Source organism: Cyrtonyx montezumae, unplaced genomic scaffold, assembly GCF_038088225.1.
Source record: "Cyrtonyx montezumae isolate F1298 unplaced genomic scaffold, pur_monq_1.0 scaffold_17, whole genome shotgun sequence".
Taxonomy (NCBI): Eukaryota; Metazoa; Chordata; class Aves; order Galliformes; family Odontophoridae; genus Cyrtonyx; species Cyrtonyx montezumae.
The window spans coordinates 23,015,981-23,160,159 of NW_027071903.1; the positions used below are offsets into that span (position 1 = coordinate 23,015,981).

At 37.8% G+C, this 144,179-nt stretch overlaps 3 protein-coding genes across 4 annotated transcripts; 1 reads left to right on the plus strand and 2 right to left on the minus strand.

The window, feature by feature from the left end:
- Nucleotides 1-818: 818 nt before the first annotated feature.
- On the minus strand, nucleotides 819-30,931 carry MINDY2 (MINDY lysine 48 deubiquitinase 2). Its single transcript, XM_065733802.1, has 9 exons — nucleotides 30,223-30,931; nucleotides 23,466-23,523; nucleotides 21,034-21,098; nucleotides 18,523-18,681; nucleotides 17,017-17,119; nucleotides 14,932-15,074; nucleotides 5,873-6,046; nucleotides 4,433-4,606; nucleotides 819-2,982 (listed from the first exon to the last, which is right to left on the minus strand). The coding sequence occupies exons 1-9, from the start codon at nucleotides 30,853-30,855 to the stop codon at nucleotides 2,863-2,865; spliced, it is 1,629 nt and encodes a 542-aa protein (XP_065589874.1). The 5' UTR covers nucleotides 30,856-30,931; the 3' UTR covers nucleotides 819-2,862.
- Nucleotides 30,932-31,988: 1,057 nt separating this feature from the next.
- Nucleotides 31,989-74,670, plus strand: ADAM10 (ADAM metallopeptidase domain 10). The gene is made up of 16 exons (XM_065733790.1): nucleotides 31,989-32,270; nucleotides 43,401-43,551; nucleotides 51,701-51,819; nucleotides 52,749-52,907; nucleotides 59,111-59,214; nucleotides 60,573-60,722; nucleotides 61,871-61,963; nucleotides 62,429-62,612; nucleotides 64,504-64,667; nucleotides 66,105-66,288; nucleotides 67,483-67,633; nucleotides 69,233-69,416; nucleotides 70,547-70,655; nucleotides 70,957-71,177; nucleotides 71,885-72,011; nucleotides 72,468-74,670. Exons 1-16 carry the CDS (start codon nucleotides 32,216-32,218, stop codon nucleotides 72,560-72,562), a joined length of 2,250 nt encoding a protein of 749 aa, XP_065589862.1. The 5' UTR covers nucleotides 31,989-32,215; the 3' UTR covers nucleotides 72,563-74,670.
- A 2,602-nt stretch (nucleotides 74,671-77,272) lies between these two features.
- On the minus strand, nucleotides 77,273-115,726 carry LIPC (lipase C, hepatic type). 2 transcript variants are annotated; one of them, XM_065733804.1, is made up of 9 exons: nucleotides 115,601-115,726; nucleotides 92,035-92,222; nucleotides 90,332-90,511; nucleotides 87,601-87,718; nucleotides 85,401-85,634; nucleotides 83,790-84,032; nucleotides 80,621-80,741; nucleotides 79,707-79,925; nucleotides 77,273-78,189 (listed from the first exon to the last, which is right to left on the minus strand). In XM_065733804.1, the coding sequence occupies exons 1-9, from the start codon at nucleotides 115,680-115,682 to the stop codon at nucleotides 78,084-78,086; spliced, it is 1,491 nt and encodes a 496-aa protein (XP_065589876.1). In that variant the 5' UTR covers nucleotides 115,683-115,726; the 3' UTR covers nucleotides 77,273-78,083. The 2 variants fall into 2 exon arrangements, with proteins under 2 accessions (XP_065589876.1, XP_065589877.1); XM_065733805.1 differs by lacking the exon at nucleotides 92,035-92,222 and having other exon boundaries at nucleotides 115,601-115,682.
- Between the last annotated feature and the right edge of the window lie 28,453 nt (nucleotides 115,727-144,179).

Consider the following 144,179-nt stretch of genomic DNA (forward strand, 5'->3'; position numbering starts at 1 on the left):
TCATCTAGAGGAAAACAAGTTCTACTCTACTCTTCTGACACTTCCATATATATTATGTAGGCAGTTGTGTATGCATGCTAAATCGTGTAACAAAATTAAAGTGCAAGTCTGTAACTCCTTGCCAGAACCAGGAGCTTTGAAAAAGAGCACAAATGGAGTAAACAGAGCCAGAAGTACACAGCATCTTTGCTAGTGCTCCATGGTTACTTTGTGACACTGTTTTCCAAGTTCACTGTTAGAGATAACAGGGGCTCTGTTCAGTTTTTAATTCATCAAGTATTGAATCATATACCAACTGTGACAGTTACTTCTGCGGTGGTTAGTCACAGCAGGGCACTCACTAAGCTTCCAGACATGGATGTAGGGCTCACCTGCTTATAACCTTTGCCACTAGCAATCTCAACGCGTGCAGAACGATGCCCTAGGTTTCAGGAGTTCTCTACCTTTCTCCAAAGCCTTGAGTCCTGTAAAGAAAACAGCGTTTGAATGGCATCCCTGTCATCTCAACCAACCTGAAAAGTTTACTCCTTTATTGAAAAAGGAACAATTACTGGGGAGTCCAGACTTACTTTAAAGTGTGTTGAGGGCCAACACTGAACTTTTCTTTCACTGTGACCAAATGGCACTGTGATCACTACGGTATATTAGGCTTCAGGCACATCTGTCTGAAACTGGAAACACTACAGGCATTATTCTAATACAAGCAAGTATTTCAGGCAAAAAGCATCTTCAACAGCCACAACACCTGCTCAATTCAAATTTGTTAGAAAACCTAAAGTGGCAACACCATGCTGAAAATAATAAGATAACAAACACTTAGCTTGACATATTTATTTTTCAAGGGTAATAAATAAATGTAAATACACAAATTTGGAAAAACCTTAGTAACAGAATGTTTTTAAACAACATTCTGCCTTTGAGTCTTCATTATTGACACTACTGAAATATTGTGTACTTTGCTTAATGTAGACAAGTCGTTATGTCAGTGATCTCCATCACACTGGTTTGTCTGAATACATTAGGCTGCTGCAAAGGAAAAGAAGTGGTCAACCTTTCCTCTGACGTCAAAATTTATCTAAACTGCATACATTTGTGTTAAGATGACTCTCCTGGGCATAACTTCACTAAAGAATATAGAGATTTTTAAATTTTTTTTTACATTTACAATTTACATATTAGAGACCTACCATTCATTACTTCATTTTTATAAAACAAAAATTATAACAAAATTGAAAAACGGAAAAGAAAAAAAGCATGGAATAAAAAAGTGGTATAAACTGGCTCTTTGTTTAGTAAGACATTCTTCCTTTACACATCTAACTTTCATTCGAGGATCATCCCAGCAGTTCTGCCTGGAATAGTTTTAAAGCAGCTTTTTACCTGTCAACTTGTGTTTGGACAGCCTCTCACAGACATTCCCCAAACCCCTGAAAGCAGGAATGCTGTATCCCACCCAGCTACTTCAGCTGTCCCAGACTCGTGCAAGCAATTGGCTTGTCCAGGAGAAGCAGCCTTTTTCAAAAGTATCTACAAATTGTGAAATACAAATTTTATCAAAAAGGTTCAGCAAGAAGATAACTGTTATTGACTTAATGTAAGTGGAGGAGGAGTTGTGGTCCCCTCAAAATTCAGTGAGCATCCCATTCCTGTATTCTATAGATACTAGAAGATGCAACGTTTGGTTCCCATAAATTAGAAAAATCTGGTTTCCAAAAATTCTAAATCAGTTATTTAAAACAAAATATTACACCTGACCACCTGTCCAAACAATCTCAAGAGATTAGCCTAACTTTTCTCTCCATTCGTAAGTGTGCTTTTTAAGGATATATGATCTAGAAAACAAAGTGTGTATTTAATTACAGTACACTTGCTCAAATACACAAGTGAACATGTTAACGTTGTGTTAAAGTTCAAGGTACTTCTGGAAAAAAAGGCAGATAGTTATTTTAACTCTGCATTCTTAGACAGAATAAGGATTATTATGGACCTTAGTTTCCTCTCACTGTTTACCTATCATAAGGAGAGGTCAATAAATAAGCTCCTATCTGGTCCAGTTTACCTACAAGAGAAAAAACATACTTAAAGGAAAAGAAATGACCTACAAAATTACTTGTTTAACCCTGATAACATCTGAGTTGTCATACCCAGTCTGTAACTGCAAGAAAAACAAACAATATTAATCTTGCTCGTTAATAAACGCCCCATTTTTAAATAACAATTTTTTATATGATCAAGTAATGTATTCTTGGGGCAAGAAAGCTGGCAAGGAGATGCAACAACAGCACTAACACAGTATAAATCTGGGTTCAAAAAACCAAAAGTACTGGATCCAGAAGCAAAGATATCTGGACACACTGAGGAGGCAGTGCCCATCTGCTATTTGGGCACTTATGTCACGAAGACTATACCCAGCCTAAGATATAGTTTCATACCATGAAAGTAACACAAGATTCTGTTGTGCTAGTGTACATACTTTAGGAAAAAGAGTCTTAAACAAAACCAGTTACCTCCTTTGTTTAGAGTGTAAGATAAAATAGCTTACTGATGTAATAAGTAATGGATGTCACTATGACACAAAACTCGCCATGTGTTTTCAGCTACAAGGTGCAGTATTTCTTATGACTAACTCAAAGCACAGCCACATCCAACTGTGATTTGGAATTCCATCTCAAGCAGCACACACTATGACTTTGAAGAAAGTCTATATGATTGTAACAAAGTCACCCATCTTCTCCTGAAACATGAACAAAATCCGTGGGGTAATCAGGCACAGGCGGCATGTAACGGGTTTGTCTTCCTTTTTACTCCTCGTTTTTGCTTCTGAGGACATGCTCTTGGCTCCATGCTGTAATCCATGTGCTGTTACAAGAGAACACAGCTATTCTTCTCTTTTTCTCTCTCTTTCTCTCGAGGCTCTTTACGTTTGCGTTCACTGCTCCCAGATTGTCTTCCACTTGCTGGAGAAGGAGTACCTTGCACCTGCTACACAGACAAAAAAAGACAAACAGCATTTTGAAGCAAGATGCCATAATTGTGGTAGATAGAACAGTTTCAAGTATTAAACTTCCATGAACTTGAATCTAACTGCAATGCAAACAGCAGAATGCAGGTAGAAAGTCTTTCAATATGAATTCTCCAAAGCCCTCATGCAATCTTACTTCTGAAAAACAAAATCAATTGAAAATGCATTTCAAGTCTTTTCTACTGTGCCCATATATTCAGGTCAGTTGTTTCAATAATACAGTTTGGCATCAAACATTTTCTGTCACTTCTGTAGTTACTATGATGGAAAATTTTCCCCATTTCATTTATAAAAACAATCTACATTTCGGAAGTTGTGGACTGACAATGCTGACTCTAATGAATAAAAATATTAATGTAGAGGTTTTTTGATGGCCTGTTACCAGAAAGTACTGAAGAAGTTGGACACAACGGAAGTTCTGTCACTTCATCTAACTTAGCTGCTGTCCATTCAGAGCTGCAAATGATGATGCCATGAAATCCTGTTAAGGAGGTTCTGCTGGTTGCAGAACGGCAGAAAGAAGTGAATCTCTCCTTGTACATAGTTCATGTCTTTGTCTTAGAAGTAACTACTGATGATGGTATTTAAGCAATAAGCAGCAGAAATAACTTCTAACTGCCAAAATTCTCGTTTTGTGTTTAACAACCAGTGCCAATTAAGGGTTCTGTATTGGCACAGGCCATCCAAAGATTCAGCCCTCGGACTGCTTTTATTTACAAATACATTAATACATATATTTTGATATAAGTGTGTATGTGTGTGTAAAGAAAGTCTCAATGAGGTAATAAATCCCTGAATCCAGAACAACATTAATACTGTCTCTTCCATTAACAAAATTGTGTTATATGACAACTTATACACACGTGAATGACATTTTCCAAGCATTCTGAATGCAACTGCTTACTGGGAAAGTGTTTGGGGAAGGCATGTTAATTAGCAACTGTTAATTTCCTATTCTGGAACAGCACAGAATAAATGCACAAGGTGTCATAGAAAAAATAACTAAAAGTAGTAAAACCACAAACTTTCACAAGCCAAAATAAAGAGAAAACTTTGACTCTTATAAAAACCTTCTATTTGAGCACTGTTTTATAAATAGTGTATTTTTATTATAATCTTTGTAATCTGAAGTAGTAACTCGTCATTCCAACTTAAACTGAATAGAAGGAACTTTGATTTAGGTTAGAAATGCTTTGAAGTATTTAAGTAACAGCAACTGCCATACCATGTGCGTGCTCTAAAGCTATAGCAGCAAATAGCAAGATAACTATATGATTTTCAGCAAATACTGCACATAATGTGAACTGTATCAGTCTATCCGAGACACTTACAGTGCAGATATGTCTGTATAACTATGAAGTTAATACTTGCTGTAACTAGTGGTCATACTCTGTGATACTGTTCTCTTACCTGGACCTGAGCAGCTGCTTGTTCTTGTTCCTGGTAGTACTGAGAAGCTCTCCTGTCCTCCTCTTCTTGGAGCTTCTTTGCTAGTTCTAGATCGCTGATTCCTTCTGGTATCTGTTCCCAGTTAATCTCTTGATTTTGCTGCTCTTGTTGTAGAGACAAAGCCATCAGATAATCCTAAACAATAAACCTGTGTGTGAATGTTCTGTCATATAAAAAAGAGCTGAGTCATGCCAAGTGAATCTTCCAGTGAGGGCAGCCATGCAGTGCCATCACCTTTACCCTGGCCTCATCTACAAATGCACCTTTCTCAGAAGTTGTGTTTCAAAACCTGCTCATAACCTGAACTGCAGAAATGCTGGGAAAAAGAAACAAAGACAGCTACTTTACAATTTTCCCTTTGGTGTTCCTATGTCACAACATGCAAAACTCAAAAGCTAGTATATTAAAAAAAACAAATTGTTTTCAGGTTTAGATTCCTTTACCTGGACAACAGTAAAAGGATAGTGCTTATCCTCCTGCTAGTTCTAGGTAGAAGTAATAATGTGAATGCTGTCTTAGAAAGAGCAAATTACAAATTAAAACTCTGATTTATGACCAACAGATCATCTGTCCCCACTGGACAGAGCAGTGCTGACCCTGAATCAATGAGAAACACTAGATCCTAAACCAAGAAGAAAATAGTCAAGAATAGTTTCGATATATCCAAAACTAATAAGACAGCAGTGACTACTGCAGATATTACTAGCTCTGTAAACTCCACTGGATTGTTTATTCCACAAAAAGATGTACAGTGCTTGAGTCTTTTCAAAAGCATTTGCTTAGTCACATCCATTTTTAGGTATGAAAAAAATGTGATTATGAATTTATTTTGCTTGTATAGAATGAAAGATTTACAAGTGCTCCTGCCACATGTGTGTGTTAACACAATAGAACTTGTCTCAGACAGGACTTCCACAAAATATTACCTGTTAAAAAAACAAATGACCATCACCATATGCAATCTGCTACAGCTTTGACCTACATTCACCAGCAAAGCTGGCATCAGAACACAAAGTTCAATTATGACAATGCACTGAAATGAATTTATTGGACAGGGGAAACTCTGTAGTTTCAATTCTCTTCCTGTGTCCATACAAAAGGCAGATGTGACATTTCTACTCCAAGTTCTTCAAAGAAAGGGATTCCCGAAAATTAAAATCAGGTTTTCCAAATTATTCATGGCTGGTCCTAGTCTTCCTCCCTTGAAGTTGTGAGAGAGTACTACAAAGGAGCACTTTTGGTAACCCCATGCTAAGTATATAAGGCATTCTCATCTAGTCATTTTTGTGCAACTACACAAGCATACACATGGCTTTATACATGTACGACTAAAAGTACACAGCATTTACTATGAATAGTCACAAGAAAAAAATATATAATAGAGAGGCACAAATCCAGTACTTGATCTATTTGATCCTGCTGCCCTCTGTAGACAGTTTCAGGGTCTGAAGGAGGCCGTAGGTGGAACTCAGAATCACAGAAATTTCCATCACCATCCACGTTGTGCAAGCTTTCCCAGACAACTTTTTCTTCTGTAAGAAAACCCTGGTCTGTTACCAGCAGGTAAAGTTGACCCTATGCAAAAAGATGAGAAAACCCATTAAAGTATGGAAATGACTTCTTACTGTGATCAATTAGCTGATCATTTTTGCTAATTATAAGGTTCATTCCATTAAAACACTAATTTTGATTATTCTTTTCAGCAAGATATAAATTTAAATGGCTCCATATATAGCATAGAGACTAGATATTGGTATTCATTGCTAAAATAGCAACCACATTTAATTTCTGTATTATATCTTGTATTTTTCTCAGCTATTAAGTTCAGTAATCAGTATAAATCAATGTAAAGTAACAAACATAAACCTTGTCAATTCTCTGGAATTCACCTGAGAAATATGACTTGAGACTGACAACATCAATTGTTCCAGGACAAATAAGTTAAACTCAAAAAGCAAGATCTGGAGACAAAAGGTGATCTTTCCAAAAACTCCAAGAGGCATTAGCTCAAAATGGCTGTATCTCAGAATTTGATTGTTTCTTAGTAAGCTTGTTGTTTGTTTGTTCTCAAATACAAACTGAGGTTTAGTTCAATTGGGAAAAAATAAATGAAATGGTCATCAACAACTGCTTTCATTGGATTTTTGATTCTTCACAGTTCCACAGGGTGAAATTTCTAGTCTGAAATTATAAAATGGGCTGGTCTGGAAGTGAAAAACAATACTAACAAGTCCAGAAGCCAAAGCAAAGGATGAAACACAAGCTTAGGCTGAAGTAATGGGAGAGGAGCTATATTCAAACAGAAATTTCAAAAGCACATTTCAGTAAAAGGAGATATTGTCACATGTCTGAGAGACAGCAAAGCAGCATGAAAAAAAAAACATGTTAAAATTCAATTTAGTTGGATTTGAATCTAATCCTACTGCTTCTATAGCTACATGCCACTGCCAGAGTATCATTACTTAGCATACAGCACACATAAAAACCGAAGTTTCCATTAATATTACCTAAAATACTCAAGTAAGTATAGCTAATTGCAGCATTTTAGCTGTTAAAAAAAAAATCAAAATACTTGACTGAAATAGCCATACAGAGAAATGTTGCAAAAAAGGAAAACACCACCTCTATTCAGGAAGAACAAAACTATCCACTGAGACTAAAAGCAGGCCCCCTCAATGCCAGGAAGACACTTCAAGTTTACAGCCATCTCTCCTGTGGCTGAAGGGTCATACTACACAAAATAACACTGTTTGAAAATTCACACACAGCAACTGTCTTAGTATTACCTAGTACCACAGAACGTGCTCACACAAAAGGCACAACAGAACAGATTAAAAAGACAAACTCAAAGGGCACTGCTATGTATGTTCAAGTTTTGGAATGCTGTTTATACCAGCACAGGTAGGCTTACAGACAAAACTGTCAGTAACAATCCTGATCACACAACGAGATTGAAGAAATCAGCTTTCACTGCAAAGCCAACCTAAACACAAATTTGCTTCAGGATGCTTAAAGTCATCCAAAGAAATGGAATAAAAACAATTTTACAATAATTACAATTTGCACAGAATACCTCTTTCACAGCATTCAATGAAGTGCTTAAAATTAAGAAAATAAAAAGATAACAGAATCTAAGGTAAGTTTATTTTAGTCTTTAAGTTGTCTTTTTTTAATCAGTCTGCTGATTCAAACAAAAGCAGAAAGATCAAGTTTCCCTTTAGAATGCCATACACTTTGAATGAATTTTGAAACAGTTCATAAACAGTGTTAATTAATAATACTGAAATTGGAAAATGTTAAGACTTCCATGAACTCCCAACTTAGTGTAAGCTGAATTTTCCACAAACTAAACTTAAAATATTTTGGTGCCTTCACAGAATCAAAATCTACTATGTTGTTCAAAAGTACTTTGAAGCTTTGAGTAGAAAACCACTTCAATCTGAAACAAAATTTAACAGTCTTACTTTTTAAGACTTACTCAGCTGAGCAACTCAACCTGAACACTGATTTAAAAAAATATTCTATCTTAGGAGTAAATTAAAAATCTTTACATCTCTCCAATGAAAGACCATAAGCTCATTACATATCATCACGTTACCTAAGAACAAAACCATAATAATTCCAATACCAATTGCATCATTCAGAAACATGCTGCTTTACCATAAGCATGCCCACCAACACACAGGCTCGCTCATACTTGTAAAGAGACAGAATCCCTCATCTCATTATTTGAATTAAAGCAATGGAAAGCACAGATCAGAGATCAACTTCTCTTTTTTTTTTTTAATCTGTACCTCATATTAGGATCATTTTAAATGCAATTTCTAAAATAATAAAAAAACCCAAAACCCAGGTTCCCAAGAATGGTCCTGTTACTGCTAGCATTCACATTACTTCTGAAGATAACTGGAGAACTTTCAGTTTCATACAGAAAATAAGTCAACTCTTTGTGCGTTAGCTGCAATACAGCTACTCATTGCTAAAGAAGATCAGTCTTCCCAGAACTTGATTTTCGTGCTCCTTCTATTTGTAATAAGCACATCTACAGACTTTCTACACATGCAGTTTTATGCCACATGTTTCCTTACTAATTCTAAATGCTTCATCAGCACACCTGAAGTCCACTGAGGGCATGTGTGATACAGGAAAATACATTTAGTCACAGAACTGCCATACTGCCTGTACATTTAAGCTGCACTATGTATGGGTGTGCATGGTGTTAGGAACCAGTCACCACTGTCCAGCATTTACTATATGATGAGATCAGTCTGGCTACATAGCTCTCCCTCAGCTTTCTGAGGTGCATGTAGATGAAAATGGCTACAAGACAGACGTGCAACCAACATAACACTACAGGTTTTGTGTCCAGTTGTTGCACACTTCTTCCTCTTCAGAAGGTTTTCTGAACAAGACTTCTGTGCTTTCCTGAGCTCTACTCAATATAACATATAAGGAGGAAGAGAAAAAGGGAGTTTGATCAGAGGATCAAAAAGAACCATTAGCTAAAAACAATTACAATGAACTTAAAAGCTAGAAAAGAGGCTTAAATAAAAAACAGTACAAAACAATGTTTCCTATCTAATAGATCATGGTCCTGATTATGCATTTGTTTTCCAGTCAGTCAGCAAAGAATGATCTGCACACTGAAGTCATTCAAGTCAGCTTGTGAACAAACTTTACAATGCTTCTCAAGTACACCATGCCAAGAATGATGATACAGTTTATGAAATGTCATTTTTATGAAGGTAGAAATGCCTTTGACTGCTTACCTCTAAAGCATTACCAACTTATCATTACTTGTAGGTCATTTTTCAAATGTTTGTAAGTAGTCCCATGGACTAATCTCAGCCCCCAAAAGGCCAGCCCACACTAACAGCCATTGTCAACAAGGAATGAAACAACAGAAAGCCTCAAATGCATAACTGTCAAGGAAAACTTTGCCTACACTGACATTACAGTCAATTAAACTATCTAACCTAAGAATCAAGACCCATGTATTGTAGACCAGTGCCCAGATTTTATAGTTTCACGTATAAAAGTCTTAAAGTGAAGGATAAAAACAGGATTGCTCTCCTGTATGCCTCTATCAATCTAGTGTGCACAAAAAAGTCTTTCGAAGGTTTACAGATGTAGACTGCAGGTGACATCAGTTGTTATAAAACATCTCCTAGGTTAATTTCACGATCAGAAAAAAGTGATTGAAATGAATGCTTTTAGACTGAGGCCAATTACAAAGTTTTCAGTGGTTTAGAAAACTGATAAGGAAAGCCAAAGTCCAATAGCTTCATACAGACAAGACAAACATTTTGGGCATAATCCTTGAAGGGCTATGTAAATGTTCTCTTGGACTTCTGGACCAGACCCTGTGATTTTTATACAGATGCTTTATGCTCATGTGAATGCATGTTATTTTTTTGAGAATCTAATTGAAATATTGTAACTGTTACTTTTTTTTAATAAACACCAACTGTCTCAAACTGTGTAAAAAAGTACGTTTACTCAAACAAAAACTGAACACTTACCATGAAAGGGACATAATGTTTAAACCTGCTTTGAAAAAGCTATACCCAGTATGCCAAACTCATACCATTTTGAGGGAAAAAATGAGGTTATTGGTATGAAATATACGTAGTACTTGAAAAAAAGCCCATCTTGAATTCTGAAACAAAAACCCAACATTTATAAACCTAAACAGCATCACTGCAACATACACACTTGACAATCCAAACAGGCAAACTTTGTGTTACTTTTCAGTAAAGAAAACAGGCAGATTGTATAATAGTCACATCAGTGGGAAAAGAGTTCCAACTGAACTAAGATATTCTTACCAAACTGATTCCCTCTTTACAGTCCTGTTTTTCCTTGATCTAGGGAATTATCATTTGATGTATTTATTATCTGTGTAATGAAAAGCAAAGGCAAGAAAAAAACACATCTTTAACTGTTGTAAGTGATTATTGTATAATCACAAGAGCTAAGACTATTAATATGCAATTAAATGGACAGAATGTAGAATAAGTCATTACTTAGGCAAATGGACAAACAGCAAAAGGGGTTAAGTACCTGATAACTGAGAATTGCAATTAACAAATATCCATCATGTTTTGACAGCTAATATATTAGAATTGCCACATTAGCTTTTATTTTTATATGAAAAACTATCAAAAGTATGCCAAAACTTCCTATTGATGTAATCTCAAAATCAAAACTTTTCCAAATTAGAAATGACAATTTCATATTGCATGATACAGTTTTTACTATTACTTTTCAAAAACTGAATAAAACTATAATTATCCAACACTATCTTAAATAAACTAAAACTGAAGAAATGGACTGATGCTGTATTCTATAATGCAGTCAGTGAATCTTCAGTTACATTGCAATATCACCTCAGCACCTTGATAAGAGGATTGAAGCCTTGAGAGGAAGATTATTTCTTCAAAATTATTCATATTAACTTCCAAAATAATTCACTGCCATTACTCTACTATTATTTTTTCCTTAACTTCCCCCTGAAGTGAATGCTGAAACTAAAAATGAAAAAATAAAGTATTAAGCAAGTCCTTTCCATTTAACACTTACTCCTGGGTAAGGAATGAAAAAGAAAGACAAGTAAAAATCACTCAGTAATTACAATCCTGAAGAAGAACACTTTAGAGGTGTCTCTACCTATTACACTGAACAGGAATATTTCAAAACATTAGTAAATATTTTTGAATACAGCAACAGACCAAACCAGATACCTGATGCTTTAGTTTTGCTTCTCATTCACAAGTCAAGTATTCTTCTTAAAATAACACACTTTTAAAAAAGCATTCTAATACAAGCATCTAGTCATCTCCTGTTGCCCACCTGAAAGCCCAAATTACCACCTTTATCCCTATAATTAGCATAGGATCACAGTGTACAGATTGACAAGCAGAGCATTAATAAACTCTTGCCTCTTGCCTCTGTATGTAAAAGCTCTGGCACTAACTCATCTACACCAGGCACTCAGAATGTTGCTGTATGTTAAACACCAACTTTATTTCTGATGTTGCAAGAAGCACTTGACAGTATACATATAAAAAAAAGAATTTCAAGCCAACGCTGTTACTGTTAACTTAAATAAAATTACTAGAAAATACTAAAAGGAAAGCCAGGTGGCAAGGAGCCACTCACCGCCCCTTCCTTACATGGAGTTAATACCCTCCCTATACATGCAAAAATCTTGCTGTTGATAGGAACACTGGATAAAAAATAAGCAATTATAAATTAATGTAGATTAGCTGGCCTAATAACCACTAGTTGGGCACTAGTATGCCCAGTGTTTCCAAGGAGTTGTTGCCACTATTGAGTACCTTGTAACAGCTCTCTAAAATAAGTAATCCAGCAGTAAGGTAAAGATCCTTGATCTGACCCTGCAATGCCACTATAAACTCAGAGTAACTGGGTAAAGCATTGCCAGCATCTGTTTTTTAATTGACAATGACAATTGCATTGTCAACTGACAAATACAATTGCAATTGACAATCTGTTTTTAAATTGACAATGCATCAGATAATAATAAATACCATAAACTCTATTGAACACTTAAAAACCACGACATTCAGATTATATAAAATGTTACCACAGTTTACAATTCTCATATTTCTGCGCTAAAATATTCACAGAATAATTCTTTATTAGGGAATTATTGCAAAATGCATACTGTAATATAATAAAGATAGAAAACATCAGTTATGTCTAAAGCAAACTCACTGGGTTAAATGCAGAAAAAAAAAACTAATGACTGAAAAAAAATCTACTCAACCCAGCATCAGAAATAATATAAATTCCTCAATCACTATCATTATCATCTATGTGGTACCAATGCAGAGTAGTATTAAATTGATTTGTTCTCAGGAGTTTTACTCCTTTGCCTTTTCTGGCATAGATTGCATCTTCTGTGTTTTCTGTTCTAAAGGACTTCTCTCCCGTACCCAGCTACTGCTGGAAACTGCTGAAACAAAAGAAACTCCACTAAAAATATGCAGAACTGTCGATCTCCTAAAAGCAAAGAGTAAAGAAGCTGATAAATCTCAGCTCAGAGAATAGTGCACCTAGCACTCACAAGCATCCCAGGGTCCAGAGGCCTGTGATAGCTAACCTTGGCCAGAAGCCCAAGTCAATTCTGTTTCCAACTTCCGAATTAATCAAGAGCACATACTCAGTACAGCTACTGCAAATAACTACAAAACAAATGAAAGGTTACTGCTAATTTTTAAGAATAGATTAATGAAGAATTTGTCTGAACACTTTCCTGTTATGATACACCGTAACACAATGCAACAGATACAAAAGGAAAATTGAACACCAAATGCAAGTGAGGTCATAATAATGATTATGAAACACTTCTGACCCATATACCAGAACTTCTAGTTTCAGAGGTCTCAAACTTATAAAAAGGACAAGATTAAACCAATAACTTTACAACTTCTAAGACGCTAAATTGTGGAATTAATTCTTTAAATACCTTAACTATATTTCTTAGGACTTGGCTTTAGTTCTTACAGTTAAAATTCAGGCAAACTTCTACTCATTGCCTTAAGCTGTTCTGTATTAATGATATTTCTTAAGGACTGAGTGCATGCACTGTTGCATTTTACTTCTTTAAGTAAAAATGTCTCAACATTAGTATACTATACAGTTACAAGTATGAAGAAAATGAAGTACTAATAACACCTGAACTTTGGCTTCTGTCTACATACCAGGCTGCAGCAGAAGACAAACAGTCCATCCTCCTCTACAGAAAGTTCTGCACTCAGAATTCACAAGATTGAAATAATAGAGTGACGTTTCTTAATGCAAGCAATATTTTAGTATTTTAAAGGTGCAACTACAGCACAAAAAAAGTGTTTAAAAGTACTATTTCCAAGATTAAAATATTTTATCTGGAATATCCTCCAAATTAAAAACAATTGTTTCCTGCACTTTTAGGTATTATTTATAGCCAATAAAGTACACTTTTACTTCTACTTAACATTTCTACTTCTATTTAGTCATCTTAAAAAAAGAAAAAACAGACCTGTCATTTATTTCATCTTTAAGCAATTCTAGAAACTAATTATGGTCTCGCATAATAAACTACTACGAACAATTCCAAAAAGTAGATTCAGAAAAATAAAGAGAAACAATACAACAGTGCCTCAAACACTCTTCTAATGGGGCGGGGGGAAGGAAGGGAAGAGATAACTTTACAGCCTTACTGCTTTAAACATATAATTGCCTCAAACCACAGACACACTCTAAGCAGTTATTAACAAACCAACTATGTTATCTCCTTGCAGAGTTAATCCATTCTTCATCAGATATAAACTGAGCTAAAGCTCTGAATAAAGTAGTTATTCAAAATGCTAAAGATAAGACTATGACAGTCAAGGTTAACAGATGGAGGAGAAAAAAAAGACTAGTACTGACAAATGGAAAAGTACCCTTCGCATATGTGGTATATGATGTTACAAAATAATAGGTGGTTTAAAAAAACAAACAGCCTCTAACTTTTTTTCACCAGTTCTCAGCATTACATGTAAGTGCAAACATTGATTTAATTCTATATTTTGATTACCTGTTACTAAATCTTTTCAGCAGTTATATAAAAAGGTAAAAACTAATTATATTTACATTTGAGAGAAATGCCCAACTACATCGGTTACGTGATATCGTAAACCTAACAAACTACCTCAAAATATTTGAATTTTTCAGTGAAAAGAGAGATTAAACCTTAGGATGTAATCTGACAGTGGCCTTTTCTGCCTAACACTCAGATACAGAGAAGAAAACTGCCACTTTACAACAAAGTTGCATCAATAAGTCAATAGGAACTTGCCCAAGGTAGATTTTCTTGCTCGTGGGAAGGAGTGTGAGAAACACGCACCATGCAGCCACCTGCTTTTAGCATTCTGCAATACTCTTTACACAGTTTTGCCTCTCTCCAGTTTCAGATTTAATATCTTTCCTAACAAAGGGAACCGATAATACAGTAAATTTCAACTCCTTCAGATATTTGGTATTTTGAACACCAGGATACACCTATAGAGCTACTCACCTTGTGGCCCAAACAGGAAACAATATCTTATGTCATCAGAAACAAGAAATTAAATAAATCAATTAACTTTATCCTTGCCAATTACATATTGCTAATAAATTTAAACCACATAAGAAGTTTACATCATTTCACATAATCACAAAGGGAGGTAAAACAAAGAATAAGCTGAACATTAAGGGAAGAGCTATAATAAGGTTTAAAATGATAGTGGACTCCAATATGCTTATCAATAAATCACAAGTGATATTTACTACAGATATTACATTCACCGTAACCTCTACTTACAATAAGAACAAATTGGAATTTATACTTCAAGAGAAAGAAAAAAAAGCTTTGCTTTTGAGGGTGAACATAAACCACAAAATACAAAAAACAATAAAAACGAGGAACATACCTTATATTTGGTCATGGTGCTAAAATGGTTATTCCTGAAGAATACACAGAGCTCTCCCTCCTGGACAGCTGAAGTCAACTCACACAGCCCATGGTACGTCAACTGCGTAGCCGTATTATTTAGGAACTGCTCAGCTACAAATCCTATAAAAGCAATACATCTGTGTGCCCATTACATGTGGCTAAAAATAGAGAAACCTGGTAATCTTCTTACCCACATTCACATCAAGTAAAAAAAAATATTTTTCATGTGTCATCACAGAAAGAAAAAGCTCTTCAAATTTGTTTCTTTGTGTTGTCTTAAGTAAAACTGAGTTAAAAACAAATACCATTTTTAAAGTTCACTTGCTAAAATATTGTACTTATTACTCTTAATTAAAACAGGGCTTGAGGGGATGTTCATCATAACGTCATGCTGATAACATGCAAAACACCACCTAATTTATTTCTCACAAGTGACTGTTAAGTGTGATTACAGAATAAAGATGAGTTGTTGATATAACAGGTTGACTGAAAACAATGGCTTAAAAAGTAAAACAAAAATCCCACGTGCCAACACATTTGCCCTAACAAGTTTCAGTAATTCACCTTCTTTCTTCTCAAGTATGGGCAGAAATTACTAACACAGAAAGAACCAAACATGAGAAATCAGAGAACAGCTGTGGAATGGAAGCATGGAAAAAAACTACTGTCATTTAGTACCACACTTCTCAAAGATAAGAGAATGCATTCTAGGCTGTACCAAAGTTCTTAATAAAACCTGTTATTTAGAAAGACCAGACACAAAATGTCAAAATACCAAACTTGTTTTATGCTCACCTATACATACCCAACTACAAAGCCCTCATGGTCTTCTAAGACATGTAAAGATTTTTAAGAACTTCAGACCAAAGCACCACTTCAGATCTCATTCACCATATTTAAGATTTACCAGTTAACATCTGCCAAAATCCTTTCTTAACTATAAATCAATAAGACTGGAAGAGACTTCTTCGAAATTTATAAATGAGTTACTTCAGAAAACACCACAGTATTTGTGATATATGACACTGTGCTCAGTAAACTACAGTAAACACAAAACGTTACGAAGTAGAATCCCTTACACCTCAGTTATTTTATCTACAGAACAGCAGTCATTGAACAGATAATTTTATGTGGCTCAACAATGCCACATACTAGCCTTTGGCTTCACCTGCGGCTTAGCCTAGAGACCCAGGATTCTGGATCCTACTGGTAGTGGAACATGGGCACTGCACAATATATAATGTTGGTCTACTGCCAAGAAAATTGAAAACAAGACCAAAAAAGACAGGTTAAAAGGGTTGCTTTTTGTCCTCAACAGCAGTTGTACAGCACTATGGGACTGCTAACTCTCTGCACTACATAAGCAAGTGAGCTCTGAATGCTGAGACTTATTCACTCCTCTGCAACTAACAGCTGTAAAAGTGGCCAAAAAGAAAATATTCCAAGAGCTATCATCACTGGACCACATGCCAAGGAAGCAGAGAATTCCTCAAAAAATCATGTCCTGTATCCTTTAACTACAAAGTAACAAAACAGAAGGAAACTTCCTCTTTGGTTTGTAATTACCTCTAATCACCTTACTTACACATAAATCTGAACAAATACTGATTTCCCCATTCTCCTCCCTACTGAGCCTTACCATCACAGATCTAATGGGACACATTCAGAGAGGAGAAAATGATTTTAAAGTTTCAAAGCCTCAGCACTGTAAATTACTCATACATCTTTAGAAATGCTACATCCATTTCAAGTATCACTGAAATTTTCTTTTCATGTAGGAGATAATACATAGCCAAGGTGCAATCTGAATGCTGTCCATAATTCCTAAAAGGAAGTTACCTCTACTTTTAAAAGGTATAAATCTCAGCACAAGAGAATGAGGCTGGCCCTCATTTCAGAAATTGCCTCAGAGGAGTTGAGACAAGCACTGTGCTGTCTGCCTACCCAGCAGACACCAAGCAGCTCACCACACCTGTACCACTGCATACCAGGACCCACACGCAAAATATGAAGATTGATAACAGTAGATAATTCGATGAAAAATAGAAAAAAAATTACCCACCTTCACTAACCAGTTCACTGTTGTCAGACTGTTTACAAGAAATTATCTTCTCCACGAGCTGATTGTAACTGCAGTTACCAACTGCTTTTACTATGTCAGCAACCTGGAACAGGAGGAAAGAGCATACAAAACAGGAGAACTTATCCTTGCAAAGAACAAAACACAACTGTAAGCTGAGGGTAATCACTCATAAGAAACAACCTCAACAGAGGATGTTAAACCCCTCAGAACACTGGACCAGAAAGCTTTAGCCAAGACTGTTAAAAGTTTTCCAGCCTCAGATCCCATTTAGAATCCAGAAGATAAAACTTAGCATCAAAAGCTGTTGGTAAACAGGAAAGAGAAGAATATGTGATGCAATCTGTAGTACAATCATTCTCCCTTTCAGTTACTTCTCCTTCCTGGTGTTTAATGCTCATGTTAAAGAATCCCCAGGGACTCAGGTAAATATTACCAAATATATTCGATACACATCAGTGTTGTTTTTCTTTGTAAGCATCATACTTCGTTAGGAAAAAAAAAGGGGGGGGGGGGTACTTCTAAAGTCTATACAGGATTTTATCACTTGAATAGCCACACAAGAACAAATTCACTGAACATGTATGCTCTTCTTAAAAAAGCAGCCATCTTTTAAGCACCTCAGTGGATCTTAACACAAAGTGTAATTACAAGATCTTAATTTGCAATTTGAAGAAATTCCAAAATTACTATGTTTTATGGCTACAGTTAAAATATATGATTCACTAAGGTACAAATCATGCAGGCTACACCAATATCAAACAGCCTCGGACACAGTCCATTTGTCTACAGTCACCTCTTCTCTATTTGCACTATTATTCTAAATTAAAAGAAAGTTAATTTCCAGCAAAGAAGGATCAGGGCAGATCAGAGAATAGCAGCTTTCAAGAACAAGGCATGCAGGGGAAAAGAAACCACACAAAGAAAACAAAATTGAGGTGCATTATTCTAGTCCAACTCCACAGGTTTGTCTTTCACCTCAAGCAAATAGCATCAGTTTACTGCTTAATTAAACAACACCTCAATATCATGAAAAGTAAGTTATTAAGATGCAGTTCTCCCTAATTGGTTTTAATATCCTCAGTTCTCAAAAACTGTTTTACTGGTACATGTAAATCAAGTAAAGAAAACAGGAAGGTAACCCTGCATTACTTTCCAGTGTTCTCTCATGAGCTTCCAAAAACATCTGAGTGGTACACTCTAGGGCAATTCCCTTCACCCTTCAGAACAAGTTTTACATGAGTTCAGTGTACCTCAGTGTACTGTATCAGATTTTGAACCTACACCAAATTATGGCACTAAAAACACCTTACCATATAAATTCAACTCTTCTAAGGAAAACTCATTTTTTTTTCTGAACAGATTTTAAACCATCTATTACCATGCTCGTTATTGACACCAGTGAAAATTCTGAAATACCTTCCCTCCCCCAAATAAAATTCAAATAACTCATCCTCTGTTTGATTATGGGAGGGAAAAAAAAGTTACCTGGGGATCCACTAACCATCCATGGTACAAAGGAATATCAAGAAGATCAAACACTATGCATTCCGGTGTGTACTCAAATACTCGTACGCCTGTAAACTTCACATTCACATCCAGACCTGTCTGTAACTTATGCAGAATGGCCATTGCATCACTCATATTCTAACAGTAGAAAGAAAAAGAAACAAGATCAAATAGAGCTTCGTATACTTGGTGATTATGCATCAAGACAATACTGCTAAAAAAAATTAGAAACAAGGAAATTTGGTAGAGAACTGCTTCAATGCACATTTGTATTACTCATACCACTGCAAAGTGTGCAGATCAATACAAACCTGTTCAATTACACTTCTGTACAAAATGCCTACCTGGAAGAAAGCATATTGTCACTTGCATCATCACTGTATATTCATCACTCTTAATTCATACTGAAGGGGAAAAAAATCCCAAGCCACATTTACCACCCAGACACAACAAGGACGTAGCTTAGAGTACTCAGAATTTTCGACCAAGTGAGAAGAATCCACAAGAAATACCATCAGAAAGTACATAATGCATTTGCAGAAGATTCAGGGGAACAGAGGAATTGTAACATTTTTTTGCTTAAGAGGAATTCAGAATTGCGACGATGGTTAAAGAAAAGCACAGCAAAAAAATATAGAAGTAAAGTCTGAAAAGGAAACCTAGACTAAAGACTCACAGACTCTACTCAGATTATTAAAGACTGCTTCCCTTGTGTTGTACTCCTTTATAAGACAGTTAATGGAAAGAGCCACAATTAACGTAGTCATGAACAGAAGGAAAAAACACATGAATAAATTAATCTATAGGACAGGTAATGAAAGAAGCATTAAAGACCGTGGTAGGCTAACAAGATGTAAGCAGGGTACAAAGTGATGACATTTTATCATTTTAAAAGCTACTTGCTGACTTCAAAAAAGCAGAGTCCATTATACAGTAACATAACCAATATGCTAATTTGAACATTCCTATCTGTAGCATGTTAATGGACAAATTAATGGAGGGGAATGCCAATGGAAGCCTGTGTATTACAAGGTATGGCAGACCTCACTATTGGCCAGAAATTTTAGAAGTCTGTCTGTGCATCTTGTAAGTTGATATTCTAAAGAACATACCAATTAAAGCATACCACACCAATCAACTAAATGTCATCACCAGCTGTAAACGACCCAGTTTTAACAGATTTGCATTTATTGGAAAGATAAAGGTTTGTTAGCTCTTGAAGTTTCACACATTCCTCCACAGATGATGGAATGCCATAGCAAAAGGTGAATACGAAAACTGTAAGCAGACACACATAAATCACCTTTGCCTACGAATCTCTGCACATACAACAGGATGGTTTCATTAAGGTGCAAAGCAAATTTTCCATACTCGCCAATCTCAGCACTGGAGCTGAAGGAATTAAGCTCCTCTTGCTGGTATGCAAGCTTTAATGCATTTTTTTCTTAGCAAAATTACAGTAGAACAACAAGTTTTACTTGAATAATTTTTTAGATGCAACTCCTGACAATTTCTGAAGTTTAAAAACAGAATACTCCTAGGACAGTGTTTCTGTTTTTTTTTTAAATTGTAGAGTTATGCTTGTGGCATTTACTTAGTAAATCCATATATCTGGGAAACTGAAAGCCACAGAGGTTGTGCTTTAGCCAGGTATATAATTTCCTTCAGCTCCTGGAAGTTGAATATTGCTGTAATCTCTAACAGGAACACATGCAATCTTTTGTGGAGGAAAAAAATACCTTATTCAGTTATCACAAGCAGAATTTGTGTAACTTGACACAAACCATGTATTGTATGATTCTTAAAAGAATGCATTCAATTTCCATTCCAATTTTAACTATTCCAAAATACCTAGGTCACTCCAAAAGTAATTCCTCTAATTTATTTCCATTGAAACTATAACTGATACACTGAGCACTGTAATACTATTTGACAGAGCAAACTCTCAGCTACAAAATACTCTTTTCCAACAGTCACCACCATTAGCTATGCATTTTCACCAGCAATGAACAAGAGCCTGCATGCTGTGCCCATAGAAATCTGCACCAGTGAGGAGAATACTGCTTTCTATAATTGAATCAACCTCTTTTTTTTTTCCGCCACCACTTAAAAACAGGTCTCTTGTTTCGTCTATATCCTCAGTTACAGTCTAGCAGAGATCACAGAAAGGAGTGTGCTGAAGAATGCAAAACAAAGACATCAAAGACCAGCCACTCTCTTACACACTTTCATGTGCATTTCCATGTTACTCTTCATCAATAGGAACAAGATTATTTCATTACACTCATTGCAAGCAAAGAAGCCCCAACAATTTGTGTTCTAAGATTGCAAATTTTTCTTCACTAACAGGAAATACATACAACTAATATTCTACATCAAGCCTATAGAATAGGGAAAAGTACTGACAATGGTTCATAACAAACTGATAAACCTTAGGTGCGAAAACAATAAGCAGCCATAAGCAACTGTATTTTAGGTTTAGCTTCTTACCTGCTCATAATTTAGACGCTGAATTTCAGATATCTCTTTGGGTTTTGCATCAAGAATATAATCTCCTAAAAAAGGAAAAGTCAAATCATGCTTACTCAAGATTTCTATGAATACTTATGACTGAAGCTAGCTGACCATAAATATATTTTTTTCCATTGAGTGGGATGCCACTGTTTTATAGCCTGAATTATAAGCATTGAGTAAAATATAATAATATAAAGAAATAGTAAGGTCATATATTGACAGTTACAATGCAAATTACAAGTGTAATTACTAAAATGGCATTCCAGAATCACATTGTCTATCATGCCAGTCTCATAATTATTCAGAAATTCATGTTCCCTCTGTGCCTCAACTTAAAAACAAATTCAAACCATTCACAAAAATATATGTAATTGCATAATACAATTATAAAACACAACCACTCATCCTGACTGACACTACAAACATTTGGTGTGTGTTTCCATACACTAGTAACTCTGAAAGGCTTGCATTCTACCTGTGCCTACAACATGAAGGTTATTAATCAGTTCATCAAGACACCAGGGTTCAAGAATTATAAAGTTTTTAGCAACTGCTCTCCATAAACTGCCTCACCTAATGTTCAAATCTGATTTCCACGCTTTTTGATTTTATTCCCTTTTTCCATTTCCAAGAGCTATTTATGTAAGCAAATAATTCTACCTACAGGATTCATTAAAAATATCATTATAGAGAAAATTATGCTAGGATTTACTGAAATACACCTGAAGGACAATGCAGTCACTTGTCACAGCCAATACAGATTTATAAGGGTCCTGTTTAACTAACTTGATTTCCTTTTATGAAAACTTCACCCATTTCATTGGCCAAGGAAAAATCAGTTGATATTTTCTTTTGGGATTTCAGTAAAGTTTTTGATGCTGTTTCTCACAGCATCCTTCTGAACAGAATATCCAGCTAAATAAAAACATAATGCAATAGGTGAGCAACTGGCTGATGAGTCAGGCCCAAAGGATTATTGTAAATGGAGTTACATTAGGCTGGCAGACAGTCTCTAGTGGGGTTCCCCAGGGCCACATGTTAGGACCAGTTTTCTTCAATATCTTCATAAATTACTGGGATGTAGGACTAGAAGGTGCTTTCAGCAAGTTTGCTGATGACACTGAACTGGGAGGAGCTATTGACTAAAGACAGATGCTGATCTCCGGTGACTGACAGCAATAGGACCTAAAAGAATGGCAAGATGCTGTGTCAGGCAAGGGTAAGCATGGATATCAGGAAAAGGTTCTTCACCAAGAGAGCAGTCAGGCACTGGAACAGGTTACCCAGGGAAGTGGTCACAGCACTGATCTTGCTAGAGCTGAAGAAGAATGCCCTCAGACATATGGTCTGATTTCTGCATGGTCCTATGTGGAGCCAGGAGTCGGAATCACTGATGCTTAGTGGCCCCTACCAACCCAGGATATTCCATGATTCCAGGCGTCTATCTTCCTATCACCAATTAGAATTGCTCAAAATGGTAAAGGGCTTGTTGTTTTCTGTTTTTTTTTTTAATTATTATTTTAATTTTTTTCAGCTATGGAAGAACTATCAGGCAACAGTCCAATCATGTTGACTGAACTGGAACCTCAAGAACTGGAGACAGTGATTTTCATATTTGAATAATTCCATAAGGTAACATACAATTTCAAAACCAGGCTCTTCAAGATACTGGCTAATCACAGTTGGCTAAGCATGTGAGTTCAGACAGCATTACTCCCATCGACGTAACTAAAGTATTTAGACATAGGCAATGACAACTCTTCATTAAAAAAGCAACAACACACACTTGCCATATTTTCCTTCTCTTTCTCTTGCTTACAAAAAAACAAACCTAGTCAGTGCATCTAGGTCAAACATTTTACATTTGTTAGGCTACAAAGAGCTGCACTGCATATATCTTAAGAACTAAGGCAAATGCACTTTTAACATCTGGATCACTATGGTCTATTGAAGTGACAGACCTGTCAGATGGAAACAGTTGCAGTTTTGCTGCAGACTGAATCTGGCAATGGAACAATGCCCAGAAAGGAGAGACTTGGTCACTATGACAACTAAATTCATTTTTCATATTATTTTAATTGGGTCATACTATCAAAGATTAATGTAACTGCTGACAATTAAAGGCACAACTAACTCACTCCATTCCATGGTTAAATTTAAACCTACCAGCATGTTGGCATACTAAGCCACATCCACTGCATAACTAGACTAATAACTTTGGAAAATGGTACACAAGACTTCTGAAAGCTTCTGAAGAAAAACATGAGTTACTGAGCACCAAGAACAGTTTTCTTGAAATATACATTCAAGTAAAGCTGAATAAAGAGCATCAGTAAAAAACTGAGTCTTAATATTCACCAATAAGCATAATATGCAACAGAAAGCTATTGTGAAAACCAATCACTAACCTAAATATTCCATCAGTTGTTCAGCTGTTATGATTTCCATCATTGGTGGCAGTTTGACCTGTGAAAGTAAAAGTAAGACTGTCTGTAAGACTTGAAAACAATGCAGTATAGAATGTTAACAAAAACTTTTTAGCCTGAAGTTTTCTCATCACATTTGGCTTACTGATTTTTAAAACCATTAGCCTCCTAGGACTTCATTAAATAACAGCAATGAAAAGACAACAGTCGATATTTAGAGAAACCACATATGTACAATCCTTTCTTTCATTTGCAGGTTTATGCCCAGTATTCCCTTCTCTCACCAAAACCTTCAACCTGCAATCCCTCGACTTCATGAGTGTTTGCACTGCTTGCTGTACTAGCTCAGCTGAAAGCACCTAGGATGAGCAGATTGAGAACTGTGGCCACAATTAATTAGGAAAGACACTTTACTTCTTTATATCTTAATTACATTACTTAAGCGGTCTTAACTTGAAAGCTCCTATGAACAGACAAGAGGCTGCAGGGAACCTAGTGGCAGCAGTTGTTGGAACAGGAAAGAAAATGCTCATGCAGAATTGAGAAAATGACCTCTCAGCCCCTCATCCCATGCTCACACATCAAGGGTTTGATTTCACTCCAACACAAAGGAGACCAAGACCACACAGCTTGGTAGTTGAAGCTTCCATTCTCAATTGATCCATTCCTGCCACCATCACACCCTAAAACTAACCACTCTGGTAGCAGCTAGGACCTTCTTAGATATTCATCTCATCCATCCAGCACCTTGGTTAAATGCTTTGGTTGCTCACCCCCATTTTCATATTTCCCTGCGATAAAAGCCCTCAAACAGACATACACAAAGCCACGCATACTGATATCTGCGGGAGTAACGTAAGAGTCTTCAGACTTGCTGGTTTCTTTTTTTCTTATTATTTATTTTTAACTCTGCATTTTCATCTTCTCATCCTCTCCTCAACATCTTACTAGAGAAAGCTAAGAAAATACAGTATTTATTTCAAGTACTAGGAATTCTTTCAAAAAGAAATTCAACTCTGATCACTATTCTCCAGAAAGAAGAGCACAGTAGTTGCAAGCATCTGGGGAAGAAAGGAAATGAAAGGACAAACACGGAAGGCAAGGGAATTAAAGATTAGGGGGTTATAAATTGTTAGTAAAGCAGGAAATAAGTGAAACATAACTTTGCAAGAAAGAAGGTTTAATTAATTCTGCTACTTAAAAAAAAAGCCACCTTAGTGATATGAATTAAACAAGAAGAAAAATCAGTCATGCTTTCATAGGCACATGAATTTTTGAAAACATCTTTTAAATGAGAAACAACTGACTGTAACTTAACAAAATGCCTTAACCTCTTCCCCAAGCTTAGAAAAGTTTAAATAATCTTTGAACCTGCTCATAACATTCATCTCAAGTGTGCACATAAATAAAAAACATTGTGCTTTGTTGATAAGAGGACTAAAGATTTCAAAAGCTAATTCTTACACACCCAGTTCTGAAGTGGCAGCATTTAAGCCTGAGCAACCATCAGCTCTGCATGCTCCAGAGCCAGACAGAGCTGGGCTGGCTCACTCACTGCTGCACATCTAACAGCCCAGAACAGAACTACTCAAACTACCTATGCCCAAAATGGCTCTGGGATTGCAAACCATACAGTTGTATCTTCATCACGTGAAGAAAAATTAATCCTACTAATAGCTGAGGTAGTATACTAATGTGACAATTCCTTCAAGACTGAGGCTAGCTTTTTTGTTTGACATCTTTAAACACAGACATCAGCTTGGGGATTTCTGCTCTGCAGTGGTCAGCAATTTATTTTTTAGCGAAGAATCAAATTAAAGTAATTCTACTCATATCTGTTGAATTTCCCATAGTCAGATGATTTAACAAGCTAAATCTCAACATTAACAGCTTAATTAAATGCTAAGCAAAGCATTCACGGTGTAATTTTAGACCTGGCACGTTTCAAGGGACCTCAATCAAACCCCTACAGTGGGCTAAGGGGGTTTCAACATGGTCAGATTGGATATACAGAAAACATGACATTGCCAAATGCTTATCCTCACTGAGCATTCTTGAGACATATGAAACATATCAAAACAAGGAAAAAGGAAAAAAAATACCTCAACTTCAGGGGAAAGAGAAAAATCATATAGAATCTATCATTCTACATATTTATCAGAAGAAAAAAAAACAGATAAAGCTGTTGTCCACAATAATCTTTTAATTTGAAGGATGGAAAACTAACCAATGTCTCCAAAGCTTTGTTGCTAGATTTTACAGTATTCACGTTTTAGGAAAAAAGCACTTCCTCAGCTCCACCCATTTCCTGTATTCTACTACTGTGGTTTCCTTGTCTTTCCTCCCAACTTCTCTTCCTGACACTAGCTAGTTTTCTATTTTCCCTCCCGCTGTCCAGAATGAGAAACTAAATCTTTACTACCCAACTACGTGAAGTACAGTTGAGTCACCTTTGTAATTAAAAAGCAGTTGCTAAATAAATTTTTATAGTGAAGAGTTGGTCTGACAAAGCCTACACAGCTTCTGTGCATTAGACTATAACTGGAAAGTTAAATCGTACCTTTAGATAACCTCCACTGTATTCTCCCAACGCTTCAGAAGGGCTTTAAAAATTAAGTGATGTAGTCCTGTACTGAAACTAACACTTCCAAAAAACTTTGTGTGTGTGTACAGAGAAAGGGACCATACAATTCTCTAATGGCTTATTAGCAGCAGTTACAGAGAATCATGGGGGCACGAAGAGACCTTTGGAGATCACCTAGTCGACCCTCCTCACAAAACCACATTCCCTAGAGCAGGTTAATGGGAAAGCATCCAGGCACTTATTTGCTACTCCTCTGAATTCAGTGTTTGGGAAGAGGTAAGCACAGCTTCAACCCACCCCAGCCAACAACATTTCATATTTCTTGCAAACACACAGACTCATAGAATATCCTGAGTTGGAAGAGACCCAAAAGGATCACTGAGTTCAGCTCCTGGCTCCACACAGGACCACCCACCTCCTGCCTTGCAGAAGAACTTCATAAATTTATAACAATTGTCCAACAGCTTTTGCTGTCACCCAAAAATTTTAATATCTTCCTTCGTGATCAGGTTTCCTTCAGTCCCTTTGAGCAGGCTTCCTGTTCTGGAAAATGCACAATTATAGGGCCATTGATTTGTAAGCTCAACTCATCTCACAGATGCAGCGAGGAAGGGTGCCAAGGCCTCTGCTGAGCACTCATCAGAAGCTCACTGGCATCTCATCTTTGGAAGCTGAGTTCATATGAGCAATCTGTGCAAATTCTGGCCATAAGGAGGTTCAGCTCAAAAAAAAGAAAAAGCAGATCACATGTACAGGGCCATTGCCAGACATCAAACTAGGCACTACCACCACAGACTCCAACAAACCAAATGGGTATCAGCAGGAGCACACTGCACCGAGCAGCTCTAAAAAACAGGCCATTTTATGAGAACCTCAAACAGAACATTTCCAGCAAGAAATTTTTCACTCTACCTGTTCCTGCCCCTCAGTTTGGATATATCTAAGCATAAGTGGTTATATAACGTTTACTTACGTAACTGTTAGTCATCTAAATAGGTAGTTCATAGAGTCCTAAGTTACTGAAATTTTAGAAGAACGATGCATGTAGGAAACATCATTCCCAAAACCTGTTTGTTGAGGTGGCTGTGATCTGCAGAACTTTGAAAGGTACTGTTAATGTATACTACTACAACTATTCTCCTACACAAAAGCCTGTAACAAGACATTTCACACAGGCACTCCTTTCCAAGGTTTCAATACTATTAATTATATTTGTATTAAAATGTTTTCCCTTAGGCTTAGTTCATATTCCAAAATGATCTCTGCCCTCTTTTCTCTGATGTTTCAGATAACTATTTTCTGTGTGCATTCTACCTGAGGAACATGAAGCAGTCTTTATACTTATATCATTACATGAGAATGTTTAATCTAATGTCAAAAGTACTTCCTAAAGGCACAGTAAAAACTGAATAATTACTAAGAATCTCGCTCACTTAACAAATAAGATCTTCAAATTCACTAGGAAGAATTGCTTTGAGTATGCAACACACTTAGTTCAAGTACAAGAGATCTTCCTATATTCAGTTATTGAGACTGCTTAATAAACTACTATAGCCCTAACTAAGAAAGACTGAAAAAAGCTGTTCTAGAGAACAACTGGAACACACAAACTGGAGATCTCAAAGTTCTCAGTATATTTAAAATGATACTCTCGTGCAGAGGCAAGGAGTTTCAGCTCTACAGTATGCAAACACCTGAAAAACTGAGTTTCCAATACATCCAAGCATTTCAGGTTTTTAAGGAACAAATGTTCCCACAATCATGGCTTAGACTATTCAGAAATAAATACCAATTTCAGTTCTAAACAAACTGAGCACGTGCAACTCAATGCAAACAATGTGGATTCAGCTTTGCAACAAGCAACAGTTAGTACACATAGTGATATATCTCAAAGTTATCACTCCCATTCTGGGACACGCAAAGCATGTAATCAGGCACTCCATTGGAAGTACTCATAAAAACCTAAAAACTAGTACCATAATCATAAGGTCTCTCAGTTCTGAGCACTTGCATGTATCTTCTGAATTTATACAAGACTTTTAGTCATCCTGTAGGAAAATACAAAGTCAGCTGTGTCAGGGTGAGTTCTGAAAAAGGAAGGCTGGCGGCGAACACAGGAAAGAGGCACCAAAATGAAACCCTTTACCTTGCCATTCTCTATTCAAGCTTGATTCCCCCTCCTTCCCCTTTTCACCTCCTTTTTACTAGTCTTTCTCCTCAGACAAGTTGCTCCTCTCATCTGCCACGCACTCTGGTATTCTCACTCTGGCTTTGCCTACTTTCAACTCCTTGTTTGCTCCCTCATTCCCAAATTAGTGTTACATGACCCAACCTACTGCTCATTTTGGTTCAGAAGAAGTGAAAGCAACACGGAAGCCCATTTCCAGCCCTGGTGTATAACTGGGAACTGCCAGTGACGCACAGGTGAGCTGCCAAAAACCTTGCTGCTCCAAAACACGTCAGCATGGATCCTGACTATAAACTGGGGAAAACAGAGGATAATTTGGAGAGGCTTTATATAAGAGAACCCATTATAAGCAGGGGCAATACACAACCAACTAACAAGAAAATCCCAAAGTACATAAATAGTCTCATATTGTCAGCTTCACCTACAATGGAGAATTGCTGGCTGTCCTCAAGTCATGTAAATTCTGCTGAGGTTTACGTACACAGAATTACAGAAAACCCTTTCTATAAATCCTAGCAAGCAACAAGAAATATAAGGGTACTCCAATGAGGCTTTTTTGTTTATAACAACTTATCAAATTTGATGCCACATTCATTCTTGCTAACGTAGCCTTTGATCAAAGCAGAATGTCAGATCAAATCCTTGATGGAAGGCAGTAGAAGAAAGTAATTATACATTTATGGAAGGAAAGAAAGAACACTAAAAAACAAAACCTCTCAAAAAATTAAGAGCAAACAACAAATACAGTGTTGTCCCATTTATACCTTTTCATTAACTGAACACTTAAAATATAAATGCTGAGACCAGACACATAATCTAAAACACCACCACAAAGAATGATGCTGAACCAGTTCTTCAAGGCCCTGCACTCACCTCCATACATTAAAGAAGAAGCATAAAAAGAAAATATTAAATACCGAAGTCTACGAAGACCTTTTACATCCTCCTGAGGTAGGCAAACCTACGTAAGACAACAGTTTTGAGCCTCTCACAACTCTCCTGTACTGCTTTTGGCAAGGTCTCAATAGCCATATCACAGAACCCACAGCTTTCCTCCTGATTCATGAGCTATTCTGCTCAGGAAAGCGTACTGGGGCAAAAAGCCCCAAGCAACATTAATCTTCTGATTAACTACTCCTGTAACAAATACCTTCTTACCGGAAAAAGGTCAAAATGAAAACAATGTTATATTGCCTGTTACATCTGTAAAAGCCTTCAACCACTACAATACCCCATTTCATTCCCTCGATTCTATACGTACAAAATGCTCTCACAAAGCTTCCTTATTCTGAGGTCTCATCACCTCACACCAATCCCTCAAGGTTGCATTACCAGCACTTCTTGAGACCCTGCTCCCTCATTTTGCAAGGCACACGATGTGACACCTCTTCTCCGATGGCACCTTTGACAAAAAAATTAATAGCTGCAATACGCTTTATACTTATCTGTTTTAAAGATTTAAAAGTTACAAAGGACTGGAAGTCATACGCGCAATGAGTATTAGACCACAAAACTTCCAGGCCCCAAAGCACTGCTTGAGCACGGCCTGATTCACTCACCACCACCCCTGCCACACAACCCCACAGATGGATCCCCCTTATCCAGCAAGTTATTTGTGCAAATTCGCATTGTGGAAAAACCTGCACGCGTTTCTCTTCGGCATTAACCTATTTTCCCAAAACATCGCTTAAGTTTCCAGTGTTATAATCAAAAACGTTCACTAGAAACCTGAACGCATCCACAAAACAAACAAAAACAGCATAGTTCAGAAAAGATACCCCTGAACTTTGATTTTTATAGTCGTGCGACTAAGAAGCGAGAATGCACACGCCAGCAGCACGTTATCAGCAGCCAGCACGCCGTGGCTCACGCTGCAGGCTCTCCACACGCCGAGCAGCGCTCGCCCCGCTGCCAGCAGCGCACGGCCGCAGGTGCCCCGGCCCTCCCGCCCCGCGATGGCGCCGTACCTTCCAGGCCAGCAACAGCACGTTCATGATGGCCAGCAAGGGGCAGGGGCCGTTCTCGTTCTGGGTGATGACGGGCGTGTTCTCCTCCTTCCAGCGCACCCACTTGATGTGGTACACCGACTGCCCCGGGAAGCGCTCCTTAGAGACGGCGAGGAGCTGCGCGCCCGCAGTGGGCCTGTCCGCATCGGGCTCCGGGGCCGGGTCCCTCGGGGCGGCCTCCGCCGCCTCCTCGACGTCGCTGTTGAGCTCGGAGCTACTAGGGCAGCAGGAGTGCAGGTTGGAGAAGGACTCCAGCGAGTCCAGGCTGCGGGACTCCTCCCCCGGGGGGCTGGCGGCCCCGCTGCTCCCGGAGCCGGCTCCCGCCGCGCCGCTCTCCGAACCCGGCGCCGCCCCGGGGCTCTCCGGCAGCGCCGGCCCCGCGCTCTCGGCGTCCCGCGGGGGAGACGCCGCCAGAGGAGCCGCGGGGGCCAGCGGAGGGGACGGGCTGCGTCGCCCGCCGCCTTCCTCGACGGGCCCTTCGTCCCGGCAGCCGCCGCCGGCCGCCGCCTCCGCCGGGAGGAGCCGCTCGGCGGTGCCCCCGCCGCCACTCTTCAGCGGGTCCGGAGGCGGCGGGGGCTGCGCCAGGCTCTCCATGCCCGGACCGGCGGCCGCCCCGCGCTCTATTGGCACCGCAGCAGCCGATTCTCCGCTAACAGCTCCCGAGACGCCATGACAGCGGCGGCGGCTCCGCCCCGCCGGGAACGCGTGGGCGGGAGCGGGGAGCAGCCGCGGGTCACGGCGGGGCCCGGGGCGGGGGCGCCCCTAGGGCGGGGCCAGGGCGGCCGCGGGCCGGGCCGGGCCGGGCCGGGCGGAGTGCAGCAGCGGGAACTGAAGGGAAGCGAACGGGAGGGGCGCACGGCCCCAGCGAGAGGCCGGAAGGGGCGGCACGAGGCGGGGCGGCCGTACCCGCGGTCTCCCAGCTGTCCGGGCACACCGCCCCACCCGTGCAGCCCCCGGCCCCGCGCCTGCGCAGGAAGGGCGGTGCCCTGCCCGGCGGGGCCGAGGTGCAGGTCTGCCCCGCACCGCCGGGTTCCGCCTTCTTGAGTGGGCGTCGTTGCCGTTTTATTGCGGCTGTTAAGCATCCCTGACGCTAAGCGCGGTTGTGGTGAAGATGATGACTTAAGGATTAACGCGGTCGCTGAGAATAACGGAGGTATTTTCTCCTCCCCCGTAGCTGCCCGCGCCGTTTGGTCACGCACTTTAAACGCAGTTCGGGGAAGGGGAGGGCTCGTTGTTGTGTACCTGTTCTCGCCGTTCTCCCATCCAGTTCCCCGTAAGCGGCTCCGTCCGCTCCTGAGCTCCGCTGGCCGTGGTGGGGTTTCCCACGTGCTTCCGCGCAACTTTCCTGTGGGACTGAGAATCGCGCGTGTACCGCGGAACCGGCGTTTTATCACAAACTTCTCCTTTCCTGGTTTCCTCCGAGGAAAAATAACAATAATAATAAAAAGCGAGAGTCGCGTGTTGTGGAAGGGGCGGTTCCGAGGGGTGAAGCAGAACGGAGGCGGAGCAGTGGAACCTCGGGTGCCGACCTCCCCGCAGCGCTGCGGGACACGCGCGTAACAGCACCGCACGGAACGCCGCTGCTGCGGCTCCGGGCGGCCCCGTTCCTCCGCCCCCGCGGGGGGGCGCCCTGAGCCTTTAAGGCGCTTCGCTCTCTGTCCCGCCCGGCTCCGCCCCCTCTCTGTCGCGGAGCAGCGGGACACGCCCAGAGCGCGCGGCGGCGGCGGCCCCGCCGGTGGCGTCGCTCGGACGGGTGCGGGTGGAGGAAGCGGCGCGGGAGGAGCGCCGGGTGCGGCCGCCGCTCGGTCCCGGCGATCCGTGGGCGGAAAGCGAGCGGCCCCCGGAGCGCGGGGACAAAGCGGAGGGAAGCGAGGAGCTCGCCCCTCCCTATCCCGGCGCCGGCTGGGGCGGATGCGCTGTGGGTAGGCTGCTGTGGGGCCTGGGCCCGGAGAAGATGGATCTAGCGAGGGTGATAATCCTGCTGTGTTCCTGGGCGGCGGGCGCCGGAGGTGAGGGGCAGCCGTGCCCGCTCGGACCGCGGGGCCTCGGCCGGGACGTGGCCTTCTGCCTTCGCCTTTCTCCCTTCCCTTTTCGGGGCGGCGGGCCCTCTCCCCGGGGCGGCAGGCCGCGGCTGGGCCGCTGCCCGGGGCTCCCTCCCTCCCCCCTCTTGGCCGCCCCCGGGCCCGCACCGCTCCTTCCGCCCCGGCCCTGTCCCTACGGCTGGCCCGGCGCCCGAGCCCTGTCGCCGGGACGCACCCTGGGAGGCCGAGGCGGCCGTCGCCTCCATTCTTCGCTGTGTGATTCCCCTTTCCCTTTCCCCGAGCTGCTGTGCTGCTCCCCAGCACTCCGCTTCCTCGGGACTTTCCGGCGGCGCCGCGAGCCGCTTCCCTCCCGTTCGCCCTGGGCCGGGCCGGGCTGTGCGGGCTGACGGACGGCTCCGCCGGAGGAGGCACGTCTGGAGCCGCGGCCGTGCGTTCGGGACGCCGTGCCCGGCCCTAGGCCGGAGGAAATCCCACTTCTGGCTTCTGACGCAGAGACGCGGAAGTTTGGACGGGCTCCCGCTGCGGGTGCTTCTCGGGGTAGCGTCCTGACCCATTCTAGTAACGTTTAACCAAGCTTCCGTCAGGATAGGAAAGTAGTTTCGGATTTTCACGCGGTTAAATTACCGTGAAGTGGACTTCGGGGCTGTTTCCTGCACAGGATGGGTGGAGCAGGAGCTCGCAGGGTTTCTTGTTTGGTTTCTCCTGTTTGGCTTGGCACTGCTCTTTATTCCAGCTTTCTATGGATCAGCATGTGGGTTGTGAACAAAGAATTGACCCTGAATCCCAGCTTCTATGTGATATCGAAAAGTAACGTCAGAGTGCAGGAGAAGTTCAGCAGGCTGTGCTTGTGGCCATGAGATGATGCTGTGATAATGGACAAAGCCATCTGCAGGAGCACAACATCCCGTTATTTATATTGTTAAAAGCTATCAAAAGGTTTTGCTCATGACTTTTTCCCTTGTGACTCCTATTAAATTATTAAGAAAATTATTGGCATGCTTTTCAAGGCTTTCTTTTCCAGACTAAACTGCTGACACAATTAATTCAGTGATTCATTAACAGTTGTGAGAGTTGTAGGCAGGCAAGTATGTTTCAAAGTTCACATCATTTTAACATGTGAGCTATGCTCTGGTTATATAGAAGTGACTTCATGAAATATATTTTTTTCTGAAAATTTGCATTATATTTGTTTTCTTTGAGAGAACAATGGGCACCTTCAGTGTTCCTGGCATTAGGAAGTACTCATTTTGGGAAACAAGTGTGTGGCATTCAGTGTTTGACAGCACAGAGCAATCTTGAAACAGAGCTTGTTAATGCTTGGCAAGAACATAGGAATGCTGTTGATATGCATCTCGGGTATTCTGTAAAGCTTTCTAGGGGGGAGGGAGAAGTTTATTGTAATGCTTGAATTAAAATTCTTTTAATACTAGAAATATCTATGAGCTTCTATAATTTAAGTACTACAAGTTATTACTGAAGGATGGAGTTCTTCATTTAAAAGATTTTCTTCTGGGAGTATACTAATCCTGGGGAAGAAAGAAAACATCAAGTTCGTCGTTCTTAACAGGGTCACTGTGAGAGCAATTCAGACTGGAAACAACTGGGGGAAAAAAACATACCTGTGTTCAGTTGTGTGCAGCTCCTTTTGTGCTCACTGGCTTTACTCAAATCCTGGAGCTAAGCAATACTTATCTTTATAGGTGTATAGTTTAGAACCATGTAGGTATTTGGAATATGGGATTTACAAAATGATTTCTTTGTACCTTTTTCAGATGCTCTTCCATGTGTTTAGATTGTGTTGTGCTTGGAACTTTCCTGTGATAGCCCAGCGTGTTGAGTATTTTCAGAATTACTGAAGGCTTTGTCTATGTACTCTTATTTATACTCTATTGTACCAGTCTTCAGATAATGTTAAATAACAGATTAACAGAACTGGTGGCAAGCTTAATTCACCGTTTGTGAATCACAAAGTCAAGCTCTTAAAATATTAAAATACAATATAACTTATACACTGTTTTATTTGATGATTTATTTGTGGAGAAACACCAGGGTGATTTCATGCCTTAAAGATATGTGTTTCAGTTGATTGGAAATAACGTAAAAGGAAAAGCAGTCAAAAGCGATCACTGTATGAATGAAGTGCTCTGCAGTGTCTGTTATGAGGCTGTATAACCATCAGTGGGGTTTATGGTTAGAACAGGAGTTATTGGCAGTTCACTTGGGTAGGACCTGAAGCACATCCTCTGTCTGATATTAGATAACTTTTTCAGCTGTTCTACAGGTTTTTCTTTGCAGTCACAACTTTTAGAAAGCAGGAATCCCGGCTGGTCACTTTGAATAATGCTTCAGTGACGTGAAAAGAAATAGGAGAAACCTAAAATTAACCTTAAAAAGATGCGTAGGTCTTATGTTTCTGGTATATAGTAATTGGAATTTTCAGACTTAAAGCAATGTGCAAAGTGAATCTCTGTTCTTCATCAACACCCTCCTCAGAACTGCTTGTTTAGGGATCTGTTTGCTGGCTGTTATTAGTGATCTTGGCATGTATGAAGAAGCTCTTAGTTGGGGGCAACGTCCCTTGTGACTGTCTCATTGAATGCTACAAAAATGCATGCACGTTTATTGAACAGTGCATAATTGGTGATGCTCTTTGAGGAATAGAAATAACTGATAAAATCTGCGGGTGATTTTTAGAAGTGTGGAAGTAGTGCTAGAAAATGCCCTTTCTGGGGTCTCGTTATCTCTTTTTTTCAAGAGTGACTGTGCCCTGACTAGGCTGGTCAGATGCTGAATATAATTGTGAATATATTAAAAAATATATTCTGATATGATATGCTCTTCTGTGTTGTTAGGACTGAGACACAACCCAAGAGTTCCTTGTGCTGCTGGATATTGAACAACCTATTTCCCTGTGCGCAAGTGAGAAATGCTTTTCTGAACACATGGGGGAGATGTGGGAAGGCATTTATAAACTGTCAGCATCTGAATAGTTAAGTCTGCATCCTTACTATAGATGGAGAAGAATACTAGCCTTCATTAAAATGGCTCTCAGCCTCTAGCATGTATCTGGGATTTATAATTAAAACACTAAGGATTTTATATGGCTGGATGAGATGGTGTCTGGTAGAGGCTGCTGTCAAGTTATTTCAGAAATGCTCACGGCAATTAAAAATGAATGAAATCAGGTGTTTATATAGTAGTTTTGAAATGTCATCACCCAAGAACCTAAGACTGTAGTTTATTATTGCTTTTAAAAGGATCTAAAGGTTCAGTTACACAATTAGAAGGAGCCACTCTGCTGAGCTACTTCTTGAGCTGCTGATGCCTGGTGGTCTTGCCCTGGCTGTGCATTTCCTCTGCTCCTCCTTCACTCCCTCTGCTGTTGGATGGCAAGAGGAGCCGATTCAGCCTGCTAACTGAAATGGAAGAAATGATTACTTTCTTGCCAGACATTTAACCTCTGCTGGTTTATTGCACAGGGACAGGCTCAGTGGGAAGGATGAGCATAGGAATGGGGAAAAGGACGGTAGAAATGGAGCAGGCATCGGTTACTCTAGTGATGGTCTAACTACACCCTAAATGTGAGTTTTCAGTGAGTGACTTGATTTTTGGTTATTCTCTTCACCAAAAACTGTCTTGAGCAAAAGAAAATGCATTTTTCAGTCTGATCTGTTTTAGTGCCAGCTCAGGGAAGGGGCAAAAATCAGATAGATGAAACAGAGCAGCTGGACCTGTCCTTCTCCTAGCAGTTGTGAAACCACAGCTCCAATTCATTGTTCAGATAATTCTAGTTGGGAAATAGATAGTTGTGCTATTGGCTTTTGATGCACTTCAGTACAAAAGCATTGAATTTAAATGCTATGTACACTTCTTAATATTAGTTCCATATAAAGGGAACACTTTTTTAGGGACATAAGCTACACATTTAAAACAACTTATTCTGATAACCTTTTTCTTAATCAAAGTTACAGTAAACATTGTTTTAAAGGTATTTATCACAAGCTAGAACTTCAGGTCTGCAAGTCAATGATGCTGTTTGCAGTAAGGAGTTGTCTAGCAAGTTAGCTTGACCATCGAACAGTGTCCAGCAATATTTTGTTTTTTTTGCCAACAATCTTGAATTGTAGTTGAACTATTTGCTATTTTTGTGCAAATCTTACTCTGATTGTCTTAACTTCACCCTTTAGAACAGTGCATGCTTGATTTATCCACATATTATAGGCAGTTACCGTCTTCTACCGTGATGCAGAGAAACTTAATAGATGGTTTTTGCCATGCTGACTTTCAGTACTGTGAGCTTCTGTTTGTATTTCCTCCATAATCTTTGCAGGAACTGAGGTTGGTCTGACCAGTCTCCAGTTCCCCTTTAAGACAGGATGACACTTAGCTGCCAGTGGTCAGGAACCTCCCTCTATCTCAATGACTTTTCAAAGATGATAGCTCCACGTCAGCCAGCTTCTGCGATGCTCTTGGATGCTGTCTGTCTTGTCTTAGTCTTGTGTGTTTCAGTATGTCCATTCACCTTCCTTGCTTTACTCCTATGGACTGCAGAGGTTTTTCTTGGGGGAAAAGAATACTTAATAGTCTTGGAGTAGGGGGAAGGGCACACTCAATGAAAATCAAGTTATTCGGCATCGACCACCAGGTAGCAGTTATATATAGCTGCTCAAAGCGTGCCAAGAGGCTTACAGTTAAAATCCTTTGTGTAATGTGTGCAGCTTAGGTAGAAGGTGAGAAAGTACATCTCAGCTCTGTCCAGTGGGGTCTGTGGCTGTTCAGAAAGTAAGCCAACAGTAGATTCTTAGAGCTTTGTGTGGATGCTAAAGCTCTTTAGATGCACACACAAGTCTTCTGTGTGGACTATCACCTTGAGACGTGTAGACAGAACCTCTGGATGTTTTACCCAGTCTTGTTTATATGAAAGTTCTTCATTTCATTCAATTTAGATTCCAGGAAAATAAAGCTTTGTTCTTGGAGGATTATTCTCCTAGGAAAATCAACATTTCTTTGGTATCTGTATCCTCAAGGGTGGCTGTCCTCTAGCTTAGCAGTTTCCCAAAGTATAATGTAGGCTTATTGCACTATAGTGCCTTTAAAGGTGTTATGCCTTCTTTGATGTTCAGCTGGTGGCAACACATGACACTTGTTGAACAGCTGTTTGCTTGTGCTTCAGTATTTTGCTGCAGGCTGATTGCCATCTCTTTTCCTAGATATCTTGGAATCACAATTCAAAAACAATAGTTTTTCAATGGCAACAAGGTAGTCACAGGAATGTAACAGAGTTCTGGATCTGTGTGTGTGCTATTGTAACAGGTTGTAGGGGTGTGTGGCTCTCAGATTCAGTACCAGACTTTCTCCTTCTCAGTGCAGAATCTTTAACTACAGAAAGTGTGGCTGGTGGATGTACCTACCTGCCTTGTGCACCTCTGTGAGAGCCACCTAGGTGTCTGAACGTGCACCTGCAGTTCTGTGGGGGTGACACTAGTGTGCAGTCTAGAATGCAGGACCTGGCAAGAGTATTTGGAAAGGATCTTGTAGCAGGTATTGTATGGGAAATAAACATGGTCTTTCCATCTCAACTAGCTTCTGCTATTGGCATCTGTCTCAACCCAATCAGATCAGGATTCTTGCTGTTCTGAAATTCCCTTGGGCTAAATTAAGATGGAAAGGTGCCAATGGTCAGTTGTACATTTGCTTCTTGCGACGATACTTAGCACATGGCATGGAGTAGATTATATATTTATTTATCTATACCTTATTGACAGTAAATTACAATGATATGCTTTGCATTACATTCTAATATAACCTGAAAAGGGAGACAGACAAACAGGAAAGAGAGACGGGGATGTGAAAAGAGATTAGATGGGGAAGGGAAATCAAAATCCCTTGGTTTCAGCACGGCCTCTGGTCTGGTAATATTCAGATGGCAGCTGCACAATGACCTTTGAGTTGTAGTCCTCTTTACTTATTGCAAAAAGGGATGTTTTGCATACGATCTGTAGTTTGTATGTATGATTGGAGTAGGTGAGATTCAGTGTCTGCATGTGCATGGAAGGGGGAAGGGTAACACTGACCCTTTCTTCTAATGGAGTTGAGTCATAGAGACCCTGTCCCTTACCAGGTCAGTCACACAGGCATCACTTGCAACTGGGGAACTTCCCAGACTTGCCTGGGGTGGAGATGGCTGTCTGTCCTCTGATGTGCTCCACACCCCATTCAGCAAGCACTTGGGGTTCCCTGTTCCAAGTGCCAGCCAAGTACTCAATTTCCATCTCTTTGCATGTAAGCAGTGTGCCAGTATGCTGAAACAGTGCTGGAGTTTTTCCATGCCACTTTGCAGTATCTTATGGAAGTTTTTTTATCTTAGGGAATTTTTTTTTTCTTACGGAAGTTGAATTACTTATTAAGCTACCTTTGTGGAGAAGAAAATCACTTTTGATTTCTACTTGGTGTTATTAAAAGGTCATCATGTATCGTTTAGAGACTTTAGACACTACAGCAGTGGTAACTTGCTTCTGCAAATGAAAGTTAGCATTTATGCTGAGGCTTTGATTTTAACTCTGACTGAAGTCCATCTTCGGGGAAGCTCTGAAATGACACGTGCTCCAGGTAGGATGCAGCTGCTGGGGTTTGCTAAGAGAGGGAGAGTGAGTATCAAGTGCTCACTGTGAGAGTACTTGAAACGTAAGGACTTGGGTGGTTTTGGTGTTTGTTTTCAGTTCTGAGAAAGGGAAAAGAAATAGCACTGTTTCCTTTGTGATCAGAGAGAGTGTATAACTTTGCACTTGCAAAAGGAATTGTTTTTTGTTTTTGAAAGGCTTAACTTCAACTTAGCAGAGAGCACATTGCAAGGCTTTTTAGTGTGAAAACTCTTCTGCTGCCTTGTTAGAGCAGGTAGCATTTTAAAACTATTCTTTGTGTAACAGCTTAGCTTTCCACCTGCTCGTGAGACCTGAAACCTGTGTGAGGCATTGTTGGGTCTTCACTAGGTTGTTACACTGAAAACTTGTTTCTGGGTGCCTGAAGCTTTTTAAAGAGTACTTTGCCAAACTGAGAAAAGTGGCCTGTATAATTTTAATGAATACACTTGTAGTATTTTCCTACTACAGAAAAGTGGAAGATAAGTTGCTGGATAGTCTTGGGATTAGAGCACTGAAGTCTATGCATTCTGCAACATACTAAATCCTTAGTTTTGATGAAATCTCAAGAGGTACTCTCACTTTCTAGATTTACATTTGGTTTTTTCGTAAATTGAAGCTTTAGTGTAACTGACGCCAGGTAATTCTGAAGTTTTTCTTTAATGCTGGCATCTGGAATTGGAAATCATGTACCATCAGTCAGATAAGTGTTCATCATCTGATAAAACAATTGGACTCAGGCTAACGGTGGTTTGTTTATGGAAGAGCTTGTGCTCAAGGGGGTTTTGTGATAGCGTGCCCAAGTGTTGCCCATACCTGTGTTTCTCTAAACATTCTTCACCCTCAGCATTCTTCATGCTGGTTGCTGAAGCTTTGGATTTGTCCTGCTTCTCATTTAGGTTAGAATTAATTTGGGCACTCTTAAATCGCTGATTTTGTGAACGTTAAAGGCACCTAAGAAGCCTCTGTAAAACTGGGTGAGAACCGACTTGTGTTTTGAGTCTGAGAGAGAGGAAATCAGAATGAAGTTTTGTTATTGGGCTGCATTTGTCAAAGGCAGCATTTGCCTACAGTACTCAGAGGAAATCTGGATGCATTTATCTGCTGTGCATCATTACCTGAATTTTAAAGAGAGATGGCAGTATCATCTTGGACACGTTGCTACTAAGTGCAAGTGATGAACTTGTAAGTATTCATTTATTTAGTCATTTGCTGTATTGCTCATTGAGATGTGTGGAGATGAGACATTAATCACTTGGAAAGGAACAGAAGCACTGAGAAATTTATTGTATTAATTTAAAGAAGACTTCACCACAATAAATACAGGGAAAGGTAAATTTGTGCTTTTGCTTCTGAAATTGTGGTGTTAGCACAATAACTTCTTTCCTTGTGGAAATGTAACTATTTGCTATATGTTACTGAGGCAGTGCTTCAGAAAAGTATAAACTAAAGAATGGTTATTTCTCTGTAAGCAGGAGGCTAAGGAAGGAAGGCTTTGAAGCTCAGTGAGGAGCCAGGAACAATGGAGCAAATGTGTACAGGACAGTTAAATGTTCAGTTAAAAAAATAAATAACAAAAGAGAAGATGGGGAAGGGAAGTAAAAAAGAAAAAGCTTTGTGCAACCCTGAAGCAGAAACTGATGTCTAATGTTACAGCATTGATTTGTGGGCACCCAGACTTCAGAACATAGAAGTAAAATACTGCTGTGCTTAAGTGGTGCAATGATTTTTAAACAAGTTTTGTTTTTCTCCATGTGGAAAAATGTAAAGATTCCAGGTTCAACTTGCAGTTGGAAATCATTTTGATAATCTGTTCTCCATACTAGTTTTACATTATTAGCATATATAAGGTTCTGTTCTTATGCTGTAGCATTCAATATGGACTATTCAGATCTTATATCAGCTTAATCTTTTCACTTTTTGTAAGTGAGGGAGAGGACAAATGAACTTTGACTTTGTGGAAGGTGAAGTGCTGCAGATAGTCAAAATGAGGGTGGTGCATTTAGTGCACTCTATCACCACGTGGCTTCTCTGATCATTAAAAATTCGACTTGCTTCAACAAAGACAGTTTCCTCAAACACCTGTTTGTGTTTTGGAACGTGCTGCAGCAAAGGGATGGTGTATGGAAGAACTTGTATGTAAACTTACACTAAACACTGACAGTTGTAAATACTTCTAGGAATAAATTGATGATGTATTCACACAGATTGCTTGAAAAATTGACTTTTGCATAACTGTAGGAGTTGGTGCTGTCCTTTGAATGGTGTGATGCCCAAAGTAGCTTCTGCAATGAATAGCTGATCTTCAGGAACGGTTGCTTCTTCTGGTCAGCTCTTTGGAGAGCTGATGATGCAGAGGAATACCTCCTGAATTTGTTTCAGGCACAGTGGATGTTTGCGTGCTAACTACTGATACTTTGAATATCAAAATGTGCAATTACTCTTTGATTTTTTGAAACGTTTTACGTTGTTTGATGTTTAATTATTTTCAGGCTTAATGTTTAGTACATCAAGAAACATCATACAATTTGTGTCACATATAATCTGACTTTGAAACCAGAGCCACTGAAGTGGCTTGCTCTTTAATATGGTAGATCTTAAGTAATTCCTTATGACTGTACATCTTAAATGCTTGAACTGTTTAAAAATGTTTTCATTGAGCATCAAGCGAAAATAATCCTGTATGGGCTACGGTATGGGAACTGTTGATTCACGGCCTGAACCACTGATTGGTCACCTGAGGTGAGCACTGAGTCAGCTACAGGGGCACAGGTGGAGGTGATATACCTGTGTGATTGGAAGGGGTGGAGCCTGGCTCCACCTCTCCCAGACCCCACTTAAGGGCTGACCACCACCAGGGAAGGATCTCTTCTTGGTCTTCTTGGAGATCCCTCCTGTGTGGAGTCAGCAGTGAGCCTCAACCGTCATAAAGGTGAGCCACTCTCTTCTTGCTAGTTGTCTGTATATCATCTGCGTAAGCCTACCAAAAATATACCTTCTTCTGCACTATTTTCCTTGAGTGCCATTCTTGGGGGTTATTCGCCTTACAGTTACCTATATGCCAAGGTGGTTTGCTCCCCTATTTTAGTGTTTTTTCCCTCCACGTTATGTTCTACTGCTTGAACTTGAACTATGTTTTTTGGTTTCTTGATCACAGTTGATGAATCAGTTTCTCATAAACACAGGTTTTGTGTAAAGAATTATTACTTTTGGCAAGTAGATGAAATGTTTTGGTTTAGTGACAGCATTTGATTTGGGAGTGCAGTAGATGTGCTTGTGAAGAGTGTCTGTGTTAGATGTGCAGAAGCAGGGAATGAAGGCCCTGGTGTTGGGATATGAAAGTACACTTCTCATTAAATAAGTGCTCTGCTGTCTATTTACTGTGCCTGTGTTTCTGTGATGATGATATAACTAATAAGAGAATTAGTCCTGGATGGAAACATTAGGAAGTGGTGACAAAAATCTGAATTATCCAGAAGTCAGTAATATATATAGTGGCTCCTTACCTGGAGGGAAATAATAATCTGTTAGCTTCCTCCTTGTTTTTGCTCTTGTGATTACCAGCCAGTTGGCTGTTTGGTAGGCATGTGAGCAAGTCTCAGCAGTCTATCTGACAGGTGTCTGGGCAGCACAAGATGTTTTGTTGTGTTATTGACCTACTAATGCTAACCTTGGTGTGAAAAATACTGTGTTAAAGTAAAATGCTTGGTGTTTAGTGAAAATACAAGGCTGATAGCGTCATCCTCTGTTCATGTTTCTAGATCTGTAGGCAGCTCTCAATTTCTAGTGCCTGTGGTCAGTTCTGCATCTCTCATTCATCATGAAGATGGGAGGACAAGAATCTTTTTGTATTTTCTGTCATACGTTCTTAAGCAAGTCAGAAATAATACCTTAAAAGGAAATATTCAAAATAGACCAAACTGAACCTTTAACAAAACTGTCCCATGTGATGGAACGTTCCATGTTATACAGAATGTTGAATTCCTAAATGGTATGATTTGCTCTCAATTTTTCTTGGAGATCTGGCATGGGCCCATATCCCTTTTGAGCAAGTACTTCAGTGCCACGAGAGCAGAGTGAAAATGGATGTGTGATTCTTTTAGGGAACGAGAAGAAAGGTGTGAAGCTGTTAGACTTGACCTGTTTGGATCTGAAACGTATCTCGGGCATTCCCATCAACAGTGATGTAGTTTGCATTGAGGAGTAATTTGGATTGAAATGAAAGTGGAAGATGTCTACTTACTGCACTATAGGTGCAAGTGTGCATTCAGTCTGTGGAACCAGAGTAGAATGAACCTGAAGTGTAGAAGGAACTGAAAAAGAAAAGCGAAAATGCGTGTAGAGTAAAAATTGGGTTCTCATTGTCAGCTGTTGTGCTTCACGATGTCACACCTCATAGTGTGTTTGTAACCCTAGTAAACTCTCAGACATGTTAACGTTTACTTTTTTCTCTTTTCAGGCCAGTATGGAAATCCTTTAAATAAATACATTAGACATTATGAAGGATTATCTTATGATGTGGATTTGTTACACCAAAAACACCAGCGTGCCAAAAGAGCAGTATCGCACGAGGATCAGTTTTTGCACCTAGACTTTCATGCTCATGGAAGGTTAGTGACGTTTCTAAAAGATATTTGCTTTAAACATTTTCGACCTATAATTGTTATTTTTCTTTTTTAATTACTGTGATATATAAATGGTGAAATACAGTTCTCAGATTATGGTATGGTAAAGTGCAGTATTGGCTGTTACAAGCTAGTGTTTGCTCTGGTGTCCAGTGTAAGTGTGAAATTGCCACTTGTTATCGCTTGTTCAGACTTGTGCTGGTAGCTGTTAATGCACTTCAGAGATTAAGTGAGAGTAGAACTGGGAACAGAAGGGCACTAGATTCTGAGTTTATTATGCTGCCTTGACATATTTGTTTACAGAAGCTATGCTGAACTTTGCCTGAGCAGATTAGGTTGACTTGAGGAAATGCATTATTTCAAGTTGCACTCCAAACTACGAAAACAGCCCCAAAGTTTCTTGTGTAGTAAAATGGTATTCTTCTGTGCAGCTGTGGAGCTTAGCAGTTAACTTGACTTCGAGAGAACATAACTGCTGTTATAAGATTTGCTTAGCCATACATTTAATTTCTTCAAATACTGTAGTTGGATGGTCAGTGTGAGCAATGGAAGATGTAGATTTCACTTTGACAGTGTTGCTTCCTAGGTTTTGGGTTTTTTTCATAATTGAGAAGGAAGAGAAAGTAAGTTAAAGTATTTCTTTCTTTCTTTGCTGACTGCGTCCTGTGCAACACCATTGTCTTAATATTTTTTAGGACTGTGTAACACCCTTGCTTGTCTAATTATTTCAGTTACAAAGGAAATAACTAAAACTTGATAAATAATTGTTATCCATATCTAGAAACACAGGAAACTTGACAGAGTGAAGGTAATACCACATCTTTTGAATCTGTGTTTGGGATGTTCATTTAAGTAAATTTTCTCCTTGTGTGCTGGCTTGTAATTCCTTCAAGGAATGAAGTGCTACTATTGGAGGAGTATGGCACAATGACTGAATTTCAGAGCATGTTCCCAAAAGACAAGCATTAGAGGTGTATTTGCAGCTGCTTTAGAGTAACAACCAAAGTCCTAAATTTGAAACCCTGTCCTTAAGTTCATGTTTTTGGGTGTGATCTTAGTCCAAGGAATTTTATTATTTAATGGATAGTCATGCTGTTTGTATCTCTGCCTTATCTTCACAGACAATTGGTAGCCTTTCCTGCTAAATTCTTCTTATAAACCAGATCTTTGTTTTGAGTTGGCTTCTGATGAAATGGTTGCCTTATGTAGATAGGAAACAATGCAGAAGCTGTCCCAGTGTCTGCTGCAGTTCACTGTTGGAAGTGGCAAATGGAGCTAGTTGGACTACAAATGTTTTTATCTTTCATCGTTGTTTAATACATCTTAAACTTTCCTTATTTAATATTCATCTGAAAATCAAATGCTGCAGAATTTATTGTTTAAAAACAAATGTTTCAAAATTCTTATTGTTGGGTACTGTTGGGGGATCTGGAAAAAAACAGTATGCCAGGTCTAATGTCTGAATTCAGACAAACCAGACACTATTAGATGCTAAAACACTCGCTCTGTGTCACTGAAAGTAGGCTATGGATTCTTTTGAGTCGTTAGCTGCATACTTTAGATGAGTTGACATTGTTGCTTCAGGAGTAGTGGGAAAAGTGCTTATTCCTGAAAGGCTTGAAGTCAGTGGGAATTATTAAAACAGTATGGTTTTGTAGTTCATACTGTTTTAAAACAGTATAGTTATGTATCTCACACATGCCATTTTACATTGAATGTTTTAGTGTGAATTAATTTAAGGTCCCCTTTGGGCCTGAGGAGGACCACACAAAGTTAGTGAATGCACAGTGTTAGTGTTAGCTTGGGGAAAAAAACAGTACCTAAATGGGATAAGCAGTGCTTACAGCACTAGGCTGCAATATAGTAAAAGAATTTAATGTGACGTAACTTTGTTTTGTGTCAAGGCAATGTCAGCAATTCCAGGAAATTATGTTGGAACATCACTGAAATTAGAAGGATACATTTGATTTTGTATGCTCAGTCTTGGTTTACTAAAGCAAATGTGTACTAAATGCATATTTACTGTCTTTCATTTACTGAGTACAGCCTGTCTCATGCAGAGCTATATAAAAGTATTCCTTTTCAGTATAAGCAATATATTAATTGCAGAATATCTTAATTCAAGCTCCTATCAACTGCAGATGTCAGAAATATGCTGGATACTTTTCTATTAGAAATTATATTTTCAGGGCAGGACTTAAAAAAAAAAAAAAAGACAACTTGCTTAGTGTTGTCATTTTCAGGGCTTCAGAAAATAAGAATTCCTTGCACTCAGAATGAAGAAAATCTCTGCAGTGTTTAACTGTACTGTCAGTGTTTTACTTAATATTTTTCTAATAACTTCTGCTTTCTATTTTTTTCCTGGTATGTCCTCTGAATCACCAATCTGCAGCCACTTTGTCCCAACCTTGTTGTTGACTCTGGCTTGGTTAAGCTTCCTATGCAACATGAGTGAGTGAACAAGTAGAATTTTTCAAGCAGTACTTGAACATGTAATAGCATCTTACTTCTAAATTAAACATACACCAAGAGCTTCTTTCAGATGTTGTGCAATTTAATTACAATTTTTCTTATTTTTTTACCTAAGATTTTAGTTTAAAAAAAAAAAACAGTTGTTAAGTTCCAAGCTGCTATGGGGACATCTGCTCTCTAACATGGTCCTTATAATAGGAAAACTGTTATTGGAAGTTCTTGCAGTACACCTGCAACATCACTTCTTTGTAAGCAATACAAATAAAAAGACCTTACATATGGTTATGCTTGAAAATACTTGAAATTATTCAGTTCTTTAATGCTATTGGATTGTTTCTATACGAACTGGAAAACATGGACTTCAAGAATGAAAATCATTCTCTCTGTTTAATTCTGTGCTTAGAAGTCGTGGCAGCTAAATCCAGGGATTTTTAGCTCAATGTATTCAAGTGTTAAAAATTAGCTTAAAATAGGAATAAAATAAAGACTGAGGCTGCATCAGTTGATGTGCCTGGAATAACCTGTACTTCAGGCTTCACCTGAATCACTTTGTCTGGACTCAAAAGTACTTCTGCTGTATCAGCTGCTGACTGTCATTCCAGATTGCTCTACGTGAACACTTGTAGAGGCTTGCTATGTGCTACAAGCTGTGCTATGTTTCTGGTGTAGGCATTTGACTTTTTATTCTCTGCTCTATAGTAATTTGTAATACACTTTGTTGCCCCTCATTATTCAGAGAAAATGTTTGTTCTTCAGTAAGACAGTTGTTGATTGAGCAGGTTATAAATATCAAAGGGGCTACCCAAAAGGAGCTTCTTGGTTTGACTTTTTTTTTGCTCACCTGGTTTCTCATTGTTAGAACCTGGCACAGCATCTAAGTTGCCAATGTTATAAATAGAGGTGGGAAGGTTATTTTGGGTAAGCAGGAAACCAAGTGACGCAGCATTTGCATTTAACTCTCCTCTAGAAGTTTTTGCTGGGGGGAAGACAAAAGTTTATATTCAGCCTTGGGTAAAGATTAATCTGCTCTTAAAAACAGAACGCTGAACTTTTCAGGACAAGAGAAATATTTGACATAAGTTCTAAGAGTGTAAACTAGACATGTAGCTGTAGCTACTTGTTAACCAGCTTGAATGGTTTCTGTTATCTATGCTAGCTTGTGTGTTGACAGCTGTGTGTATGAAGAATAATCAGTGGCAAATTGTTTCAGATGAGAGCTGCATTTCCTCAGCTACAGTCTTTGAAAATAACAAGCTTAGCATGTCTGACTTCTGTAGATCAGGGAAGAAGTTACTGTCAGTGAGAAATACTGCTGTAGAGACCTTAGTCCCGAGCATTCTGGTTGGGGCTCCCTGTTCTTGTGCTATAGATATTGTTGTATATTTTTAATGTAAATACTTTAAAAATGGACAATTTCCTTTGTCTGCATCTGGATAGTTAATAGAAAGGGAAGCCCAGAGACTCCACCACCCACTGTTTCAAATGTTTTCTATACAGGTAGAAGGACCTTGGGAATTGTCAATTAATTGATAGAAAAAGTTGTGTGGGTTTAATAGTAAGTGACAACAGTGTAAACTAAGCATGTGTTTATGAGTAGATGTAGCTTGTGAGTAAGGAGAACATCCAGCACCCTTATTGCAGCCACCGATTGTATCTTTCTTCATTGGTTTTGGAAGGCAGTGTGCAGACTTCCTATCAGTGTCCTGATATATTGACTGTTTCCTCGTGGCAAAATCACTGACCTTAGAAGGTAACTTGCAGTCAAAAGAAATAATGGATCAAGCATTAATTCTTACATGTGCACTTTTCATGGTTTTTTTTGTCAAGTGCTGTCAGCACATGCACGTAGTCTTCATTTAAGAATTTATTTTAAAAAACTGTGCTCTCTGTCATTAGAGCATAGAATTGAAATAACTGGAGCCCATGGGAAGCTGTTTTTTTTTAACTCAGTGTGATGCTATCAGCTGTTTTGGTTTTTTTCTTTTTTTTTTTTCAGTTATCACTGCGTGCATGTGAGTCTGATAGTCTCTGTGAGGTAAACGAAGGGAACATCAAAATCTGTTTTCTGATAGTCTTTAAGGTACAGCCACTAGTGAGTAAGGCATGGGAAAATGTAGCTTTCAACAAAGTTATTATGTAACAGTGTAAAGGGCTTTACAAAAATTCTGGCTTCAACCAATGAAGCAGCCGTGCACTACAGAGTGCATTGTTACTCTATCAGTTACCAAGTATACCTAAAGCAGCAACGGGAAAAGTCAAATCTTGCTCTAAATTGATTTATTTCTATCCTAGACAGTCATGCTGCTGTGAAATGTCCTATGGAAGTTAGGAGGTATGCAAAAAAACATTGTTTTTCTGGAAATAATTACCTTCTACCTGGTAACTTGCTTGCTTGGGGAATACACTAGGCTACAGTAATCAGAGTGCTAACAGAGAGAGCTCTATGCTGGCTGTAGAAATAACAGCTACAAAAAAAAAAAACTTTAACACCTTTTGATGCCTCTTACTTATTCCACTGTGGCTAGTTAAGGAAACCACATTGGTTGATGGTACAGAGGGAGATCAGTGGCTCTTGGGATCTCCTGTCCATAGAAGAATCCATCAGTTATGGATCTAAGCAGGGAAAGAAAATGAAGATGCATTACCTTCCATATTGATTTGAGAGGCATAGAGACTAGTTTATAGAAACTTTATTAAAGAGGAACAACTACTAGCTTTGAAGAAATTCATAATAAAGTTTAAGTAAGCTTCTGAATTGGGTAAGATGCTGAAATGAATTTTCTGTTGGGTCTTTAGAAATCTCTTACTGAGAGATGAGAAATACTACTGAAGTTGGTGGATGTGTTCTTGATTTCAGCTTTGAAAGAATGGTGAGCTGGATTTTTGGGGGTTCATGCCAGCCGTGTGATGCAGTCATTGCAATTTGGAGTTTTCCACTGCTATAAACTGGCATCTTCTTTCAGTGTAATTAATTTAATTGTCATTTGTAAGAAGCTTGTTGGCTATTAGAAGTAACAGTTTCTCCTGTGTCTTTTTAATTGAGATTTTTGTAGTGGTATTCATTTAAGCTTGACAGCAAAGTAACTTTTTTGCACTTCGGAGAGAAGTGCTGGGTATTTCACTTTTCATTTTCTATTTTTTTTCGGAGCCTTTTTTTTTAACCAAAAAAACATCATCTTATCCATATTAGGTGCTCTTGGTGTGATTACTAAATATTTCAAATCACCACAGACACAGAATTATAAACTTATTACAGTAAAAATCTATAGAATAGCTCTCTTCCATTCTCTAATATTTGATAGTGTTGAAGTTCTGTGGTTGTTTAACTTCAGTTCAGATGTCCTTGAAGAGAGTCTGGTCCTTCCTTAGAAACAATGGGGAACTCAAACTGAAGTGCATTTCAAACCCTTTAAAGACAGTGAGCAGAGTGTTACAGAGTGAGTGAAATTTCTTGATGTATTTGAGTGAGGCTCTTCACGTTGGATCTTACTGCTGGTCTTAATTCTTTCTTCCTGTTCATTTCCAATTTCTGTTTTGAAGAACTGTGCAATATGGACATTCGCTTTTTATTTCCCTCTCCTAGAAAAATGCACTGTGTATTCTGTCCTGGGATGCCTTCCGGGCACACATGCTATTTTGTCATCTTATGATCTGTCACCAAACAGCTTTTCAGAGATAGCAGAGATGTTACTTAAAGGAGAATTATTATGATTTAAGTCTGTAAGTGATAATGCAAACAGTAGCTGTCTGTTGCTGGCCCTGCTAAGTGGATGTGAATAGCTTCTAATAGTTTGCATTTTTTCAGTGAGTGATTCTCATATTCAAGTGCATCTGTAGTGAATCATTTCTTCATTTTAACAGGAGAATCTGCCCAGTTATATTATCTCCATTCTGAAACTATATGGGCACTGGCTGTCCTGGCTGTAAGCCTGAGCATTGCAAGGAATTGCTGAAGTAATCTTCCATATCTGCCAGCCATATCTCAGAATTTCCTAACCTTGTGGGGGATGGTCTCTGGTGATGCATTAATGGTGAAGCTTTGTTTTCACTGTGGCAGTGATAGTAGATAGAGGTAGTTTGACTGTGAAGTAATGTTTGTGTTGTGGAATAGTCAGCATGAGTCACTGAAGAGTCCATACTGTATTTCAAGTATAGGCATGACTTTATCTACAGTTTTTTGTTTTAATGTACGATTCTGAAATATTTATTACTATAGTGTCATTATAATCTAATTGTGCAAGTGAAAACTGAAGGCATATTTTGCATATGTCTCAGATACACTAAAAAGTGCTAATTTGTAATTGAATTTACACTTCAGCCCCTACTTTCTTTAGGCATTCCTCTCAGTGCAAACGGCTGCTAGCTTTCACTGTGGAAAGTCAGCTCCATCATTGGTATGTGAGACTGGTTTCAATGAAGACTCTGTCAGAGAGACAATTTACCAAAGCTGTTTTTTAATGTAACAAGTTCATGATGTAACTGCACTACTCCTTCAGTCTCATGGTTGTGCAAAGAGACCAATAGAAGAACTTAAGAGTATAAATTGAGCAGATTCACTGATATTTGAACAATGTACCAATACAGAATTTAAGAGAATACCAAATGAAATGCTGAAGGAATGGTTGTTACAGGTGTGAATTCATACGCTTAAATTGTTACTTGACTTTGCTGTAGTTCTCATATAAAGATTAGCAGTAGGATTTGTGTCGAAGAACTTGGTGTTATTTGACTAAGGTCAGTGAATGAGTGGAGCTGTTTCCATAGTCATGCGTGTAACTGAGTTATTTCTTTTGTTATGAATGTTTGAGTTTCAGGTGAAACAATAATAAGGTTGCTTGCATTTCATTTGCACTCCAAAGTTACAAAGAGCACAATAACACTAATTGATAGAACAAATTCTGTTACAGGACACTTTTGAAAGAGCCACCACCACTAGCTGTGTGTTTTTGCTAGTGATGTGCAAGAGCCCACATGCTGCACTCGTAGAGTTCTGCACCAATGCACTGTATCCAGTGCTGAAATGTACCACCCACTGCCTCATCATGATGACATCCTCTGTTTGATCTCCATAAACGCTCATCAAGTGTCAGTGAATGTCAGTGGAGGAACTGAAGAATTGAGTTTCGCACCTTTGCTTCATCTGTGCTTCCATGTTGGACACAGTTTTGTCAAACTGCCCCTCTGCTGTCATTTGTCACAATGCAACAAAATGTAATGGAATGTTAGTGGGAATGTTCAACCTCTACTTCCATACCACAAACATCTGCATCTGAATTTTTGGGCTACATAGTAAAATAGGAAGTTTTGCTTTATTTAGGAGCAGCCCTTGGCAATGGAAATAAAATAAGCTGGTAATTTTTGATCATTCTCCTTTTCAGTTGTCTTATGGATTTTTTTTTTCCCTTAAGTTACATCTTTGACTTTTTTGGAGGAACTTGAGAAAATCAAAGTCACCATTTTAGATTTAGATCTCAGTGTTCTTAAATCTTACAGATTTAACTGCTTTTATCAGAAGCATCTAAATAGTCTTGCTTGAGCACATCTTTCTAGACTAAGACGAAGTCTGAAAATTTGCCTGTGTAAAAACATTGTTTAGAAGTACTTTTGCACTTCTGTAGTTGAAGCTTAAAGACAGTTTACTATCTCTTTTTATTCATTTTAGACAATTCAACCTTCGAATGAAGAGAGATACATCTCTTTTTAGTGAGGATTTTAAAGTAGAAACATCAAACGAAGTAATTGATTATGATACCTCCCATATTTACACTGGACACATTTATGGTAAGTACAACACTTTAAAATGGATTAAAGTGCAGTCCTTGTGAAACAGGAGTTTTTAATAGTTCATGCAGAAATTGTATATCCGTATGGTTAGGTTATTTTCATTAAACTTCAGTAATGCATCTAAATGACTTTCTTTCCACTTTCATCCTCTAACAAGTCATACTTTAATGATTATTTTCACCTAATCCTTACCATACATCTGTAGAAATTGAAACTCAGTTCTGTTTATGAACTTACTCTTTCTAGAAAGTCTGATATTCTTTGAATGCAACTTTTTAAATATATAAATAAAACAAAATCAGGTACTGTTCTTAGTTAAAGGAGTAGAGGGGTTGTGAATGTCTCAAACATGTATCAATCCATCCACATTTAAATATAGCTGTAGTTTTAAGAAAGTTATGCTTGAAAAGAAGAAAGTCCTTGGAACAGAATTTTTCCTTTGGAAGCTTTCAGAATTCAGTATACGCTCGATGTTTCTTTGCGTGAATAGATGTATAAAACAGTGCTTGAATATCAGATTAAATGTTGCATCTTTGACACCCTTGAAATATGGAGTTGAATTCTCCGCTGAATGCTTTTTACACTTGTCCTATATATGTCTGATTTGTGCTGAAAACTTCAAAGCTCTTAAACATAGGAACTATGATTTTGGGTCAGCTGCATTTCTTACTGTTGAATACTCTTAAAGTTCAGACACAATTTTCTCTAAGAATGTCTTACTGCTCTACTGCAGTATATTACTACTTTATATTTCATATGTTTTAAGCAGTTGGGAACTGCTTCGCAATTAAAAATATGCCATAATAATTCCTTAGCACTGTCTTGATTAACACCTTGCATAGAGTATATGCTTGAAGTATTCACAGTATTGAATGCCTTCACAAGTTTTGGTTGGCTTTTTTTAAGTACTTTTTTGTCCTTAACAGGTGAGCAGGGAAGTTTTAGCCATGGATCTGTTATTGATGGAAGATTTGAAGGATTCATCCAAACTCACAGTGGGACTTTTTATATTGAGCCAGCAGAGAGATATATTAAGGACAGAACTCTACCATTCCACTCTGTCATCTATCATGAAGATGATATCAGTGAGTACTTTGTTTCTGTGCTACAGATGAAATAGATTTTTTTTTCTATAAAATGTCAGAAACTGTAAGCCATTTGTAAGCATCAAGTGAGACTTTGGCTTGCATGTGACAGAGTGAATCACACTGTCCTGGAGTGATTCATACGCAGTTACTGTATGAAAGAGATTTATGGCAAGCCCAAGTGAATTTTCCTTATTCTGCCATTTTAAGAAATTCTTAACAGTCAAGTTTAAGTGTGTAAACAGTGTATTTTCTGCAGTGAGTGTGTTTTTTGTTTTGAAAAATACCTTTTTAAAATGTCCTATACTGATAGCTCTTTTCTGTGACCTGCAAAATATAGGGTAGTTTAAGTTCAAGTCACTCTGTGCACTTAAAAACAACCAATAAAGGTGATGCTTGTGAAAATAAAAGCTTCACCTGAGTGTGTGGGTTCAGGGGTCTTCAAATATCTCATTAGAAGGTGAGGTGTATGTCCTGTTTATGAAACTCTGCTGGGGGTTGAAGCTGATGGAAATGTATAGGGAATATTACTTGAGCAGAATAGCCACATTAGTCTAACTTTGAATGTAAATGCACAGAAAGACTACAAAATACCATGGAAAACTTATTATATTTTCATAACTGATGTTTCAGATTTCTGCACTCACTTTTGTATATATGATATATCTTCAGCTGGTACAAGTAAAAAATACTTGTATAATTTCACAGAGTTTCTGAATGAATGCAGTTACTGAATTTTATGTACATTTTAAATACTACTTGTTTTTTGACTTCCTAAATGTGCATCTTCCTGCTACTTAAAAGACTTCTAGTTGAATATGAAGTAAGTTCATATGGTAATTTCATTTTATCAATTTTTATGCCTTTCCATAAGAGCTATTTTTGCACTGAACTTCAGCTCAAAAGAAAAAAGACCTCACAATAGCTTTTAAAAACAAAGGCAAACATCCTGATCTGTTACTGTATTAACTTAAGCTAGCTCTTGTGAAATAGAGGCAAACTTTCAGTATCTTACACAGGACAAAGGCAACAAAAATGCTCACGTTGCTAATCCAGAAGAGTGGGGGAGGGGTGGAATCTTAGCTTTTATTTGGGATATTTTTTGGTCAGAAGCATTATAGCCTTTTGAAACAATATGCTTTTTAGTGCCTTTCAGAAATCACAATGTAACTTATGATTAGCATCTCAATGAGGTCTTATTCAGTAGTTAAACAAAAGGTTTTTTTGTAAATGAGGATCATATTGTCAACTTTATAAGGCGGCTTTTGTCTATGTTACAGTGGATATGGTGGAAGGCAGCCTTCTATTCATGACTTGAAACACAGCTTGAATGATTTTAGTTTCTAAATCACTCCTGATCAAACAGGTTTTATAATCTAGTGCAAGAAATATGCAAACTGCTATTTTTATTAAAATGCTTTGGAAGATGTTTTCTTTAAGGTTTTGTTGGAACTTGATTTACTTCAATTAAATCCTGTATGCTGTAAACGTATCCCTGAGTTCATACTGTAAAATACAAAATTGATTGCATATTTTCTCAAATCAACAGTAGACAGAAAAATCCAGTTCAGAACTTCAGGAAATGAAATTTGTCACTTAATTCTCTGTGGTCTTAGAGGACTTTCACAGCTGAGAACGGAAAGTGAAGGATTTTGTAGTTTTGTGTAGTGTCTGCTGAATTTACTGCCCATTGCAGACTGTATTATTTGAGAACTTGAGTTGTTTGGGTTTTTCTCATATTGTGGTTGCCAGTATTATAATGAAGGTTTACTTGGCATTTGTCATGGGATCAGTGTGACAGACTGCCTATAAAAAAAAAACAAAACACCCTTAATACAGATTAAATGCTTAAATTTGATCTTTTGTTCTGACACTGTTGCTCTTGCTAATATTAGCCAGATCTCTGCGGCTTTTGTTGAATTTTCACTGAATTTTCATTATTTTCAGTGAAAGTTTGGTGTCGTGTCCTTGTCCCAGATGCCTAAATCAAGTATCCATTAAGTAGTTAACCTAAATACTCAAGAGGTTATAATGTTTGCTGACAAATAGAAGCAGAAAATGCAATTTTAAGTCTTTTATGTCAGGTAGTGCCTTTTTAAGGGTGAAAATTCTTTGAATTCATTTGAGAATCTGTAGTTGAATGACTTAAACCTTTCTGCCATCTAGTTAAACAAGAATGAAATTTTAAAATCCTGTTCTTGATGTTATTACTATTATTACCTTTTTCTTAACATTGTGTCAGGATGTACCAAAATAGAAATTGGAAATCAAAAAAATTTTAGCAATGAGGGGAAGAGACATCAGGTCTTTGTTTTACCTGAGGATTTTCTTCAGTTAGAGAACTGATCCTGTAATTATCCTTTTATGGACTGTGGTGGAAAGTAGACTTGCAGTGTTTTTCAGATCAGCGTGACTGGAAGCAGCCCTTCTGATGGTAAAGGCATGTGTTTTCTCGTGATCAGTTCATAGGGCTGTGGTATGGGCAAGCTAAGGGCCAGCTGAAGGCTGTACTTCTCAAAGCCATTAAAAGCACCGCAAGAACGTGGGTCAGACTTCTGTCTCCAAGTCATCTGACATGGTGTAATTCCTGTTTGGCTTCTTCAACGAGGAATCTTCTGCAGGGGATGGTGGAAATAACACGTCTTGGAAGATGAGTAGAGAACAGTGACTTTCCAGTTTAGGAGTAATTCAACGTTTAAATAAGAAAGCTTTGTGTGCAACTTTCTCTGTAAACAAGACGTGCTCCCAAACTGTACTACTCTATATAACCTTGCCTCCTCTTTTTAGCAGTGTGGATTCAGATCTGTCATTTGAATTTGTTTTTTCCAGCACAGGCAAAACCTTGGTGATTGCTCTTGCTGACTGTTTAAAGTACATTTTTAAAAATAATCTTAGTGGTCATGCCTTTGAAGTGATTCTTACCAGAAAGTAGTTTCTGAGGTGGGAAATTTGCTTGAACTGCAGTCAGTCAATACTGGAAATGTGTTAAGGGATTTCCTAACTCCTTTGGGAAACAAGATTTAGCAGAAGCACTGCTTAGCTTGTGTAGTTCGCTGGGAGTATCTTTTTCTAGTACTGCTCTGTCAACTGTCAATGCCAGGAAGTGTGCATAGAAGTGTGTTGATAACAACATGGCATTTTGTGCTGCTACAAAATACGCTGTGCGGTCATTTCTCCATGTTATTTCTGTGGATTCCTGCGAGTGCCACCTGGAGGAGTTGCTTTGAAGCATGTTGGATTTGCACAGATTTTGTGCTGTCAGCGAGGCAGGATTGCCCCTTACTTTCTAACTCCTGTCCTTTTGTAATATGGGTTGTATAATGTGCCTTAAGTCCAGGGATAAATAGTGATGTGAAAGCGGGCTGTGAGTGTTATAGTTAGATCAAATACTGCAAATTTCTTGTTGAAATGAGAGATGGGAAGGAACATACCTATAATCCTTTGCTCTTGATAGCTCTTGATAGCTGTGGTCTAGCAGTGGTAGCCAGGATACCCAAAGGTGCAGATCTCAGCAGTGACTGAGCAGTGCTGTTTATTGGGTGCAGCAAAGCCAGTGTTATACCAAGTAGTTAATCAAATTGGTGCAGAAATGAGGTGGCTTGTAGTAAGCATTTTTCTATTGGTTTCTCTGGCCCTGTGCTAGGACTAACCATATTGAGAGGAATATTACGAGGCTGCGGTTATAAAACAGTGCTCATGTGCTGTTAGAGTTGGAAATACAGGAAACTAATATGTAGAAAATAATTAGAACTCTTATAGTTTTAATAACTGTAATTCGTGACCGCTTGTGTAAAATAATGAAAGGGCAAGTTATTTAATAAGTGTAGGATTTTTTAACTATTAATTACTCTGTATTACTGTACTTACCTCTCTGAAGATGCAAATTTCTTTTGCTTTGAACAATAATCCTTATTAGAATGCAAACTTGGATGGAAATTACCTTCCACACAAAATCGAGATTTTGCTAATAGCCTCTTTGGCAAACACCAGTAAAAAAGAAATAGGCATAAAATTTACTGTAAGAAAAAAATAGTGACTCTGTTTTATATTAGGGTAGCTTGTATAAAATCCACACTTAAAATACACCTGAAACTACTATACTGTACTTGGATATCTTTATGAAAGATAAAGTTGATTTGCTAGTGTGGTAAAGAAGTACCTGCAACTACAAGGTTTCAGTTGCTCTCATGCTGAAATTTTAAGCATGCTTATTAAATTAGGTTATTTCCCACTAAGTGAAGTTTATAATTGCTGTGAAGTATTTTGTACCTGGAGAAGGATCCAATTAAAAAAAAGTTAAGTACATTTAATTTAACCTAATCTGTCATTAACTCATTCTAGTCAACCACATGATTTCTTTAAGCACTTGTAGAAGTGTGGCTAGGGGGAATAAATATTGGAAGACTGCTTTTATTTGTTAATATTTGTCCTTACAATCTTACCATTGTGTCTGTTGTACAGTCTTTCAGTGTTTATTTTGATTTTTTTATTTTTATTTTTACAGAACTCCAGCGCCTTTAGCTGCACGACAAGGATACTGTACTTAGATTTGTTTGCTATTTAGTTTTCCTTGTCTTTTAATGAAATTCAGAGCTTAATGACATAGGAAAAGAATCTGAATCAAGCTGGGTTTTGTATATTGAAGTGGTTTAGCAGTATCGTATCTGTTCCCTGCGTTCATGTTATAAGGAATCAGAGGTAATTTAAGGGCAGCTTTCTGATGAAGCTGAACCAGAATAATCCTGCAACAGCAGACATACTGAGCTCCAGTAGGCAGCAGGTTGGTTTTGACTTCACAGAGCTGGAGAGTCCACAGTAAAATCTCCTGAAATGCATATCCTATGAACATCAGGGCCTCATACAACTCTTAGGCTTTAGAAATCTGCTTTTAAAAATCCCATCTATGTACTTGGGTTTTGTATCTTTGCATGTACTAGGAAAAAAAATATGGTAATGTTTATGTATTTCTGATAAAAACTGCACCCTGTTGAGGTGGTGGTGGAACTGGTTTGGCCTACGGAAACTGGTTCTGTAAGTATCTGTACATTTGACTCAGACAACTTGTCCTCTGTTACCTCTTTCTGGGGCACCAACTTATAATGGGTTCCAATCTACAGAGAAACAGAAGGGAGTGGGGCGGGTGGCAGCAACGCCTCTTTCCTTCAGTACTTCTCACTCCTTGAGGAAGCTTTTGCAAGGTTAAGTTGCTCAGAATGCTTACAGATCTTCAATAGATACTAACATTCTAAGGCAATAAACCTGACCACTTAGTTCTTACATGCCTTACATGTGCTTCTTGATGGACTAGTCTGGATTTTCAGCATATTTAACTGGTGTATTAACCCAGTTGATACTACTGTTCTGCTATTAAAATTGAAATGATGAGCTGTAATAAAGCGGTGATGAAAGGGGTTTTTTTCAGTCTTATTTAAAACAGTAAAAATTTTGCAGTCTGTGATTCTTTAAGTTTCTTACATTTACATGCGTGCATCTGCACATGCACACTGTCTTCTCTGATACCCTTGTTGCTTACTTTCTGGAATTTAAATCGCACATTTGACTGTCAACAGAATTGTTAACTCCTGATTAATTGTGGAGTTGAGTTGGAAACCAGGGGTCATTGGAGTTTCAGTTCTAATGCATTGTTGTCAGTTGACAGGAAGCTATACAAATGTTTTTAAAATTAAGTGGAAGATGAATAAAATTAACAAAATCCTTTAAGAAGCCTTTGCAAGATTTCTTAGTTTTACTTTAGCAAGTAAAATAAAACCAACCATTTTATCCAGACTGTCTTTGATATATCTGATCTCAAATAATGCATCACTGAGCTGTTTCCTTATTATTGCTGTTGGTTCAAGCTGATCTGGAAAGATTCCTGGATGATAACTCTTGTTCTTACGTTATACATTGCTCACTTATTTTCTTTCGATATCTATAAGAAGTCAGTTTTAAGAAGCAATCATAGTTTTTTTTGGTTTCTTAAACTTAAGATATATCCTAAAGTTGTAACAATGAATGGAAAAAGCTGAGTGCTTGAGTCTTAGAATGCTTTTATCATAAACTACATGAGCTTATTAGACACAAACTGTAAAATCATAGTATCACATACTATATTTATTATATTTTATTTATTTTTAAATATCTAATGTTTTGACACTTGTGATTTTGAGTTTGTAATCTCAGCCTGTCTTTTCTCTCTGTAGAATATCCTCATAAATATGGACCACAAGGAGGTTGTGCAGATCATTCAGTATTTGAAAGAATGCAGAAGTACCAGATGACTGGTATAGAAGAACCCACAACAGAGGTACTACAGGCTATAATGAGTTATACTGATTAGAAATCAGTGTAATGATAGCGTTTCTTTATATTATTTCTCTTTTCAACTTCTGGTATCAGGAATCATCCCTCTATGTTGCAAGGAACAGCTTCACAAAAATTTCTAACCTAAAATATTTCTGTTTCTTAAAATAACGTTTCCAGATTTTTATTTTCTTAATGCTTCCACAGCATAGATGTGCTAGCTCCTCATCTTGACGAGTCCCAGATTTTTAGACAATTTCAGATGTATTTTTTAGTTAGGCTTGTGATGAGGAATATACTTTGTTACAGTTGAGAAGGAAGTTTCAAGATCACTTTTTTTAGAAAGTAATATATTTATCCTTGAGGAGCAGGAATTTTCAGATTTGTTAGTGTGACACGCTTGTAATATGAGTGCTTCCAGTGATAAATAAGGCCAATGTGACTGGGAGGGACTTAGTAGCAATATTACAAGTTTGAAGGGGTTCAAATATGCTGCAGATTGTCTATAATAGGAGGTGGTCTATGGGAGCAACTTTCCTATCATTTTAAAGTCTTAGTTTTGTTTTGTCTTCAGCGTTGCTCCGCTTGTTGTGAAATCGGGATTTTTTTCAACGCTTTCCAACACTAATTTAAGTTCATTTTAGTTATAGCTGTGTTCTGAACACTTTGAACTTGTGGCATCATGTTGTGATGTTTAAGATCTGCCAGCAAAATGATGCACTATGGTTAGTAAAATGGCATCAGCAATTTCAAGTGTATTTAAATTGTAACTCCACGTATTGAAGGCAATATCAACAGTGTGATGCAGTTCAGTGCTAATAACAATAACATGCTTTCCCAAAAATGTACTTCTAAAAAGTTTGTCTTACCAAGCCAGTGAATGCTATAATGCAAGTGTTAGCATGTACAGCTCTAAGCAGCAAGTTTTATTTTGACTTCATATTTCTGTATGCTGCGGTAACCGAGATAATGACAGTGTGAAGTAACCTATGGTAGGGAGGATATATTTAAATCCCACAGTAGTATTTTTTTTAATCTTTGAAACTGTTCATCTTCAAAAAGAATTGTGAAAAAGAAAAGTTTGCAAGATCACATGGATGAGAAGAATGTTATTTTGAATTAACTGCTTTTTGTAAGAAAAAAGGTGAAATGCATGGAAGGATTTTGCTGAGTTATCATTAGGACAGAGGATGTACTTGATTGACTGTAGTATACTTAGTTTAAATCAACTTTGTATGTCAAAGAAAACTAATGAAAATCTGTCCATGTTAGTGGTGTGTGTTCAGGAAAGAAATGATTGCTATGTTGAGATCATCTAGTAGAGCTACAAAATTAATATATTTGTTTCCCATATATTTGCAGAAGCCCTCTGAAGAGCCTGACAGCAGTGGTCCACAGCTTCTAAGAAAGAAACGTGCCGCTCAAGCTGAAAAAAATACTTGTCAGCTGTATATTCAGACTGATCATCTGTTCTATAAGCACTATGGAACAAGGGAAGCTGTAATTGCACAGGTATTTCTAAGCCCTTTGTTTAAACAATCTGCTTTTATTTTTATTATTTCTGACTAATTTTAATTGAACGTTAATATACACAATGAAGTTTCGTTTGTTACAGTCACCCTGGCATTACTGATGCATTATTTCACTAAAAGCACTCAATGTGCTGGTGAAAAAGGTCACAGGCACTTAGGCTTCCTTTAGTTAATAATTACAACTGCAGTTTGTTGAATGCATCTCAGCAAGACTTATCTGATTTTATTTTATATCTTTTTCTTCTCTCTTCTCTTACTTAGATAAATACTTCCTGAAGACTTTTGTTCTGTTTGACAACCTGCCAGGCTTCTCTGTTAACATTCATGTAGTCTTCTGTTTGAAATTTTAGCTCAAAATACTTAGTGTTAATAGCACTGAGTTCTGTTCCTGTAGTGTCTGGCATGGTTGAAGGTCAGAAAAGCAGTGGTAACTAAAGGCAGATATTTTTCATTTGTCAGTACACCAGTAATTGGAAGACATTTTTCACCATTTGTTGCTAAGAAAAATGTATAGCTCATTAATTATACTTCTTTTGCACTGCTATTTACAATTCTGACTTGCACTGTTTGTTCATCACACTGTATGTCTGTAATTGAGTTGAGTCGCATTTTCCAAAGCTCTGAAGTCACCTTCAGAGTCAGGAGTTCAGTGAGGCAGCATTTCTGTTCCCCTGGAAAAGGTATATGATAAGGTGTTTTCAGATCTGTTTTTCTACCAGAAATAAAAGAATAGTGTTCTAAAAACTATTTTTTCTAAAAAAAAAAAAAAAAAAAAAAAAAAGAATAAAAATAAATACAATGCTTTGAATACAATTTTAATTACTGTACTATTTATGGTAGCATTGAACTGAATGAGTATCACTAGTTATCTGAATTTCTAGTTAATGTAGTTATGTAAAAATAAATGACTGCTAAAGATTTTGCTTTTACCTGTCATGTTATCAAAGTACATACTAGGTGATTTATTTCTGCTGTTTACCATCATTGTTTGCTTTTAAAAGGCCTGTTAGGACTTACATTGCACAATACTCTGTGTGTAACTAAGTATAGGCTGTGAAGTTATTTAAGATGAGCTATGGTGTAGTGCATAGATCTTTGAACTATGGCTTTGTTTAATTTTTCGAACAGATATCCAGCCACGTTAAAGCAATTGACACAATTTACCGCTCAACAGATTTCTCAGGAATCCGTAACATCAGCTTTATGGTGAAACGAATAAGAGTAAGTAATGCTGGAAATACTTGCAGCTTCACCTGTGCTGACTGGAAGCTCTATTGCTTAAAAAGATCAGTTGTATTTTGCGTGGTCAACTCGTACAAGAATCAACTTGTTTATGTTTCACTTGTTGCCTGCTGGGCAAGTACTGTATTACTCCCCAGGGACTTTAATTCTAAAATATGTAGATATAAATTCCTCCTTGGTTTAGGAGGATAATTATGAACTTATAGGTACTGATTAAATAAAAAAAACAAATAAGGGTGTATTTACTAGACAAATGTAATTCTTTATTTTTAGAACTTGTTTTTCCAGTCATTGAAGTTTTAATATGTCATTACCTGTAAATCTTCAGCAACATCTTCAACTGTTAACATAACAAGGTATTGACAGCAATAAGCCTCTTGGCTGCTATTTATGAATCCAATTAAAATGAATCACTTATAACAGTTTGTTTCAATTTTCTTTTAGATTAATACAACTGTAGATGAGAAGGACCCTTCAAATCCCTTCAGATTCCCTAACATTGGTGTGGAAAAGTTCCTGGAACTGAACTCGGAACAGAATCATGATGATTATTGCTTGGCCTATGTGTTTACGGACCGTGATTTTGATGATGGAGTTCTTGGTCTGGCTTGGGTTGGAGCCCCTTCAGGTAATTGTGTATCCAAACCTTCAACACTAAGGTATTAAAGAAGTACTGTGGGTAGGTTCAAAGAATAAAAGTAGAAACTGTTACTTAAGCTGACAGTAAACAGACGTTTCATAACGTGCTTCTTAGAATTTTGGTTTCGTATGCTATTTTTTATAATAGAAACAGGATATCTCACTTAGTCACTGAGTCTTGTTGTCTTCCTCATGGGCAGTACCTCAGCAATAAGGAAGAGCATCTTTCTTTCAGTTGAAAGAGGTGACATTGGATGTTTTTTTATTTATGATGGGTACAAATGATCAGTGTAGTGTCAGAGGAGGCAGAAGTATTCCTGCTGTATGCAAAGAGAGCTTAAAACTGCACAGTATTCATTTTCTACTAGAATAACACTGCAGAAACTTTAGGTTTTCTAAATGATTTTGGAAATATTTTTGATACATAAGTAAAAACAGTGATATTTTGTCTGGGAGTTACAAGAATAATTGTCAGTGTTCTTGAACTGCTTCTCATTAGTTTAAAACCTGTCATATGTCTTGGATCTTAACTATCTCCTGCTATGTAAAAAAAAATATATATATATATATGCATCAAATAATGACTTCATGCGTGCAGCATCTTGAGATGTTTTCCTAGGATGTGTTAGTTTTATAAATGAGTATGTTTAAAAGTTGTTGGTCTTTTCAATTCAAGGAAATGAAAATTCTCTGTAGCTCAGCACAAATTCAAAATTGTATAAGCTTTCTCAAAAATGAAATTGAGAATGATCTATCTTTTTATCTTTAGCTTAATTCTCGGTTGCATAGCAATTACTGGAGGGAAGAGATAGCAGGTCTATGAAACTTTGCACGAGTGTGGATACTTCCAAGAGAACATCACAAAGAGCTTTAACAGAATTTGAGTAATAGTGTAAGAAATGTTATGATGACATCTCACAAAGGCTTTAAATTACAGCCTTCCTTTGGCTACTGCTGTACTTTTCTCTGAAACATGTTATCTAAAGAGTAGTGAATCTGTGTGAGAAAGTTTTGTGCTGTGACATCTGCTTTTCATTTTAGGAGAGTAAAATGCTCAAATAAGCGTTCATAGAATATTCAGAGTGGAATAAGTATGTTAAGGAAATATATTATACACTAATTCTAGTGGTTGTGAAAGAACCATAGGAAGCGTGATGCTCAGGTTACCTTTGTAAATAAGAAACTGAGTCTGTGATGTTTAGTTTTGTGTATGCACTGAACAAGCATTGGATGCATTCGAATGTGAATTCTGTAAACCTTTTTTCCAAAAAGAAGATTTAACTGGCAAAAAATCAAGTTGCTTTGAGAGATTTTCATTCAGAGAAAGAAGAAGATGAAGATTGACCTTCTAAACAAAGCTCTGATTAACTCCCACGTCAAAGTCATTTCCAGTTTTTGGTTGTACAGTAAAGAGAAGGAATCACTTCTGCTGACAAGGACATGTTGCTAATCTTAGGCATTTTTTTAGTAAATGTTTTTGCTGTGACAGAAGATCTTCTGTGACTGTTTTTTTGTCTTTTATTTAGTGAAATCCAAAATAATATGTACATTGAGTCCACCTCTGTTGGACAGTGCTTACTACTAGTCAGGTACTACAGGTATGGTACAACCCAAGGCTTGTACAAGCAGTGAAAAGCCCAAAATAGCCCTTAATAGCTACTCTAAAAAACCTAACTTGTGTGAATGAACTCATTCAGTGCTGAGAGCATTAGTGTGGATAAACTTAATCTCCTTTCCAAGTTGGATTAGTATTAATTACACAGACCAGCTCCTGGTTCGTGAGGATCCATTGAGGTAGCAATCTATTTCTTGTTCACAGTATCAGATGAAAGTGACACAATGCTTCTTTCTAGAGTTGTTGTACTTTTGCCTAAATACAGGGAGCTCTGGTGGAATATGTGAGAAGAGCAAACTGTACTCTGATGGTAAGAAGAAGTCTTTGAACACTGGAATCATCACTGTTCAGAACTACGGCTCTCATGTTCCTCCCAAGGTTTCGCATATCACTTTTGCACATGAGGTTGGACACAACTTTGGCTCACCTGTGAGTACTGCTTTTGGTCTCTTGCTTTCAGTCACTTTGAAATGCATCACTTCTGAAGGGAGCTTTTACTACTAATTAAAAATAAAGGAAAATATAGTAGTGAATGCATGGCCACTGTGTAAAAAAGCAAGTTGCAGAAGTAAGTCGTCTTTGCATTTTACAACATTGGTTGCAAGGGTTGATTTTGTGGATTAGTTCTACCAGTTCAGAGGCTTATAAAATATAAAAAAACAACTGCATTACTGATCCCTAAAGCTTTGTTTTTTAATTGGAGACTGTGGTCACCCAAGTGTTTTAAATGTATTTTGGTTTACACTACAGTAGAGGAAGGATCAGTGCAGAATTAAGATGACGCATTTTGCAACAAGAAAACTCAAAACTGTCTCTTCTTTTCATGCAATTATTTATACTTACATTATTACATAAAAAGAAAAATGGGAGGAGGATTGAGATACCTACAATGACATCATAGAACAAAACTCTTCTTTCTGGTAATTCATGGATATGATTTGTTCATGACAAACCAAAAAAGTGAGGCTATGTTGGCTTTGCTGGAAATGATAGTTGGGAGGGCTGTTATAGTTTTTCTTAAAACTTAAGTTTTCTTCTCTAGAAAGTAAAATGAAATAAGATGGCAGATTTTTTTTCCTCAGAAACAGATGCTTGCATGTGAATACGCCTTGAGAAAAATCCCTAATAAAACTGCTTTGAGTAGAAACAAATGTTCCAATTATGGTTGAAAATATGAGAAGCTGAAAACCTGGTCTGAGTGAAATATCTCTTGGACAAAGGTGTTCTTTAAATTTCTCTGTGAGTTGTTTTGATTCAGGAAATATGTAAAAGTACACATTTGATTCTTCCAAACTATAATAAATAAGAGTTGTCACAAGTGTGTTAAATGTAATGTTCACCTACTACTTTTGGAATGGTAGATTGTTTCTGGATAGCTGTATGTGTCAGAACAGCACTGAACTTTATACTCTTTGCAGTTTATTTTTTTATCAGTGTAAAGGTGAGTGTGCCAATCTGTGATGCATCACACTGGATATTAGACTTGTAATTGAAATACAGAAACAGATTTCTGCTCTATTCCAAAGTTTTTCTTCATTCCTTTCTCAAACCAAGAAAAATGGTGGACTGCAGTTTCAGTTATATTCCCCAGCTTTTCTCCATCCAATACTTTACCTTTTAGTGACCATAACTCAGTCTTTTTAGACTGTTGTAGTTTTTTGTCGGTGTTCATTTTAGGACATGAATTTGGGTATACAGTCTCAAGAATTAAGATAAGTTAAACTTGAATATTGGATCCTTGTTGCAGTTGTCAATAAAAACTTTGTTTTCTAAAAAGTTACCAAATTCAGGTATCTCATGCACGTGTAGGAAAACAAGAAATGAGAGCTGTCTCTATGGAAGCATTTTAATTTGTGTGTTTTGCAGCATGATTCTGGAATGGAGTGCACTCCAGGGGAGTCCAAGAACTTGGGACAGAAAGAAAATGGCAATTATATCATGTATGCAAGAGCTACATCTGGGGACAAACTTAATAACAACAAATTCTCACTCTGTAGCATTCGAAATATCAGCCAAGTTCTTGAGAAGAAGAGAAATAACTGCTTTGTCGGTATGTACTTGGTCATCCTAAAAGCAGAACAGATAATTGTTAATATTAGAAATTTAATGCTTTTTGTTTTGCTGTTCACTTTACTGGAAGATTCAGTTGAATGAATGTGAGGTGTGTGTAAATTTGAGTGTTGTGTCAAGTTCTTTCATGTACTGGGAGTACATGAGAGACGTGGATGTACTGTAAACAATCCAACATAGGTCCACAAAGATGATAAAGAGATTGAAGCATATAACATGTGAGGAGAGGCTGAGAGACTGAAGACTTCATCTGGAGAGAAGAAGGCTGTGGGGGATGCTCCTGTCTGTCTGTATAAATCCCTGGTAAGAGGGAGTGAAGAAAACAGATCCAGACTTTTCTTATTGGCACCCAATGAAAGGACAAGAGAAAATGGCACAAATTGAAACATGGAAAATCCTATTCATGTGTGATGGTTGGGGTTTTTTTTTTGCATGTGACTTTGTCTCACTTTTACTGTGAGGATGGTTGAACACTGGAGCAGGTTGCCCAGGAGGCTGTAGAGTCTCTTTGTTCTCAGTGATACTTACATCCATCTGGACAAAGCCCTTGGAATGTACTGCATTTGACCTTGCTCTGAGTAGAATGTTGGATTGTACAGTCTCCTGAGTTGTATTCTTACTTCATCCATTTCCTGATTGTTGTTGTTGTTCTGGGAATGTCATGGTCAAATTCTAGAGAAGTGTTCAAGGCTGCGGGCTCCCTGTCCTGTGAACTTGTGAAAAATACTGACAACTTTGTAGGAATCTCTCTTTAGTCTGTGTGTGTTCTCTTAGAAATGTTGTGAAATTTTAATGCAAGCAACTTACGGACTAGGAATAAAGTATTTCCTCCCAGTATCATCAGCTTTTGCTTTAAGATTGTCAGACAATTTGAGGGAAAAGATTATGCTATGTTTTCCATGCAACAGAAAACTTGCTCTTAGCACTCTAGACTTCCTATCTACTCAAGAAACTCCCACTGTTATCAGAAGAAACCGTATAATCAAAAGCTTAAATTGTATGAATGACTAATCTGAGTGGTGAGCAAGTAGTGCAGGTTGACTAAAGTCTGTGTGAAGTGCAGCTTGAACAGGTGCTCCCAGTCTCACCTATCTGAATCCTGTTGCAAGACATTACTTCCTTGTGTGTGTATTCTTTGCACTGCTTTGCACCAAAACGTACTGGTATTTTTCAGAATCTGGTCAGCCTATCTGTGGTAATGGACTGGTAGAAGAAGGAGAGCAGTGTGATTGTGGATACAGTGACCAGTGTAAAGATGAGTGCTGCTACGATGCAAACCAATCAGATGATAAAAAATGCAAGTTAAAACCAGGCAAATCCTGCAGGTATTGTACATATGTTACAGTACACTTATAAATAAAATACCTTATACAGGGAGTGAGTTCATCAGTGCAAGTCTGGCATGCAGTTCTTTGTGCTTATCTTGTTCGGATGACTGTTTGTTGTCCTGTTAAACTTATGACTAGAGAACTGTAACAATGCTAATACTCAGTATAGCCAAATGTGTTGAAATTTGATCCTCTTTGTCTGAAATTTGTTGTGCAAGAGCTGTGTGTTTTGGAAAAACAAGACTTAAATGCTAATTCCATAATAGGTACAAGATAGGATTAATTGCCCAAAGAATAATAGAAGGATATTCTGAAATGAGGTCTTACCCTACTGCCATTTCTACAGTACTGCCAAACCAGAAGATATTTGAGAAATATAAATAACCATTTGTTTTTCTTTTTACACTTGTTCAATAAATTATACTTTTAATCCTCCTAGTGTCTGGGCAGTGCTGTATGAAAAATGATTTATAAGAGCAGCTTTTAAACACTACACTGTGGTGTAGTATAAGACTAGCTGTGCCTCGTTGTTCCGTGACTTAAAACATACGTTACATTTTTACCTCATCTGAAAACGAGTCAATTTTTTCACATGAAAGACTAAACAAAAGATCTTTCTCTAGAGACAGATGTAAATTTCAACATCTGGTTAGACAAAGATAGTGTTGAAAGCCTAAAACGGATCAACTTTTTAATACAACGTTCACAGTTTTGTTCTAATTAAACTTTTCTGCCAAATTATTGTTGTCTTCCCGTGAGTGGAATTAGAAGTAGCATCTGCTGTGAAAATGCATTTGATTCTGTAGATGTGGTAGGATAGCTTCTTGTGAACTTGTAGTTGCAGTAATTTTGTGTGCCTTTTTTTTTCTCTTGCACATTTTTGCCATACAGAAAAAGCCTTACACTGTTTTGATTTATCATTGGTTTCTGAGAATTTGTTTAGTACAGCTTCAGAAAGCAATGGCTGCTTCCTGTGGCTGCATCAGATATACTGGGATGATGCACTGGTGTACCTCGCTGTAAGAGGCTCAGCTGCATTCATATCTGTGCCAAAAAAGAGCATAAAAATTTAGGAGGAATGAGTGAATCTATATGGTTCCTTTTGAAAAATTTTGAGTGTAACTGACTGGTTTCTGATATAAGCTCTTCTGACCTGTCCTCTTCCCTTGTTTTAGAGAACGTAAATGGTCTTTTGTGCAGGAAGTAAAACAAAACAAAAAAATTCTTAATGGATGTTAAATGAGAGAGAAATAAATCTTGACTTGCCTATTTTAATGAAACTGATAGTATGAAGCTAGTCAGTTATTCCTGAACTAATCTAATCTTTTGTAAATTTAAACCTTGAAATGCTGTTAGTCTGTATTTATTTTAATATAAGATGCATTTGTATTTTTCTAACATGCTGCAAATAGTTTAATGGCTACAATGACTGGTAAATACCTTGTTACTTCAAGGGAAGAAAATTGACTCAATTTACATTTTACTTGGCACAAATGAGAAATGTGCCTAGTGCTTAAGAAGGCTTCAAGATGAGTATATTTTTCTGGAAATGTTTGCACTTGCTCCTTTATATTCATATTTTCTTCTTATTTATAGCCCTAGTCAAGGCCCTTGCTGTACTGCACAATGTAATTTCAAACTGAAGACTGATAAATGTCGAAACGATTCAGACTGTGCAAGAGAGGGAATGTGTAATGGTTTCAGTGCTCTGTGTCCAGCCTCTCAACCTAAGCAAAACTTCACGGAATGCAACAGGCGTACACAAGTTTGCATAAAAGGGGTATGTTTCCTATGGCCTCGTGTAGCTCTGCAGTTGTTTATTGCAAAGCAGCATGTTATGAAGCAATGCAGTTTCAGTGCTTAATGAGGAGCAGCATGAGAATCATCTTCTTTCAATAGAAATAGTGTACTTCCAGTCTGCAGTCAGGATAACTGTGAAGGTGCAACAGAGATTAAGAAACTAACAAGAGTCAAGTCAGCTGTGCAACTTGAGAAAGTCCAGTGTAAAGTTTGTTGTGAAAAAGTGTGTGTGAAAACGCATTTTACATCCTAGCTGTGTTTTCACATTTTTCTTGAGTCTCGGTCAAATAATTTTGTTGCCTTTGTTAACACTTGCAATACGTACAGAATTTGACAAATACATTCTCCTTCTGTGTGCAGGTAACATACATGTGCAGGGATATGAAACTATTCTGAACCACCTGTAGATTCCTGTGTTATACAGTCTGTGACAATTGCTATTAAAAGTTCATGAAAGTCTTTCTTAAGTTGATCTATGTTTACTTAAGATGAGAAGCAAGCAGAAGTCATCCTGTAAGAGCTGTAACTCATATTGCTCTAGCTTGCCATTTTCACAGTCCATTTTTCAATGAAATAAGTTCATAATTTTTTTAGCTAAAAAAATGTGAAGATAGAGGAATAGTCTTTTTGCAGGTACTTCGTTTTGAAACAAATATATAATAAACAGAGGCTTTTGTATTTGAATTTGAAGATTCATCCCACAGTGGAATTAAAAACGGAATCTTTCAGCCACTTTTATCTTCTGAGAGGAGCTATTCTTGAAGATATGTTTTTTGATTTATTTTTCTAATTACGGTTTTGAGTAATCCTAGTTCAGTATGAACTGCAGTTTGTTCCAGTGCTGTGAAACTTCTGCAGAGTGCACTAAAATAAGATGTTTTGGGTTTTACTTTAAAAGGAAAAAGGTGTATCACTTTGAACAATTCTCAGATAAGCTTATAGCACTGAAATTGGATACTTACTGTCATTCTTGATTGCATAGATATAGGGAGAAATTCCAGCTTTTTTTTAAGTTGATAGTTATGCTTTCAGGTATTAAAAACTAATATCTTCCTAATAACTGCTTAAAAGTGAGATTGTTTTTAATTCTCTTACTTTTGTCTCCAACAGCAATGTACTGGCTCTATCTGTGAGAAGTATGACTTGGAGGAATGTACGTGCGCTAGTTCAGATGGCAAGGACGATAGAGAATTGTGTCATGTCTGCTGCATGAGGAAAAGTAAGATTTGTCTGGATTGTGTCAGCATGAATACACCAGTAGATATCAGGAACTTTCTGACAGGATTTTTTTTATGGTTTTTCTTAGCTTGGGATCATACTGTGAATTTTTACTTAGTTTCAGACAGATGTTGCTTATATTTTGTTCTTTTTTTCTTAGAAAATACAGTGTTTTATTTTAAAGCTAACGTTAACTTGAAATTTATTAAAAGCAGGTGTTTTAAACAGTTGAGCACTAACATTCATGCATATATGTAATACAGAAACACTTTGAATTAATCAGATTTGTATTCACTTTTCAGTGGACCCAGATACTTGTGCAAGTACAGGTTCTAGCCGGTGGGAGAAACACTTTGCTCGTAAAACTATTACGTTGCAACCAGGATCTCCTTGTAATGATTTCAGAGGCTACTGTGATGTGTTCATGAGGTGTCGGCTGGTAGATGCTGATGGCCCTCTAGCTCGGTTGAAGAAAGCTATTTTTAATCCTGAGCTATATGAAAATATTGCAGAATGGATCGTGGTAAGTATCTCTGTCTTACCGCTCTGATATAAAACATTGTTGTTAATCAGTGTTTGCAGCTGGTATCGTGCTCAGTACTTCAGCATTCTTCGAAGTACCATCAGTTCTGTTTTGCCTAGTATTTCTGTAAGCACCTTGAGTACAGCAAATTTCTTGACAGATGGAGTCATTGCAAAGAAGGGAATTAGTGAATAGTTCATGTTAACGCTTCAGTTCACACCGTTAACAGTTTTGTTGATGTTCATATTCTGTGAATTCATTTTTTCACATTTTAACTCTTAATATATTTGAATGTTTTGCTTTCTTTTAAGGAAGTGAGTGTACTGTCCTCCAGCAATTCTTAATTTTGTTGCATTAGGTCGTGCTTCACTAGTAATAGACTGGTAGGAGAAGCTACAAAGAAACTTATTACAGAGCTGCGTGGTCAGTTTGTGTAAGTTTTTGAGTTTTAGGCTTATATAGCTCTATTGTAGCACAAGTATCACCTGTGAAGTATTCTTCTGATGCTACAATGAATCATAGGGTTTTTTGTGTATGTGAGAGTCAGTTTTTCTTTAAAATGTTAGGGTTTCTTAAGTGATGTTTCTGATTAGTTTTTAGATTACTTGTAAAATGCAAAAGAAGGGAATACTCAATGTCTATTCGTGTGTACGCGTACCTCCCCTGAATGCAAAGGAAAAAAAAATCTTTTTTTTTAATGTCTTTAGGCTCACTGGTGGGCAGTGTTACTTATGGGAATTGCTCTGATCATGTTAATGGCTGGTTTCATTAAGATATGCAGTGTCCATACTCCAAGCAGTAATCCAAAGTTGCCTCCTCATAAACCACTTCCAGGTAAGCAGATAAACATTTTATCCTCTATTTTTTTCTGAAGAGGGAATTTCTGGTGTCCCAGCCTGCAGTCTGTTGCCTGGTGCTATGAAACTTGAAATGGAATTCAAGCCATGGGGACAACTGATGAAAATAGAACTCTTTCCTTATTTCCCTGTAATTTAATATGCATATCAAAAGAAAGACTTTGAAAAGGCTTTCTGTCTCAGAGTGCCTTTCATTTTATATTCCATACTACATTTCATAAGAATTAGACTGTTCAAGGGACTACTACTGAGATAAGAAAAAGTACTCTATAAATGCAGTATGCATTTAATTATGTGTTTGAAACATTGCAGGTCTAAATCTGAAGCTTTTCAGAGGAGTCATTATATTTCTCTTTTATGGGTTGGGCATCTTCTCTTGGTAGTCTTTTCTTCTTTTGCACTTGTTTTAGTAATGTGCCTTTCTTTGAAACAGGCACTTTAAAAAGGAGGAGACCGCCACAAACCGCTCAGCCACCACAGCGACAGAGGCCCCGAGAGAGCTATCAGATGGGACATATGAGACATTGACTGCAGCTTTTTGCCTTGGTTCTTCCTAGTGCCTACAATGGGAAAACTCACTCCAAAGAAAAACCTAATAAATCGTTGTCCCCAGTCTAACTCTCAAAAATTGAAGAAAAAACAAAAAAAAGCATGATATGCCCTCAAAACAAGTGGGAATGGTGAATTTTTTTGATGAGTGAATCTTCCAGCTCAAAAAGAAGAGAAATGTTTTTCTTGCATACTTTTAATTTAGTGGCACAAAATCCTAGAGCATCATGATTCTTTCTCCCTCCTGTGCTCTTCATTGCTGCATTTTCTTCACTTGCAGGCAAATATGGCTGTAGTAAAACTTTTATTCATGAATTGAGAAAATATATATATTTTTCAACTGCCAGACAAGGCTAGGAAGCTAGACCACCTCAGCATTGGAGACATGACTTGCCAATGTATATACATTGTTACATGCAGACATGTATTTCTAACTTACACCCGTACTTGTGTGCAATTGTAAACAAGAGAATTGCAATATGGATGTTTCTTTGTATTATAAAAACTTTTCCGCTATTAATGAAGAAATTACTGTTTAATTGACATACTCAGGATAACAGAGGATGATGGTGTGTAATGGTCAAGGATCCTGTGATGCTTTACACAGCAGTTTTGAATCAAACTTTTTATCACGATCGAAGCTGTTTCAAGCATTCATTTTATCTTTTATCAGACAGCTGCTAAGACATAGCATACAAGATTGGTAGGTCTTCTAGAGATACTGCAGGTGTTGTGCAAACTTTGCAAATACCAGAATGTTTCAAATTTTTATATAAACGTCTGATGTCTTGTAGCTCAACATAAATGTCTTTAATTTGTCTGATTATTCAGTTAAATGATGAATAGTTAGATGAATTTTTTCCATGCTTTAGTAGAAAATTCTGCCTGTTTTTCAACTTGTTTTAAAACTTGCAACCAATTTATTCGGGATGTTCTGTATTCCTACGCGACGGTGAGCTCACGATTCTGAGGGGTGAGGAAAGAAAGGAAAGCTGTGGATTTTCTTTTTTTAATTTATCTGATTTTTGGGTAACTTTTCAGCACGATGCTGTTGGTTGATTACCACTAAAGTAGTGATTTGTGCAGCGTACTGTGGCAGAGTTAAAACTGTAGTTAGGACTACCAACTTTCCCAGACATTTTATAACAGTAGTGAAGTTCAACAGCACAACGTCCCATTCCAAAGTTTTTATTACGAATGTAAATAATTGGCATTTTTAAAAGTGGAAACAAAGGATTTCTTAAGGTGCTTACTGCTATGCAGGAGATGAAAGGGGGGCATTACAAGATGTTTAAGCTTTTGATATATTTATTGCTTGTTTTCCAAAAGCACCGAGCTAATTAGAGGCATAAATTGCTATAATTTTCCTGGCTTTGCTTAGGAGAAAATTTACTAAGGTTGGACAGGCTTCCTTTATTTGGTTTGTTTTTGTTCTTTTTTTTCTTAAGAGTATAAGGTTTACACAATCATTCTCATAATGTGACGCAAGCCAGCAAGGCCAAAAATATTACTGAATATAATGGGATCTCTTCCTTGTAAACTTGTACAGTATGTGGTGACTTTTTCAAAATACAGCTTTTTGTACATGGTTTAGAGACAAATTTTGTACATGAAACCCTGGTCCAATAGACTATATAAATAATTCTAAATGATCTTAACTAGATAGAAGTGTATGTAGTTGCTTTTAAATCATTTTAAATACTTTTGTTTTAAGACTGTGCAAAGATTGGAGGTGGGTTTGCATTTCTAAAATGGTGACTTTTCTTCAGCAAGAGTTCTTAGTAACTTCTTGAGTGTGGTAGACTTTGGAACATGTAAATTTTTTGCCTGTAACGTTATCCTGTGGTAGGATTTTGGCAGACAAACGCTGCCCTATTTTATTTTCAGTCTAAGTTAAATGTTTTCTGAAAAGAGAAACGTGCACTGAACTCTCCACTGCAAGTCAAAATGTGGTAAATCAAGAAGAAAGTTCAAGGCAATGGAATACTACTGTCAATTTCATGTCCACTGTGTTTTATACAGTATCTTTTTTGTTCACTTTGGAAATTTTTACTAAAATTGAAAAAAAATAAAATAAAAAATAAAAATGAAGTATTGTGCAAAGATATGTAAGGTTTTTTGAAACTTGAAATGCATTAATAAATAGACTTGATGAAATCAGCATTTGAAGATCCATTTACTTTTTAAACCCTGAAAGCAAAAAGGAGTATACAGACCATTTTTTTTGTCTTTTGCTATGAAGGGGCGGTTCGGTTGCACTCAGGAGCAATTGCACTCTCTGTGTACTCTCCAAGCACATCTCTATTTTCACATCTTAAGAATATTTGCCCTTGCATTTAATCATGTGTTCTTTAAGGCAATTCTCTAAAAACCTTCCTTTGTTGCTGTGATTGTACGAGTGATTGAAAGCTCTCTCTTTCATCTGTTAAATAGCAACGAAGTACTCCTGCCTGGGTTATCCAAGCCTGGCACTATAGCTAGCAAATGATGATTTGCAAAATAAATGTATTTTTGAGGAGGAATACCCCAATTAACGTAGAATAATTCGAGCACACAGTTAATGGATTAGACTTCTAGAAAAATCAAATCTTTTTGCAAGGTGTTCTCAAGTTGCACTTCAGTTTTCTTCTAGACTGTAAAGTTGATTTAACTGATGGCTTTTAAACACCAACTTCTCCAGCTAGTCCTTCCTCTTCAGGGGTGTTTGTTGAGAATAGTCTGCTTAGGCATCTGTTTCCTTAACTGAGCAGAATATGCTTTGATGTAATCAAAGCACATTCAGAGTTCCTTTCTCACAGTGCTTGCTTTCCCTATGATGTTTTGAATGTTTCCCTTTATAGCTAAGTAGCACTGTTATAGCAAAAGGTAATGAAATAATTGGTTGGAGTAGATCCCTTCATCATGGTTACCTAATAAATAGATTTTACATTTCTGAGAATTCAAGTCGAAGCAGTGGAATAATACCTAAGCATATAAAATGTGGATATTTTAAAATGTGTTTAGAGGAAACCAATGAGTATATAAGTAGCTGTTTTTTTAAACTATTACTTGACCTAATAAATCTTGGTTAATTGTATTTCTTAACATTTTATTCATGGAACACCACTGCTGGGTGTAGAAGCATGAGTAGTCTGAATGGTAGGAATGTGAGAAGGCCATCACAGACTCCTCCTAAACCACAGAGCTTTATTTTATTTAAAACAGACAGATTAGAAGTTGGTGATGTAGTTTTAATTAATGTTTCAGTATTGCTTTTTTTGGGGGGAGGGGAGAGAACAGAGCAGGGATTTTTACCTCAGATTTCACATTGGCAGCTCATTGCACCACAGGTGATGGAAAGCTCAGCACTCTTGATGTTAGTCTAAGCTGGGCTTCCTCTGACAGGAGCAGACTTCGGATGTCTTTCAGGGTCTCAGTTCAGTTGTCTGGAGTGATCCAGGAACAGTCTGAGTGAGCACAAGGTGAGGCACTGCTGTATCCTATTGGACTCATAGGTGTAAGCTCGATATTGTTTTCTGGCATTGTCAGGCAGCTGGCATATGCTGCCACAGGCTTTGTTATTGTGACATCAGAAATTAGTCTAACAGCTATCAAAAATACAGGATTTATTTGGGACGTGACTGGTTTGCACATTTAAATTCTGAAAAATGTCATCAGAAAAGATTTATTCGTATCTTCAAGAGCTTAAATATTGGATGTTCCCTTATTTTATCTGTTTGACTGACGATAAGTTTCCAAAGCGTGTTACCTGAGGAGATCCCTGCTTATTTACACTTGAACTGAAGGATGTTTTTTCCCCAGAAACTTGAGAAGTCCCCAGACTGCAGTATCCCTGTTATTTGGGCTGCAGCACACAGTAGACGTGCTTGACTTTTCTTCACCTGCTTTTCCTGGACTAATGCTTTGAAATTTCTTTCTACATTTAAGATCCCTTTATCGACCTTCTTACCAAGTAAGTAGTAGTGCTATTAAAATCTAATTTTACTGCCTGAAATGTGTCTTAAGCGTGAAAGGGTGTGTGGCTACAGGAAAATCACGACTTCAAAGGCTGTGATAATGTGTGTTTCACATCATAAAACTCTCATTAGAAGCTGTCTCACCAGCCTAAGTGCTTTTTATGAGGTCTTTATTTCATCTTTTCTTTTTCAGTATTATTTATAACTGTTTACTTCTATGGATTTTACCTACTGAAAACAGCTTTTAAAAGTTAGGAGTGACTATTCTGAATGATGAGCAAAGATGTCTACGTTCGCTTCTGAAGGTTCACTGCTTGCAGGATTGCTGGTTCTGCCCTGCTCATGCATTTGTCATGCTTTTAAAATCATTCTCACTTCAATCCTGGTAACGTTTGCATATTTTGATTCTACATTTCCTTCAGTATCTTGGTATGGTATCAGTTCTTGTGACTTATTTTACATTTCCAATTTAGAGAGTGTTTAGAACAAATGCATTCAGAATAGTAATAGAAACATCATTGTTAATGTCTACTGTACTTACAGTTATTAAGGGACAAATGAAATACTTTCTACTTATTTCTACTTAATTTCTGCTTATTTTACTTATGCTCTCCTGTAAGCATAAAACATGGCTAATGATGTTAGTGTTTGCTTATGAAGTTTATATTCTGATATAGGAAACAATGGAATTTTGTATGTTAGCACTTTTTAGATTTATTTATATGCACTGAGGTAAGAGTTTTACCATTTTCATTTATTAATACAGTCTAAAATGATACTAAGGTCTGCTATTAAAGAATTTTAAATGTTAAAATCTCAAGTGTTACATGAACAAGTAAATATGATTTTCATATGAAAGTTAACAGAACTTTGTGCCACAGTTGTGAGTAGTACATTAATCATTACTAAATTACTATTAATTTAAGTTGGTACTCTAAAACAGTTAAATGGCAGAGCATTTTCCAATAAGGCATAGCTTTTTGGGGGTGATATAGTTATTTTCCATGCCACATAGTTATAAGGGATAGCTCAAGTGTTCTATACATTGAGATGTATTCTAGGTTCTGAAAGTCAGGAATTCAGACTTTTTGTTGATGATGTTACCTATTTCAGAGTTTCTTTACTGTTGAACTCCATCTTCACTATGAAATAATGTAGGAAATATTCAATGGATACTCAGTATTTCAAAGTATTTAATTGGAAATGAAACTCCTTTCAAAGATCCGTATCAATGATTATTTCAAATAGTAGTGTTCTGATTTCCAGCAAGCAAGCATTATTTTGAACTTCAACTAATTTAAAATAAATGGTTGCTATCACTAAAATTGCTCATTGATCACTGAGAGTAGGCTTGCCTATCAGCAAAGTGCCTTTCAGTTTCCCATTGCATCACAGAATTTACATTTTTATGTATTCTCTTCATCACCTCTGAAACTATCCGAATTTTTAAAGTTGTGCTTAGCATAGCTTTGTATTTTTCAAACATCCTACTAGATTGTGTTATTTTTATTATATTTTGGTATGCAGTTGGTTTTTCTTCTTGCTCACTTCCTTTCTTGTTGCCGAAATCGATCTTCACATCTCACAAATGTTTTCTCTTGGGCTGGATAAAGGTGAATGCTGTCAATGCTTTGAGAACAAAATGTCATCCTAGGGAGAAAACACAGCATGTAACCATAATAATACCTTTTAGGGATGCCATCTGTATAAAAATTGCACCCTAAATACACTGGCTTTTACTGTCTTTATCTTTCCTGTATTTACCTTCCTGTGACGTCCTAGATTGTACAGAAAGAAAATAGAGCTTACTATCCTTTAAAGTCTTGGCAAAAACTCCTGCTTCTTCTTGCAGCAAAAAAACTTCTGAATAAAGATAGCTGAAAATACCTCCTGAACTCCCCACCATTTACCCTTTTTCTAGTCTGTTCAGAATAGTGTATCACTAGTGATTGGCTTGTTGTGTATTAATGATACCATTCTATGCAATTACTTTTTTTTCTCAAGATATAAAATCTTTTTTTTAAAGTGCTCACCAATTTGCCCTATACTGCATGGATTAATTTGTTTTGGCAGCTAGGTCAGTACTGACCAGCAGGAGATGTTACAGAAACCAATTATTTATTTATTTTTATGGCAGGAGCAAAGTGCTGGGTTAGGCAAGAAAGTGTCTACAAAACACATTTTCATAAAGGGCAAAAAAAATAAATTATGATCCTCCTCTTCCACCCCTCTGAGTTGTTCAATTTGTGGACATTTTTTGTTAGCATGAAGGAGCTGCAGCTCTACTGTAAGTACTGTTCCACAGGAAGGCTGCAAGTAGTTGTCACTGGTGTGCTGGTGAGAAACTTCAACAAGGAAAAGCATCTGAGGCTGTGCCACAGTTGCAAGGTAAGGCAAGGTTTTCTTATTAATTAAAATGTTCCATAAAAAAATTCTCAAAGGATTAAAGCAGTAGGAATAATTACAAGTTTTGTTATTTCTTCTGGCTGCAACTTCTGTCTGAATAAGGAGCTTCAAGAGTATTAATAGTGTTTACTGTGTGTAGAGACCTCCACCACCCAGATCTGTGGATCCAGTTCCAAAATAACCAGTGTATATTGAAAGGCCAGTAATTGAGAATTGTCTTACTTATGCAAGTAGGATTTTGAGTTTTCAAGGCCTTAATGTTTGAATCAATCTTTATTTTGTTTTATATTTGTTTCTTTGAAATTTCATGTGGTCTCACAGAGTGAGATAATCACATTCCAAGAAAAAAAAACATGCTATTCTATATCAGTATTCTGTAGCAAAAAAAAAAAGGCATTGCTTGTTATAATTCTTCCTTGGATCTGTTGCTACCTCCTTGTCTGTCCTCTCTTCCCAAATTTCACTAACATTGTTACCCAGGGGAATGGTGCCTTAAATTCAGGTTAGTGTTAGTAGTAAGTCAGAAGATTTCCCAAAATTCATTTTTGACCTGGGAACAAAAGTCCTTCTCAGAGGTCGTTTCAAAATCATGCACTGTGATCTGAGACAAATATTAAAAAATAATAAAATGACAGACCTTGCATGTGGATAAACTCAACTGGTTTGAGTACAGTGACTCAGATCATTGTATAAAAGCTAGGAGAACCTGGTTGCTAAGTGTCTGGCTTATTACAGGAAAATGTTCTTTTCATTGCACTTACTTTTGCTGTGTTTCCCCTGCTTTCACTCTTATCGTCTTCACAATGAGCCCTGGTCCACGATTGCCTTTTGTCCATGGTATTATGGTTTGAAACTTGTCCCAGATATTTTTCCAAACTGCAGTTCCTTCCCATTTAAACTTGATCATTAGTAGCTCACCAATATCAGTGTCCAGTGTGATGAGGAAAGAGGAGGTTTTATTCCCATTAATTCCTTCAACTCTGCCAAAATCAGAAACAGAAGAATGCTATCTAGATTATTATGAATTGAAGTTTATTAGAAAAATAAATATGCTATTTTAAATCAAAGGAAGAACTGTTTCCTCCCTCATCTCCAGGGAGAACATTACTGTCTGTGCCATACTCTTCCTCTAGGTGAGTAAAGTAGTGGAATATAACACAAAGGAAAGACAGAAGTTAGGAGAAACTTGGATAGCTAGGAAGGTACCGGTGGTTTCTTATAGCAAAAGAGGTGTCCCATAATACTGTCTTACGTTGTGTCTTCTGTCTGCTAGAGCAAAGACTGACCGACACTGCCTTTGCTTTTGACAATGCCAATAGCAGATCCATCATGAGAAACAGCCAAATTTCTTTAATTACAGTTGCTTCATTTTGTTTTAATTAATTGCTGCCCTGTGTCAGTTTTGGGATGGACCAAAGTGAACAAAATACCAAATCTTAAGAGAAACTTCCAAGAGTATTCGTTTTGTTTGAGAGACCTTTCATAGAAGAATTGTATGAATAATGTAAAAATTCATAATTCTTAGGGAGTGTGGGTGAAGAGAGGGCATCTTCTGGATCACCTCCAATTACCCATAGTAAACCAAGTCAGTCACAGCTTGGTTATCCAAGTGACATGGTAAACTGGCACTTTTTTTTTTCTTACTCATACAGTGATGTGTAATGTCAGTACTCACAGCGTGATGGGCAGGTTTTTAGCATCCTCCTTAGTGCCTGTCAGAGACATGGTAAAAGTTGGGTCTATCTTCTTGCCTTGGATTTCATTTATGAAGTGGATCTTGAACTGATAATGATAAACTGTGAAAGGAACAATTTATAGAGTGATAAAATGAATGGTCAAAGGAATAATAGATTTCTCAGAAAAAATACTTGTCTTTCAAAGCAGGAACTTTACTGATGCTTCCATTTTATTAAAAAATGAATTTATTACAATTAAAGCATAGTTGTTTTTTTATCACTGATGTGTTGCATTAGAGTTTGGGGGTCCTACTGCTCTTTTTAAAAGGATTACACAGGGAAGGAAGGTAACCTGGGCAGAGTTCCATTTATAGGATAAAATACTATGGGAAATGTTTTTATTCTTCTGAAATTTAACTGTTAGAATGTCTGCCAAGCTCTGTACAACCAACAGAGGAATCCTTATGACTGGACATGTATGGAAGTGTACAACAAAGTCTGAAGACCATATCAGATGTTGTTGGGCTTTTTCTCTGGTTAGAAAATAATCTTGCAGAACAGAAGACTTTTCTTGGCTGCATAATGAAGCATTGTGCTTAATATGCATCTGTTAGTAATATGACTTTGTTCATTCACGTTACTTTAAGGAAGATGTCATTAGTGCTTTGAGGTTTGGTGGTTTCTCCAAGAATTGTGTTCAGGAAAGTCTTTGAACTTAGGTAATGGCATGCTTCTGAAAAGTAAGAATGACTAAGGAATCATCGCTGTACTGATTACGAGCTGTTTGGCATTTAGAGAAATACAAGAAACAAACAAAAAAACAGTTAGAGGCCTTGTGTACTCAGATATTTTCATCTAGTTTTGAATGTCCAACTCTTTTCTGTCTCGTGACTCTACCAAAAAAAAAAGCTCTGGCTGTAGCCACTTAAATATATTATGGAAAAGTTACTGTTGGGTGATAATGCTGCTTAGGTATTTTCAGCTTGAGAATACTTAAGTGTAGTGGCTCTTCAACAACTTTTGACGTCAGCATCAGATCCATTATTTTCTGAAACGTTTAGGAACCATAGCTGCATTTTACACACCATTTATCAAGACATGCTATTTGTAGCTCTAATTCATCACTGTTATATATTGACAAACACGTACAAATAAAACCAGACATACAATGACAATGGAGATTTCTAAAGCAAAGTGTTGTTAGTCAGCTCTGAAACACCTCTGTGGTGTGGAATGTGGTTTTCCCCTCTGCAAACTGCTTCCTTGCCCACACCTGTTAGATTTAGACGTTAAGAATGAAGCCCTAAGTCATTTTTATTGACAAATACCAGAAAGTACTTGGGAGAATTAATAGGTGGTGATATTTATCCTTGCAGTGTGGTAAAACTACACATGGGAAGCTGTTCTGCTAAACATTTTGCACTCTATATATTGCATTATAAATGCTTTTGAGAGGAAAGATGGTCAAAATCACCTGCTCCAGGCTTCACAGCTAGTGCTTCCACTGCCCTGTATTTTTTCCTGTCTATGCACAGGCAGACCCTTGTGCAGCTCTGAGCTTTCCCAATGGAATCTATTTGCTAGAAAAGCTGTATCTTTTTGCTGTTTCATACTTACTGTATGTTAAAGAACATATTTTTTTTATCTTTTGAAAAGTTGCCACTTATCAGAAGGCAAAATGACCAGTTCTTTGCTGCCTGCCAGAAAGTGTGCAGAAAGGTTTGTTTGCAAATCACTTATTGCGATCCTGTCTTGCTCTGGGTTTTCTCTTCTTGTAAAAGTTGAGTGTTCTTATGAAGCCCAGTCTTGTGAAGTGCTTATGATACTCAAAGGAGAAAGATGAGCATGTTTATATAAAAAAACTTTGGTTGGCTCAGGGTCTCATCATGACTTTATTATAATGTTAAATTCGTTGTAGCAATTGCTTTTTTATTTGTATGCTCCAGAATATAAGTTGAAAAATGTCTGACTTCATAAAGAAATACAGAGCGTTGTGAAACTTTAATGCTGAGTTCCTCAGATTTCCTCTGTTTGGTCTTCTCTCATGATCTTCAAACATTTCTTTTAAGAATGTTATAAAGATCACTTCATACACATCCTTCCACTGGAGCTGCTTTGTTTTGGAACTGTTATGGAAGGAAATCATTGTATGAGCGTTATTATTTGAGTATGTGCCAACAAGTTTTCTTTCTTAAAGGAAGGCCATTTTCAAGCATAAAAATGTGACGTGTTTAAAATCAAAACCAATGCCAATGGGACGCAGTTTGCAGCTTGTGATGAACTGTCTCCATGTCCAGGGAAGGAAGCAGCACTGGGTGTTATTTCTGTGCCCAGTGTCTGCATGTGGCAGGCCTGGTGTCATCAGCACGGTGCACGCTCCCCATTCTGATGGTGACCTGGCTGTTCTGCAGGGCCAAGCAGACTTCTCCGTAGCCATTGTGGTGTACTTCACAGCTGCATGAGTGGGAAGAATCGTAGGATCCCCAAGTGATCCCATCGGAGCTCCACACCGTTCCCTCGGGGCCTGTCACTGTCCCCAGAGAGCAGAGCTCAGCGCTGCCTCCCTCCTGTGAGGAGCTGCAGCCGCCATGAGGCCGAGTTTGGGCGTGAGGTCCTGCAAACCACTTTGCATGTTCAGCTGCCGTAATTTACAGTGAGTGTGCTCAGTGTTCACGGTGGGATCTTGATCCACCAGAGTGAGGGGAGAAGAGGCGTCTGCAACAGGTTTCGCTCAGGATTTATTTTAGTGCCACGTTCTGGCCTGTAAAAGTCCATACGATTCTCTTGTCCCCTGGATGAAAAGTCACAATTTGTGTGTAGTAATAAGTTACCTGCAGACAAACTACAGAGAAAATGTGGGCAAATTTGGAACGTGAGGCTTTACAGGCCTCCCAGAGCAACTGTGCTGCTGCTTTGGCCTGGCCGCACACCTGCTGCTGCTGTGGCACTGACGCAGGGCAGCTGTAGGAAGCTCCTATCAGCCATGGCCCTGTGCAGTCCTGAGGCTCAGACCAAGGCAAGCCTGCCAGGGTCCCTCACTGTCTCTGCAAATACATTATTCCCGCAGGTTTTCAAGCTCTAATAGACAAATAAACAGGATCACAAAGCCTAGACTCATTTCCACATTTCATAATCAATGCGGAGACTGTAACAAACGCTCCCACAAACCTTTGAAAGGCATACGTGCCCTTGTTTTCAGAAAGAGTCTTCTACTTTTTGGGAGCGGCTCCTCCCTGATGTTGTAGCCCAGGGTGTTGCACCGGTTCTTCCTACAGCTGAGACACAATCCTCTGTCAAAAGTGTTGATGTCGTTGCACCAGTACGCTGTGCTTTGCTTGTCATTGTGAAGAAGGGAGTCAATGAACAGGTGAACTGATCTCTCGTGGGCACATTTCACAGTTTGTGTGATACCTGAAAATACACAAACAGTACTTTTGTCATTCCTTTTTTACTGTTCCAGCTACAGTGTGGCCAACTGTGTAAGTTACTGTGCTTCCCCCCATCCCTCTTTCCACTGAAATGTCATGATTTTTGTCTCAGAAATCCTTCATGTAGCAACGTACTTTTGGGATCATCCAAAATAGTTTGGCTGAACGCACGTGCTGATAAAACTCAATAATTTGCTGCTTATATTTGTTAAGCCTCCCTGTACAAGACTGTAAATATGAACCTTGATTACACTGTCCTGACTAATAAGTTAACTATGAAATGTGATGTGAGGCTACATGCAGCCTTTCAGATCATGCTGTACTCAAGACTGCTGTCTTATTCTGAGTGGCTGAACACTGTTGACTTTCAGATGTTTACGTAACATCATATTTTGTTCCCATCAGAGTTAACAGTCTTTAATGTTGAATTTTGTTTTCAGCTACAACTAGAGGAAAAGGCATCAAAAATTTATGAAATATCTAAAATTTGCTAAGTACATAGATGTGCTTTTAAGATGAATGCTTTTTCTCGCCTTTTCTCTCCTTTTCTAAAAGAAAATTTTACTTTAAAAATTTTCAAATCAAATTATGGAAGTTATTTTCTTCTTGACTGTACCACAGTGGACTGTTCTTACATGTCTTCACTGGTAAGATTTCTATACAATGTCATGAATTGTTTGCTAAGAAGTAATACCTAATTTTACGTAGTGTAGTGATAGCTGAGAAATGTTTTGCAGAACAATATGAGTGAACAACACTCTTGTTTGTTTGTTTTTTTAGTTAACAGTTCTGGCTGACACTGTGCATTAGTACCTTTATCTTTTCTCAGTATGTTGCATTAGTCTCTGTACATTTATATTTAGGTACTTTGGAACTTCTTCATGTGTAAAACCAGGATGGAATATTGGCAGTGAAGTCCCAGAGGGAGCACCACCCGCTGTGCAGGTGAAGGATGGTGACTTGGGGAAAAGTGAGTAGTACAGCTTTGTGTTTTGTTTGATTTGAAATAACTAACTGCACACTAGATTAATCTGACTTTATTAATTTTTTTTCTTGTTTCCTCTACCACCAAGACGAATACCTTTGAAAATTATTCACAAGTTCTTGACAGCAGCATACTCGTGGCCTTGTTTTCAGAAGTGCTAGGCAGCCGAATTCCTTATTAGTCAGTAAGAATGATTTGAGCTCAATATATGTAAAAATCTGTAACCAATTTCTGCAAAAGAAACGTTTTTGTTTGTAGTAGAGGATAATGCTCTCCCATTTGATGCTGTTTTAACACTATGGATCTGTGTAGCTTCCCAGAGATAACTATCAGTACTGCTGCCCTTACTGTCCCATTTGTTCTTACCCGTGATCCCATATTGTGCAATGTGGTTATACACATGCATGAAGTGACAGCCAGGCTGAAAGGTGCCTCCATTGGGATAAAAATCGAAATGGGCCACAGGCTGTTTGATGCCAACACTGAGACCCATGTGCTGTTTAGTGAACGTATGAATTGCATCTACGAAGTTTGCATCATCTGGAGATAAACGGTCTGTTGGTGACATTCCTTCAAACAAGGGGCCAGCAGGGTCAAGGCCTGCAACCAAAGCAAACAATCCAATTGTGATACGGTGTAGATGGGCATTTCTTCTACTGTTTTGAGAAAAATGTCTGATAAATATTTAAAAATATACAGGACTGGAAATTTACAAGGTCTTTCACTGACAGAAACAATGCTAAGAACACTTGCACTGCAGAGGGTACATGGATACAGCAAAAGTAAATACAGACGTAATAAACAGGAACTGCTATACGCTCAAGGACACAGACTGAGATAGATGTGTTTGTTATAGACAAGCCAAGCTCACTACTGCTTTGTCTTTTGAGAGATGTTTACTTAATTTTGTTCTTTGATACTCCAGAGGTCATGAGTTTCAGAGGTGCTTTTGAAAACTGCAGTCCTACAACAAAGTTGACTTTTAGCCTACATTTGAGACTTGTAATTTTTAAAGCCTCACTTCACAGATTCATAGATGCTGTGTATAATGATTTTCAAATTGCTGCAGTACTCAGAAAAATAATACTCCAGTTATGCAGATTGTTTTTAATTTGCTGGGCACTTTTGTATAATACCCTTCTTGGAAACTGATTGCTGGAAAAATACTTTCTGCACAGTTTAAAGCTGCTGTTTGGCTTGGAGGATGAGTTTCTGAAATGTCAGGTTCTTAGGTTACTGTTATGGACTGATGTAGTTGCATATATGTAACTGGACAAGACTCATAGCAGAGGCTTCAAGTAGGATGACAAGGATGTCACCTTGAAGGCGTGCCTTTTCCTTTTAATAGGTTGTGTCAGTATGAATTTTTTGAGCTTACTGTTACAAGACTGAATAATTTTTGTTAAAGAGTCCATGAAGTTGGTGGACAATAAATGTGTCTTAATCTTTTTGCCTGTCCATTATCAAGGTTTGATGTATTAATGTGATTTGAATAAGTAGTGGTAAGGAGCTGAAATCCTTTGGTGCATACACAGGTGTCAATATTGAGATGTGTCATGTGAAATGAGCTTCTTGCCATGCAGGCACTATCACGTGAATTGATTAAGTAGGGGACTGTGGTATGTGGTCATGAATCCAAGACCACAACTGGGAACGATTCAAGGTGACACACAGAGAGCTGGGGAAAGCAAGTGGAACTGGAGGTGAGAGCACTGAGTATAGCCAAGGGTGGGTGGAAGGTGATGTTTACCTTATCTCTAATTCTTTATCTGTAATGGCAAACACTAGGAAGGGCATCCATTTGGACTTCAGACAATGTGTAGATTTGGTCTTGGTCATGCAGGAACAGAATGGCAGATTTTATAAGTTCATAAGACCCAATAATGCAAAAGAGATTTGTTTCAGGGAGATACTCAGGATCTTATCCTCCAGATAACCTCTGCAGGATTATTGGTTTGATCAAAACTTTGGATAATATTTTTTTGTTTTGGTGGTGTGGTGTATGAGGGATTTTGTTTGTTTGTTTGATATTTATTTTTTTTTCCTTTTTCTTATGTACAAATTAACATGTGTCTGGTCTCTTCCAGCATTGTATCTTGAAACAGTGAGCCTACCTTTAAAGGCATGGTAGATTTGTCTACAATTTTTCATTTATTAAAATAGAGTTGTACTTTACCTTCTTAAATCTTCTCTCAAAACACACACAAGTTGGAACTTACAGTGCGTACGGTTGTAAATGGCTTTCCACTGTATAGTCTCATTGTATTTAAAGATATTATGCAGGTGGATTAAGTTGCCCATACACATGAATATTTTAGCTTTGAAGAGGATGCCGTCTGAAAAGGAGACTGCATTCAAATATATTTAGCTAGGGCAGGGAAAAGGCATAATAAATTAGTTGCAAACCTTGGCCACCAGCTTTTGTTAAAATTCCAGCAGTTGTTGTGATTAATAAAAATAGAAATGAGGAGTTCTTAGTTCTAATCTGAACTGATGTGTTAAATGTCTGCATAATGTAGGAAAATAAATCAGTTGGGTGTTACATTTATCAAAACAATCTTTTTACCTGTAATTCTTCCAATCTTTTTTGTACCACTGATGTAACTACCGGCAAACCCTGAAACGTGAGCTCCTAGGCTGTACCCAATTAGATGAACATTGCTCCTGGAAAATTGAATGGATTCCTGGAAGATAACAGTTGTTTAATTTAGATGCAGAGAATGCAACCATCAAACTAGTGCTTAACTGCAAGCAGGGAATACTGTGAGTTGTAACACAAGAAATGTGTATCTGTGTTGATGCTGAAGGTGAAATGAAGTGCTTGGATCATGCACTAAATTTCTTTGCTGGCTGAGCGTCATTCCTTGCTTCCTTTACTTGCATCAGGAAAATCCCATCCCATACATCTGGGCACTGGGACTTCTGTGATGTGCTCAAGAAAACCATCCACTGAAATAGCAGGAGTTTTGTTACTGTTTGTTGGAAGTGATGCAAATGTGCATTGCCTTTCATACACGTTTGAGTTTCCTATGACTACAACCTGGATATCTGTCCTTTCTATCCAATATGAAGCAATCATTTATAGAAACAATTGCTTCTTTTCCCTGGGATATTAACACAAACAGAAGTATCTCAACATTGATCAGACATGTTAAGTGATACGGTGATTATGTTTATTGGCCTGATTATTTTAAAGAACTCTATCTGATCGGAAACAAACCTTCTGAGGCAGAATTGGCCTCTGGCCCTTTTTTCTGCCTAATCAGCATATAATATCTTATACTTTTCACCTAATCTAAGCTTACACGACTTGTAAAGAAAATTGCGTTAATAGTTTTCTTGCAAGAAAGTCAAGACTCTTAATTTCACTGTGGATATTGCCAATCCCAATAGAGTGAGTTTGCAGTTTTGTGACCTATCCAATTTGAAGATGAAGTAAAAGCTGGCAACCTTCTTTTGAGGAAAAGGCTGCTCTTAGAGACTAGAATATCTGAAACAACTTTCTTGGCAGATGTTATTGTGATGGCTGTTGCTGAGACTGTTATTGATCATGCCCTGTTAATTCTTGGAATAGGATGGCTAATACTTAATCTTCATTATTAATTTAAATATTTCACAGTGCTTTAAGCTTTTCTTACATCCACTGAAGATGCATCAAATAAGAAGCACAGTGGAAAGATTGCTATGGTAGATGGAATGAAGGTTGTTTTGCATTGTTAAACTCATGATGGGTCTTTGTCAATTGAATGAAAGTTTACTACTTTTTTACAACATTTTTTTACAACATTTTCAATTGGATTCTATGAAAAGTTATGGCATGTTTAAATCCAGGAATATGTGATAGAATCACATAATGGCTTGGGTTGGAAGGAAACATCATCCAGTCCCAACCCCCTGCTGTGGGCTGGTTGCCACCTGCCAGCTTAGGCAGTGCAGGGCCCATCCAACCTGGCCTTGAGTACCTCCAGGGATGGGGCATCCACAGCTCCTCTGGGCAGCCTGTGCCTGTGCCTCACCACTCTTTGGGTGAAGAATTTCCTCCAAGTGAAGCTAGCTACAATGCTGTAGCAAGGAATCACTTTTTCAAGTCTAGGTTTATTAATTTTCTTTGCTGACACTGGAGGAATCAGAGACTAATTTGTTGACAGTGTGGTGTGTGCACCATTTGATTCATTCAGTAATCAAAACAGCTTCAAAATATGACTGCCAGTCTCTAGCAACTTAGAATAAATTTGTGCAAGACTTCAGGTTTCTTATAGTGTTACAAGGAAAAGTGGTGACTGGCTCTCCCTCATGCCTAACTGGGAAGATTGTCCAGTAACTTTTAGCCCTGCCATTTCTGTTGAAAAGCAGCTTAGCCCTTTAGTGGTATTTGCTACAAATAGAGCCCAGCATATTTAAATTTATGTATTCAAAAATTCATTGTGAGATGCAGAAGTGAAATTTCATTTCCAATTATGTAGCTTGAATTATTATGGGAGATAGCTGAGATACATAAGGCACATAGTTCATATACATAATTCTCTTCCTAGTGTTTTGCTTTCTGCTTTTTCTAAAATACTTCTGGAGACAAACAATCCCTTGCAGACTCCTCTATAATATTTCCAGTGTGGTGGCTGCAGGTGTAGCTAAAAATGCTGTAAGAGGCAGCCACTCCTTGATACCTAGTGGGAGTTTTGATAAGTAGTCCTACATTAGAATGGCTCTGCACACATTACTGCCTCCACGCCATCTGCTTTGTTATGTGTATCTGTCCGCCTAAAAGGGCTCCCTTAAAACTTTGGATCAGCAAGCAAGTATTTTAGAATAATCTTTGGGATACAGAGGCAAGAAAATAAAAACCAAAAACAAACAGACATGATATCATGCTTGAACTCTGTGTTAAGGATAGATAATAAACCCCTTTTGCTTTGTCAGAACCTCTTGTTCTGACTTTCTTTTTTACTGACTGAGTTCTGAACTTGAAATACTGTTGGGCAGTTTTACAACCCAGAGAATGTCAGCTGTCTGCACAAGTGGGAATTGAAAAACTAAAGTAGCATGAAATGATCTCACCTCTGAAGACACATGGAAGTATTCTAATAAAAATGACCGTTTGAGTTTTTTCTCTTGCATGGTAAAAATTGTTATGAAATAACATGAAAATTTATGCAGGAAAAATTACGGATATTGAAGAAACTTGATTGATTGAAATGAACAAGCATTAACCAGACAGTATTTCAGGAAGGTGATAGAAGTGTAAGAAAAGGTAAATGCATCTTTTCTGCTGAAACACACTTTGATGTAGGGGCTCTCACCTCCAGCCATTCCACGAAGTTCGCTATCTCCTGTCCTACGTGGCGTGTATTCTGTACAGCAATGGGATAGTGCTGGTGAGCAAATGTGAGCCAGTCTGCAATGATCACATTCATCTGTTTATGCTGAGACTTCAGAGCTGCTGCCATTTTCCAAATCCAGCTTTCTAAAATCCCATCCACCTGTTTAGAATAAAAAAATAAAATTAAAAATGCACTCTGAAGATAAACCACTGCCTTCCAAGTATTCTGTGTGAAAAGCTCAGGGAGATGTGAACTGTAATATGAACAAGGAGGTCTAGTGCCAGTAACTGAGAGTTCTAAGGGCTTCAGAACACTTCATTGCTGAGAATCCTTGATTTCTCCCTGAAATGATGTCCTTAATTTTCATTCATTCTGAGATAGCTGGGATTACTGACTACAAAGAAGCACAAATGCCCCGAAGGTTTGATTTCTTTCAAAAGCAACTGTCCATGTGAATTTATACTGAAAGGAAAGGGGATGAAAGCTGGAATGTAGCAGAGCAGACCTGTGAATGTTTGCCTTTTACAGCCATTCCATTAAGAAATCTCTTTTTTTCTTCTATTTTCTCACTTTTTTTTTTTCATCACACTTTCAGTATTAGCATCTATGACTGCCTCCAATTTGATGAACCAGAATTACTATTTAATGTTTCATATTTAGATGAGCTTCTTGTACTTATTTCCTCAGATAACAGAACATCCTGATCTCTTGTGGTCATGTAACAGAATTTGGAAGTCTGTTTTGGGTTTCCACACATACTTCTCTGAGAGAATAGCACATCTGCACATTAAGTTAATGTGAATGTTGAACATTGACAGCAGCAGCCTGGCTCCATATTTCTCTTTGAGAAGAGCATAGGTTTTGAACATATTCTTGTTGTGGGGGAGTCTTGGCTAATGTAACCTAGGGCAACATTCCAACTCTGCTGTTCAGTGTTTTAAGAGTTATGTGCATTGAGGGTTTTATTCAAGGTTTCTCTGATTGTATATTTGCAGTGGCAGAAGGAAGGTGTATTTTGCCTCTTATTTGGTGATACTGCTTCTATGAGAATCAGGTATCTGATCAAATGACACAACTTCTTCTCCTGCATTATCTTGTGTTTCTTTTTCAACTGAGAAGCTGATAAAAATGCATTCTAGCATAGGAATTCTATGCAATTGAGCAGATTTTTTTATTTTTTTTAATCTTTTTTTTAACCTTTTAACTGAAAACAGTTCAGTGATAATTCACTGACTTTTCAGCTGAAAAAGGTTACAGAGAAGTTCTCTCTGCAGGTGTTCCTGTGAGAAAGATGTGGGCAGTTTGTGTGCACTTCTTTTCAAGAAGTCTGTAAATACCTGGCAGTGAACGTACCAGAGAAATGAAAACTAGTATTCAGTCCTCCAGAGGCATAACACGTTAATTCTGCTGCTCATTCTAACTCTGCTGGCTTCAAATCAGGGCTGAAACTAATTCCTGGCATGGGATTCCCATAAGAAAAATTGCTTCTTGAGAATTCCTTCAGAATCTCAGTGGGGAATATCCACTTTTCATTATTTCTAGCTATGATTGCTACCAGGGAAATCCACCATCTTTGAGGTCCCGGTCTTTCTTCTGAAGTTGCTTTTGGCACTAGCATAATGAGTAGGAAAGTATATCAAATCAGATGTAGTTTGAATTAAAAATAAAATGTGTGTTCATACCGACCAGCCATGGACTATCATCACGAGAGGAAGAGAGGCATTGAAACTGCATTTGTCAAGAGTCTCCAACTGATTAAACAAAATCTGACATGCTTCTCCAGTTGTATCTGTATAGAGTTGAAATTTGGTTTCTAAGCTTTGCTGATCTTTCTTTGTTCTAGAGTGCTGACTCTGTGCTCCCAGTGCCTCTGAAATGAAATTCATAGTAAGTCATAACAGTATGGAATCTGAAACCTGAAGAAGTTACTAGTAAGACAGCTTATAAGATACAGTAAACTATTAAGATTGAAGCTCTAGCTGTGTATAACTGTTACCTCTTCCAGGTGGGCCTAAAGTGTGCATTTTGTGTCCAAAAAGAAGTAATTTATTTCAAAGTTTGAGATAGTATAGGTGTGCATCTGAATCCATCTATTTAAGCAATAACAATTAACTATTAGACAACATAATGAATGATGCTTTTTCCCTAAAAAGATTTGATGAAATATTCTAGTCATATAACTTTTTAAAAAATACTTCAGTTGAAGTAGGTTGGTACATATAGAATAGCATTTTTAGAAATGGCCATGAAGTATCTGGGGTGGTATCTGTACTTCAGAAAGGAGTGGCAGAGAGAACTGTAGTCTCATCAGCAGTATGAATGAAGAAGGAAAAAAATGTGAATATAGAGAAATTGCTGACGGATGGGGTAAAATAAAATAGAAGCCTTACACATTGTGATAAGCACATGCAGTGTCTCTTTCTGATAAGGCTTCAGACTTTTTACTTTATGTTGTTTATCTTAAAAATAATCCAGATAATAAATGTATTAAATATAGAATGAAATAGAATTAGAGGAAGAAATGTCAGGATGCGATGAACCGGACAAATGAGATGCTACTGTTCTTTGGAAAGGAAACTTGGAGTAGAGAGAGCTTACTCCCTGGGGACTATTTTTTGGCTAATCTTAGCGTAGTACATTAATTTAAAAAGCTGTCAGGAAAGGTACGAAGCTGACAAAAGTTGGAAGGCATTTGCTAATACTGCAGAGATCACAAAGTTAAGCACTAAAAACTTGAGAACCTTGAGAACAGCAGTCAAAGCAGGTAGAAATTTCAAATTATGAATCATAAGGTCATAAGCTGATAAGGGTAGCTCTATAACTAGAGCTCAAAGCTGGGAAGCAACAAAAGGGTAAAAAGACAATAGTAATAAATAGCAAAAATGACTGAGTCACTGCTGTGATTTGGCTCTGAGAAAGGAACATATTATTATTCCAAGACACATTAAAGAGATGTTTTTGATAGGAAGAGAGAATGTTTACGCCAGCATAAACATTTGGTCTCAGCGTAGGGAACAGTGTACATAGCTCTTGTTATCACCTTCAGGTCATATCAATTCAAGCTGCAACAGTTGCTCAACAGCACCTCTGAAATGGTCACGGAGAAAGCCAGTACATTTAGTATATATTTGTGTGCATTGCAACTCCTATGCCTGTAGAGGCTTTTCAGAATGCATCTAAAATCATAATGTATTATTTTCTGTACCATATTGACAAATACTTCTTGAAGCTTTCTACAACAGTGCTCTATTTTTAGCACAAAAAGGAAAACAAATATTATTTAACTTCCATTATATATATATACTTTCTTTGACTTATGCCTAATCTTCACTTTCTCCCAGAGCCTGTTACGATGCTAAGACACTTTGTCACTCTATTGTTTGTACATATTTCAGAAAACAATCATAAATAGCTGTTTTCTTTATACATCCACTGTGTGAATGTTTTGTGTTGTTTTTAACCTGCCAGTAAGTCTAAGAGTGGGAGTTAGTTAAAAATACTGTTTGAACTTTGAGGCTGTCAAAAGAGAAAATATAAGATACATAAGATATACAAGACATAAATACAAGATATAAATAAATTTATTATTTGCCACTATTTGTATTTAATTATTATTCCTATTACTACTGTTTATTGCTTTAGGTGATAGCAGTCCTGATTGTAATATCTCCAAATTAAGATGAAAGGCACATGTGAAGAATAATGAGAAGGCTAGCAAATATGAAAAAACAATATTTTTTCCTCTAAAAGGAGGACTCTAGGAGACAATAATAATATGTTAATTCCTATGGAATATACTTCATGTATTTGAACTAAGTCTTCCATTTAGCAGTAGAAGCAGATTAATCCAGGTGAGTGACTTGGATTGAATCACCTCAAAAGATGAGAAAATAAATGCTTTTCTTTACCACAGAATTTTTCATGGTCTTCTGGAATTTACAGGTGCAGTACTGAAGTTTTAAGACTAGTGAATGAATACTTTACTGGAATGTAGACAAAGGTTTGAACACTGACCATGGTTTGAAACAATGAAATATTGTATGCTTTATGGGTGAGATCAGAAATCTGAATCTATTTCTTTCTGTATCATGTCTGAGTCAGCATAAAAATACCACACATTTGTTTTATGTCACAACAAAATCTACCTTACCTGTCAGAATAACAAAGTATTGTAGAACTAGATAATACTAAGAGCAAAATTTTATTATTTGGTGAACCATTTATTTTAAATTCATCTCAAAATACAACATTAAAAACTTTGATTTAAATTGACATTCCCAATTAAGAGAGGTAGTGAGAAGAATGATGTTTGGCTTCTTTCTTCAGGAAGAATTTCTCAATGAGGTATTACTGAAAGGGATTGAAGAGAATGTCCCAGTGGCACTCACATAATCCATAGGCAAATGAAAAATTAAGTGAATTTCAACAGAAGCTGAACTCTGGGCTCTGGAACACATCAGGGACACCCTCATTTCCAGTAGATAGATTTTTCTTGTCACTTACAAGATGAGGGAATGACAAGAACGTGTTTGAGTCCCTCAATTTGACAAACGCTTCCTTTAGAGCTATTCTTGCTGAAAGCATAGTTGTCAGTGTTGCAGTTGGATGTAGGAAAACCACATGTACTGAGCATATCCATTTTTGCTATTTTTCTTGCTAAATTAATATTTCTTCTGTTTATTTTGAATAGTACATGGCTCCAAAGCACTCAAAAGAGTCGCATCTTTTTTTATTATTGTGCTTTATTTTTCTAATTTTCTTCCTTGTAAAACACCTCTTTACTATGTGAAACTTTTCCACATTTTCTTTATTTAGAATCAAGTATTGAAGTAATGATAGAAGAACAAGGAAAATAGAGATAATAGCTTCCCCCCCCCCCCCCACCTTCCTCCCAGCTGTTATTTGTTCTTTTCATCTTTTTGTATCAGGTAAAAACTTAATGGAGGAATACCCAAAAGCTCGTCCAATTAAGTTAGGTAAATAACTGCTGCCTCTTTTATGTCATTGTGAAGTAATATGAATATATTAGTTCTCCACTTAAAAAAAAGAAAAAAGTGAGCTTAAGTATATTAATCAATAAACCTGTAAGACAACTGTGGCAAAGAGCAGGGAAACAGATCACAAAGAAGCCAGCAATGATTCAATGCTCAGAACTCAGCTCCTGGATTCCAGGCTGTCGCCACGTGCAGAACAGTGCATACGATCTTGCTCTCCTCTCCTGGAAAGGATGCAGAAAGATGCACCAACCACACAACTATTAAACAGCATACATTATTTATTTGGTAGCAGATATGCTGTCCTCCTAGTTTCCTCATCTTAAAGTGAAGCACTTCTAAATATGAATGTTTAAGTGCTGCTTGTGCAATCCATAATTGTTAAATTGAAATTAGTACCTCAGGGGTTTCATCTGACCTGATCTGAATTCTAGGAACCAAAATACTGGGAAATCATTAGAATATTAATCTTTCCAGGAATACTTTGGGCTGACCCATAACATGGATTTCAAATTGTTACTATAAATGAATGCTGACAACAGCAACAAAAAATAAATCTCCATCTGTTACCTAACACAAACTTCGATGGTTTCAAGTGATATTTACAAGAGGTAGGTAGATGTAGGTGCCAAAAATACTTGCAGTGTTTTTTAGTCATAAATTTCATGTTCATTTGACCTTTTATTTTCTAAATCCTTTCTTTCCAGTGCTATTTTCTTTCCCTTTGTGGAAGTGCTTGTTTGCAAATATGTGCATGACTACATTTTTGGCCGCAGTTTCTGCCAAAATAATCAGATGCCTGATTTGGAGCTTGCATTTCCTTGATATTAAAGGCAAAAAGAAGAAATGGTCTCAAACTGCCTGGAGGAAAATATATTCATACAATGCTATCAGATGGAAAAGATAGCAAGTGAATAAAGACAAATATGAAACAAAGTATATTAGAACAGGAAATGTTAACAACTAAAAAGTGATGTCATATCGATATCTATGAAATCATAAATTGTATGGAAAAATAGAGAGGGAATCAGTAGTTTGTCTACAACTACAGCCAGTGTACTCTTTGATGTAGGATATGAGAGTGTTCTCGTATTCAGTTCCAGTAAAACTCAAGTTTAAACCCAGAGGAAGTGGACAGGACTGCACATGTATCTTGCTTGTAACTGTGGTTCTGATCATTTTCTTTGATTTTATTTCTGAGGAGCCATGAAAAAAATCTCTGTTACCTATATGCATTTTTCCTGCTGCCATTTCTTGTATATTGACACTATCATGACAGGAGTAAACTGAGTAGTGGCAGGGGGGAAGAGACAGCTTAGCAAAAGATTATACATTTTTGGAGTTTTATTTTTAGGAGAGCTGTGCTGGAAGTGAGAGTTCATTTTCTGCTTATGGCCTTGATTTTTTTTTTTTTTCTGTGTGATCCTGCAGTGAAGTCACTTCTCTGGTGCCAACTTGCTGGGTCAGAAATTCAGCATAATTTCTGGATCACAGCATTAGGTAGGACAAGGAGAAATGAGATGCATGCAGTATGAATGCATGAAGCTCAGAAAAAAAATAATTAGGAATTTGAAACAATTAGAAGATAGAAGTAATAGGATTTTTAGAATAATATTAGGAAAGGAATTACAGAGTGAAATCACATTATAGAGTGAAACTCACAGGGCTTTGAGACAGTTTCCAGACCAGTTTAGTACATACTGGCTCCATTTCCTGCTAGGTGGAAGGCAGAGCTAGCTGCAGAGCCACGCTGGGAGGTGCAGGGAACAGGCACTGTGTATTCATATGCACAGCCAGACTTGTCTGCACAGGAAAGTCAGTGAATTGTTAGGTTACTTCTGTGTTTTTGGTATTAGCTACTCTCAGAAAATACCCTTGTGGATATTTATGCTTGGCACCACTCTGAAAGACAAACGTCTGTTCTGGAGTTTGCAGAAAGGTGGTGAGAAATAAAGAGGTCAGTAGTGCATGGACAATGATGGAGTGTTGCAATGGAAAGGAAAGGAAGAACAGAATTTGGATGAGTTTTAGCTTTAGGATGGAAGTAACAATTAAAAGAAGATACCACATCAACCTCAGGCAGCCCATTGGCTGAGAGAATCTGCCCAGCTTGACTAGAAAATCCCAGAGTAAGTGGGCTTTGTTCATTTCAGCAAATAGGACTTAGCATCCAAAGGCCTCAGACTAAGAATGGTGACCTGGCAGCTGATCCCACAACATTTTTGTATTTCCAAGAAGTCTATATTTGAAAGAAACAATGGGAGAATTGTAGAGTTCCTGGGAACTGTGTTTTGCTTTTATCATCTTCTCCTCCCTTTCTTCTTTTCTCTTCTCTTGCCTCTCAGATATGATCTTCTTTTCCTTTTTTTTTCATTGTGCCCTTTGATGCTTTTATATAGAATTGTTTTGCTTTGCTTTTACTGTTTTTGCCTGAACGAAAATCCTGTTCTTGCAGCACATAGAAATCATTTGCTTTGAGAATCACTAGATGTGTCCATCTAAGCAAGAGTTTGATGCTTTCACTGGTATGGTATTTAAACACTTATGTCATTTTAAGTATATCCTGAATTTCTCCAAACTTGTATTTTACAATGGAGGCATACTGTTCTTCTGAAACTTCTGCTGTGCACATGATTTACAAAAGTATCTTCATGCAGTAATGTCTACAAGTGAGACTCCTTATCCAAAATTGACTGAAATTATTTTTATTTTGAAAAGGATCCTTTAAGAAAATGTATTGTCCATGTTGGAAGTGGAAACTGCCTGAATTCATCAGCTGCTCTTGCTCATTCTCTCCAGAATCCTTGAATCTTCACAAATATATAAAAATAGGAAGAAAAATGATTCTCTTGAGTTTCTTTGATCTTTGCTTGTGATATTTCACTGGGAAGAAATTTATCATAAATTAACTGAACCATGAATGAGCTGCTGAAATACTTCTCATGCTATTAGATTTGCTGGTGGGTGGCTAACGAAACAGCCTTGTGTTCTGTTACCAGTAACTGTGCTACAGAATCCAACAGGGCAGCACAGTGGTTGTGTACTGAAGCCAGGTTTGTTTTGCCAAGCAAGTTGGACCTGCTTTTGTCAAGAAAATCCAATAAAAATGGGAAATACTAAATTTTACTATAAATGTTAGATTTGCGAGTTTAATAGGTTGAATATATTAGATTTTTCCAAAAGAATTGCCCATTTTGCTTATTGAATTCTCATCAAAAATGTAAGGATTTTGATTGTGGTATTTGCTGGGATGAAAACAGAAAAATCCTCTGTAAAGGAAAAATCCTCTGTTAAAGGTGAGGATAGGATCATTAAACAATGGACATATTAAATCTGACAGCCTGGAAAGCCCAAACAAAGAATTAAGAGTTTGGTTGCCAGATGGTGAAAAATAAGTTTTTCATAGTTGATCACGCAGCAGCAAGGCTAACAAAGAGCCTGCAGATTTCCTTTTGGAATCAGTGGGAGCTGGGAGCACTTAGTGCCTGCCTATCATGGGTCATGAGTGTTTTGTGGGCTTTCACCTCAGGAGCACTCTGAGCCAGCCTGGTGCCCTGGAAACTTTAGTCCCCTTCCAGCTTTGCCTGCTGACATAGCTTCTGAGCGTTACACTGTTAACAGGTTTAGATCTCTGAGTTCTTTCATGTTCAAGAAGTGGGTGTGAATGGCAAGGTCTGTATATATACAGTATTACTGAATTACAACTGCTTTGCTGGAAAGATGACAATTAGCTGGCTAATTATTGGATCTCAGCATGAGGAAGCTTTCCTGTAAGATTCACATGAGGAGTTTGCTCATAGCAGGCTTGTCTTTTCTATGACAGATATTGAATTTGATCATGCTGAGTTTGGCTGCTTAGTAAGCAGGCTGGTTCAACAAGTTTGCATGTAGCTTGTGTATAGCTTAGAAGAGAAAGAAAAGGAAGACAAGTAAGAGTAGATTTGAAATGTCAGTACATCACCAAATTGAATTAGCACACAGAGCCCTGAGTAAGTGCATCTCCTGAGATGACATCACTAAAAGCACTGTATGCTGACCATCAAAACCTGGAAATTTTGCACCCAGTTAATTAGCAGTACTTCTTAGGAATTAAACAGTGGGGTATGCTTGCAGATAAGATTTTAGCTGATTGGTGAAGTTACTAATTCAGTTTCCTTGTTGGCCACAGACAAGGTTAGCATCTGTAGCCTCTGCTTTGTGTTCTGCCACTTCAGTGTTTATAAACCAGATACCTTCAGGAACAACTTGGATAACATGAAGATAAATGTCATATTAATGTCTGTGTTTTCTAACATGTATTAGAGAAAATCAGGTAGCGCTGATAGGGACTTACTCAGTGTAACATATAACAACAGCAGAGAATGAATCTGCTGGTAAATGACATAGGCTTATGGAAGATTTCAAAAAAATACTTGTTACTGATACTTTACTACAAGAGAAAGAAAGCTGCTGTTTGATGTCCAAATCCTATAATCTGCTGTGCTTCTGAGTGATTCTACCAATTTGTTTTTCTTAGAAGCAGTCACCTTTTCCATCAAAGGGTAACACACTGGCTAGCTGGAAAAAGGACAATATTTTTAATGAAATCCCTGATAGCCTTGTACAGCTGTTATACAGTGGTTTAGGAATATGGAAAGAAAAGAGATTATTTCAGTTTAAAATATTGCAGTTAGTGTAGAACTGAAATTGATGTGTTTATGGTGTGTTGCTTTTAAGTGTAAAAGCTTAGATTGAAACTATCAAAGGGCTGGAGCACCTTTCCTATGAAGAAAGGCTGAGGGAGCTCTGAGGGAGCTGGAGACTAGCTGGATGGATTAGCTCCATTAGCTGACTGGTGCTAATTAAAAAAAACAATGAGCAAACAACAAAAGGCAGGAAGACCTGAGAGTGGAGATGGTGAGAATTAGAAATTATTACTCCTAGTTGTACTAGAGGTGGTTGCTTCTCAGGTGGTGAGGATCCCTGCTGAGGTTTGCTGAGTAGTGGCAGTATGCTGCCTTGGTGCCATCATACTTTGTAGGGAAATAACTCATTGCAATGTTATTGAGACATATGCAGTACTGGTGAAGGTGCTACTGCTGCCAAGGCATGGTCCTGGGAATTGTAATCCTTGTAGGTTACAGCAAAGAACTCGGAGGTCCTACTGCCCTGTTCCTGAGCAGTGCAGCTGTGACTCTTGTGCTCATGTCATTCAGTTCACTCATGCAGTGTGAAAATCCACTTTTCGTTCCCCTTGGTTAGCTTGCAAACTTAGCAAGCTGAAATTACACGTGTTGAAGTCAGATAAGTACTAAGTAATCAGACAAGGTAGGAAAGAAATGAGATCAGAGAATCAATCAGGCATTTACTCCCTGAAACTCTGCATTTGAAACTCTGAACAGAAGCATGACAGAAATTTAAAACAGAAGTTACCTAAACACTTACGTGAAGCATTTATGTCTTCCAGCAATGAATATTTAAAAATTTACATTTCAATTTGCTCAAGATTATTCTGTTAAAAATATGAACATAGCCAGCTCAAATCTCCTGTAGTTATCTATTAGCACAAGAAAAACTATCTCTCAAAGCACTTGGAAAGCTGTGTTCAGTTGAATGATATGAGGTATGTGAAGAACCTTTAAGTTCTGAGCCCATATAGTTACAAGACAGTCAAATTCAGCTTTGTGGAAGTGGCTGTGAAAACCTGATGAGACTGAGGGAATCACGTTCCTCCTTAATGCTTGAGAGGGGACATAGCACAACCAAAATTTCTTATGAGTTCAATGTGGGGGAAAGTAATGGTTTGTTATCAGTGCAGAAATTGCACTCTTACATTTACTCGCCCAGAAGAGAGATCAGTGTGTCAGCTGAACAGACAGACAGCCGTTCTTGCTACTTGCTAAGCAGCTGACCTTGCTGGACATGGCAAATGTACAAGGACTAGAACAGTGTTAGAACGATACATCTTTCCAACCATTCTGCGCAAACTATAGATGTGCCAAGGCCAAAGCTGTAGATGAAGTACTAAGGAACCTAGTGGGCAACATTGGTGGTAGTTGGACAGTCGGACTAGACGATCTTAGAGGTCATATCCAACCTTAGTGATTTTATTATTCTATTCTATGATTCTTAGGTGTGTAATCAGAATTATATGGCAATCAGTGATAAGAACAGCTGTGTGAGTAAAATTCTAATGGCAGCTCTGAACACCCATGTCCAATCAGCTGCATTAGGACATCCAAGAAGAAGGGAGGCTGATCTGTGGGCATGATCCTGTAATACTCTAGGCAGGAACAGGGGTACTCCAGAGGGTACAGCAACAACTGGATGCAGTTGCAGATCAGAATCTCATGAAGTTCTCTGTGAATGAAAGGAGTCCACAAGTTTTGAAGAGAAGGAAACATGAATGTGCAAACGTGGAGATTATCTTTCTGCACAGAATAGAGTTTCTGCCTAAGAATTCAATTTTGCATTGTCCTCATAACTGCTACAGTTTCTCAAAAGCTGCTTTCCCATATTGTGCATAGGTGGTGTTTATAGCAGTAAGTCATGCTCCTGATTCGACTTGGCAGGTCTGGAATCTGTCACATTTTGTAGGGCAAAGAAAGAAGGACTGATATTCCTATGTAAAGAATTAAAGACTCAAAATGGGAGACATATCTTCTTATAAAATATTAGTTCCTCCTGAAGTGTTCTCCTTTGCAGAATTACTCTTAATGATATTTAAATTCACTTTTAAATTACCTTTTTTAGTTCTTTTTTTTCTTTTTTTATTTCTGTAATGATACAAAACTATTTGGATATGGGGTCTCCATAATATATATATATATAAAGATCTAAACAAGATTCAGAGTACATAACTGCTCTGCAATACTGGTACTTAAGGAACATATTATGACAGTGGACGCACATGCTCAACTTCACCCATCTATCTGTGCCAGCAAAGGGGTTACCACCTCCAGCTTTTTATCACCTCCCACCAGACAGAGATTACCACCCTTAAGTTCTGGTTCCAATGCTTCACTGCCTATTTGTTGTGAGCAAAATAAGATAGACTGCCTCAGATCACCTATTTTAACTGTTTATAATAACCTAATTTATTTTGCTTGAAGCAACTAGGGCATTCTTGAATTGATCAACTCCACGAGTTAGATAAAATAGTAGCTTTCAGGAAATGATGAATAGCTGGGTGAGTGCTATAGGCAGTTATCTTTGACTTGAGAAAGGATGTTTGTTCACAGCATGAGAAACACACATGCTATGAATCAATAACTTCCAGAAGACCACTCTACTGAATTTCTTAATTTCTTAGGATTTTGAAATGTACATCAGATAAATTGGTTTGTATGTAAAATTCTCTCAATCCTACTGTGAACATTATAGTCTTTTCACTGTGGTATAGAGATACAGAAATTAGGCAGCTACAAGTAGACAGAGCCTATGCATTATACTGTCATATTCTCAGCAAGCAACATATAAAATTTCTAAAGCCAGAAACAATTTTGAATTTTGACCTTTTTTAAGCTACAGAAAGCTCTGTAATTATCCCAGTGTGCTCTTTTGTCTCTGTAAACCTTCATTTGGTTTATCTCTAGTGAGCAACTTTGGAGCACAGTCAAAAGGTTACAAAGATAAACATAATCATTTGCTTCTGTCATACCTGAAACACCAAGTAGATTAATTTACCCACTTAGCTACTTTCCCTTAGTTCAGAGCCCTCAGAGCTGAAATTTTACATGAAAAAATTATAATGATGTATCATTGTTTATGTGGGCAAGTTGCAGAAGGTAATGTTACAATGCACATAGAACAAAACATCTTGCTTTCTTTATCCAGATCAGAGCACAGTTTCCTTTTTCCTTTGGCCTATTATCTCCAGAGCTATGCTAATATCCAGTAAGCATTCATATTGTTTTCTTCATCATTTAAAAACAAAAAGAGAATATGGAGTTTAATATTTGCTTTGCAAAACACTGCAGCTTTTGATTGTTTTGAGCTGTTTTATGTAGACTCAGCAAATCCAAATGCTCAACTATCCAACTGAAATCTTCCCTCTCCCATTCTAGAGTAACTAAACATAGACCAATGCCATGTGTTTTATCCAAAAGGAAGCTGTGCATGCTGCTGCATGTAGGAAATCCATCTTGTCATTGCTGTGAGTTCTAGATTCCAGTCTCTCTCAATGACTCCTTGTATGGAAGACACATAAATATTTTAAAATCACCTCTTCTAGCTTTTTCATTAAAGTTGTTTATGATAAGAGAAGTGATGTCAGGTTGGGGATTGCTTTTTAAGCTGGAATGATATCAGTGTTTCAGTGTCAGCTGCACCTTGACATTGAAATAGACAAAATATGTTGATATCAAATCCCAGATGAATCAGAGAAGCTGCGCTGCCTGGCCTTTGTCCATTGCAGAGCCAGCCTCAGTCAAGTGTGTTCTCATCTCTGTCTGCCTTTTGGCTTAAAATGACATTTCTGATCTACTACCAAAAAAATAAAATAAAATAAAGCCAACAAAAGCAAAGCAAAATAACACCCTGAATACCACCAGCTAATTATGACACCCACATTTCTTACAGATAATGGTGTACCAGTGAATGCTGCTGAATGAATCCCACAGCATTATGATAGTGGGGCACCTATTGAGACCTACTCACTAATTCTTCTCAGATTCTCCTTGGAGACCTCTGTTGAAAAGCACATAGAAAAAATAATAGGAACACTGTAAACAGTTCAGATATTTTAATAGTGTGACAGTTGGGTTGGGTTTACCAAAAGCTCATAACAGTATGGATTTTTGGTCTTTCAACTGCCATATAACTACTTATTAAGGAAATCAGGAAAGACTACTTTCTGCCTTTTACTGGCAGGGAATGGCTTTTACAAGGAAGAATTGTGGAGTGGCAGTCTCTGTCATGCCTCTGCTTTCAGAAAGTTAAAAATTTGAACCGTGTTATAATGGAGTATTGTGATACCTACAGCTATAACAAACTTCAGTGTAAGCTGAGCATTCTGGGTATTCGTAACCGTACTGATTTTGATGGAAAAGCATGTGATGAAATAAAGTGAAATAAGCATGACTTAAACATTAGGGACATAGAGTTATCTAAATAGATATCTAGATAGTAACTCTCACTGTTGATGATAACATTTGGTAATGAGGGCTGCCACTTCCCAGCAAGAAGTTCAGGTGAGTAAGAAATGATGAGCTGATTTGACATGGCATGTTTTAAGAAATGTAAATTTTACAGGAAAATATTATTTAAGTAAAGTCACTGTACAGTCAGTTCTGTGGGTTTTTTTTTTTCCTGTTTTTAGAAGGATTGTGAATTTTCTAGGAATATTAAATAAGCATTTCTCAATAGGATTTGAGAAGTTGTATTTATTTTACTTTGAACTAAAGTGCTGACTGTATTTCAGCTCCAAAATGCTGACAAGTTACCAAAGCAGCTATTTTTATCGTTATTTACTCTGTAAAATCATAAAGTGGAAAGAGAAAGAAAGAAAAAGCTCATTTTTATCAGCAGGTGACACAAGTGGCTTTTGATAGCTGAACTGTATATAAAAGCAAGTTCTAGCAAGCTAATTGAAGAAAATGGGACCAATGGAAAAAGACAATTACGCACCCTTCCCACCACCCCCACACTCAAATTTGAGTCTGGTGCTATCATTGTTGATCTGTGCATTTTGAGAGTGTTCCTAGTTCAACCTGGGGATACAGACAATAGGAGAATTTATATTCAAACTCAAACTGTGTGTGGAGAACATATTGGCTACTATCTTTCTATTAATCTGTTCTTTGCACTAAGTCTACTGTTATAGACTTTGCACTGCTGTGATTGCATTTAGCGATTAAATTTTCTTTTTATGTTTGGTTATTTGGTGGATTTGTGCTGGTTGGTTTGTTGTTGTTGTTTTCCTACTCAGAAAAGTGTGTACCTGTTAATAGATATTCTACACACATCTGTATTGAACATCTGTGGATCTCGCTTACTTTTCAGGCTCCTGTAGCTGTCAGCTGGAAATGTAGCACACTCTTTCCATGAGGCTTTGGTCACTTGTTAGAAATGAAAGTAGTGAAGCTATTTCTCCTCTTTCTATTTCATTTCATTTTACAGCAGCAACATGGATCTAGTTCAGATTTATTGCAGACAGCCTATACTAAATAACTGGCATTGCAAGCAGGAAAAGTTGCTCTCTGCTCAGTTCATTTTGAATTAGGTCCATCAATTACTCCTCTACATCGAGTTTAATAACTCCCATAATTTTCTCTATGGATTCACACTGAGTGATATTTTTTAAAAAAGAGAAAACATTCTCTTCTACCTGAACCTGACAAACCTACCAGCAAAACCTTCAATTAACTGAAGTTAATTTTTTAGAACCTCTCTGCTAACCTTTCAAGTAATTAAATATAATTATGCTGTTATGTAATTATACTGTTTATATTATAAGTATTCTGAGTTGTAACAATACACTGCAGATATTCTGTCTTTTTCAACTAGTGCTGCTTCCACAGTGCTGTTGCAAACCTGAGCCAGTGGTCTGTGTTAGCAGTCACCCTTTGGGACACGTTTGCTGAGTTGTAGTTAGAATTATTACTTAAAATGAATGTTCATTTTGTACTAAGTATACTGCCTTCACAGTCTTTATCGTTTCTTTTTTAGTGGCTTTGCAATTTACTTAGACCTGGACAAGACCTTTTGGGGTATAGGAGTGGGGGATTACTTTATTAATAAGCATTAATAAATATTACCATTCTGTCACATGTATTGGTTTCTTTACAGGGAGAGGTTCTGTCCCACATGCATTTTGTAGCTGCCACCATGGCTGGACAGATTTTTCTCCAGGTAATTAAACACTGGTTAATGTAAGAGCTTTGCAAGGAGTGACACAATCTCTGACATGATGTTTCATTTTGTAAAAGCATCCTAGGAGGCATTCGCCCACTTTTGCCAGCTACACTTTCTTTGTCTGCCACACTGAACTGAGCAGGAAGTTTTTTGTGTATGCCCCAGTATTTCAGGCTTTGAACTTTGGAACGTGCTGGAAGCTTCCCAGAAATCAGGCAAGAGATATGATAGGGGCTGCATTTCTCATGGTCCTTCAGCGTGTTTGTGGCTCTAGCTAGAACCAAAATGAAAATAAAAAAAGCACAACTGTCCAATATTCTTAAGCTTTTAATTTCATTTTAGTTGCTTTTATCTGTTAGATTCTTTTGTCATCTGTTAGATGGTCACCAGTGGAACTGATACGCAGTTTACTTCACATTTGCTGAAGAATTCCTATGTCCCCATTACAGATCTCCAAGCTCAGCATTTCCTGATGCATTTCAGATACTGAAAAGTTATTTATCTAAAATATGTGCCTGAAATATTTGTTGAAGAGGATAAATACTGTTTAAATGTTTTCCTCCAATTTCTTGATATAATTAAAGTATCCTTTTTTGTTGCATGAGAAGTGGAGAATAAAAAGGCAGTAAGCTTGCAATTAGGAAATAAAATTCTAGTCTGCATCCATCCATCCCTTTTGACCCTGGCATGAAGAGGGAAGAAGTTAGTCTGAAGTCTGTCAAGCCATTTGAGTTTCTGCCATCATGAAGTCCAAGTTGAAACCGTTTAGTATATTATTTGTTCCTAAAACTTTAAAGGGATTTTGCTTTCTGCTATAATTAAGAGCAGTTCCCAGGCCAGTCTATGTTGGGGCTGGAATTAATGCAGAATGGAAGAATGATAAATATGCATATATGTACTTTCAAAGGTTTCTCATGCTTTTTCTTCAGTGACTTACAAAGAAAAAACTAGTTCATAACCTTCCTACACTGAGTTCTGTTTGTACCATGTATTTGTCTGGACAGGAAGCATGCTGAGCGTGCAGTGTGTCTGCAGCACAACAGCATCCCAAAGGGCAGAGGCTGCCTAGGGCTGGGTGTGGGGGAGAGCAGCACCATGAGCAGCAGCCACGCTCCAAAATAGCTTCTATAAGCTATAATGTTCCCTGATTCCTCCAGTCAAATAACTGTTAGTTCTGCTGAATGTAGATTGACAGTATAACACATAAAGAAGTTTACTGTAGCATTACAGCCTAGAGTAGAGTTGTTCTACACTGTTGTTAGGCACTGAAGTATCCTAAATCTCCCAGGCAACAGTCTGCAGTTGAGTGAGTTTTTCTAATCTTGTCCTTGGCTCTGCAAGGTGTGAATACGTCAGCAAAGTGCGGGTTTAGACAGCATGCCGGGAACATGCCTGGAGAATCCAGCACAGTTACATATGTGCAATGTGTGACATAGGTATTCTCATCACAGTATTTGCATCCATTTCACCAGCAGTCCTGGGCCCATCTCTCCTGCACCTACGAGACTTTAGGCTTTGCTCTGAGCCACTTTGAAAAATAACTCCACCCAGAGACATAAATTAAATGCCAATGAGGTGTTGAAATGTATGTTCTTTTATGAGTGTAAATACTGCTACTTCTGTGTTGGTTTTGGTTGGCCTCAGGCATGTTCACTGGACATTATGTATCCAAAAGAAATGCTGTAGTGGTTATCCATGCGATACTGTTGTGCCTGTGATACTAAGGAAGATGCTGCTGACTCAGAATAAAAGGAGTTTTCTGAGAGGACACAGTGGCTGATCTGTTTGCCAACATGAATGGGACGTTAACTTTCAGCAGGACTGAAAAGGAAGGAAGGCTATTTTGCGGGGAAAGAAATTTGGGGTTTTGAAGTCTGGAGACACAGGGAAACTTTGAGTTACTTAAGGCACCTCTAATAAAATTTTGCTCAGAAAAATGAAGTGTTCATTAGGAGACCCCTCAGTTGTCTTTCTCTGTTCACGATTTACTCTAGCTGTAAATCCTATAGATGGTTTGACATGAGTCACAAGAACTGTTTGCTGAGGGCAGTCACCTCTGGGTGATTGGAGAATGTAAGGACAGGAGCTACAGAAGTCAGAACAAAGGTCTGAACTGATGAGAGCTGGAACAAGAGAATAGACATCTCTTCAAAAACAAATCTGATAGAGGCTGCCTAAAATTTGGCTAGGTGGTGGGGCCTTCCTCTAACAACTATCTTGCAACAGATTAATTAATGCAGACAAACTCCTAGGTATTTTTCTTCAGTTTCTTTACAACGGCTTCTGACATTCCAGGCAGCTACAGATTATGACAGAACAAAATGCTTCTCTGTATGTAATTATCATATTTTTAATTTGAATTTGCCAAGAGATTGGTTGAGTAGGGTCTGCAAAACTGTCAGGCAAAAGAATCTTCTAAAAATAAAATGTTGCTAACAAGATACTCAGTGAGCATAAGGTGAAGGAGTTCCGATCTTTAAATAGGTTTAGGAAGAATTGAACTCCTTATAAAATAAATCAAAGATGGATTTTTTAGGGATATGGCCATGAATCAAAGATATTTTAAATGAGCCTAAATCCTCACTGTGAGGTTTTATTTTTTTTCTGTACTCTCCAGAGCTCCTGCCATGAAAGGGAATTATGTAAGAAAGCATGTGTGGTAGCAGTTAGACACAGGGCTGTCTGCCAGCAGAAGTGTAGTGGTTTCTTTGACCCTACATTAATGTACAGCTATTGTCCTCACCTTTTTTTTTTTAATCAGTATCAAGCACAAGCATTCTGAGAAGGAAAAATGCATGAACTGCCTAGGGGTGAGTCACAGAGCTGCAGCAGCTGGGTGCATGGCTCAGGGTGTGAAGGTTTGCAGTGCAAGCTGCTGTCAGGGTGTGCCTGGCAGGGAGACTGCAAGAGCAAGGAGCAGCCAGCCAAGAGAGATATGAGTCAGTCAATGAAAAAACACTCCATTTTCAGACTGCTGTGCTTCTAAGGTAATGAGGAAACTTTCTTAAGCAGAAATTTACCTTCAAAGAAGTAAAAATGGTTCTCCATAAACACTTTCTAGACACACCGTCAAGAGGGGAAAATTTCCATTTTTGATATTGTTACTAGAAAAAAATATTTTTCTGACAATAGAATTGTCTCAGCAAAGTTTCATTCAGTGTCACAGTGCTGAAATAAAAATTATAACACATTTGTTTTACGTGTCAGCCACCAGGCAATATAATTTCTTTACACGTTGTAAATATCATTTTAAAAAGGAGCAGTATTGTGTAGATTTGATGTAGCATATTTTAAAACAACATCCAAGTCTCACTCAGCCTGTCAAGCACTCACTTTAATTATAAGATCTTACACAGTTGCTTTTGAATGGTAAGAATCTGCAAATGCAATTGAGTGCGTTTTCATTTCATCATTTCAGTTTCTACTCCAAGTTCCGTCATTGATTAATTTTGAAAATGACAGATTTCTTTTGCAGCATCTGACTTACTCAGTTCAGGACAGTTCCTGTTCAAAAAGTGGTACCATAAAACAGCAATGACCTTGATGTGTCTTCCCAATGGTAATTTTACCAAGGGGTGAAGACCAGTATTTTGTTGATACCTGTTGTAGAAAAAATGCATTGCTGACTGCAGATTAACAGTGAAAATGGCAAAATACCTTCAAGAATGAGACCATGAAGTTAGAGGTTTGGATTCCACTTGTGGCACTGAGTACTGTCTGAATCTCAGTTCAGTTGTGGGTTTTTTGTGGTTGTTGTCTCATTTAAAATTGAGATACTAAAACTGATCATGCTAAGGTTGTGACTGTTAATATTACAGGAGCTTTGGAGTTGTGATGTTCTGTAAGGTTTTAGGATGGCAGAGTTGAATTTTTGTATAAGATTTATCATTTTTTGTATAAAATTTATCACTAGATACAAGTCATACTGTGGATTATCTTGTAGACTCAAAATAGATTTTAACACATTTTCTTTCTCCCCTCTTTCAAATAAATCCTTTTAATATTCTACCTTTAAAGTAGTAGTGCTTCTTACTAATGAGCACTATAGTCAGGCTTCTTTGTTATAGTACTTTGTTAGAAATGTGCCTAACATGCAGAAGTGATGGCTTACTGGGCTTTCATCAGTTCTTAACCCATTTCACAATTAGAATCAGCATTATCTTTGGAGCTCTGTGATTCAGCTCAGATCTCTGTAATTCTTGGGGGGAAGAAAGACCTCAGTTTTTATACAGACTTGTCTTCAAATTCCTATGTAATTCACTAATATAAAAAAGAAAACAGTGTTGTAATTGAGATGGAGGTATGAATTATTTGTCTGTAACCTGCTAGAAAGTATAAATTATAGCACCAATATCATTTGTAAGGCCAGATGCCTTTTTCTTGTTAAGATTCTGTTTAGACATTTATAATTATTTTTGTTTCGGAACAATTCCATCAATCATATTCCTGTTTCTCTCAATTATAGATCATTTGGTACATAGATCAGTTATAATTTTACCAGAAGCCTATTCTGTTTCTAAAGAGAAGCTACTTCCCTAATGCTTTCAAAGATGTCAGCAAATTCTGCACCATACTGAGGGCCTTTTGGCTGCAGGTGAAAAATTCAACAGCTTGTGGGAGTGCTGATTTGAGCTAATAATAACTTCAATGACCTGCCTTGGCTTTAAAATGCCTAACAGAATTTACTCTGTCCTTGAAGGGTAGAGATTTTGTTTCTGTGCACAAGTCTGATTAGGGATGCTTATGTCTTCCTGGTTCTGTGTTTAGTGTTCAAACACAATTAGCTAAGTGGGTGGTGCTGAGGAAGCAGGAGGAAGAAAAGACAAAGACATCTCATAAAAATACTACACCAGTTTCATTATTAGAGAGATTTGTACTTTTAGCTAAATAGCCTTGTTAAAACAAGAAATAATAATAGGAAAGCAATTAGGATAGGATTTGAATTATTCATAGTTAAGCATTTTCTACCTGGTTTTGGTACTTTTTCCATTGTTAATTTGCTGAAATACGTGCAGAGAATCTGAAGGAAATCAAAGCTTTAATTTGAGCAAGTTTCCAAAAAGCTCTGAGGTGTGAGATTTTTATTTTATCTGGCTAATAGGTTGTGGATGGTGCAGAAAACAAGTGTATTTTCAAGGAGATTGCCTTAGACATTTCCTGTGTAAATATTAACACTAGCCAGAAAAAGAAATTTACATTCTTTTATGAGCTGTTGTTAGGTTTATTTTCTGATTTTTCTTTTGATGAAGGAAATCTTAAAATAGGAACTCCTTGATTCGAGTCTTCAGTTCCTCATTAGACATTTGGTTTCAGTGCTATAGGAGCAACTCTAAGCAGATCTTGTCCCCATCCTGGTGCCTCCCACACATTCTTGACCTCCTTTGGGTCCCATCATTGTCCCATTACAGCTTTTTGCTTAGATGCACAGTGATTAACAGGAGGAAACCAGTCCAGATGAAAAAGATGAGCAGGAAAAAAATAGAACTATTTTTCAACCAGGATCTGTTTCCAAGCGGTTTTGCTAGAAGCAGTTACGCTAGCACAATGGAGAGACTTATGAATTAATTGCCACCAGTGGCATGAAGCAAGGATTGCTTAAATTGTTAGTCACTAAATGTATAATTAACTACAACCTTTTCCTTTTTACAGTAAAAGATTTTGAAGACCAATTTGTCATCTCTGAACATAGATGAAATTAAAAAAAAAACCCACAATCAAGTATCTGAGGCCTTGGGTTTTGTTAATGATGGACAGACATGGAATGCCAGCCCTTCTCCTCTATTAAAATATGTATTTATTTAGGTTGCTGTATTTGTTCGGTTCTTAACTTGGCATAACTCATGCTCCTAGATGCAGTTTTTTTGGCTTTTTTTTTTTTTTTTTTTTTGTTATATTCCAAAAATCAGGGAGGGGGCATCCACAATCTTACTGGGCTACCTGTTCCAGTGTCTCACTGGAACAGTTTCTGAGTGTGAACATGATAATATATGTATTTTTTTACTTGGATCAAAAGCATCAGTCTTTTTTAGAAAGAATTGTAATTCACAATTGACCTATTGCCAAAGCAGCAAATTTTATCACCCCCTCTTGGGACATGCAGATAGATGTCCCCTTCTGTCCTTTTTACAAGTTATTTCTTAGGTTGCCAGGAAATCTTAATCATGCTTCTTGGAAGTGGCTGCTGTCCTGTCCACCTGCTGCCAAGCTATCCTATTATATGAGTTTAACTTAGCTTCAGAAAATGGTCTCATAACTCTAGCTAACGTATAGGAAAAAAGGTCACTGTGCTGCTGCCACCCTGGAGGACCATATGCTCTTATGAACGACATCATCAGGATTGTAGCACTGCCAATGCAACCCTGTCACTAACCCCGAAGCTCCACATGGATTAGTTGTAACTATGTTTTCAAAATGAAGTGTGCTGCATAACCTGGGCTGTACAACAAAGTGAGAAAGTGGAAGTATTTTCTTTACTAATGAATGAGCCTGCCCAAGTTGAGTTTGAACTTGTAGTTGCAAGACATGTTAGCCAAAGAGTTTTAATCAGTGGAACAGGTTACTGTGCCATTCTGTCTCAGGAAAGGAATTGAGTTTGCTTTCAGTCTATGCTGGCAAATTGTAACTCTCAAACTAGAAGACTAGAGGCACAGAAGTAAAGGAAAGAAGCTGCTTATCTCCAGAGAGATAACTTCAACTGCACTGCCAGCCCTTAAATGAGGTCTGGAAAGGGGTGGATCCTGGTTCCACCACTTCTGGTCATTCAGGAGCATTACATTGCATGCACCTGAGCTCCCCTGTGTTGGCCTTGCCTTCCCACCACATGCTTCATCACTCATTCAAGCCCTGGATTGCATTTCCACTACACCTAGTGTTGGAACTTTATGTTTCTATGAGAAGAATCAAATTGAATGAGAGCTTATGTTAAAATAATTTTTCTATACTTTTAGAAAGGATCAACTTCAGGGATGTTTTATTGAGGTGCTTATTTCTAGCCTTTTTATGGGATGCCACATTTAGATAATGACCATTTGCCCAAAAAATGCAACGTTTCTTTCCAGCTATGTAAATGTACAAGAAAACAGTGGCATTTCAGAAGTACTCTGTGGTTTTTAATACCCTCTATGTATGTTTTAAATACGTTAGGTTTGCTTGGTAATGCATTCCATCTTATTCTATATAATCATAAAATAAGAACCTTTAATATATAAACAAAACTTAATTTGAAGAAAAAAATTACATATACCTGTCTACAGTGTTGTAGCTGCATTCTAAATGGTATAAATAACCTTTTGTAATTTATTTCACCGTGTAGATGTATAGACCACTACAGAAAAAACTGAAGCAGTTGCTTATTTGCTGTGTAAAAAACTGAGAGGGACTTATGGACTGATTACTCTTTTAGGAAATGTTTTTCTTATAAGCAATTGCTTGTGCTAAAATTATATGCCAGACTCAGCTTTGAGAAGGCCTTGTGTCTGCATAATGTTATACTGCTCATTGCTGCAGTTTCTGCTATGGTGGGGAACAAGCAAGCTTCAAGATGTTTAGGTACAACATGTACCATGCCTGCTGAAAGCTGTCTTCACTTGAAAGTGTTAAAAGGCTTCTCACAAAAAGCTTAAATTTACACTGCCCTTTCTTAGTCAAGTTTAATGCTTTACTACTCTTGTGGCACAGATCTGCCTCACTGAGATTGGTGCTAGGTGGAACTGCTTTGTTCATAGCAGTATCTGAGCTGCACAGATAAATCATCTGCAGCAAAATGGGACAGAGCACCGCGAGATCATCTGTGCTAGATCCTGCACAAAGCCAGTGTAGCTGTTGGGTTGGGGAAGGAAAACAGATTACATTAATGTAATGTAAACGTATAGCTGGAATTAGTTGTACTGATTTAAGACCTTAAAGAGATGAAAGTCTCAGTTCAGCATATTGTAATTACCAGGGCCTTTAAACTTCTGACTACTCTCTGCAGCAGAGCTACTTAGGCTTTGTAAGAAAAAGTCCCTGACTATTTTTTTTTTCCAATTTTTTCCCAAATTGCTTCTTAAACCACAGTCTTCATTTCAGCACACTATCATCTAGGTGAATCTGCTAGTGCTAAGATGACGTGACCTGTCTTTTCCAGCCCACAAGCAAAGGTTTAAGCTACAGCAGCAGTGAGCAAACAAGTCCACTGACATGGGAGTACTAGGTCATGAGGGGAAAGGGAGATGGAGAGAGTGAAGTGGCTGACCTTGCTGTAAAAGTGCTGCAGATTGTGAGGGTAGGAGAATGTGAGCTGGCATGTGACAAGAGCTGCGATTAATGCTCTGATGCTTGGTTCTCCTAAATATACAGAACCTGTTGAAAATTTCAAACTAGCTTGCTAAAAGTTAGCAGCTTACAGGGGTGTGCAGGCCTTGCTGCCTTGGTAAGACAAGTTATGACATTATTTGAAACGTATAGTTCTCATTATGTAAAATCATCAAGATTGTGTATTGTTAAAAATGAAACCCCAAGTGAAGTTTGATGTGCAGGATCAAAGTGGCCTGTGCCTATTACATATAAAGCATTTTTTATAGCAAATTGCATTTATGACAGTTAATACGAATTAACATAAATGGAAAACTCAGTTACTAAGAGAGGTGACACTTCTGTGAATTAGCTTATCTTCTTTTACTTCCAGCTGAGTAAAAAGTTTCATTTAACCCCTCCACACTTAGAGCGTTAGAAATGAAGTCAAATAAGAAGAAAAGCCAGTGGTAGCTCCATACAGCTTAACAGTGAGGACAACAAAGAAACTGACTTCGTCAGCAGCAATAGAGAAGTTTAAGCAACAGTTTTGTGGTGCATTGTCCTACTGCAACAATCACATGGGTACTGACTTAATGTGTACTGTCACAAGCACAAGAAATGTTTGTATTCCCATGTAAATTATAAAGATTCTTCACAGTACTTCTCTCACAAAACAATTGAAGTGCAGATACATCTCTTCCACTCAAGAATTGTCACTCTCTTGAAGTGAAAGACAGTCAGCTCAGAAATTGAAATCTTCAACACTGTCAGACAGCTAAAGATTTTTATTCATAGTAAGATACTGAATAGATTGCTTCTACACCAAGAGGCCTGTAACTGATACCAGCTCAGTGTATGTTTTCAAACTAATGCATTTTTAATATAGCCTTCAGCAGAAGTTTTGTTAAAGGTCAGACTACCTCATAAGTCTATAGTGGAATGTATAGATTTCCACTGAGAAGGATTTGTTTGCTTTACAAACCACTACATTTTCAAATAAACACAGTTATAAATGCCATATATTAAGAAAACGCTCAAAAACAAAGAAAAAAAATCAGATTTGTTGATTGGTAAATACTCAATGCTACTTATATTTTATAACAAATATTTAAAAAAAAATTGATCATTATGTTGGAAAGAATATTACCTTTTTTCTTTCCTCCATGTGTATTTGTTGGGATGATGATCCAAGAAATCAACAAAATTGAGAGAAGTTGCAAACTTTTCATTTCTTCTTTGTCTGAATGAGAGTTGGGAAATTAACTGCTAAAATCTGCCAATAGATGAGAAAAGGGACAGAACTATCAGTGCTTTGCAAAAATCCCTTTGCCCATTAATCATTAACCTTGCAATCTCCAGTCAGGTGGCCCACATTTTCAATTCTTTAAAAGGAAATGATTTGCCTATTTCCAGCCTCTTCCTTATTTTATGCCACTTGTGGTAGAAATAATTTGGAATCGGATTTTCTTACCTGCTCAACAGTACTCAGCTCTCAACACAGTGGACTTCAGGGTGTTTGAGCTCTGAAATATTGCTAAAGACCATGGGTAGCTAACTCAAATTTGGTTGGTCAACAGCACAGTCTGAACTCATTGCGAAATAACCATGAGAGCTGAAGGTTAATCTAAATATTTCATTAACATAGACAAACCTTGGTATGAGAAACATCTAAAATTCTCAATGTAATAAACTTTTATTACAGTGATAAAGTTGCTCTTGAGTAATTGACAAATGTTTCCTTTCAAATTTAGTGAACACACTTTTATCACAAAAATATTATTAGTGAAGCACGACTAACATCTCTCTGTGTTGGCAACTAAATAATCATAATTGTTTGTAATAATTATAGGAATCATTTCAGAGAAGGGATTCTTATGAATACGTTTTATGCTTGAAATCAATGAAGAATCTTAATTAAGGTGAGGTGTGTAAATGCTGCAGTGAACAGGTGTGAGCTGCAAAGTGTGACAAGACAAAAATGTCTCTCACATACATTGCCAGGGAGCAGATTCCAATGAGCAGGACAAAATGCTCCTCTGAGGGCCTGGTCATCATCAGTCTGGAGCATCATCATTTTCCCACACTGATCAGAGTTCCTGAGGCTTACTGCAGCTCACTGTAAAAAAACTATTTGGCAATGATGATGTAGTCATGGCAGCACTTTAGCATGGGCTGAAAATCAACGTGCATTTCCATTATCTGTTGCATTATTAGTCTATATGGGTTAATATTGCCAACTTCCACTGTTGCCTGCATAACTGAGCTAGTATATAATCAGCCAGATAGGTTTATACTATACTTCACTTCTACAACATTGCAAAATTCTCCTTTGAAAGAGGCCTATGACACAGAAATTTTTCTCCTATGTTCTCAAGTGATTTTCTAAGTGAAAAATATTTCCATCTAAATAGTCATACAAAATCAAGTAAAACTTTATTCAGAAATTCCTTTCCTTCTAACAGATGGCTGAATGTGTGCAGGTAAAGTCAGAACAATTAAATGCTATTGGTGCTGGAAAGAAACTCCTTTTGATTTGAGTTTGAGGGGGAAAGGGAAGGGATGTTCTAGATGCCATCAGGGAACCTGCAACGAGAATTAAGGCTGTGATGCTGGATAGGAAATGCTGTGTTTTAGCAAAGTTAGCTCTAGTGAAAATCACTGGTATGTTTTAGCAAAGAGTTGCAGTGATCACCAGGAATCAATAAATGGGAATGTTTATGGGAGGAAGAATTTAAGCATTTCTTAAGAAATAAGAATTTCTGTTTTTCTGCAGACAGGAAGAGCTCAGGAACAGCACGGTGGATGTGTCAGGTACTGAACAAACTGTTGCATCTTTATGGAGAGATTGCCTGGACTGTAGGGATTGTTCTTTGGGTTTACTTCTCAATAGAAAATCCTTGGAAACCAAAATGGTATTACGAGCACCTTAGGAAGGATTGGACTCAATGATCTGATGGTTGGACTTGATGATCTGAAGCTTTTTCCAGCCTATGTTATTCTAGGATTGCTTAAATTGGTAAGATGAAAAATGAGATGTGGAGGAGTTGCAAAAGGAGGAGGTACCAGAACTCATTTTTTTCCTTGCAATGCTTCATTTGGCAATCCTGCATCAGTCATTGCTAGCATTAATTTATCTTTTTGCTGTGTTGACAGAACATCAGCAATAATGGTGACAGAGTTAAGCAGTGTTATGGGAATAATTATCTAGTATTTGAATGAGAGTTTCCACAGTGTATATTCAAGATGAGTTTATGTAGCACAAAACTGCATGCTACGGCACATTAATCCACAGAGAGCAGATACAGTTATATTCGGGAGGAAGGAGCTGCTCACAGTGCCCTCTCTGGGTGTTTTTGTAGTCTGTTTCTTTTTCCCTGGGTCTGATCTATATGATTTGCATGAATAGTTCCAATTACCTTGCTATCTGGTCATAAAGAAAAGAATACACCTCCTGCAATGCAGTGATCATTAGCTGTAGAAGTGTCCTGATAAATAATTTTTCTGTGAATCCAAATATTGAAATTGTAATCTTTGCAGTCTTCAACATGTTTATCTAGTCACTTAAGGAAGTTACCTACTTTGGTTGAGCTGCTCGCTCCTCTTGGTTAATGATAATATTTATACAGAATATATGAAACTCTACAAATACATAACATAAATTGTTTCAGGAATTAGTTCCTTTTGTGGAAAGTATAACAGGAAAGAATCTTTGATGCATTGTGGTAATAGAAAAAATGGAGATAGGTACTTATTAGGACTATACAACCGCTGCTCACTGTTATTTGCTGCATGTTCCATCACACACTTAAATGGCTTTGCTCAGCCACATTAGAACCTGTGTGAGATACTGTAAGTAATGGCTACAAAACTACAGAAGAAAACCATTCCAGAAAAAAAAGAGCATGTTCTAGCTCTTCATAGTAGACCACTGATGAATCAGATAATGCTATCTGAGTTAAACTGAGTACTATTGAGATACCTTAGTTGACTTCTTGTCTGCCAGGGGAGGATGACCTGTGAGACCTTTGCATTCAGTGCTACTGGTAACACCAGCAAAATCCAAGCTGTGCATAACACAGGCTCTAGAAAGTGAGAGAATCTCAGTGACTATAAAGAAAGATGAAAAAGTGATGTGGGAAAATGACATTCGGAGCATTCAAGTTAGGTTGTGTCCTGATGTGACTTTCTAGAGTGAGGGAAATATTTATTCGTTAGAGTGGGTATGTTTGTTACCGCTGCTGTGCGTAAAGCAAGTGGCATAGCTTGGTATTTGTAAGAACTTTTTATCTTAAAAATCACCTGAAATTAAATTCCAGAATTTAAGTTTTAAATATGTTAACCATAAAATGTAATGGATCCATTTAAGAAAAATTGTTATTCTTCTTCCATATCAGTAAATTTCTCTCTTTTTTTTTTTTTTCCTTTTTCCACATAACTCCCAGCGTTTGTGTACTGCTTCATTTTCCACAGTGATATAACTCATATCTATTCTGGTGTCCTGGATTTTTTTAATCTTAATTCAAAAACTGATAATCCAGGTTTTTTTTCTTTTTGGATCATTATTTATGTGAAACAGATAGGACACATGCTCTGTATTGCATGGAGGCTAACGCTTGCCCACCTTACATGAAATAGACTTTTCTTAAACATGTACCTCCCAAAAATAAAATTCAATCTTATATTACTGTGCTTATATCTGATTTGCATGTGTATTGTAAAAGGGCTTGATAACCTTCTCTCATCTGCTAGAGATACTGCTTGTACAACATATACCCAGGAGGTAAGCTCTTAATCAGAATCGCCATCTGCTTCTTGGCTAATGTTCCAATTATAGTTAGACATCTTGCACTTATTCACATCTATAATAAAATTTATGGTTTCACTATTGAAAAGCAGCACGTGAGTAATGGTGTGTTGTACCATGCAAGCTTTTTCAGAAATATATTTTCTTAATCAAGTTAAAATAAAGGGACACAGAGCAGAAACCTGTCACATAGTCTTTTTTTTTCCTGAAACCGAACTCTTCATCAGAATGGTTTTGAATCACCTGAAGACCAATAACATTGTAGTACAAGATGTTCTTTGAGGTTTAGAAAAGATTTTATGGACCAGAACTTCAGCTGGTATAAATTGGCTCCTGTGAAGCTATAACAGTTTTCACCAGCTGAGGACCCACTCTGTGTTCCTATAATTATCCACTGACATCTGAAAAAAGATTCATATGAATGGTTATACTAATACATCTGATGCTATATGGAGAGAAGATTTTTATGTGGTTGAATTTTTAATGCAACTTTTTAATCCAGAATTTATTATGCTAGTTTCATCATTCCTAAGACTTTTTAATATCAAATAACTCTGAAGAGGTATTTTTAAGTGGACTTCTGTGTGGATTTGTGGCCTATGTCAAACATACAACAGCTGCTCAGGAGCCTGGAACTTGCCAGCTCTACTGAGTGATCAGACTTTTCAGGATTAAATTTATAAATTATCTGTAAGCAAACTTTGCTTTCATATATGAAAGAAAACCACTTTTTTTCTTAAGCATAATCTTGTGAAATATGACTTTCACAAGGTGAATTCCATACTCTGTAGCCCCTGGTAAAGTAGCCTTCTTCCCAGGACTCATCACTGAGAGTATTGTCTGACTTTGCCTGTGAATTCATAGTTGGGACTAGAAATTATATTCTTGCACTTTCCAGTTCCCTTGAAGTTTAATATATTCTGTATAAATGTAGCTTTTAATTGCTTTTAAAGTATGCTTCACTGAATACCCTGTATTATAAATAGCTGTAAACAAAGAAGAGAACAAAGATACGAATGCCAGACATAAGGAGAATTGTGCCGTACATGGGTCATCTGCTCCTAAATTCAACTAAAGAAAAAAAAGCATTTTTTGTTTCCTTCCATGTTGGCATAGAGCTTTTTGTAACAATACATGGCTTGTTTAGTTGCTTTAGAGGAATGCTGTTCTTCAGCTTGTGTGTCTCATGGGTACTCTGTTCACTTGGGGCATGTCTCTAAAAGCTTCACAGATCAGCAAAGCACAGATCTGTTGAGCCAAGTAAAAGAGCACAACAAATCCCAGTAAATGTGGGCTGCCCACGTTTTTGCATTGTGTGTGGAACATTCTTTGCCTGCATATTACTCCTGCCTTAAAAAAGGTAAGGAGCTGGACTGCTCTCTTTTTTTACAGCAAGTTCTGCTGTATACTTTGCTAATTCTGTGTGACTGTGTACTACTAAAAAGGGTCATGCAGCCAAGCTGCAAACTTTCCATACCTGCATTCTATCACTTGAGTTTTCAGTATTGACTGTGCTCTGTCTCAGGGATGATTATATGGCCTGTAAAATTTTATACTGAATTTATCATTGTTAAAGCAAAAATTTCATATAGCTCTGATTTCTGATTTCCATACATGATTTAGCACTGCAGTTTCAATACTGTAATGAGTAGATGTGGTTTTGGTAACCCCTGCTGGGGATACTCCTGTTTATGTCAAAATGCTCTACGACTGTACTACCAAGTGCATAGACCAGACACTTCACTGGAGCATGTATGAAACAGCTAAACACATGCAACAAATCTCATTAGAAGATTTGAACCCAGTCCAACCTCCTTTTTTTCATCCCCCCATCCCTCGGCCCCACCCCCCCTGGGAATTGAGCTTTATGGTTTTAAGCAAAAACAACAAGTGTGATAATGCTGTTTGAAGCTGCATTTCTTGTTCACCTCCCTCACAGCAAACAGAAATACACAGGAAAAAGATGAATGCATGGCAAGAACAGCATTGCTCTTTTCCTTCCCTTTCTACTACCATGCTTAGATCGAGGGAGAGCTTTTGATAACAGATAGAAAACAGTTCAGAAATTGATTGATGGCTCTTATGAATAAAGAGGACAGCCAGAACAAGACAAGTAGGGCTTATTGTAGGCAATGTATTTGAAGAGGATACACTTGAAAGCACTTAAAATAAAAGGCAGAGAACCATGCCAAAGCAAAAGAACTTGAAAGACATTAAACATTAATATGCTGATTGATGATGACTCTTAGGAGTTACAAGAGCAAAACCTAGATCTCTGGGAAATTGGTGCCACTGAAACTGAGCCTTCATGAAAAGGGAAGAACAAGCAGACAACAAAGGTGAAAGAATAATTGGAATAAAATACACAGAGTAGCCATGAACAAATAAATCTGAATAGTGAAAAAAAATTCCCTTTGAGTAAAAAGAAAAATCATGAGGGAAAACAAATAAAAAAAACCTGTTATCCAAATAGATACGAGTTTTCATAGCACAATCAGTAATAAAAAACATTTCCAGTCATTTCTCCTGTATCCACCGGCTGTGTGATTTTCAACACCTGCATATGTAACAAGTGGTTCTGATTACCAAAGCAGCCAGGAGGCAGCTCCATGGATGTTACTAAAGGCTGAAGATTAAAAACAAAACAAAAAAAAGAGTGGGGAAGGGGGTCTATCCTTGAGATAACTTTCATCACCTTCCCTCGCTGTAAAGAGCCTTCTCTTTTTTCACTCTGGTGTCTCCTTGCTCTAACTGAGCAGCTAGCATCACTTTGGCTTTTCATTAACAAGTGTGAAGAATGGGAAGAGTGATAAATTAATGGGGGGGGGGGTAAGCAAACTGTTCGAGATGGTTAATTATGGACCCCAAATATTTTGTTTGTTCCAAGGTCAATCAATAGCTCCATGGTCTTCTAGCATAAGTCAGATACTGGATTGGTAGACTCTTGGATTGGACATATTCTGGCAGTTCTACGTTTCTACGATGGTAGAGAAGATTAAAGGGCAGAAAATTGGCTTGCTTAGGGGATGAAGGAGACTTAAATACTTTGAGTGTTAGCTAGGATAAACACATTTTAAACCTTCTCCAAACTTTCTGAAATTCTGGTCTTAAGAATCTGCTTGAAAATATTTTCAGAAACATATCCTTTCTAAAACATCTGGAGCTAGACAGAAGAATGGAGCATTAAAACATTATCGGAATTATTTAACCTTTTTGAACCTTACCATTTCAGCTCAGTTTCATATTCTGTTTGGCATATATTTTTGAATCAGTTTGATGAGTCTTAATTGAATTGAGACAAGCAATGTGATCTGTTCAATAGGACTTATATCAGCAGGTTGTGTAATCACCCGTTTGCTTTTTTTTTTTCCCCTTGGTAATTCTGTAGGTGTAACAAGGAATATAAAGTTTAACAGTGGTTTCTTAGTCTGCTTACCGCTGTGGTAATGGGAGTTATGGGCTTGGTTTTTACAAGTTATTCTGCTTTGCAAGTTCTTCTGGAAAAGAGTCAAACTTATGCTTACTTCTTTTGCTAGAAAAAACGTAGCTAAACATTTCTGCTGTCTTATTCCTAAATGTAGGGCTACAAGGTTGGCATGAAATCACTTTTTATCCCAAATGACTAGAAGTCTTATGCAAATCAACACCATTAAAGAATATAACTTTCAAGAATGTAGTTTGTGATAAGCAGAACATTATCTCCAGGTGAACTTTCAGATCCATAAGGGAGAGTTTAGGAAAAGTTTTGCCAGCTATATGCTATGGACCACTAGTAATACTCTCACACTGACAATCTCAGACTCTTTTATGAACACAAAGTTTATTTAAAATGGAAATATATTTATACTCCTCAACAACTTGAAGTACAGGTTGACAATGTCAACATTTCTCTTAAAATGAGAAGACCAAATATATGTGTAGATAGGATTGGTTAACTATATTTTGCATGGCTGGCTGAGTAATGCATATAGTCAGTTTATAAGAGCAAGCAAAATGTCAAAAACGAAGATCCAGCTACACTGGAGGAGGGTGGCCTGTTGGTTTATTCCCACATATGTCTTGTCAGGATAATCCCTGCTCAGTTTACAAGAAAACAGCTCAAAAACCAAATCTCACCTAACAAAGGAAAGGACACTGTACAGAAAATATTTGCCTCATTCTTCTTGGCTAGGCAGAAGGTAGGTAGTGGTTATTTGGAGAGTGGTGGTAGTCATTTGAGTCACTTCATGTGATGTAATACAGTAGATATTTTAGTGAGTTTCTTTCCTAGAAGCAGCTATTCCTTTTTGAAGATGTCTCCCTGTATGTTGTAATACATAAGATTCAGTTCTCAATGATATCTCTTTTCAGTGGCACCTGTAAGCTGGAAATCAGCTTGCTCAAGAGACCAATTCCCTGTCACCAAAAGTGACAGGGAAATTGAGTCATGGTGCCACTGGATGGTGAATGAATTGTTGTCTATTTTCACAGAAATACAAATGAGAGTAGCATACTAGAAAGAAATTACATTCTTGTGCTTTCTGAAAGCGTGAATCTTTGACTTCTGAATTAAACATGGGATATTTGGTTAGATGTACTGGTGTTCCAAAGTCCATGCTTTTTGAAATGAGGTACAGCAACAGATCAGTGTTAGACTTGAAGTGACTGTGACTATGAATTCAGACAAGTTTTTGGTAGTGTTCTGTGGATGTTCCACAACTGAAATGGAAAATAGGAAGAACTGTTAAACACTGAATTTAGCACAGATGTTTCCTGTTACAACAGATCATTAAGATACCAGTACTCAGGGGGCCTTTAGCACCCAATCTCCACCTACAGGATTAATTTTTAGCATTTTGGAATAGGACAAAAAAGCAGATGTACAATTAAAAAGAATTTTTACCAGAGTGTTTTTTTATCTCCACTTTCTGTTTTTATATGTTCTTTGATTTGTATGTGGAAACATTTTATGGGGGTCAACATGGGTATGACAAAGCTTGTTTTCCATCTGGGACTCACATGTTGCAGCCAAGTGCATTGCAAACAAGCCTTGAGCATATGCTACATATATAAGTGCTAATAGAGAAAGGCTGATGATGTCAGTTGCATAACCATAATATTGTTTGCCAAATGACCAGTCTGTGCTTTTGTTCAGCAAACTGCTGGAAAGTGCTCTTTCAGAAAAAAAGGAAGCTGAGCAAGGGGCTGAATGCAAACTGTGCTGAGTGATTTTGTGATTGCTGTAGGAATAACACAGGTCTATAACTTAGACAGTTGCCACAGACTTACATGAAGTGGTGGAAAAGCTCATCTTTCAGATACTTGGTGGGAAGTTAAAAGAGAAAGGAGCAAGCATGAAAGTGGATCTGCCCATAATATGCATTGTAAATATACACAGTGTACTGTGTAAATCATCAAGTATCTTTCAGGAATATTTATTTAGAGTTAAATGTCAGCCTTCAATTCTTGCACATAAGTACATATACACATAGGCATTGGACATATGACTTAAAAGGCTTACGGGTTGGAGTATTCTAATTTTACCAGTTTTCTTCTATAGTTCAGTGTAAGTTTGTACAAGAAAAGCAATTCTGTTTTCAGAAGTCCATAATACCTTCTGAGACAGAACTACAATATCTAGTATAACATTAAAAGAATTTTTATGTTTTGATCAAGTATTTTAAGTTCCAAGCTAAGGAGTAGATTCCTAATGTGAAGACTGCACATTTCTTACAGTGAGGGAAATATGAGAGTCCTCTCATCCACTGGGGAAAAACCTCACTAACCCTGAGTATATCCACCTTGGCTCCAGTACTAGGACTCCCTCCCCCTCCACTGAATAATCTGGGTCTTTCCAGCCTTTGGAAAAGAAGACTGGGATGGGGGATGTTTATTAACATCTGAAGAGAAGTGGGAGGCAAATGGATGAGGCCAGGTTCTTTACAGCCGTGTATAATGATAGGACAAGGAGTAATGGCCTAAAACTGGAACATAGGAAGTTCTGTACTAACACGTGGAAGAACTTCTTTATGGTAATGGTGATGGAGCACTGTAACAGGTTGCCCAGAGAGGTTGTGGAGTCTCCTTCTCCGAAAGTATTCAAGACTTGAGTGGATACCTACCTGTGCAACCTATTGTAGGGCACCTGCTTTAGTAGGGGGCTTGGACTCAATGATCTCTCAGGGTCTCTTCCAACCCCTGCAATTCTGAGATTCTGTGACTCTGCGACAGTTCCATTTGTCTTGAGCATTTTAGCCATTATTCATATGCAGGCCAGGTTGTAGTCACAGGATGACTCCATAGCATAAACTGCAGCTCACTGATCCTCCCAAATCTTCCAAGTGTTAAATTGCATTTTCTGCTCTTGAAGGCTGAGAAGCTCTGGGACATCATTTAATTGGAAAATCATCACCAACGCATTGTGATTTTGGAAATTTAGTTCCTACTAGTGTTGAATTTTGCATGTTTATTTTCCAAACATTAAGAATGTGTGACTGATTCTGACCACGGCCATAACACTGTGTCTGACAGTGGAGAAATAAAAAGATTGGAAACATTTAGTTTTCAGTAATTTTTTTGAACTTTATGGATTTGACTCCTCCAAATACTTCAATTATGCAGCTATGCCCAGAATTTTCAATTAAATTACTTCCTTAAGAGTAGGCACATGCTTAAAAACCTAAGTAAAGGTCCATTTATGAGTTACAGATTCTGCTGTCAGGTATCTCAGTGTAATTCAAAGTTGTTTTGCCATGGCAGATGGACTTGTATTCACAATGCTCACAGCAGAGGTTGTCACAGATTTTGACCTAATACTTCATCTCTCACTGTCAGCCACTTTGCACAATGTTCCCATAATGCTGTTATGCCTAGCAGATGACAGATTTTCCTAGCATGGGCTTATTCTGTGCTGGTGCATAGTCACAGGTGAAAGGGTCTGTAGCTTTCTGCATTTGTAGCTTGCTTGAAAATAGCAAAAGGAAAGATGAGTCTAACCTGCTCTCTAGACAGCTGGTTTAAAGATTCAGTCCAGCTACGGAAGATCATCCAGAACTGTTTTTATGCATTTAAAAAAAATATTAGTTAATCACATCATGATAATGGGTAGTATAGCTTTTTGCTTTTTTCTGTCTCTGCTATTCTCTGCTATACCAAACCATTTCTCTCTTTTTTTATCCATCTTTATCTATTGCTGTCTCCCTGATTTTTCGCTTCCTCCCTGGCACTGGTGAGACGCAGTCCAAGCTCTCCTGAATACAAGGTCCTGAATACAAGACAAGTTAAAAGGAATTCACTTAGAAAAGTACTGTATCATGTCCTGTGCAGCATCAGGCAAAGCTGGCAAATAGTATCCCCAAGGCAGGTGTGTTTAATGCCACTGTGAGTATTGTTTACAGACTGCAAAGAAAAAAAAAAAAAAGAAAAGAAAAAGAAATGAAAAGTAACCTCTTGGTTTCTCAGTCTGCTTTTTATGAACGGTTCTGTGGCCTGTTAAGAGATCTCTTCAAGCAATTCCACAACATTCAGCATGAAAACATAAACAGTAGTATGGTATCTATTGTTTAAAGTATGATGCTAGGAACTAGGTGTTCCACGTTCTTTCCATCTCTCAGTTTCCTGTTAACTCACAGATAATTAATATTCTATTTGTTCAGATGTCTCATTGCAAGGGAGAGTTTTAAAGTATTTATTTTTCTAGAGTGTGGTGAAGCTGAATGAATCCTGTGTAAATGGCGATGTATTTTCGGGAGAAAAGGTGCTATGTAAGTCAAAGTAATAGTTCTGTGTCTAATTGAATACTTCAATCTAACAGATGGGAACAAGGCTAAAGAAAAACGCTGAACATTTTTCCCTTGCATATTTTTGCTATTTTTGTATCTCAAAACTCCCTTTGAAATGAATGCCTGTTAAACGTACATAAATGTTAACAGAATACATTTTCCCACATCAAAAACTCTCAAGTTAGTGGTTTTAGACCACACACATTACCAGGGAGACTATAAATGCAGAGAGGCAGGCAGCCATGCCGTGCTCTGTTTGTCTGTAGCTCATTTTTTCTTCTTTGCAGTGAATGGGGCATTGCTTCTGCCTACTCCCTACCTACATCTAGTGGCATCCTACACACTCAACCAGGAAGATATTTTCTTTCTGGTGAAAACAGTTGTTGACTTTCTTTTCCAGTTTGATGGACTTACCAACTTTCTGTGGGTTTTGTGTAAGCATTGATTGTTGGCTATGAAGCTATGGTCTGCTGTGGCTCCATTCATAGGAAAAGGACACCCACAGTATCCCCATCACCTGCTGCAGTAGATAACTTGTGGCTTTTTGCTGTTACAACAATGCCAAACCCAAGTTGCTTTGCATAGACTCCACACACCTGCTCTGATTGCTGATTTTGCTTGAGTTCATGTCTCTGCTCTGGTCTTAATTGCAACGCAATATGTTTTGTTTTTAAGAGGGTTTCTTTCTGGGAAGCATAACTGTTTTCTTTTCCAATACCATAAGAGATAACATTATTTAGAGAATAATTTGAGGGAGGAAAGCACAAGTGTTGATCCAGTGAATTATCAAGCTGACCAATTGGTTTATGGTAATCAGAGTAAGCAGTCTGAAATAAGGGAGAAAAAGAGGAGGCTCATATAAAAAGAGATCATCCATGCAATGCCGACCTTCCTGAGCCTGGGCTTCCTGTGGCACCATACCTCCACAGCTGCTTGTTCCTTCACTATACATGGGGGCATGAAGCCTAGAGCAGCCACTACCATATATGTTCAAATATACACAAGGTAAGTGCCTTTTTAAGATAAGGTAGCTGGAAAGTTTAGCAACAGTAGTAAAAATTGACAAAGGCATATCCAATTCTCTTATCACCACAACAGATACAGAAAGTATATCGATGGTTCTTTCATTACTTCAGTTCAAGAATGTTTTGTTGTCCTGCAGTACTGTGGGAACTACAGCCACTATCCTAGGGTATACAATGAAGTGTCTCCCTTTAGGCTCCTGCAAAGTGCACCCTTTTCTCCTTTTCCATGGGCTAACTAGAGGAGTACATTTCAGAGAATTTTTGTCTACATAGAAATATAAAGGAGTGTGTTAAGGTAAATTACTGCAATCAGATATCTATATGCAGCAGCTGGGACTCAGTAGCCCTGCCCATGGCTGCAGCTGGAGGGCCCTGCAGAATTAGCTGTGCCCATACAGGTGTGCCTTTGTGAATTAACAGCACCAGCTGGCTCCAGGGAGGTGTTCCCCAAACAGATCAGCCATTTCAGGAGAGGCAACCCGGCCACTGGATGCGTGGGAGCTTGGGGATCCTTGCTTTCTTCATTCTTTGGATAAGAGCACAGAACAGCGTAAGGGAGCTGTAGGATCAGGTATTCACCAGAGAATTCTTGTGCATTCGTGGCTTAGTCTACTGCAAGTGCTAGCTTCAGGTAAGAGCTTTATGGATTAGAGGGAAATATACCGAGTTCAGTCATGTTTATTTATTGCTGTGAAATTTCTGATATTGTTGTTGCTTGTTGTATAGTGCAGGCAGGCAACTTTGAGTCCTGTGGGGTTGGCAGTTTTATATCGTAAACTGATCATCTGAGAAGATGATTAGAAGTCTTGTATGTGGTTTTTCATTGTGTCTCTCCAAGGATACAGTTTAGAAGCTTGCTTTATAGCTTATTATTGATGAAAAAATTTTTTGGATGAAGGCAGCATTTCTATAATGTTTATGCGGTGTCCAAATAGATCAGGCCTCCTGGGAATTGTCTATGTGAAAGCAATGATTAACTGACCATTGTTTTGGATGAAACAGGTTGGTTAAGCCATTAGGATTTTATGGATTTCATAGTTTTTGTTAGTGCTGTAACCAGGGACAAGTCTGTTTCTTATTTTTCTTTAATTTATGTTTTTACTTTTGGGATTCAGTGAAGCGCTCCATTTTCCCTCAAAATGTAGAGGAAGTATTTTTCAGGTGTAATATGTATTTCAGAGGAGAGGTCTCTAAAATACAGCTGTAACTAGAAATGTTTTGAGTATACTAGCACAGTGCTTTCAGACCTATGCTAATGGTTTAGGGTAACTTAAAGTTACAAAAAGTGACTGAGGGTAGCAAGCTCACTCACAGTGAGTCTGAATTTACAGCTAGTGAACTCCCACACCACCTGAGAACAAGGGGAGTGGAAGTCAAAAGTCTGAAAGTAATTGTACTAAACAAAACGTTTTGGAAAACTTGAGCAGTGCATTGGGTAAATGCTTTACACTGTATTTTTGTTAGGTCAGACTTTGCACTCTAAACCACCTGCAACGTATTTCTAAAATATCACTGAATTGCAGTTGAGAGCACTGTGAGAAATTTCATCCTGGGAAGTGCAGAAATGCATGCTATGTTGTGGTTTTGTTGCTGCTGCATTACACAGGTGCATTTCATTGTAAATGCAGTTATTTCATTTTGGTACAGAAGGTCTAATTAAGATGATTCTTGCTCAGTGACAAAAACGTGCTGTCTGAAACATCATAAAATCTCCATTTTTTTAACCTTTCTTTATATGATGTCAGGACCATTTGGGGAATTATTATTTAGAAAAATGTTTGTGTTTTTAATAATTCAGAAAGAAAGCCTGTGTTATATGATTAATGTTTTCCACTCTGAATTCTACAGCTCTAGGTCTTGTGCAATGTAACAGTTTCCAAATGGCAGCAAACTTCTCAGAACGCTACCTGGTTTTGTCTGCCTGCTCTGTAAAGTATTTATAAGATAACACAAAGACTCAAACGAGTGATTTACCACAACTTTAAGGCTGAACATTGAGCAGAAGTTCAATGTTGCATTTGCCCGCTGCTTTTTTGCTGCAGGAATAAGAAATTCATATCAAGAAATCAGGCTGAGATTATGATCAAATATCAATGTAAATTTTGGGATGGGTATAGAACTTCTCCATAATTCTTTGAAGTGGAAAAACAGAGGCCTGTAAAAGCTATTAGACGGGATTCCAGTGAGATGAGGATAACTTTCTCTTATGTGTTAATCTTAGAAAATGTCACAGTAGCAAGAATCTTGAACATTTAATGAAATATTGAAATTTTATGAATAGTTAAATGTTCAGACTAGCATACTCCCAGATCTGGCCTTCAAGCTTTCCAAGTATTCCCAATTTCAATAGTGTTCTAATTCCTTTTCTCTAAAAGTAACAAATTTCAAAACAAGTGGGGCAATAAATATGATTTCCAGATGAATCATTCTTTATAGGAGGTCTGAAGGTTACATATGCCTTTGCATGTAGTTTTGTTTTCCATTTAGAATTAGACAGAGTTGGTCTTTATACAAGAACTGGTGTTGTTTCCAGATTCTTTTTTTATTTATTATTAGTTCCTTTATACTCTTTTCCACTTTTTAATGGCTTTGTGTCGTACACTGTAATACTTATTCCCTTTAAGAGAAACAAGTTACATAATGAAATTAAGTTCTTACTTGGAATTAAAAGCTATATGTATTTCACATTTTAGATCTTAGTACAAAAACATCTAGGCTCTATCACAGACAGATCGCTTCTGCTGTTGTCCTTAGAGAGGTATTAGGGTTGATATGGAGAGTATTGCATACAGCCACTCTTCATTAGGAATTTTGACAGCATAAGGATGGCACACAGTATTTGATTTGTGTTTTCTCACATCTTAAGCCACACATCCCTCTATTTGGCTGATAAATTGTCAGGGGAGCTATTACTGGAGCTGTCTGGATTACGTGGGGATGGTTTCATTTTATAAAACAAAACAGAAAGTAAAAGGAATTGCTTTTGGGAGAACGTGATCCCATTACTTACAAGAAAAAAATTACCTGATGTTAAATTAAGCACTTGTCTAAACAAATACAGCAGAATATGACAACAAAGGAATTAGATAATAACTCAAAAATAAGAATTTAGGCAATTCTTCTTCATTAATCGGTGCATGTGATTAGCTAACTCAGAGCTGCAATTTTACATTAAGCACTTGGTTGCATTGTGAAAGCAACTAGTAATGGATTACAGGGCCCAGTTACTGTGGTCATGATAACAGCTATTTCCTAATGTGCCGTCTAATGAAAGTTTAATTGTAAAATGGCCATGTACATCAGTGTTCCTGGAAAAACAAGGATTTCTCTACAAGGCTGATTGGTTTTGCAGATGCCCATGAATAGGACTGCTGCTCTTCTGTTAAGAAAGTAGTTTCTGGACTTTACCCAGGCAAAGTAGGTGCAAGGAAGGGAGCCCACTGAAAATCTGACTTTTAATGAGTTGTCCTTGTAGTGTGGGGAATGAACTCAGCAGGCAATTGGACACTGAAAAGGTGTCTAGCCAGGTGCAGCAGTACCTCTGTGCTTACTGGTTCTGGGCTGTTGGCACCTCTGGGCAGGCCCTGAGGATGCAGCTCACAGCACAGGTGATCCCTGACTGTCTAAGCTATTCACTTGTGTGGACCTCCTTTTCAAGCAGCAGCAAATGCCATTATGATCCTTTCCTGGAACAGAGAGACTCTTGAGGAAAATAATTATCAATCCAACAATAAATGAGAATAAAATTCCTTGAGAATTTGGGCTGCCAGAGGAGGATCTACTGCAATATATGTAGTCTGTAAATATATTAGAAGTGCATGAGCTGCTGTGTTTTGTATGATGCCTTCTGGGAAATAAGTTTCATTTTTCCGGTTTCTTTGAAGATCTGCTGTACTGTTTGAGTGACAGAAACTCAAATCTATGGGAAATGGAAAATTTCAGAAGGGAGAGTATTTTTATTTTCCCTGGGCAGATGCTCAGGTTACCTGAAGAAATACTCCTCCTGTTCTGGTGATTGGATGGCCTTTTAAAAATTTCACAAATATTTCTCTTGCGCAAGTATCAGGGAATTCTCATGGTGAACTTCCTTGATTACTGTGGTGATATTTAATGATATTAAGCTTAGGCATCGTAGCAGTTAAAAGATAGAATGCTTAACTTTAAACTGAAAAAGCACTCTGACAACACTTCTTGTTCAGTCAACCTTTGAAGAAACAGAGTTTGTTTTCCATATAGATCAGGATCAGACTTAAAAACATGGGGCAATTTGCACTTTGAATTTGAAGTTAAGATTAGATATACAAAGGATGTTACAAGAAACTGGTAAAATTAAAAAACAAAGCTAACATTCTGGCAGATCAAAGCTATGCTAATGTGATCTAGGGTTACTTTAATATTTTGCAGGCTCTTGTTGCCTCAGTACATGTTTTAAGCATACATATCGCTCACTTTTATAATAAAATAACTGCAAAAGCCTTCTGTTTTGTACTGCCCTCCTGTGCTAGAAAGTCACTGAGGTTTTAGGTCTCCCATTACTTACTCCAGATTCTTATGTTTGATTAAAGGCATATTTTGGTCATATCTCATAACATGCAGTACTTCCAGATTGCTTTAAGGAGGGATATTTTTCACCAGCTCATGAAATCATCTCCTAGTTATTTCCCTGGTCTTTTATGTGGTGTATATATAGGAGGTTGGCTACATATTAGTAACTACTGCACAGCATGATGGAAAGCTTTGGAAAGGGATTTTGTCTCTGCAGATGGATGTGTAGAGTCTCTGCAGTCTTCCTGAAAAAGATGTATTGTGGAGCTTTTTATTCTGTGTGCAGGAAGAGGTGTGTATATAGTCTAAATATAATTATGGGTCAGCGTATAAATGTTAGGCTCTGTGAACTCCATGACTAAGACCAGACCTATCAATTATGTCAGTGGGAGATTACTGCCAAGATCAAATGTAGATTACAGGCCTGCCTAAGTCTGCAGACATGCACCTTTTCTGGTGCAGCAATCTTGACATGCTACCCTAGAAAAGGGCATCTTACTAATGTGGATGCAGCATGTTCCAGTCCCAAACAAGAGTGTGCATTGAAAAGCTTTAATTTGTTTTACTAACAAAGTACAATGTATATCCAGTGTTCTTTTATTTTTTATTTTTTGCCATAATAGAGCATGGGTTTTGTAACTGAGGAAATCCAACTCACTGAATGTCAAAGAATTGAGTACAGCATGTTTGTTACGCACACACAAAAAAAGGTAGAAAATACTGATCAAAAAAGGCTGAGACAAACCAGTCGGGGGCATGTTGGCAGCAAAGTGACCAGCTCATCCATCATACAAATGAAATGTAAAACTTTAGGTCCCTGTAATTTGTGGATGCTTTAAACAGTTGCATATTTTTACTCGTCTGAATGCTGTTAATTTTGGTCTCCTGGCCAAAATCCAAATGGAGTAATTATTCTGCTTACTCCTTTCCTAAATTACAGCAACAACTTCACTGGGAACAAATGTGTTCATAATTTGCTGACCTGAACTGCTCTTATATTGTTATGCACTATTAACAGTTGCTGTATTTCAAGCTATGACAGACTGCACTTCCATGGTAGATCAAATGACATCTGGGCAAAGCATGCACAACGTTTCTTTGTTTAAAGTCCTTTAGGACAAAAGGTGCTGTAGATATAAAAACTATCATAAAAATTATTTTAGACCCCAAATACACAGGAGATTTTTCACAGATTGAATGCATAGTGTCTTAAGGGTATGTATTTTCTTCTGATTATGTTTCAGCTTCTTTATAAAAGATCCATACCCTGCCTGGAAGGTGAGGGAAAGGCTGAAGTAGTGTAAGATGTGACCTAGAGACTTGTACAGGCTTTGTGTTCTACACTGTTCTGCTACCATATTGTTCTTGGTTTCCAGTGCTCTGGTGACAGTATAGCCCCTGAACTACTTGTCTGTAATGTTTTTAAACTTATGTGCTCAACCACACAGCTGTTTGTGAAAAACAGAATAGTCTAAATATAAACAGTGAAAGGAAAAAGTGATTTCATATGAACCTGTTACAACTATGGTATTGCTATATGACAAAGAAAAAAAGCATTCTTTCTCATCCACGGAATGCTTATAGTGGCAGGAAGGAAAAGATTTTCACCCGAAGGCCTTGCTATCATTAGCTTTTGTCCCTTGTGTTGACAGTACAAGCTCTGACTGATCTTATCACATAGCCTGAAAGCAGTAATTGTTCTGGAGAGTCTTCTTGCTGTACTTTGAGTTCAGCAAGTACAAAGCAGGGCTAGGCTCCCATTCAGCTAAGTTTAAGAGACTCTTCACTGTGTAGCAGAGCTGCAGTCAGGAAAAATCAGTGTTTTTTGTTATTTTTCCCCAGCACCACAACTACTACTAAAACATATTTTAAATGCCCACTACCCACTAGTCAGTTCAATACTCAGCAAAACTGAGAGGACGTGACTTCCTCCAGAGAGCTGCTGAGGTCCTGACCCATTGGAGTACCCAGTGAGTACATTACTTACAATTAGAGATTCTCATTTTGCTTTTTGTTAGAATACAGACACTTACATCGTTTTAGGAAAATCAGCAAACCCTGAAATACACTGACCTGAGGATGAGTCAGTTGTTTTTGACTTGAAGGATTGGTTTAAAATTAGCAGCAGATTCCTAAATCTCTTATATGAACCAACTAGTGCCTTCACAAACATTCTTATTCACATGCAACAAGGAATTTTATGCCCATGTTAAGTCTTCATTCTAATCACTCTGCAAAACAAGCTGCTCAGTAAACCAACTACTCTGTCCAGAATTCAGGCCACCACATATTTCTCGTAAAAACAAAAAAATGTGCTTACCCAGCTTCGCCTTACTTGTTCCACTTTGACATAAGTGTCTTTTATAAGAAGAAAATTGAAATGAGATGTTAGTGACGAGTGCCTCCTTAGGAACAGAGAATAAATAAGCTAACATTTTTCAGTTTTATGTCCTCTTCAGCAGAAGGCACAACTGTCACACATTTGAGAGTCTGGTTTTGCAAAATTGGCATGTTCTTAGAAAATGTTTCTAAATCAGATAATTGTATACTGCATTATGTGCCAAAACACACATCCACTATATAAGTAAGACACACGCATTTAGGCATCCAGTAAGGGATCTCAGAATTGGCTGTTTTCTTTTTTTTAACTGTAAAACTACAGGCCTCTATTTTGAGCTAAATGCTATTCTCTCTGTAAGACAACCATAAAATTTGTGCATTCAAAAATGGCAGATCCAGTTTTCTCAAATTATAGCAGACTATTGGAGGCAGAAGACAGGAAAGACTTAGGCCCAGATCTTGTCCATTTATAAGTCAAAGGCTGATCTGTCATTCCCTTAAAAGAGAGCGGTATTTTGTCTGTAACTTACAGCTATGTTGAAGCTGATTTTGAGGCAAAGTACAGGAATTGTGTGAGAGAGATCAGATTTCCTGTCAATTTCCTGTTATGACCAAGGATGCATTAGCTGGTGTGCGAATAAAAATGTGCATGGTGGTTTTCTGTGTACCGGAGCTCGTACAGCAAAACAAGTCTGTGTAATAAGATAGAAATTTGGAAAGAAACAAATACTGAAGTCCTAATTTGAGATTTAATTGATTAGATTCAGAGGCAGATATGAAACCACTGCTAAAAAAAATGCTTGTATGATAAGCAGAAACAGCTGGAGTATGTTTTGCTGCCTTAGCATCAGTTGTGACTGAGAATATTGTAAGTATTTTGCAGGATCTCATGAAGAAATGCTTTGAAAGACATGATTTTGTGGAACCTAATCAACCCAGTCTTAAGACAGAAGGGTTCCACCACATTAATTTGCTTTCTTTAAGGATTAGTTATCACAGCTGTGGCTGACAAGAATGATACTGAGAGTACAAAATGGAGTACGTTGAAAAAGAGGAGTGTGATTCTTTGCATTAGTAAGAACTGAACAGCATGAGTAAAAGTATGCAATGGATAAATATCAATGTTTGAAAAGGAAACTGAGTATGATGATTAAAAAAAAATGAGATTTCCTAAAGGATCTGAGAAACGGTGATAAGCAAAAGAGCCTATCTAACTGTGGGATGGCAATATTAAAGCAATCAGTTGCTTATAAAAGCAAGCTGAGTACGAAGAACTTCAAGACTAGTGCAAACATATCCTGTGCAATTTATGTTTCTAAGAATTTAGCGGAATTAAATAATCAGTGAAGTCCAATGTATGTTAACTGAATAAATATTTCTGTGTTTGTATAAATACATACTGTGTGTATTAAAAGCATGTTTGCAGTAAATGAACTAGAGGATTTTAAGAATTCCAGTTGCTTTCATCTTGAAAGAAAACACTTGAACTGAACCTTATTGAGAATTTGAGAGGAAAAAGGACTTAACTCACTGTTACTGAAGAATATGTTTCCTATTTTAGTGGAATAATACCAAAATGATACTTGGCTAAACAAGGACATTGCCCTTGTTTGCTTTCCCAGTGGATTTTGCTTTTTGTTTATGTGGGGGAAATCCATGGAAGTTTAATCACAGTTCTGAAAACTTTGCTCCAGCATAAAGTGTTCACTTCTCCAAATTGCAGGCCTGGCATATCAGTTTGTACATCTCTTACATTCCCCCTCCCCTCCCTCTGTTAATATCTCAATCAGTTTATATTTGCAGGGCAGAATGCGCTCAAGTCTCAATCTCTGAAGCACTTTAGAACTACAGCTCTAGCAGTGTGAGCATTCAGTGCAGATGAGAAAGAAATAATAAGCGAGGAGGGAAAAAAAACAGAAAAGAAAAATGCAGGTCACTCTACTATGCAGGCTCAGTTCTACCTCTCCAGACAAAGCGGCAAGGCAGGGAACTCAGGTTTGTCATTTAAATCCGTGGATTTTACTCCCCCCTGCACTGCCCTCGTGTGGCCTTAAGTTTCAGATCAGAAGCCAAAAAAAAATGACACCGCAGGTTTTGGAACAGGGTGAAGCTAGTGGAATCAGATTTTGGACCCAATTCAGATGTTTAATTCAGGATATTTTAACTAATTTAACTAATCCTACTTTTCTGGGATAAAATATTCCACTGAAGATTAGCATCTGTTATCTGAACAGAACAGTAAGTCTGTTCCTCAACTCCTGTGCTCTGAGAGCAGGCCACACTGGCTTCTCAAAACCAATTTCTTGTCCTGATTTAGTGTGTGGATTTATGTCTTCTAGTTGTTCTTGTGTGAAAAGAGTTGGTGGATGCTGTCCTATGCATAGGAAATAGGTGCTTATTTCACTGAAATTGGTAACTCTGAGCAAACAGCATGGCTGGCACAATCAGATCTCTGTGAAACACTGAGCAGAGAGGTGAGAACTCTGTGGGTACTGGGAGTGCTCCACTTTCAGTTGGGTCTCCTGCAGTAAGGTGAAGTTAAAAATCCTCCTAATTACAGACAGTGCTGAAGGCTTCACTGACCTATGAACAAGTTTTGGCCCTTAACGCTCACCTCCATACGCAACTTTTAAAGTTTCAAGAAGCATAAATGGTCCATGCTACTGGCAGGAGCAAAGTGCTTTTAGTATTGCCCATCAGTCACTACAGGGTGATTATTATTTTCTGTTTGTGTGTTCACCCTCCAGTTTATGTCTGCCACTTAAAGCTGGCTGTGGTTGTGTGCTGTGTTGCAGGATATTTCCCTCATTTTATAAGACAGTTACTTGATTCTCGAAGTCGCCTCTCCTTCCCGCCTCATGCTCTTTGCTGTATTGTACCAGATTTCTGCCAAGGTGAACCCCATTTTAGGAGGATTCAGGGCTCATTGACTAGGGTATAAGCGAATGTAACTCTAATAAGCCAGTACATTGCCACTGGCTTACAGTGAATTGTGCCCTTTAAATATTTCTGCATCAGTGATTTGCTGGGCAGTATCTTATTTTAACTGCTGGCTTAGCTAATACAATAATGCAGCATAGAGAAGGCAGTCAGCCAGAGATCAGTGTTCTGTTCGCGGCTTGGCTGTGGTCACACTGTTTTGCTGTCCATCACGTGGGAATGGCAATACTGAAATTCCCTTGTAGAATGCTTATATAGCTACAATACATTTATGTAAGAATTACATTATTTCTGTAGATTTTGTGAGCCGAATTTTGAACTTTCCATGCAGTGATGGATCATCACGTTACCATAAGCATATCTGGAGAAATAATTTAAGAAGTGAACAGTAGAAGGCTGTTCTCCCACTGTCAAAATGTAACAGGCGGAAACAGATCTTGACAATAGCAGGTCAGAGCATCTATATCACACTGCTGGGAGTTCATATGCTTATGATCTGAAGAAAATCCTTCAGAGAACCAACAGATAACAGAAGTGAGTTTGTGAAACTGAAATAGGATGAGGCCAGTCAAGCTGCATGATCTTGGATGCTTCCTTGAACCCTTTCCTGCATGTCCATGAGTGACCTTTTCCTTTAGTTCAGGCAGTCTTGGCCAAACACAAATAAGTTATCTACTTTTACTCTACAGGAACAAAGAAAGCAAAAAAGAGCAAATATAACTTTTTCATGGGAAACCACAGTCTAACAGGCTGTAGCAACTCAGAAGAGAAAGGCTAATGCCTCCATGAACCGGCAGCGTTCTTACAGCTGTGCAGGAGGTAAAGACGCAGTGACTGTGGCAACACACCCTGTGTTCTGGCTTCCAGATTCTAATTAAGGAAAGGCAAAAGGTCCTGGTAGAATTTCTTTAGAATCTAGTAATGAAATGTGAAAGAAAATCCCTTTTAGCTATGAGTCATGGTTTCTCAGCAGTGCAGCTATTATGGAATAAAATACTACCCAACAGGCCCTGATTGTCAGTATGTAGGGCTTAATTAATCACTAAGGAAACATTTTCACAGTCATAAAAATGAAGCTACAATTATTTGAAGGTGATCTGATAATGACTGCTTTATGGAAAGAAGGTTGGATTTTGACATTTTCCTTCTAGAAGATTTGCAACCTGCAAAGAATATGGTTTGCAAATAGCAGCAATATGTACCTTCCAAATGTACTGGGGGGGAAAAAAGACATCTGAAATTCATGGCTGTGAAAACAGATTTTGCATCTCTTCATTTTGCAGGAAATTGGAGAGGAAAAAAAAAAAACTTTTTCTTGCATTCACAGCAGAGCTTCCCGTTGTTGGCCTCAGTCCCCTTTTCCACTAGTGCTCTCAGATGTTCTTCTTTGTCTCCTATTCTGAATTAAATGCAGATGGCCATAGGTGCTTCTAATGTGCTTGTGAATATCAGCAAATGAGAAAGTGGATTGGCAAAGGTTAACAATGAGCTGGACACACAGATGTACAGAGAGCTGGCAGCCAAGTACCTGCTCTGCTCAGCGAATGAAAGAATATGGACTGATTCATGAGCTATTGTGGAGATAAAGTATGCAATGAATAAGTTATCACTGTAGAAGGTACAACTCATTCATCACTTGTGGAATTAATCTAGTGGCAGGATGATGAAGAGACTGCTGTGATGTTGCCTAGACTTGGTAGATACTTCTGAATTCTTTTTGCTTTGAGTTGTAGCTTCTTAAGGGAATGTCTTTACTCCATAGTGATGTCCATTGTTTTCACTCCTCCTCTCCCTCCCAAAAGCCACCATAAATAGAAACGTTCTGTTCTAATAATAGAACTTGGCTACCATGTATGAATTTTAGGTGGCACCTTAGATACACTTGCAAATTACATCTGTTGATCCACTGTGTGTATTAATATTGTGATAAAGCCAATCTGCAGTGTATCTGAACACTGTTTTTGCTATAAGAACTCTGACAATGAAACTTTGACCACAGTGAACCTCTGTTTAATATTCAACAATCATGGGCTTTGTTATCTACTTGGACTGGATTGTGCCTAAAGTTTATTTTGGCTTAAATTAAAGATCAGAATGGAAATGAGAATTTAAGAAAACTGCAAAGAAAGATTAGTGTTTTTATTTATAGCAAAGACATTTAATTCTGTTCAGAAAGGGAAGAAACCAATTCTAAGTACAGCTTTCCATGTTATTTTAAACTTGGATCATACTTTTCTAGCCCATCCCCTACTTCTAAAGGAAAGTAAATTGCTGCATCACATTTGGACTCTGCAAGGGAAAATTCTTCTGATTCTGTCTGTTAATTTCCTGTCAGAAAAAGAGATGAAATCACTCTTAGCTGCTGACTTGCTGCAGTCCCTTTTCATTTCCCCCAAAGCAGAGTGGTGTGGGCTGGGGTTTAGTGAACGCAAACAGGAGGTTCAGGAACATGCTTTGCACGAGCTACATGTTGAGTTTACAGGACAGAAAAGGTCTCCAGATGCTTTTATCTTTTGGACTATGGGCCAAATATTGCTTAATTTGCCTGGTTAATGTCAGAAATGGCTCAGTAATAAAAACGCAAATTGGATAAGCCCTATTGGCCTCAATGGGATAACTGAACCTAAACCCTTGGTTTAGAATTGCCTTATTAAAACAGTTAGTCTTCTGTCTGCCAGGAATAATTTATATTAAAAATAAAAAAAGAACTCACATATGTCAGGATGTGCTTTGGATGGTGCTGTAACAGGATGGAATATCGGGTTTAATTTTGTTTTGTACTGCAATACTGACAACATATGTGTGGCAGTACTGGTGGAAAAAGCTTCCTCCTCATTATTCTCAGTGCGTTCTGTAGCACACCAGGGCACGTGGGCAAGGGGGCTCTTGGAGCCATGACAGGACTGGAAGAAATGACACGAGATGAGGTGTTAAGATGAATAAAGTCTGCTTTCCTGATTTTAGTTTGAAGAAGAAAGTTTGGGTGTGTTTTTTTTTTTTTCTCTCCAAAATCAGGAATATTAAATGCAAATCTTTCTAATTTATGTGAACAGTTCCACACATCTCCACTTAACAGAAAAAAACATCAAAATAAATGATGCATCACCTTAGTCCTATTCTCATTATGCATACATCTGAAGAGGAACCAAAGCCATTTATGAATAATTTAATTAAAAATAATGTCAAGTATTATTTTTGTAGCATACAAAACTATAAACATTACATTTCAGGATTCTCAACCTTATTAAATTAATCTTAATTACTAGAAACTTGAATAATCATCTGAACTGAGGCAGACAAGACAATTAACTTATAAGAAAGTAGTCTACATCTGGCCACAAGTTATGGCCACAAGTTGCACTGGGGAAGATTTAGATTAGATTTGAGGAAACATTTTTTCTCTGGAAGAGTGGTCAGGCACTGGAATGGCCTGCCTAGGGAGGTGGTTGAGGCACCATCCCTAGCGCTGTTCAAGAAGCGTTTAGATGAGGTGCTAAGGGATTTGATTTAGTAGTTCAGTGGGTAGGGATGGTGATAGGAGGATGGTTGGACTAGATGATCTTGTAGGTCCTTTCCAACCTAATGTATCTATGAACCTATGAATCTGCTAGGTTGGAATTAACATACTAACAGTTTGCAGTCATTACTTAGAAGTGCATGATATTTTGGAACAAACCTTAAACGTAGAATAAGATCTCTACATTCTTCATTCTAAATATTCTATGGCCCTTGAAATTTCATGTTTTATGTGTCTTCCTGCCCTGGAGCTTAGTTCTCATCTCCATGCCTGCTTTCCTTCGTAGTCACGGCTAAGCTGTTATCCAGTAGAAGTGCAGACTAAAGAGGATATCTCTGGGTCATCACAGGCATTTGTGTTATATTATTTCTTTCCTATCTAGACCTAATATGTAGGTCTGCCTTGTAATGGGATGAGTTCCTTACATCTTGCACCCTCCTGGGAGGCTGATGCAGATCTTCACTTGTGTGGTGGTTACAAATCTTCCAATTTCCAGCTCTGGGAATGTTTTATAGCTTCACCCTGAATGTATTTAAGGAAAGAAATGGTCTTTGTACTTTCTGGTCAAGCAAGGAAGGTCTTAGAGTATCCTCTTGTAAGGGGGCTTCACTCTTTCCTTCATTAGTGTTCCCATTTGGAAATCAGCTTTTTTAACACTGATCCCAGAACTACGTGAATCTTCCTGTTTGGCTGTGAGGGAGAGCCATTTTCCAATTAGGTCGTGCTAAGCACTGAAGAACTTTTAGTCCAAGTACAAAGCCAAATACATCAATAAGCTGAGTTATCAGCTTCAGAATAAAATACATGACACTTTTAAGCCAGGAATGCTGTGCTTGACAGCATCTTTGTTACTTGCAGCAGGCCAAAGTTACACCGTCTGCTCTGCAAATGGCACTGATTTATTTTTTTTCTCTCTGTGTTTGTTTCTTTGCTTTTCGTTCTACACTGCTTCATTTCTGACTCAACGTATGAAATGAGCAAGAGAAAAATGGAAAGCTCATGCTTCGTATTTTTCATTCAGAGTCACCACACGATCACAATCAGAGAGTGTTGCCCGCACTGAGGGCCCAGCGATTCCAGTTCTAATGTTCTCTCAGTTGTAGCAAAATAGCAAAACAAAGCAAGAGTTATTTTGCAGAGCTCAAAATATTGTCCCAAACTGCAGATGTGCAAGCCAAATTTAGATGACATTCACAGTTCCTGAATAAAGAGAGAGTTCAGATTTGGCAATATGAAATAATCATCGCTATTAATTTAGATAAAATATTCATCAGTACCATCAGTTCATTTAAACAAGAAAACGATTTCAAATGAGATCGAAATTAAGAGGTTGTGTGCTTTAGCTGATAAAACCCAGGCTCGGAAAATTATCTGAATGAAGCGACACCTAGTGGCCGCGGGGCGGAACTGCCGGAACCCGCGCGGGAGCTGGCGGGGCGGCAAGGATGTGCTGCTCGAGCCTGGATTCACGGAGGGAAAGTAGCTACAAGAAGCCGTTATAAGGCTTTTTTCAAGGGCAGTATTATGCAGAAGATGGATATTCCACTGTTCTTAAATACAATCAACAAAAAATATGACTGTAGCTTACTAATTTACTGTTAATATATGAAAATTTTTGGAGTTAGTTTCTATAGGAAAACCCATTAAACAGGCTTTCACACACAGAATTGGATGATGACTTTTGCTGGCTTATATGGTTTGTCTCTTACTTCAGAGAATTATTAGTAAATTTCAATGAGAAATCAGTAAGATTTGATAATAAGTTGGAATAGTAGAAAATAGTTTTGCTTGTTTGTATGGTCGAACACTGATTTCCTGATAGGCAAATAAAAGCTAACAGTGCTTCAGAACTGGCTGATGGGGTTGTGTTTATATAAGATTAATCTATGTTGAACTACATATTTAAATTCAGAGTTTGACTCAGGCTGAAATGTTTTATGCAGCTATGAATCTGTGGGGTTTTCAAGAGAAGACTGTAGGAACCAGGAAATTTAGCAAGGCAGAAAACATTCCCTTCAGAGAAATGAGAATCCAAGTTGCTTTGAGTTTTGTCTTCAAGGATGAGTCCAAGACGTACATTGGATTTCATCTCCCCTAATCTTCCCCAGCCCCTCTTCCTTCTCTCCCTTTATCCAGAGTAGAATATAAACAGAAATGAAGGCTTCATGTTGTTCATGTTCAGTTCTTCAGAAAGTCTGGGTCAGGATTATTGCTTCCTGTTCCTGGCTCAGTGCTTGGTATGCTTGGTTGTTAGTTGAATCAGTCTCATGTAATCAGCATTACAAAAATAGGGCAGTGAACTCTGTAAACGTTACCTACACAATACACTATAGTAGTAGCCAGGGAATAATCTAATGCTGGAACACCAAGATAAGTAAATTCCCAGTTTACTGTAAGTCTTTTCTAGTTTAAAGAGATTTAAAACCAGTGCCTACAACTCCAAGCATACTAGTGACTTGCCAGATGGGGCAAATAAGGACATACTCCCAGTTCTGTCTTAACAGCCCTTGGTAAACAAGAGGGAGAAGCAATTTATTGAGTTCTGTCTTTAGATACATACTTTGCAGTTATAACAGTACTGACAATTTTATTGAAATCTGCAGACATCATCTGGCACTCTCCTTATGTCCATGGTTTTACAAGCTGTTTCGGTTACCAAAAGACATCAGTACTGAAGCCAAGAAGCCAAGCATTCAAGCATTTAATTGGTTAAATCCTTTTCATTAAAAAAAAAAAAAAAAAAAAAAAGTAGGCAAGACACTGTTTCTCTCAACTCAGAAGGGAGATTGCTTATT

Bases quoted from the DNA above. Each gene is read 5' to 3' on its own strand.
- LIPC (XM_065733804.1), bottom strand. From the start codon at position 115,682: ATGAAAAGTTTGCAACTTCTCTCAATTTTGTTGATTTCTTGGATCATC. The intron at 92,223-115,600 runs GTAATATTCTTT...ATTTCATTTCAG, and splicing joins ACATGGAGGAAAGAAAAAAG to AGGCACTGGGAGCACAGAGT. The intron at 87,719-90,331 runs GTGAGAGCCCCT...GTTATCTTCCAG, and splicing joins ACTTCGTGGAATGGCTGGAG to GAATCCATTCAATTTTCCAG.
- MINDY2 (XM_065733802.1), bottom strand. From the start codon at position 30,855: ATGGAGAGCCTGGCGCAGCCCCCGCCGCCTCCGGACCCGCTGAAGAGT. The intron at 21,099-23,465 runs GTTAGTGATTGG...TTCCTTTTTTAG, and splicing joins ACAACTGATGGAATATTTAG to GAGATTATATTCTTGATGCA. The intron at 6,047-14,931 runs GTATGTTCCTCG...CTTTTTGCATAG, and splicing joins GCACCATGACCAAATATAAG to GGTCAACTTTACCTGCTGGT.
- ADAM10 (XM_065733790.1), top strand. From the start codon at position 32,216: ATGGATCTAGCGAGGGTGATAATCCTGCTGTGTTCCTGGGCGGCGGGC. The intron at 62,613-64,503 runs GTAATTGTGTAT...GCCTAAATACAG, and splicing joins TTGGGTTGGAGCCCCTTCAG to GGAGCTCTGGTGGAATATGT. The intron at 69,417-70,546 runs GTATGTTTCCTA...TGTCTCCAACAG, and splicing joins CACAAGTTTGCATAAAAGGG to CAATGTACTGGCTCTATCTG.